General features: G+C 40.0%; 3 protein-coding genes across 3 annotated transcripts; all 3 read right to left on the bottom strand.

Moving 5' to 3' along the window:
• Positions 1–48814: 48814 nt before the first annotated feature.
• LOC119744500 (uncharacterized WD repeat-containing protein alr2800-like) lies at positions 48815–51980 on the bottom strand. The gene is made up of 2 exons (XM_038220442.1): positions 51879–51980; positions 48815–50858 (listed from the first exon to the last, which is right to left on the bottom strand). Exon 2 carries the CDS (start codon positions 50475–50477, stop codon positions 49380–49382), a length of 1098 nt encoding a protein of 365 aa, XP_038076370.1. The 5' UTR covers positions 50478–50858; positions 51879–51980; the 3' UTR covers positions 48815–49379.
• Positions 51981–55875: 3895 nt separating this feature from the next.
• LOC119744470 (fibropellin-1-like) lies at positions 55876–79122 on the bottom strand. Its single transcript, XM_038220406.1, has 11 exons — positions 78722–79122; positions 70546–70712; positions 69550–69688; positions 68392–68546; positions 66650–66912; positions 63880–66136; positions 63050–63216; positions 61798–61972; positions 60865–61060; positions 59662–59753; positions 55876–56780 (listed from the first exon to the last, which is right to left on the bottom strand). The coding sequence occupies exons 1-11, from the start codon at positions 78791–78793 to the stop codon at positions 56555–56557; spliced, it is 3909 nt and encodes a 1302-aa protein (XP_038076334.1). The 5' UTR covers positions 78794–79122; the 3' UTR covers positions 55876–56554.
• Positions 79123–83639: 4517 nt separating this feature from the next.
• Positions 83640–99926, bottom strand: LOC119745021. Its single transcript, XM_038221245.1, has 23 exons — positions 99777–99926; positions 99116–99201; positions 98484–98567; positions 97862–97926; positions 97561–97665; positions 97046–97183; positions 96362–96466; positions 95210–95467; positions 94731–94887; positions 94247–94460; positions 93134–93314; positions 92477–92770; positions 91588–91918; positions 91310–91436; positions 90711–90881; positions 90273–90425; positions 89659–90031; positions 88995–89185; positions 88070–88240; positions 87643–87755; positions 87171–87439; positions 86724–86790; positions 83640–85864 (listed from the first exon to the last, which is right to left on the bottom strand). Exons 1-23 carry the CDS (start codon positions 99924–99926, stop codon positions 84895–84897), a joined length of 4773 nt encoding a protein of 1590 aa, XP_038077173.1. The 3' UTR covers positions 83640–84894.
• Between the last annotated feature and the right edge of the window lie 4260 nt (positions 99927–104186).

Raw genomic sequence — 104186 nt, 5'->3', positions numbered from 1 at the left:
TGTTTTGCCTCATCTGCAACTTGTTTTCTCTGCTGGTGTTACATCGCATTCATGACATGCATGACGTCACTAAGCTGCTGGTGGTAGCCCTAACGATTACCGATGTTGGAGTGGGCTTCTTTGCTCTTCTCTCCACAAGTCTCACACAGCACATCTATACAGAGACCCTTGACGATACAGTTGTATTTTTTCAAGTGCTGGGGTTGTTCATTCTGGCAATGATTACTGTGGTCCGCTACATTGCAGTATCATAACCTCTCAAACTGCAAACTCTAGTCACCAAAAGACGAGCTTATATTGCCTTGACATGTGCAACAGTACTCAGTATTGTTGAACTTACTTGCAGATTCTTAGCTCAGCATTTTAAACAGCTGGGTATTAATGATATAGCACTTCGTTGTTTCCGTGTAGCATCAACTCTTTTAAATGTAATTGTTCTGTATGTGAAATTGCTTTTGATTGCAAGGCATCAGGCACGGCGTATAGCAGCAGCTGAGATCAATGCTGACGATGCACAGGTTCAGCTGCATCGCTCAAATGTCAAATCTCTCAAAACGTTTCTGATCATCACAGGCACTGTCTGTGTGACTTGGCTGCCCACACTCATACAATTGGGAGAAGTACATCCCTTTATAGTGATTTTCACTGAAAGTCTGCGCTACAGCAATTCCTGGCTCAACACAGTCATCTATTGCTGGAGAAATGAAACTTTCAGGCAGGTCGCTAAAAAGCTCATTTGTTGGAAAAACAGACAGCGAGAATGATGTTCGAAACTCATCAACAACACAATTGCACCAATCCAATCTACCATGCCATTTTCTTTGGTCACCAATGACAATGATAAAACATTTCCATTTTTTCACTGCTTCTTCTTGTATACTGGGTTTCCCCGGTTATTTCAACACTTGTATCACACGAAATCCCTACATCGGCACCTTAATTTCGTACTTGAACATCGCCAAGCTCAATTCTCAATTTGAATTTCAAAAAGCCACCACTAGATTTAATTTAAGGTTCAGTATAATTCAAATTGTTAGCATACCAATTCGTCTTAAATTTGTGAAATTCGTCTCGTGTAGCAATCGACGTTGAATTGAAAAAGCAAATTCGTTTTTGCCATTCCTTTTTAATGTTGTTGTCATTATATTTTGTTTCTGGGGACTTAAAACGTTACGATTAGAAATTGCGCCCAATCTTCAGACTTATTTGAAGAATTGTGCGCATTAAAAACATTATAATTTAAATATATATTTCCTTATATGTACAAATAAAGTATTTAGCTACACAATTTTTAATCTTCTTTTCTTTGTTTCACAATGAACACTAGAATCAGGAACTTGATTGACCTTTCACAATATGCTCTTCACTTTTGACATGGAAATTAAGCATTAAGATCAAACACCTTCGTAATATATATTGCTCATTGATAAACTAACTTCTGTTGTTACTGTAATTTCAACGGTCTAGAAAAGCCTCGTGCCCAGTCTTTAAAAATGACTGTTTACGTCATAGGCCCTATACACTGCATTGCATATCTATAGACTAACCTCATTATGAGTAGTCTATGTAATAGACCAAGTGAGCAGATTCGCTGATTAACCCAAGACAACCGCCTCTTGACCTCTTCGCTCGTACCCCCCGCCCTGCAAACAGGACGCTGGGATACTCTGATGAATTCACGCTCTGATTGGTTGGATTTTGCGTGACCTGTGACATGCGCGTCATTTGGTCGTGACTCTGCAATGTTTGAAACGGCCGTTAAGACTGATTCATTACTTTTGTATTCCAGTTGAGAGATTTTTTTTCGTTGAAAAGCGTAATTGTGTAGGAATTTCTGTAAAACTTATCTGTGTTGTAAATTTACAATTCCCGTCACTTGCTCAGGCTCCGTTTCGAATCAAGAGCGGTCGGATTGCATTATGCGACGCTCAAAATTTTATCCGCATGGTCTGCAATGAAACATAAATCACATCCGGTATGGAACGTGTGCATTTCTATACGAAGTTTTCGGATAGCATTTGTGCATATTGTCTAACTGCGGTCTTGAACAGCTGCAGCCGGATGCTATATACATAGGTCATAGGCTTCTTCCTTCACAAGATTCTGTGAAGCTCATCAGCGTATCCCAGCGTCCTGTTTGCAGGGCGGGGGGTACGAGCGAACTTGACCTCTAGATTTTGACCAATCAGCGGGCACTTTCCATATGGGTCTTCGGTCATTAACCCGTTGTGCGTCATAAACAATAGATAAAAAAAACCTATGTCATGCGCTCTATATCATGTTACGCGATAATGCCCGGCTGTTGTTGTATTAGAAAACACTGCATAGGAATTGACCAATCAAACCACTTAGTCCTGATTTGGGCATGATATGACGTCACTATTTAGTAAAGTCGCCTCCGATTGGCTTGCGCGCGGCTTGCATATATCTGCATGTCTAGACATATCAGACGTTATACAGGAGACTTTTGGCTCCGTGGATAACAGGTGATACTCAAACTACATTATGAGCTGCGTTGAATAAAAAATAAATGTACTTCATCAATACTACGTTGATCACTACCGTGCACGCCCCTTGTCATGTACATGTGCCCAGGAAGGGCCTGCGCTGCTCGCAAGAACTGCAACCTTTCAATGACTCATAGCTACGACGCCTCATAAGTCCGAAACAGCGTTTGTCTATTGTCGGACCGGCGTCGGACTTATGAGGCGACGAACCTATGAGGCGTCGGACTTATGATACGGCCCCCCGAAAGAATAATTTCACAGGGAGTTAGTTCCTTTACTATCCACTAGAACTCTCAAAAGTGGTCAAAAAGCGCCCTTTCTGGTACGTAAATCAGAGCCCATAGCCGATGCAGCCAGAGATTTCATTAAGAACACTTTATTAAAAGCTCTGACTGGCAGAATAATTGTCAAAAAAAAAGTCTTTAAAAATAAATAGGAATCAATTGAGATGGGTTGGCAGTGCGTGCATGCTGCTTATTATCAACGTCAAAGCAGTGATTTATCCACGTATGCGGCGAGGAGTCCTCATTTGTGATATAGCCGATGCAGCCAATATTTACATGAAAACACTTTGTATGTGAAGAGCTCAGACTGTCACGGAATATTGTCCAAAAAAATTAATCAAAAAATGATTAAATTACGATAAGTGCATGCAGCTTGTTAAGACGCCGACTGCGTGTCAACAATGAGCTCGTTCCTCAAATCGGGCCACGTCATATTTTAATGATGCAGTTTTCTTACTGCGGCACACAGACGAGTGTAACTGAATATAGTTATCAGGTCTCAGTGTGCATGCGTACTTGGTGTAAAATACACACTCGGGTGAGACACTGGAAGTGCGAGCAGTTCCATATCAGCACAGCTCTGGAAACCACTTGATAATCTGGTATAATTCACATAGATTGACACTTTATTGGATGACAAGTTGGAAGTCTTGCATGCATCTGGAGTGAAATCATCGTATGAAATTGATAGATGCACCATTAGTCTTGATTATATACTACTACGTGTGTTGACACCTGCAGAATGCATCATTATTGCACCAGTTCAACCGAAATTGAGAAACTACCGGTACGCATCATGAAGTGAATACATGCAAAATTGTAGGTCAAGTATTTATAGAATTGCTGTTCCGCCCTAGCCTGCAATTTTGGGAAGGACTGCTTCCTATAAGTTCCTCCAAAGTCTGCCTCTGTCTGGGAGTTTGAGTAAAATATTTCACAAGGTTGCCCTGGTGTGACTTGAACCCACGACCTGCTGCTTACGGGGACCAAGAGCTGTCTTTCTATATGTGTAGTCCTACCAGTGTGTGTGGAACAGATCGATGATCTTGTAAACGAAGGTTTCTGTGCAGGAAAAGAGAGCGTAAAGGATTATAATATGATGAATGACGTTAACTTCCTCGGAACTCATTTTGGCTTTGTTCCTTTCAGCCAAATTTAAAACATTACAGGAAACTGATCAGATTGTGTTTTCTCAGAGGTGAGGAATTTCCAAACGGGGTTTGCACATCTTTGTTACAAAAGGATATCGATCATGGTGGTAGACAAATAAACAAAGACACACAATTCACAAGATCAAGGAGCAAAGATGCAAACTTAAACATCATCTCTCGATTAACACATGAGACTGAATGATGTTCCAGAGTTTTCAGTATTATGATCTGCAGACTAAACAGAAAGCACTGAAGTTTCCATAAACCAGAAACTGATATGAATTTGCAAGGAATAAGTATTGTATATCAAAAGGATATTGAAAGATTGCTCTCGGAATCGCCTCTGTTTATGAAACAAAACTAATAAATGTTATGATTGAGCAAACTGTCAAACAATGGCAAACATATCAGACGAATCTGAGGTCACTTCTCTTCCCCCTGATTCTAACATAACTGAAGTGGACCAGGGATATGAAGAACGCTTCGATGAGACCATGAACATTATTAGCATGTGTGTACTTAGTCCAATCTGCTTGTTTTGCCTCATCTGCAACTTGTTTTCTCTGCTGGTGTTACATCACATACATGACATGCATGACGTCACTAAGCTGCTGGTGGTAGCCCTAACGATTACCGATGTTGGAGTGGGCTTCTTTGGGCTTTTCTCTGCAAGTCTCATGCTGCATACCGATACAAAGACCCTTGAAGGCATAGCTATATTTTTTCAAGCGCTCGGGTTGTTCATTCTTGCAATGATAACTGTGGTCCGCTACATTGCAGTATCACAACCGTTCAAACTGCAAACTCTAGTCACCAAAAGACGAGCTTACATTGCCTTGACATGTGCAACTGTACTCAGTATTGTTGACCTCAGTGGCAGATTCTTAGCTCAGCATTTTGAACAGCCGGGTATTATTGAAAAATCACTCACTTATTTTCTTGTAGTGTCAATTCTTTTAATTGTGATGGTTCTGTATGTAAAATTGCTTTGGATTGCAAGGCATCAGGCACGGCGTATAGCAGCAGCTGAGATCAATGCTGACAATGCACAGATTCAGCTGCATCGCTCAAATGTCAAATCTCTCAAAACATTTCTGATCATCACAGGCACTGTCTGTGTCACATGGCTACCCACACTCACATATTTGGTAAATACAAACCTTTACATCGCCTTATTGTTGGACAGTTTGCGCTACAGCAATTCCTGGCTAAACACAGTCATCTATTCCTGGAGAAATGAAACTTTTAGGAAGGCTGCCAAAAAGCTCTTTTGTCAACATGGAAGACAATGATATTCAATAAGACTGAAACACATCCGGGAGACCCAGGGATTCTTTGTGAAAAGCTGTAACTTGGGAATATATAAAGTGCTTTTTTTAATGTCTGGGAAACAGTGTGAGATATTGGAAGATATTTTAAAAGCAGGAGGCAAGTTAATCAAGAGAATGTACAAATGGCATTACCACACATAAAGGCCCTCCAAAAAATACGGCAGATAATCAGCACGAAGGAGTACGCCCAAGATTCAGTGAGTTTACGCATCAAGCCGAGTCCAGATTGGGGAAAAATAATATTAAGAATCCACAAGAAATAGTTTGGAGAGTCGCATAGAATGTCAGGTTCTATTTTAGTAGTAGGGGCCCTATTAAAAACTGCCTACTGCTTTTTGTTGATATAAATTTGTGACCCAAAACCAGTAAATACAGTGATGGAAACTACTCGTTTAGGCTTTTACACAACAGGGCTCCCCGAGTAATCTAGATATCTTGAAATAAAATTGTCATGACGAAAGAGACATCGCTCCCTTTCAGCCTTCCAGTTTGGCACCGAGACCGCGTAGCGCCACAAAGGCACCACAATGGTGCACTGAACATGCAACAAGTATACAGTCAACTTTAATTTATACAGTCAACTTTAATTTACAAGATGTATAGAGCTCACTAACATTTTGACTGTATTGGCAGCCATGTCATAAAAGAGTAAAGGTAAACTATTAACCCCTGATATGATGAAAATGAGAGGCAACACTCTCTCATCTCGTGGGATTGCATTGGTTCCTTTGCGCCGTGCTCCGATTTAAATATTTTTCCATAGCTTTTCTAAGAACACAGAGCCGATTGCCTGAATTTGATATTTGTTTTTTTCCCATTCATTATCTTTTTTGTTATTAGTGGGGGTTCCAGAAAGTTTCGGCTGTAATGACAAAGTTGTTTATTTTTCTTGAGTCTGGAGCCCAACATATGGTCGGTTAGAAAAGAGAAGCACAGAATAAACAAGGGATGTCCTAATTTAAACCAGAGCATTGATGTGTTCAAGGCCCATAGGCAAGCAATGACAAGTCACTGTTCATTTGAAGCAAATTGATGGGCAGCACAGAGTTGCAAATGGTTTCTATTCACAAGGTTATTATTCAAAACATTAATAAATCTGAAGACGCAGTAGTGTCAATAAGGAGCATAGCACTGACTGAAAAGATTTTTTTTGCTAAATATTTTTCCCTTGAGATGGAGTGAGCTAGTTGTTCGTAAAAAAGCTAACCACAGGTGAACAGTGAGCTCATTTCTGTGATTACGCGACGACGCATTTGATGATGCAGTTTCTTGCTACGGCACAGAAAAAACTGTAACTGTACGTGGTTATCATGTCTCAGTGTGTATCTATACTTGGCGTAAAATACCCACTTGGGTGAGACACTGGAAGAGCAATTCTAACAGCACAGCTCTAGAAACCACTTGATGATCTGGTACAATTGGAATGGATTGACACTTTATTGGATGGCAAGTTGGAAGTCTGGGGTGTATGGAGTAAAATCGTCGGATAAAATTGATATATGCAGTACAACCCTTGATTAAATACCGGTGTACACTTGCGTTGATACATGTACCTGCAGTATAAACCAATGTTGCATCGTTTACCAGGAATTGAGAAACTACATCATTGAGTAAATGAACGTTCACGTATTAGAAAAGGTGATCCACCCTTACCTGCATTTTTGCTATAAACGTTTTTTTTTTGCTGAGAAATTGAGTGAAAACCTCACGAGGTTACCTTAGTGGGACTTGAACCCACGACTGCCTGCTTACTGGTGCACTATGAACACTTAAAACTGTGTCAAGACTTGATGTAATTTGATGACACATGTGCAAGAGTTAAAACGTCTACATTGATCAAGGAGCAAAGATGCAAACCTAAACACCATCTCTCGTTTAACACGAGACTGAATGATGTTCCAGAGATTCCAATATATGATCTGCAGACTACACAAAGCACAGAAGTTTGCATAAACCAGAAACTGCTATGAATTTGAGAGGAATAAGTATTATTCATCAATAGGATTATTGAAAGATTGCTCTCGGTATCGCCTCCGTCTATGAAACAAAACTAATATATATTGCAATTGAGCACATTTCCAAACCATGGCAAACATATCAGACGTATCTGAGGTCACATCTCTCCTCTCCAATTCTGCAATTACCGAAGAGGACCAGGAATATGAAGAAAGCTTGGTTGAAACCACTAACATTATAAGCACGTGCGTACTTAGTGTTATCTGCTTGTTTTGCCTCATCTGCAACTTGTTTTCTTTGCTGGTGTTACATCGCATACCTGACATGCATGACGTCACTAAGCTGCTGGTGGTAGCCCTAACGATCACCGATGTTGGAGTGGGCTTCTTTGGGCTACTCACTGCAAGTCTCAAACTGCACATTTATATAAAAGAACTTGAAAACTTAGTTGTATTTTTTCAGCTGCTGGGGTTGTGCATTCTGGCAATGATTACGATGGTCCGCTACATTGCAGTATCACAACCTCTCAAACTGGAAACTCTAGTCACCAAAAGACGAGCTTATATTGCCTTAACATGTTGTCTTTTTTGTGTATAGATAGTCAATCAATTAATCACAATGTTTTTACTTTTCTTTTCTCTAATGAGTCAATCTCTTTAAATATCCTGGATAGGTTCCAGAAAAAACAACAATCCGCAATAGGCCCACTTCATTGGGTATTAGTTGCAGGATAATTATCAGCAATGGTTACAAACTGATGACTTCATTGTTGGAAGATTCCGTGGAAGATGTGCATCAGAATCATGCACTTAACACTTGATACAATGGGCTTATTGCAGATAAATTGGTCCGCAATCGATCCCAGATATTTTATGAAACGACTCCTTAGAAAAATACATGTAAATAAAACTTTATGAAGAATGGGCCGATTGGTCATCTTCTCTAATAAATGTCAAAATTCTTGGTTTTTTGCACTTAATGCAATTTTGAATTACTGTGTGTAAGACAGAAGTAGAATATACACTTAGCTGCAAGGAATAAATATACGAAGTAGAATGCCTTGAGTAGGTGTCATTTTATGTAAACAACTATCACCCATCAGTTGATCAACAATCAAAGTGAAAGCACCCCTTTTCCTGGCGAAGGCGGTGAGGATCTCTGATTTGTGAGATATTGGCTCCCAGCACAAGTAATTATATCACTTCAACGGTACGAAAGGGAGCGTTAAACATGAGGAGACCATTGGGAGAGGCATTCTAACGCATTGCCGACGACACCTGATGCTCACTCAAAGTCGCTGTGGCTTTGTGTACATGCAGAATAAAGTTGATCATGGGTATTTTGAGCCATACTTGCGCAAACCCACACAAGTGTGTATTTGCCTGCAATCGGGGACCACCTGTTGTCCCTCTTTTGTTTGTACTTTAACTTTTTATGAAGTCCTCTCGGGAATGGGGACCCTATTGTCCTCTTTTGTTCAACGTCCCCTATTTATTAAATGCAGAAAAACAAACTCGTTCGCACACGTGGTGTGCACTGATCTCTACACTAAGGATAAGTGGAGATGTGTCCTCCACTGAAGCTCTCAAAAGTAGCTGATGCAGCCAAAATGTCCATTAAGAACACTTTATAAAAAGCTCTGACTGACGGAATAATTGTCAAAAAAAAACTCATTAAAAATAAATAGGAATCGATTGAGATGGGTTGGCAGTGCGTGCATGCTGCTTATTATCAAAGTCAAAGCAGTTATTTTCTTCGCGAAGGCGGCGAGGATTCCTCATTTGTGATAGGTGATGCAGACAAAATTTACATGAAAACACTTTGAATGGGAGCAGACTGCCAGGAATATTTTCCAAAAAAAAAAAAAAAATGAAAAAAAAAAATGATTGAATTGGGATAGGTGCATGTTGCTTGTTAAGACGCTGACTGCGTGTCAACAATGATCTCGTTCCTCTAACCAAACCAAAATGCTTTTGAGGATTCCTCATTATTAGCTGATGAAGCCAAAATTTCCACTTAGAACACTTTGTATGTAAACAACTGTCATTGCCAGGAATATTATCCAAAAAAAATTAATCAAAAAATGATTAAATTGCGACATGCCTATCATGCCGCTTGTAAAGACACTGACTGCGTGTCAACAATGAGCTCGTTCCTCTAATCAGGACACGTCACATTAAGTGATGCAGTTTTCTTACCACGGCACATAAACGAGTTTATCTGTACACGATTATCACTTCACAGTGTGTATCTGTACTTGGTGTAAAATACCCCCTTGGGGAAGACACCGCAAGAGCAACCGCTTGAGGATCTGGTATAATTCACATGGATTGACACTTTATTGGATGCCTAGTTGGAAGTCTTGGATGCATCTGAAGTGAAATCATCGAATGAAACTATAGATGCACCATTAGTCTTGGTTATATACTACTACGTGTGTTGATACCTGCAGTATGCATCATTATTGCACCAGTTCAACCGGAATTGAGAAACTACGGGTACGCATCATGAAGTGAATACAACTGCTGATTCGACCAAACACTGCAATTTTTGGAAGGACTGCTTCCCAAGTTCCTCCAAAGTCTGCCACTGTCTGGGAGTTTGAGTAAAATATTTCACAAGGTTGCCCTGGTGGGACTTGAACCCACGATCTGCTGCTTACGGGGACCAAGAGCTGTCTTTCTATATGTGTATAGGCCTAACAGTGAATGTGGAACAGATCGATGATCTTGTCAACGGAGGTTTCTGTGCGGGAAAAGAGAGCGTAAAGGATTAATCTTATGAATGACGTTAATTTCCTCAGAACACATATTGGCCTTGCTCCTTTCCAGCCAAATTTCAAACATAACAGGAAACGGATCAGATTGTGTTTTCTAAGAGGTGAGGAATGTCCAAATGGGTCTGCACATCTTTCTTACAACAGGATATCGATCATGGTGGAAGAAAAAGAACAAAGACAGACCATTCACAAGATCAAGGAGTAAAGATGCAAAAATAATCATCTCTCGATGAACACGAGACTGAATGATGTTCCAGAGATTTCGAAATCATGATCTGCAGACTACAGAAAGCACTAGTTTGCATAAACCAGAAACTGATATGAATTTGCGAGGATGATTAGTATAATTCATCAAAAGGATTATTGAAAGATTGCTCTCGGAATCGCCTCTGTTTATGAAACAAAAATTATAAATGCTATGATTGAGACAATTTTCAAACAATGGCAAACATATCAGACGAATCTGAGGTCACTTATCTTCTCTCCAATTCTGACTTTACTGAAGAGGACCAGGAATATGAAGAAAGCTTGGATGAGTCAACTTACATTCTTAGGATGTGCGTACTAAGTCCAATCTGCTCGTTTTGCCTCATCTGCAACTTGTTTTCTCTGCTGGTGTTGCATCGCATTCATGACATGCATGACGTCACTAAGCTGCTGGTGGTAGCCCTAACGATTACCGATGTTGGAGTTGGCTTCTTTGGTCTTCTCTCCACAAGTCTCACACCGCACATCTATACAGAGACCCTCGAAGACATCGTTTTATTTTTTCAATTGATGGGGTTGTTTATTCTGGCAATGATTACTGTGGTCCGCTACATTGCAGTATCACAACCTCTGAAACTGCAAACTCTAGTCACCAAAAGACGAGCTTATATTGCCTTGACATGTGCAACTGTACTCGGTACGGTTGAACTTACTTGCAGAATCTTAGCTCAGCATTTTGAACCGCTGGTAATTATTATTATTATTATTATTATTTATTTTCGTGTAGTATCAACTCTTTTAATTGTAATTGTTCTGTATGTGAAATTGCTTTTGATTGCAAGGCATCAGGCACGGCGTATAGCAGCAGCTGAGATCAATGCTGACGATGCACAGGTTCAGCTGCATCGCTCAAATGTCAAATCTCTCAAAACATTTCTGATCATCACAGGCACTGTCTGTGTCACTTATCTACCCTCACTCACACTTTTGGCAAATAGAAACCTCTACATCTTGTTATTGTTTGACAGTTTGCGCTACAGCAATTCCTGGCTAAACACAGTCATCTATTCCTGGAGAAATGACATTTTTCGGAAGGCTGCCAAAAAGCTCTTTTGTCAACATGGAAGACAATGATATTCAGTAATTAGACTGAAACACCTCCGGGAGACGGATACTATGTGAAAAGCTGTAACTTGGGAATATAAAAAGTGGGTTTTTTAATGCCTGGGAAACCTCTACATCTCCTTATTGTTTGACAGTTTGCGCTACAGCAATTCCTGGCTAAACACAGTCATCTATTCCTGGAGAAATGAAATTTTTCGGAAGGCTGCCAAAAAGCTCTTTTGTCAACATGGAAGACAATGATATTCAGTAATAAGACTGAAACACCTCCGGGAGACGGATTCTTTGTGAAAAGTTGTATTTTGGGAATACAAAAAGTTTTTTGTTTGCTTTTTGTTTGAATGTCTGGGAAACAGTGTGATATATCGGAAGATATTTTAAAAACAGGAGGCAAGTACTGAGTGACACGATTTGAGTTAATCAAAAGAATGTTCAAATGGCTTAACCGCACGTAGAGGCCCTTCAAAATACGGCAGATAATCAGCACGAAGGAGTAAGCCCATGATTCGGTGAGGTTACGCATCAAGCAGAGTCGAGATTGGGAGAAAATACTATTAAGAATCCATCAAAAATATTTTGGAGAGTCGCATAGAATGTCAGGTTCTATTTTAGTAGTAGAGGCCCTACTAAAAACTGCCCACTGCCATTGTTGATATAAATTTGTGACCCAAAAAGAAGTAAATACAGTGACGGAAACTACTCATTTAGGCTTTTATACAACAGTGCTCCCCGAGTAATCTAGATATCTTGAAATAAAATTGTCATGACGAAAGAGACATCACTCCCTTTCAGCCTTCCAGTTTGGCACCGAGACCGCGTAGCGCCACAAAAGCACCACAATGGTGCACTGAACATGCAACAAGTATACAGTCAACTTTAATTTATACAGTCAACTTTAATTTACAAGATGTATAGAGCTCACTAACATTTTGACTGTATTGGCAGCCATGACATAAAAGAGTAAAGGTAAACTATTAACCCCTGATATGATGAAACTGAGAGGCAACACTCTCTCATCTCGTGGGATTGCATTGGTTCCTTTGCGCCGTGCTCCGATTAAAATATTTTTCCATAGCTTTTCTAAGAACACAGAGCCGATTGCCTGAATTTGATATTTGTTTTTTTCCCATTAATTATCTTTTTTGTTATTAGTGGGGGTTCCAGAAAGTTTCGGCTGTAATGACAAAGTTGTTTATTTTTCTTGAGTCTGGAGCCCAACATATGGTCGGTTAGAAAAGAGAAGCACAGAATAAACAAGGGATGTCCTAATTTAAACCAGAGCATTGATGTGTTCAAGGCCCATAGGCAAGAAATGACAAGTCACTGTTCATTTGAAGCAAATTGATGGGGAGCACAGAGTTGCAAATGGTTTCTATTCACAAGGTTATTAGTCAAAACATTAATATATCTGAAGATGCAGCAGTGTCAATAAGGAGCATAGCACTGACTGAAAAGATTTTTTTTTTCTAAATATTTTCCCCTTGAGATGGAGTGAGCTAGTTGTTCGTAAAAAAGCTAACCACAGGTGAACAGTGAGCTCATTTCTGTGATTACGCGACGACGCATTTGATGATGAAGTTTCTTGGTACGGCACAGAAAAGACTGTAACTGTACGTGGTTATCATGTCTCAGTGTGTATCTATACTTGGCGTAAAATATCCACTTGGGTGAGACACTGGAAGAGCAATTCTAACAGCACAGCTCTGGAAACCACTTGATGATCTGGTACAATTCGAATGGATTGGTACTTTATTGGATGGCAAGTTGGAAGTCTGGGGTGTATATGGAGTAAAATCGTCGGATAAAATTGATATATGCAGTACAACCCTTGATTAAATACCGGTGTACACTTGTGTTGATACATGTACCTGCAGTATAAACCAATATTGCATCGTTCACCGGGAATTGAGAAACTACATCATTGAGTAAATGAACGTTCACGTATTAGAAAAGGTGATCCACCCTTACCCTGCATTTTTGCTATGAACGTTTTGTTTTTTGCTGAGAAATTGAGTGAAAACCTCACGAGGATACCTTGGTGGGATTTGAACCCACTATGAACACTTAAAACTGTGTCAGGACATGATGGAATTTAATGACACATGTGCAAGAGTTAAAAAGTCTACATTGAACACTTACATCTAGATCTTCTACTGGTTTCCGAGGAATACAATGTGCATCATTTAGGCTATGAACTTTTTTTTTGCTGAGAAATTGAGTGAAAACCTCACGAGGTTACCTTAGTGGGACTTGAACCCACGACTCCCTGCTTACTGGTGCACTGTGAACACTTACAACTGTGTCAGGACTTGATGGAATTTAATGACACATGTGCAAGAATTAAAAAGTCTACATTGAACACTTACATCTAGATCTTCTACTGGTTTCTGAGGAACACAATGTGCATCATTTAGGTAGTATCTGGAACCACACAATGTCTGTTTCTGCCTAGCAAGCTCAATTCGACCTCCGCTCACAACATAACAAATACTTCAAGGGTTTGCACTTCTTTCTTACAACAGGATATCGAACATTGTGGTAGAAACAAATGAACAAAGACACACTCTTAAGATCAAGGAGCAAAGATGCAAACCTAAACATCATCTCTCGTTTAACATGAGACTCAATGATGTTCCAGAGATTCCAATATATGATCTGCAGACTAAGGAAAGCACATAAGTTTGCATAAACCAGAAACTGCTATGAATTTGAGAGGAATAAGTATTATTCATCAAAAGGATTATTGAAAGATTGCTCTCAGTATCGCCTCCGTTTATGAAACATATATATTGCAATAATTGAGAACATTTCCAAACCATGGCAAACATATCAGACGAATCTGAGGTCACTTCTCTCCTCTCCAATTCTAACATTACCGAAGAGGACCAGGAATATGAAGAACGCTTTGATGAGACCACTAACATTATTAGCATGTGCGTACTAAGTGTTATCTGCTTGTTTTGCCTCATCTGCAACTTGTTTTCTCTGCTGGTGTTACATCGCATACCTGACATGCATGACGTCACTAAGCTGCTGGTGGTAGCCCTAACGATCACCGATGTTGGAGTTGGCTTCTTTGGGCTACTCACTGCAAGTCTCAAACTGCACATATATATAAAAGAACTTGAAAACTTAGTTGTATTTTTTCAGCTGCTGGGGTTGTGCATTCTGGCAATGATTACTGTGGTCCGCTACATTGCAGTATCACAACCTCTCAAACTGGAAACTCTAGTCACCAAAAGACGAGCTTATATTGCCTTAACATGTGCAACTGTACTCAGTATTGTTGAACTTACTTGCAGATTCTTAGCTCAGCATTTTAAACAGCTGGGTATTAATGATATAGCACTTCGTTGTTTCCTTGTAGTATCAACTCTTTTAACTGTAATTGTTCTGTATGTGAAATTGCTTTTGATTGCAAGGCATCAGGCACGGCGTATAGCAGCAGCTGAGATCAATGCTGAAGATGCACAGGTTCAGCTGCATCGCTCAAATGTCAAATCTCTCAAAACATTTCTGATCATCACAGGCACTGTCTGTGTCACTTGGCTACCAACACTCGTGCGATGGGAAGAAGTACATCCCTTTATCGTCATTTTTATTGAAAGTCTGCGCTACAGCAATTCCTGGCTCAACACAGTCATCTATTGCTGGCGAAACAAAACTTTCAGAGAGGTTGCCAAAAGGCTCATTTGTCGGAAAGGCAGACAGTGATATTCAAAATAAATTAAACATGAAACAATTTCTTTGAAAACCCAGAGCCAAGGTCTTCTTTGTTTTTTGCAGTAACCACTTATTTATCTGGGCAACCAGTCAAGTTTCTTAGAGTACATGAGGGGTAGGAATTACATGATTTAGATTCAGTCATTTCAGTTGTCAAAATATCACATTATTTTGAGTTTCTGTGAGACTAAAGTGACAACTTTATGGAATGCCTACCATGAAATCACAAAGTGCAGGTGTAAATATTTGTGTATATAGATACAGTCAAATAATTTATCACGTTATAACGTCTCTTTTTTCTAACTTAAGGCATTAATCTCATTAAATATGAATCTCATTATAAGTTGCAGACGATATTACCGTAAAAGGCTAATTGCATCGCATATGAGCCTTGGGCATTATTTCTTTACAGTTTTCAGCAATGTTTACAAACTAATGACTTCATAGTAGGAAGATTCCGTGGAAGATGTGCATCAGAATCCTGCATTTAACACTTGATACAATGGGCCTATTTGCAGATAAATATGTCCGCAATCTATCCCAGATATTTTATGGGAGGACTTCTTTAAAATAAAAAATATGAAGAATGGGCCCATTGGTCATCTTCTCAAATAAAAGTGTAAATTCTAGTTTTTCTGCAATGAATGCAATTTTAAATTACTGTGTGTACGACAAAAGTAGAGTATAAACTTAGCTGAAAGGGAATACAATTAATGTAGAAGAAGAATGCTTTCTGTACATCTCACTGCATTTTATACTAGTGTACTATCACTCTAAAACTACATGTAAAATTCTGCCAATCAATAATAACGAATTATTAACTTCACAGAAAATAATGAGAGGCTTATTATTCTTGTGAGGCAGACGGTTTTTGGTGACTCGTTATAGATGTTCGACGTCATATAATATTTTTAAACTCAAACTTAAATTGTACCTTTTGTAATGTGATACACTTTGTATTTAATGTGTCTCTGCCCTGCTTCGAATGGCGATCCTACTACTTGCCCATTATTTTGTTCATAACTTTGTTTACTGCTGAGAAGTATAATTGTTTTTTGTGTGAAAGAAATTACAAGTCGATAGTTATAAATCATTAAGCAAGTTAAGTACAAATGTGGGTTATATCCAGAGGAGATAAAATGGCATGCCTGATACAAGCTATGCTTTCAAGGTTTTGCCACCTCTACTGCCCTTTATATCTTAACCAATACTTGTATTATTCTTCAGTTCTGTTATTAATAGGAAATAGATGTGTTTGTGAAAGAAATAAAGAGCATGCTAATGGAAAGTCACTGTTGAGTTGAAGTAAACGTTCAAAAGTTCCAGGCTCTTGACAAAATGCATCGATTAGGGATGTGCATTCACGGGTCGCACGTAAACAGGGTATTGAAAAAAAAAACACCCACAGGTACAGGGTACCTGTTAACGAACCCAACCCCAAAATTCAAATCTCGGAAGCTGCTGATCAGTTTGTTCAGTGCACGACAATTCGGGCGATTCACAATGCAGTGCGCTACCAAGAGTTTGCCACGGAGAGTTCATTTTTCCCAGTGCATTGTGGGAGATGGTCGACAAATTCGCAGCGCGGGACATTTGAAATTGTTAGTTTTTCCGGTCAGTAGTTTCGTAAGCGTATGATTCGAGGATCTGTTTGCCCATTTCTTTTCTTATTATCAATATGGTTTTTTTTGTAAGGCGGCATTACGCTATACCCCAATCTATGACGTATTAGCTCAAGTTGTCTACCGACACTCATTTAAAAGGGCAATGTTTTGTCGACCGTAAACTTGAAAAATGGACTCTGATCTGGAATCGGTTCCTGACATTAACAGTCGGGTACTCATGTATCCGGTTCGATGCTCAGCCGTAGTATAGATGCTTTAATGATTTATAATAAAGCGGCTTTCAGTATTTTTGTTCACCAGACTTTGCTCATGCAAATCAGGCTCATGGGCATTTTGTGCGGGTGATTTCCCCGCGCGAAGGCGCCGAGGATCTGTCATAATTTGAAATAGCTGATGCACAGGGGTGGCGGAACCGGGGGAGGGCCTCCTTCCCCCATTTTCCCAAGTGCCCCTTTTGCGGCCATAAAATGTGCCCCCTAGAGCATGAAAGTGCGACTCAGATGAAAAAATAATGGCCCCAAAACCCATAAAATACGCCCTGAAAATGGGCACATCATGCATAGTAGGCATATATCATCGGTTTTGAAGAGCGCCCCTATGTCCGTACCAGCCCCCCCCCCGTCGACCTTTCAGCTTGGATGTGTAAACAAAATAATCCTGAGCATAAGTGCCCCTTTTTTGGTGATGCAGCCAAAATTTCCGTGAAGAAAACTTTGTAAACAGCTCTGATTGACAAAATGATTTAATTGAGATGGATTGACAGTGCGTGCATGCTGCTTGTCAAGACACTGACTGCGTGTCAACAATGAGCTCATTCCTCTAAGCACGTCAAACTGCATTTGAGGATGCAGTCTTCCTGCTATGATTGTAGAGACTGTACACGGTTATCAGGTCTCAGTGTGTATCTGTATAATTATTTGGTTTAAAATACCATTGAGGGGAGACACAGTAAGATCAAATGGAGCAGCACAGCTCTGGAAACTACTTGTTGATCTGGGTACAATTCACATGGATTGACAATTTATCGGATGACAAGTTGGGAATCTTGGGTGAATCTGGAGTAAAATCATGGGATGAAATTGATAAATGCACCATAACTCTTGATCATATACCGGTACGTGTGTTGATACATGCATACACAACATTGCACAAGTTCTACCAGAATTGAGAAACTATACGTGCCATTGAGCGAATGCAGGATCAATTAGTGGTCAAGTATTAGAACTGGTGATCCGCACTAACCCGGCATTTTTGCTAGGAACCATCCTAAGTTCATTCAAGATCTGCGAGATTGAGTAAAATGTTCACTATTAAAGTTGCTCTGGTGAGACTCGAACCATAACCACCTGATGACTAGTGCAATGTGGACACTTACAAATGTGTCATCAGGACTTGATGGAATTCAATGACACATGTGCAAGAGTAAAACAAGTCTACATTGAACACTTACATGTACCTACTGGTTTCTGAGGTACACAGTAGGCTATATTTTAAACATTTACGGATTATCTTGAACAAAGCTATGTCTGTCTCTGCCTAACAAGCTCAATTATAACTACTCATACAATATCACAGCCTCTTAAAATGGAAAACATTTCAGGACTTTGTGGAAATTCCACACATACATGCGCATTGCTTCTTCTTGTAAACTACCGCAAATGTATTCATTTTTAAACATACTTATTTAGCAACGTAACCACAAAAGTAAATCATCTACCCGACATGCTTCCACGTTACAGGTCATATACGTCGTCACTGGAGCACAGGAATAGGATGCAGTGGTGTTATAGTGTGTTTCATAACGACGAGCTATACCTTGAGACTGTATGACATACATGAGCATTGTTAATGTCAGTTTATTTTGGAGGTTCCACACAATGTACAACGGTAGCTCACTCCATCGAGCCAGGTGAAAATCAATAGTTTTTTTTTTATTAAAGCTCGTCGCCTTCGCGGGAAAATCACTTCTTTGAAAATCCGAAGCCAAGGATTACTTTGTTGTTTGCAGTAAGCAGTTATTTATCTGGGCCACCAGTCAAGTTTTTTTTGTAGAGTAGACGAGAGATAAAATGACATGATTTAGATCCAGTCATTTTCAAGGGCGGATCCAGAACACAATTTTGGGGGGGGGCCAAAAAAAAATTTGGTCCCCCCCAAAAAAGTGGGTCTCAAAAATTACGGCGTGGGGTTCGGGGCCCGTGAGGGCCCCGAAAAATTTTTGGATTCTAGATGCTCTGTGGTGCGATCTGAGGCAATTTCTGACCACTTTAACCAATTTTTTTGAGGAAAAGATGGTGGTGTACTCATTGCCTGCCTTTATTGCGATGTCACATTAAAAAAAAAAAAAAATTGGTTTCGTTTTGGGGGGGGCCATGGCCCCCTTTGGCCCCCCCCCTGGATCCGCCCTTGGTCATTTTTGGTTTCAAAATGTCACTCAAAAGACAACTTTATGGAATGCCTATCGTGGAATTACAAACTGAAGGTGTAAATGTCTGTGTATAGATAGTCAAAAAATGATCACGTTTTTGCTTCTCTTTTCTCTTAGAAGTCATTTTCTTTAAAATAAACTGATAGGTTGTAAAAAAATTATTTGCAAACTTAAACATCTCATTACAAATTATGCAAATTTATAGATTCCATTGTAATAAATCAACTGTCATCAATGATATTGCATACATCTTCGTGGAAAGTATTTAGAGACACAAATACTACTAGATGTTTGTGGACAAATACATGGCCGGTTTGGTAGTTTTGTTATTTTATTTTTCTGTCATGTTGTAGATTGATAGTACATAGATGTGCAGTAGAAAGGTGCAGAGTGAAGGTCAATAGTTCTGCAGGCCATATACAAAGGTACATTTAATGTGACGTCACATAATGTGTGAGGACGTCATTGTAACATTACCTCACAGTTCATCTGTAGCACATCACAGTCTTTTGCACACCAAATTTCAACCCAATCGGACCTGTCATTCTGTAGATGTAGGCCTTCACAATATGCACTGTTAATATGACGTCACATGTCATGTCATGACGTCATCGTGACGTCATTTCCATTTTCATCTATAACACATCCCGTTCTAGGTACGTACCAACTTTCAACCCAATCGGGTCTGTCGTTCTGAAGATACAGGCCTTCAGAATATGCAAATTTAATATGACGTCATCTGTCACGCGATGACGTCATCGTGACGTCACTTCAATTTTCATCTATAACACATCCCGGTCTAGGTGCATACCAACTTTCAACTCAATCGGACCTTTACTTCTGGAGTGATAGACCTTCAAAATATGCACCTATATTGTGACGTCATGTGACACGTGATGACGTCATGATGACGTTAGTGTTCGGCACACATCTGCAGGTGCTGGCCTAATCGTATGTTAAGTATATTGGATAGATTTTAGTGCCCAGACTGCTGGCTATGATGAAAACGAGTACAAAATCTATGAGCAGGAGTCATAGTCATAAAAAAATTAACGAAAGCAATTTGCCGAAACAGCCATTCATCAGGCAGACAGTTTCTGGTAATCCATTATCCAATTAAAGAGAAGGCTAATGGAAAGTTGCTGTTGATTTTAAGCAAAGTGAATGGCAGCTAAGACTTTAACAAAATGCATGGCTATTGTCAACATCATCGCTACTTCTATGCTTTACTTTATTAAAAGCAGCTAATGCTTTTTTGTTCACCAGTTGCTCATGCAAATCTTGCTTAAAGACCTTTTAGTGTTGGTGTGTGGCTGTGTGCGTTCATCTGTGTTCATCAAATAATCAAAGTCAAAGCAGTGATTTTCCCGCGAAGGCGGCGAGCTTTAATAAAAAAAACTATTGATTTACCTGGCTCGATGGAGTGAGCTATGGAGTATACTAATAGATGACTGCATCCACTTCCATGCCAATTCTGGGCAGATATCGATAACGCTGTCAGCGTTAACGAACATGTACAGCACAACTTGTTGCGCCTACCCACAACCATCAATGCAATGACGCTCACTGTTCGGCAGTTGGAAACCCAATCAAAAGCTATAATCTCACTGTTCCTGTCGGCTGTAAGTCAACTTCTCTTCGCTTTGCCATTATGGCACATTTTGGAGGGAGTCTGCAGCAGTGACGCAGATCACTTGTATGTAAAACAGATCTATGCCAGAGAAGAGAGTACTTGAATAATAATATGTTGAATGACGTTTGCTTATTCAGAAGTCACTTGGACCTGTTACTTTCAGCCAAATTTCAAACATTACAGCACACAGATCAGATTGTGTTTTTGGTGGCTGCACCACAATATCACGACTCTTCGCTGAAGGAATACCATTTGTCATTGAATGAATCTGACAGCAACCGTTCACCCATACAAACCGTGTAGACCTTAAACCAAGGTATGTACTTCACGTAGGCGTACGTTGCTTCTTTTGAAATGCTAGTAACATTTCATTAGACCTGAGGAATTTTCCAAACAGGTTTGCACATCTTTCGTACAACAGGATATCGATCATGGTGGTAGGCAAATGAACAAAGACACACCACTCACAAGATCAAGGACTGCAAAGATGCAAACTTTAACATCACCTCTTGATTAACACGAGACCGAATGATGTTCCAGAGATTCCAAATGTATGGTCTATAGACTACAGAAGGCACTGACGTTTGCATAAACCAGAAACTGATTTGAAATCAGATGGAATGAATTGGATTCTGCAACAAGTGCATAATGAAAATTTTGCCCTCTGGCCTCTGTGTTATGAAACAAACCTATAACAAATGTTATAATTCAGCACTCTACAAACAATGGCAAACATATCATATGAATACGAGTTATCTCCTCTTGTTTCCAATTCTAACACTACTGACGGGAACGGTGGATGCATAGAAAGATTGAGTTATTCAACTTGCATTCTTATCGTGTGTGTTCGAGGTCCAATTTGCTTATTTTGCATCATCTGCAACTTGTTTTCTCTGCTGGTGTTTCATCGCATACATGACATGCATGACGTCACTAAGCTGCTGGTGGTAGCCCTAACGATTGCCGATGTTGGAGTGGGCTTCTTTGGTCTACTCATTGCAAGTCTCAAACTGCACATTTATATAAAGGAACTTGAAAACATAGTGTTATTTTTTCAGCTGCTGGGGTTGTGCATTCTGGCAATGATAACTGTGGTCCGCTACATTGCAGTATCACAACCTCTCAAACTGGAAATTCTGGTCACCAAAAGACGAGCTTATATTGCCTTGACATGTGCAACTGTACTCAGTACGGTTGAACTTACTTGCAGAATCTTAGTTGAGCATTTTGAACCGCTGGTTATTATTGACGTAGCACTCATTTATTTTCTTGTAGTATCAACTCTTTTAACTGTAATTGTTCTGTATGTGAAATTGCTTTAGATTGCCAGGCATCAGGCACGGCGTATAGCAGCAGCTGAGATCAATGCTGACGATGCACAGGTTCAGCGGCATCGCTCTCTTTCAAATCTCTCAAAACGTTTCTGATCATCACATGCACTGTCTATGTGACTTGGCTGCCCACATTCATACCATTTGGAAATTTACATCCCTTTATATTTATTTTGATTGAAAGTCTGCGCTACAGCAATTCCTGGCTCAACACAGTCATCTATTGCTGGCGAAACAAAACTTTCAGAGAGGTTGCCAAAAGCCTCATTTGTCGGAAAGGCAAACAGTGATGATCAACGTACATACAATAAACAAAGAGCAATTTCTTTGCAAACCCAGAGCCAAGGACTAATCTCTTGTCTGCAGTAACCAAAGATTTATCTGGGCAACCAATCGAGTATCTTAGAGTAGATGAGGGATAGGATTACATGATTTAGATTCAGTCATTGTAGGTTTCAAAATATCACATTACTTTGAGTTTCTGTGAGACTAAAGTGAGAACTTTATGGAATACCTACCATGAAATCACAAAGTGCAGGTGTAAATATTTGTGTATATAGATACAGTCATAACTTAAGGCATTAATCTCATTAAATATGAATCTCATTATAAGTTGCAGACAATATTACCGTAAAAGGCTCATTGCATCGCATATGAGCCTTAAGCATTATTTCTTTACAGTTTTCAGCAATGTTTACAAACTAATGACTTCATAATAGGAAGATTCTAGGGAAGATGTGCATCAGAATCCTGCATTTAACACTTGATACAATTGGCCTATTTGCAGATAAATTTGTCCGCAATCTATCCCAGATATTTTATGAGACGACTTCTTTAAAATAAAAAATATGAAGAATGGGCCCATTGGTCTTCTTCTCAAATAAAAGTGTAAATTCTACTTTTCTGCAATGAATGCAATTTTGAATTACTGTGTGTGCGACAAAAGTAGAATATAAACTTAGCTGAAAAGGAATAAAAGTAAGAAAAATGCTTTCTGTACATCTCATTGCATTTTATACTAGTATACTATCACTCTAAAACTACATGTAAAATTCTGCCAATCAATAATAACGAATTATTAACCTCACAGAAAATAATGAGAGGCTTATTATTCTTGTGAGGCAGACGGTTTTTGGTGATTCGTTATAGATGTTCGATGTCATATAATATTTCTAAACGCAAACTTAAATTGTACCTTTTGTAATGTAATATACTTTGTATTTAATGTGTCTCTGCCCTGCTTCGAATGGCGATCCTACTCATTGCCCATTAATATTTTCATAATTTGTTTACTGCTTAGAAGTATAATTGTTTTTTTTGTGAAAGAAATTACAACAAGTCGATAGTTATAAATCATTAAGCAAGTTAAGTTCAAAGGTGGGTTATATCCAGAGGAGATAAAATGGCATGCCTGATACAAGCTATGCTTTCAATGTTTGGCCACCTCTACTGCCCTTTATATCTTAACCAATACTTGTATCATTCTTCAGTTCTGTTATTAAGAGGAAATAGATGTGTTTGTGAAAGAAATAAAGAGTTAGCTAATGAAAAGTCACTGTTGATTTTAAGCAAACGTTCAAAAGTTCCAGGCTCTTGACAAAATTACATGTATCGATTAGGGGTGTGCATTCGCGGGTGGTACTTGAACCGGGTACCCGATTGAAAAAAAAAAAAACCACAGGTACACGAGTACCTGTTTAAGAACCCAACCCCAAAATTCAAATCTCGGAAGTTGCTGATCCGTTTGTTCATAAAAGTCTGCATGACAATACTCCCACATCGGTGCGTCAACACAGCAAGATACGTAAGTGTGTACAATGAGCTTTATAGCCAATTTACGGTGTGAACTGTAACATTTGCGAACGTCACAAACATGGAATATGTTTTGTTTTCCCATGTAGCCTGTTTTTTCAGTTTGAAAATTCCACACAAATGATATTTGACACTTTTCTTTTCATTGTCTGAGAAGTTACTAACTAATTTGTTAAATTGGTTTCAGGTACCCGTTTCCATGATCTGGAGTCAGTTCCTGACATTAACAGTCGGGTACTCACTCACGTACAAGGTTCGATGCGGATATGCACAGCCGTAGTATCGATGCTTTAATGTTTTATAATAAAGCGGCTTTCAGTGTTTTTGTTCACCAGACTTTGCTCATGCAAATCAGGCTCAAGCTCATGCAAATCAAGTTATCAAAGTCAAAGCAGTGATTTCCTCACAAAGGCTCCGAGGATCTCTCATTTGTGATATAGCTGATGCAGCCAAAATTTCCGTGAGGAAAACTTTGTAAACAGCTCTGATTGACAAGATTATTGCCTAAAAACTTAATCAAAATGATTTAATTGAGATGGATTGACAGTGTATGTATGTTGCTTGTCAAGACACTGACTGCGTGTCAACAATGAGCTCCTTCCTCTAATCACGTCAAACTGCATTTGAGGATGCAGTCTTCCTGCTATGATCGTAGAGACTGTACACGGTTATCAGGTCTCAGTGTGTATCTGTATATTTGGTTTAAAATACCATTGAGGGGAGACACAGTAAGATCAAATGGAGCAACACAGCTCTGGAAACTACTTGTTGATCTGATACAATTCACATGGATTGACAATTTATCGGATGACAAGTTGGGAATCTTGGGTGGATCTGGAGTGAAATCATGGGATGAAATAGATAAATGCACCATAACTTTTGATCATATACCGGTACGTGTGTTGATACATGCATACACAACATTGCACAAGTTCAACCAGAATTGAGAAACTATACGTGCCAAAGAGTGAATGCAGGATCAATTAGTGATCAAGTATTAGAACTGGTGATCCACACAAACCCCGCATATTTACTAGGAACATCCTAAGTTATTCAAGGTCTGCGAGATTGAGTAAAATGTTCACTATTAATGTTGCTGTGGTGAGACTCGAACCATAAGCACCTGATGACCAGTGCAATGTGGACACTTACAACCGTGTCATCAGAACTTAATGGAATTCAATGACACATGTATAAGAGTAAAAAAGTCTACATTGAACATTTACATGTACCTACTGGTTTCTGAGGTACACAGTAGGCTATATTTTAAACATTATTTTACGGAGTATCTTGAACAAAGCAATGTCTGTCTCTGCCTAGCAAGCTCAATTCTAGCAACGCAACCACAAAACTAAATCATCTACCCGACATGCTTCCTTGTTACAGGTCATAGGCTATACGTCGTCACTGGAGCACAGGAATAGGATGCAGTGGTGTTATAGTGTGTTTCATAACGACGAGCTATACCTTGAGACCGTATGACATACATGAGCATAGTTAATGTCAATTTATTATGGAGGTTCTACACAATGTACAACGGTAGCTCACTCCATCGAGCCAGGTGAAAATCAGTAGTTTTTTTTATTAAAGCTCGTCGCCTTCGCGGGAAAATCACTTCTTTGAAAATCCAAAGTCAAGGATTAATTTGTTGTTTGCAGTAAGCAATTATTTATCTGGGCCACCAGTCAATTTTTTTTGTAGAGTAGACGAGGGATAGAATTGACATGATTTAGATCCAGTCATTTTTGTTTTCAAAATGTCACTCAAAGGACAACTTTATGGAATACCTATCGTGGAATTATAAAAAATGAAGGTGTAAATGTCTGTGTATAGATAGTCAAAATATTAATCACAATGTTTTTGCTTCTCTTTTCTCTAAGGAGTCATTCTCTTTAAAAAAATCTGATAGGTGGCAGACAAATAATTTACAAACTTATACATCTCATTACAAATTATGCAAACTTATAGATTCCATTGTAATAAATCAGCTGTCATCAATGATATTGCATACATCTTCGTTGAAAGTAATTAGAGACACAAATACTACTAGATGTTTGTGGACAAACCCATGGCTGTTTCGGTAGTTTTGTTATTTTATTTTTCTGTCATGTTGTAGATTGATAGTACATAGATGTGCAGTAGAAAGGTGCAGAGTAAACAAGGTCAATAGTTCTGCAGGCCATATAAAAATGTACATTTAATGTGACGTCACATAATGTGTGATGACGTCATTGTAACACTACCTCACAGTTCATCTGTAGCACATAACAGTCTATTGCATACCAAATTGCAACCCAATCGGACCTGTCATTCTGTAGATGTAGGCCTTCACAATATGCACTGTTAATATGACGTCACATGTCATATGATGACGTCATCGTAAGGTCATTTCCATTTTCATCCATAACACATCCCGTTCTAGCTAGGTACGTACCAACTTTCAACCCAATCGGGTCTATCTTTCTGAAGATACAGGCCTTCAAAATATGCAAATTTAATATGACGTCGTAAGTCACGTGATGACGTCATCGAGACGTCACTTCAATTTTCATTTAGGAACCTTCCTAAGTTATTCAAGGTCTGCGAGATTGAGTAAAATGTTCACTAAGTTGCTCTGGTGAGACTCGAACCATAACCACCAGATGACCAGTGCAATGTGGACACTTACAACCGTGTCATCAGGACTTAATGGAATTCAATGACACATGTATAAGAATAAAAAAGTCTACATTGAACACTTACATGTACCTACTGGTTTCTGAGGTACACAATAGGCTATATTTTAAACATTATTTTACGGAGTATCTTGAACAAAGCAATGTCTGTCTCTGCCTAGCAAGCTCAATTCCAGCAACGCAACCACAAAACTAAATCATCTACCCGACATGCTTCCATGTTACAGGTCATAGGCTATACGTCGTCACTGGAGCACAGGAATAGGATGCAGTGGTGTTATTGTGTGTTTCATAACGACGAGCTATACCTTGAGACTGTATGACATACATGAGCATAGTTAATGTCAATTTATTTTGAGGGTTCTACACAATGTACAACGGTAGCTCACTCCATCGAGCCAGGTGAAAATCAATAGTTTTTTATTAAAGCTCGTCGCCTTCGCGGGAAAATCACTTCTTTGAAAATCCAAAGCCAAGGATTACTTTGTTATTTGCAGTAAGCAGTTATTTATCTGGGCTACCAGTCAATTTTTTTTTGTAGAGTAGACGAGGGATAGAATTGACATGATCTAGATCCAGTCATTTTTGGTTTCAAAATGTCACTCAAAAGACAACTTTATGGAATGCCTATCGTGGAATTATAAAATGAAGGTGTAAATGTCTGTGTATAGTCAAAATATTAATCACAATGTTGTTGCTTCTCTTTTCTCTAATAATCTGATAGGTTGCAGACAAATTATTTGCAAACGTATACATCTCATTACAAATTATGCAAACTTATAGATTCCATTGTAATAAATCAACTGTCATCAATGATATTGCATACATCTTCGTGGAAAGTAATTTCTAGATGTAATACTAGATGTTTGTGGACAAACACATGGCTGTTTCGGTAGTTTTGTTATTTTTTTTCTGTCATGTTGTAGATTGATAGTACATAGATGTGCAGTAGAAAGGTGCAAAGTGAACAAGGTCAATAGTTCTGCAGTCCATATAAAAATGTACATTTAATGTGACGTCACATAATGTGTGATGATGTCATTGTAACACTACCTCACAGTTCATCTGTAGCACATAACAGTCTATTGCATACCAAATTGCAACCCAATCGGACCTGTCATTCTGTAGATGTAGGCCTTCACAATATGCACTGTTAATATGACGTCACATGTCATGTGATGACGTCATCGTAAGGTCATTTCCATTTTCATCTATAACACATCCCGTTCTAGCTAGGTACGTACCAACTTTCAACCCAATCGGGTCTGTCTTTCTGAAGATACAGGCCTTCAAAATATGCAAATTTAATATGACGTCATAAGTCACCTGATGACGTCATCGAAACGTCACTTCAATTTTCATCTATAACACATCCCGGTCTAGGTGCATACCAACTTTCAACCCAATCGGACCTGTAGTTCTGGGGTTATAGACTTTCAAAATATGCACCTATATTGTAACGTCATGACACGTGATGACGTGATGAAGACGTTAGTGTTCGGCACACATCTGCAGGTTCTGGTCTAATCGTACGTTAAGTATATTGGATAGATTTTAGTGCCCAGAGTGCTGGCTATGATGAAAACGTGTACAAATTCTATGAGCAGGAGTCTGAAAAAGAACACAAAATAAAAAAAAATTAACGAAAACAAAGGCTGTTCCGGCAATTTGCCGAAACAGCCATTTATCAGGCAGACAGTTTCTGGTAATCCATTATCCAATTAAAGAGAAAACTAATGGAAGGTTGCTGTTGATTTTAAGCAAAGTGAAGGGCAGCTAAGACTTTAGCAAAATGCATGGCTATTGTCAACATCATCGCTACTTCTATGCTTTACTATATTAAAAGCAGCTATTCTGTGCTCCTTTGTTCACCAGTTGCTCATGCAAATCTGGCTTAAAGGCCTTTCAGTGTGGGTGTGTGGCTTGGTGCGTTCATCTGTGTTCATCAAATAATCAAAGTCAAAGCAGTGATTTTCCCGCAAAGCGGGCGAGCTTTTATTAAAAAAAACTATTGATTTACCTGGCTGGATGGAGTGAGCTATCGTATACTAATAGCCGACTGCATCCACTTCCATGCCAATACTGGGCATATAAACGCTGTCGACGTTAACGAAAATTGACAGCACAACCTGTCGCGCCTACCCACAACCATCAGCGCAACCACGCTCACTTTTAGGCAATTGGAAACCCCATCAAAAGCTATAATCTCACTGTTCCTGTCGGCTGTAAGTCAATTTCTCTTCGCTTTGCCATTGAGACACATTTTTGAGGGAGTCTTCAAGGGCAGCAGTGACGCAGATCACTTGGATGTGAAACAGATCTATGCCAGAAAAGAGAGTCCTTGAATAATAATATGATGAATGACGTTTGCTTCTTCAGAAGTCATTTGGACCTGTTACTTTCAGCCAAATTTCAAACATTACACGCTAATACTTGCCTTACTCAACCCCGCAGTTCTCCTGCTTCATCTTTGGACGACCAATACGATCACGGGACTAAATAGCCACGAGACTACTCATCAACAGCGAGGGAGACACCAGCAAACTGTGACAACTCTTCGAATCGAGGATTGCCCGACGACGTCAAACACTACAAGATACAGATCAGATTGTGTTCTTGGTGTCTGCACCACAATTTCACGACTCTTCGCTGAAGAAATATCATTTGTCATTGAATGAATCTGACAGCAACCGTTCACCCATACAAACTGTGTAGACCTTAAACCAAGGTATACTTCACGTAGGCGTACGTTGCTTCTACTGAAATGCTTGTAACATTTCATTAGACCTGAGGAATTTTCAAAAAGGTTGCACATCTTTCGTACAACTGGATATCGATCATGGTGGTAGACAAATGAACAAAGGCACACCACTCACAAGATCAAGGACTGCAAAGATGCAAACTTAAACATAACCTCTCGATTAACACGAGACCGAATGATGTTCCAGAGATTTCAAATGTATGGTCCATAGACTACAGAGGCACTGAAGTTTGCATAAACCAGAAACTGATTTGAAATCAGATGGAATGATTTGGATTCAGCAACAAGTGCATTATTAAAGGTTTGCCCTCTGGCCTCTGTGCTATAAAACAAAACTATAACAAATGTTATAATTCAGCACTCTACAAACGATGGCAAACATATCATATGAATACGAGTTATCTCCTCTTGTTTCCAATTCTAACACTACTGACGGGAACGGTGGATGCATAGAAAGATTGGGTTATTCAACTTGCATTCTTATCGTGTGTGTTCGAGGTCCAATTTGCTTATTTTGCATCATCTGCAACTTGTTTTCTCTGCTGGTGTTACATCGCATACATGACATGCATGACGTCACTAAGCTGCTGATGGTAGCCCTAACGATTACCGATGTTGGAGTGGGCTTCTTTGGTCTTCTCTCCGCCAGTCTCAAACTGAATTTTCATATTCAATCCCTTTCCATAACACACGTAGTTGTATTTTTTCAGCTGCTGGGATTGTGCATTCTAGTAATTATTACCGCGATCCGCTACATTGCAGTATCACAACCTCTCAGACTGCAAACTCTAGTCACCAAAAGAAGAGCTTATATTGCCTTGATATGTGCAACTTTTCTCTGTCTTTTTGCACTCACTTGCATAATCTTAGCTGAGTATTCTGAACAGCTGGATACTTTTCAAACAGCAATCATTTATTCTATTTTCGTATCAACCGTTTTGATTGTAATCGTTCTGTATGTGAAATTGCTTTTAATTGCAAGGCATCAGGCACGGCGTATAGCAGCAGCTGAGATCAATGCTGAAGATGCACAGGTTCAGCTGCATCGCTCAAATGTCAAATCTCTCAAAACATTTCTGATTATCACAGGCACTGTCTGTGTCACTTGGCTACCCACACTCATACAATTCGGAGAAGTACATTCGCTTATACTGCTTTTGATTGAAAGTCTGCGCTACAGCAATTCTTGGCTCAACACAGTCATCTATTCCTGGAGAAATAAAACTTTTAGGAAGGCTGCCAAAAAGCTTATTTGTCGGAAAGGCAGACAGTGACGCTCAACATACATGTACATAAAACAAATAAGGATCAAATCATCAAAGTCGAAGTAGTGAATTCCTGGCGGAAGGTGGCCAGTACCTCTCATTTCTGATATATTGGCTCCGTGCACAAGTAAATGTACCCCTTCAACAGTATGAAAATGAACATTGAGGAAGACCGTTAGGAAAAACACTCTAACGCATTGCCGATGACACGTGACGCTCACTAAAAGTCGCTATGGCTTTGTGTAGTTTTCTTGGTACGGCACATAGACAAGTGTAACTATGCACGGTTATCAAGTCTCAGTGTCTATTGTACTTGGTGTAAAATAAACACTTGGGGAGACACTGGAAGAGCAATTCTAACAGCACAGCTCTTGAAACCACTTGTTGATCTGGTACAATAATTGACAGGTACCGACACTTAATTTATTGGATGCCAAGTTGGAAGTCTTGGATTCATCTGGAGTGAAATCCTCGGATAAAATTTACAGATGCACCATACATAAATGCATGTACATAATACTGGTACGATTGTTGATAGCTGCAGTATCACACCAGTTCAACCGGAAGCGAGAAGCTACGTATCAAGGGAATGCAGGAACAATTTGCAGTCAAGTGTTAGAACCGAATGATCCAACATAACCCCGCAATTTTGCCAGGAACCTTCCTACGTTTCTCCAAAGTCCACCACCGTCCACAAGATTTTTCTTTATCTGGGACCAAGAGCTGTCTTTCTATTATTGCCTGGCAAGCTCAATTCTACCTGATGCAGCCAAAATTTACATGAGAACACTTTGTATGTGAACAGCTCAGACTGCCAGAAACATTGTCCAAAACAGTTAATCAAAAATGATTGAATTGCGATAGGTTCATGCTGCTTGTTAAGACGCTGACTGCGTGTCAACATGAGCTCGTTCCTCTAATCAGGCCAAAATGCTTTTTAGGATTCCTCATTTGTGATATAGCTAATGCAGCCAAAATGTCCACTAAGAACACTTTGTACGTACACAGCTCTGACTGCCAGTGCCAGGAATATTATCCAAACAAATTAATCAAAAAATGATTGAACTGCGATACGTGCATACTGCTTGTTAAGACGCTGACTGCAAGTCAACAATGAGCTCGTTCCTCTAATCAGGCCACGTCACATTTAATGATGCAGTATTTTTTTTTAACTATGGCACATAAACGAGTGTATCTGTACACGATAATCACTTCTCAGTGATATCACTTCTCAGTGGGGGAGACACCACAAGAGCAATTCTTGCAGCACAGCTCTGGAAACCACTGGTACAATTCAAATGGATTGACACTACTGCAGTATTGGATGCCAAGTTGGAAGTCTTGGATGCATCTGGAGTCAAAGCATTGTATGTAATTGATAAATGCGCCACACTCTTTATTATTATACAAGTACGTGTGTTGATACCTGCAATATACCTCCTAATAGAATATCACAGCCTCTTAAAAGGGAAAACGTATCAAAACTGTGTGGAAATTCAACGAATACAAGCGATATCAACGACAATAATGCCTGTTTCCACATCTAACAGTTAGACACAAGGAGCTGTATGATATACGTCTGCGTTCTTTGTGTTATCAGTGCATTTTGCGTCATTTGCAACTTGTTTTCTCTGCTAGTATTACATCGCATACATGACATGCATGACGTCACTAAGCTGCTGGTGGTAGCCCTAACGATTGCCGATGTTGGAGTGGGCTTCTTTGGTCTACTCACTGCAAGTCTCAAACTGCACATTTATATAAAGGAACTTGAAAACATAGTGTTATTTTTTCAGCTGCTGGGGTTGTGCATTCTGGCAATGATAACTGTGATCCGGTACATTGCAGTATCACAACCTCTCAAACTGGAAACTCTGGTCACCAAAAGACAAATTTACATTGCCTTGACATGTGCAACTTTACTCTGTCTTGTTGCACTCCTTTGCACAATGTTAGCACAGGATGTGAAACAGCTGAATGATTTTAGCCAAGCACTCGCTTATTTTCTTGTAGTATCCATTATTTTAATTATTATTGTTCTGTATGGAAAATTGCTTTTGATTGCCAGGCATCAGGCACGGCGTATAGCAGCAGCTGAGATCAATGCTGACGATGCACAGGTTCAGCTGCATCGCTCTCTGTCAAATCTCTCAAAACGTTTCTGATCATCACATGCACTGTCTATGTGACTTGGCTGCCCACATTCATGCCATTTGAAAATTTACTTCCCTTTATATTTTTTTTGATTGAAAGTCTGCGCTACAGCAATTCCTGGCTCAACACAGTTATCTATTGCTGGCGAAACAAAACTTTCAGAGAGGTTGCCAAAAGCCTCATTTGTCGGAAAGGCAAACAGTGATGATCAACGTACATACAATAAACAAAGAGCAATTTCTTTGCAAACCCAGAGCCAAGGACTAATCTCTTGTTTGCAGTGACCAAAGATTTATCTGGGCAACCAATCGAGTATCTTAGAGTAGATGAGGGATAGGATTACATGATTTAAATTCAGTCATTGTAGGTTTCAAAATATCACATTACTGTGAGTTTCTGTGAGACTAAAGTGACAACTTTATGGAATGCCTACCATGAAATCACAAAGTGCAGGTGTAAATATTTGTGTATATAGATACAGTCAAATAATTAATCACGTTATTACGTCTCTTTTTTCTAACTTAAGGCATTAATCTCATTAAATATGAATCTCATTATAAGTTGCAGACAATATTACCGTAAAAGGCTCATTGCATCGCATATGAGCCTTAAGCATTATTTCTTTATAGTTTTCAGTAATGTTTACAAACTAATGACTTCATAATAGGAAGATTCTAGGGAAGATGTGCATCAGAATCCTGCATTTAACACTTGATACAATGGGCCTATTTGCAGATAAATTTGTCCGCAATCTATCCCAGATATTTTATGGAAGGACTTCTTTAAAATAAAAAATATGAAGAATGGGCCCATTGGTCTTCTTCTCAAATAAAAGTCCAAATTCTAGTTTTTCTGCAATGAATGCAATTTTGAATTACTGTGTGTACGACAAAAGTAGAATATAAACTTAGCTGAAAAGGAATAAATGTTAGAAGAATGCTTTCTGTACATCTCATTGCATGTTATACTAGTATACTATCACTCTAAAACTACATGTAAAATTCTGCCAATCAATAATAACGAATTATTAACCTCACAGAAAAATAATGAGAGGCTTATTATTCTTGTGAGGCAGACGGTTTTTTGGTGATTCGTTATAGATGTTCGACGTCATATAATATTTCTAAACGCAAACATAAATTGTACCCTTTGTAATGTAATATACTTTGTATTTAATGTGTCTCTGCCCTGCTTCGAATGGCGATCCTACTCATTGCCCATTATTATTTTCATAATTTTTTACTGCTTAGAAGTATAATTGTTTTTGTGTGTGAAAGAAATTACAACAAGTCGATAGTTATAAATCATTAAGCAAGTTAAGTACAAATGTGGGTCATATCCAGAGGAGATAAAATGGCATGCCTTATACAAGCTATGCTTTCAATGTTTTGCCACCTCTACTGCCCTTTATATCTTAACCAATACTTGTATCATTCTACAGTTCTGTTATTAAGAGGTAATAGATGTGTTTGTGAAAGAAATAAAGAGCAAGCTAATGGAAAGTCACTGTTGATTTGAAGCAAACGTTCAAAAGTTCCAGGCTCTTGACAAAATTACATGTATCGACATGGAATATGTTTTGTTTTCCCATGTAGCCTGTTTTTCATTTTGAAAATTCCACACAAATGATATTTGACACCTTTCTTTTCATTGTCTGAGAAGTTACTAACTAATTTGTTAAGTTGGTTTCAGGTACCCGATTCCATGATCTGGAGTCAGTTCCTGACATTAACAGTCGGGTACTCATGTATCCGGTTCGATGCACAGCCGTAGTATCGATGCTTTAATGATTTATAATAAAGCGGCTTTCAGTGTTTTTGTTCACCAGACTTTGCTCATGCAAATCAGGCTCATGGGGATTTTGTGTGGGTGAGTGCGTTCATCCATTGACCAAGTTATCAAAGTCAAAGCAGTGATTTCCCAACGAAGGCGGCGAGGATATCTCATTTGTGATATAGCTGAAGCAGCCAAAATTTCCGTGAGGAAAACTTTGTAAACAGCTCTGATTGACAAGATTATTGCCTAAAAACTTAATCATAATGATTTAATTGAGATGGATTGACAGTGTGTGTATGTTGCTTGTCAAGACACTGACTGCGTGTCAACAATGAGGTGAACAATGAACATAATAGTCACTAAAAAATGACTATTAAGTATGCGCGCATGCGTACAACGCTTGGCAAATGGGCACACCCCGTCAAATTACGCGCGGCAGTCATGTCATGTATTGACATTGTACGCAAGTTGGAAACCGCATCAAAGGCTATCATTTCACTAGCCTGTAAGTCAACCTTTCTTCGCTTTGCCACCGCAGCACTCTTTGGGCAGTTGTGGTTTTCACGAAGACCAGCGACATGTGAAACAGTGTTGTAATCGAAGGTTTCTACGCCGGAAAAAGGAACGCCAAGGAATTATTTGATGAATGACGCTTGTTTCTTCAGTAGTCATTTTGACCTGTTGCTTTCAGCCAAACTTCAAACTTTACGGGACATGGATCAGATTGTGGGTTTTTTTTGGTGGCTGAACCACAATTTCAAGTCTCTCAACGGAAGAGAAATCACTTGTTGCTGGTTGCATCTGACGACAGCCTTTCACCAATACAAACTGCGTATAGACCTTAAACCAAGGTACGTTCACATAAGCGTATGTTGCTTCTTCGGCCTTGTGAAATGCTTTTAACATTTCATCAGACCTGAGGAATTACCAAACAGGTTTATATCCTTTCAAACAACAGGATATATCGATCATGGTGGTAGACACATGAACAAAGGACACACCGCTCACAAGATCAAGGACTGTAAAGCTACAAACTTAAACATTATATCTCGATTAACATGATACTGCATGATGGTCCAGAGATTCCACGGCCTACAGAAAACATTGAAGTTTGCACACACCAGAACTGAAATGAATTTGCGAAGAATAAAGTATTATTCATCAAAAAGGGTTATTGAAAGACTGTTCTCGGAATCGCCTCCGTTTATGAAACAAGCTAATAAATGTTATGATTGAGCACATTTCCAAACAATGGCAAACATATCAGACGAATCTGAGGTCACTTATCTTCCCTCTGATTCTAACATTACCGAAGAGGACCAGGAATATGAAGAAAGCTTGGATGAGTCAACTTACATTCTTAGGATGTGCGTACTAAGTCCAATCTGCTCATTTTGCGTCATCTGCAACTTGTTTTCTCTGCTGGTGTTACATCGCATACATGACATGCATGACGTCACTAAGCTGCTGTTGGTAGCCCTAACGATTACCGATGTTGGAGTGGGCTTCTTTGCTCTTTTCTCCACAAGTCTCACACCGCACATTGATATAAAGGTACTTTTACAAATTTTAGTTGGATTTTTTCAGCTGCTGGGGTTGTGCATGCTGGCAATGATTACTGTGGTCCGCTACATTGCAGTATCACAACCTCTCAAACTGCAAACTCTGGTCACCAAAAGACGAGCTTATATTGCCATGACATGTGCAACTGTACACAGTATTGTTCAACTTACTTGCAGATACTTGACTGAGCATTTTGGAAAGCTGGTTATCATTGACAGAGCACTTACTTATTTTCTTGTAGTATCAACTCTTTTAATTGTAATTGTTCTGTATGTGAAATTGCTTTTGATTGCCAGGCATCACGCACGGCGTATAGCAGCAGCTGAGATCAATGCTGACGATGCACAGGTTCAGCTGCATCGCTCAAATGTCAAATCTCTCAAAACGTTTTTGATCATCACATGCACTGTCTGTGTCACATGGCTACCCTCACTCGCACGTTTGAGTCGCTTTGGTTTGGGTGTCGATATTTTCGTTAACAGCCTGCGCTACAGCAATTCCTGGCTCAACACAGTCATCTATTGCTGGAGAAATGAAACTTTCAGGAAGGTCGCTAAAAAGCTCATTTGTTGGAAAAACAGACAGCCAGAATGAAGTTCGAAACTCGTCAACAACCCAATGACACTATAACAACTACCACGCTTTATTTTTGGTCGCAATGAAACTTTATGAAACATTCCCCTGTCTGCATTGATTCTTGTAAATTACCACAATTGTATTCATTTTGAAAATACACAGTTAGTAACGTAACTATGTAAAAGTAAACCGTCTGCCTGACAAGCTTTTATATTCATGCTACAAATCGTCATTGAAGCAGAGGGAAACGTAGTGGTGTTATAGAGTATTTACTAACAGCAACAACCAATGTTGTGAGACTGCGTACAATTCGAAGTTCGTGGTTTATCTGTGGAAGTTCCACAAAGTGAATGTTCAGTAGGTAAATATGTCATGCGAAGAAGTGATACACATTTAGGTACCCTGACAATGTTTGTAAATTGATTTTTTGATTCTATTGACACATTATGATTACGGCCAATATTGTGCTCACAATACTCTTTCAGTTTATAAGTACTTTTCATTATAAGGGAATAAATATGTGCTTTGGCATGTTTTTAACAATACGCGGTCTCAAACCGGTGGGCCCAGTTTGCAGATAATGGTCCAAGCCGAAAATGATGGAAATTATACGCGACCAGGCCCCAAGCACATATTAATTCCCATTTATAAATAGGAAGGGCAGCTTGCAAGAACTGCAACCTTTCAATGACCCATAGCTGAGACGCCTCCTAAGTCCGAAACAGCGTTTGTCTATTGTCGGACCGGCGTCGGACATATGAGGCGTCGGACCTATGAGGCGTCGAACTTATGATACGGCCTCCCAGAAAGAATAATTTCACTGGGAGTTAGTTCCCTTACTATCCAGTGTGTACTTAGTCCAATCTGCTGGTGGTAGCCCTAACGATTACCGATGTTGGAGTGGGCTTCTTTGGTCTTCTCTCCACAAGTCTCACACTGCACATCTGTACAGAGACCCTCGAAGACATAGTTTTATTTTTTCAAGTGATGGGGTTGTTCATTCTGGCAATGATTACTGTGGTCCGGTACATTGCAGTATCACAACCTCTCAAACTGCAAACTCTAGGCACCAAAAGACGAGCTTATATTGCCTTGATATGTGCAACTGTACTCAGTACGGTTGAACTTACTTGCAGAATCTCAATTGAGCATTTTGAACCGCTGGTTATTATTGACGTAGCACTTATTTATTTTCTTGTAGTATCAACTCTTTTAATTGTAATTGTTCTGTATGTAAAATTGCTTTTGATTGCCAGGCATCAGGCACGGCGTATAGCAGCAGCTGCGATCAATGCTGACGATGCACAGGTTCAGCTGCATCGCTCAAATGTCAAATTTCTCAAAACATTTCTGATCATCACATGCACTGTCTGTGTCACATGGCTACCCACACTCACACATTTGTATGTGGTCAATCCCTCTACCCTCATATTGTTAGAAGGTTTGCGCTACAGCAATTCCTGGCTCAACACAGTCATCTATTGCTGGCGAAACAAAACTTTTAGAGAGGATGCCAAAAGCTCATTTGTCGGAAAGGCAGACAGTGATGCTCAGCCTACATAAAATAAACAAGGAGCAATTTCTTTGAGAACCCAGAGCTAAGGACTACTGTCTTGTTTGCAGTAACCACTGATTTATCTGGGCAACCAATCGAGTTTCTTAGAGTAGATGAGGGATAGGATGACATGATTTAGATTCAGTCATTCAGTCAAAATATCACATTGTTTTGAGTTTCTGTGAGACTAAAGTGACAACTTTATGGAATGCCTACCATGAAATCACAAAGTGCAGGTGTAAATATTTGTGTATATAGATACAGTCAAATAATTAATCACGTTATTACGTCTCTTTTTTCTAACTTAAGGCATGAATCTCATTATAAGTTGCAACAATATTATCGACAATATTACCGTAAAATGCTTATTGCATCGCATATGAGCCTTGGGCATTATTTCTTTACAGTTTTCAGCAATGTTTACAAACTAATGAATTCATAATAGGAAGATTCCAGGGAAGATGTGCATCAGAATCCTGCATTTAACACTTGATACAATGGGCCTATTTGCAGATAAAATTTGTCCGCAATCTATCCCAGATATTTTATGGGAGGACTTCTTTAAAATAAAAATTATGAAGAATGGGCCCATTGGTCATCTTCTCAAAAGTCCAAATTCTAGTTTTTCTGCAATGAATGCAATTTTGAATTACTGTGTGTACGACAAAAGTAGAATACAAACTTAGCTGAAAAGGAATAAATGTAAGAAGAATGCTTTCTGTACATCTCATTGCATTTTATACTAGTATACTATCACTGTAAAACTGCATGTCAAATTCTGCCGATCAATAATAACGAATTATTATGAGAGGCTTATTATTCTTGTGAGGCAGACGGCTTTTGGTGACTCGTTATAGATGTTCGACGTCATATAATATTTTTAAACTCAAACTTAAATTGTACCTTTTGTAGTGTAATATACTTTGTATTTAATGTGTCTCTGCCCTGCTTCGAATGGCGATCCTACTCATTGCCAAGTATTATTTTCATAACTTTGTTTACTGCTTAGAAGTATAATTGTTTTAAAGATAAAGATGTTTTGAGATAAAATGGCATGCCTGATACAAGCTATGCTTTCAATGTTTGGCCACCTCTACTTTCTTTATATCTTAACCAATACTTGTATTATTCATCAGTTCTGTTATTAAGAGGAAATAGATGTGTTTGTGAAAGAAATAAAGAGCAAGCTAATGGTAAGTCACTGTTGATTTGAAGCAAACGTTCAAAAGTTCCAGGCTCTTGACAAAATTACATGCATCGATTAGGGGTGTGCATTCACGGGTGGTACGGAACCGGGTACCCGATTGAAAATAAAACCCCACAGGTACACGGTACCTGTTAAAGACCCCAACCCCAAAATTCAAATCTCGGAGGTTGCTGATCCGTTTGTTCATAAAAGTCTGCATGGCAATACTCCCACATCGGTGTGTCAACACAGCAAGATACGTAAGTGTGTACAATGAGCTTTATAGCTAATTTACGGTGTAAACTGTAACATTTGCGAGCGTCACAAACGTGGAATATGTTTTGTTTTCCCATGTAGCCTGTTTTTCATTTTGAAAAATTCCACACAAATGACAGTCAACACCTTTCTTTTCATTGTCTGAGAAGTTACTAACTAATTTGATAAGTTGGTTTCAGGTACCCGATTCCATGATCTGGAATCGGTTCCTGACATTAACAGTCGGGTACTCACGTACCAGCCGTAGTATAGATGATTTATTGATTTATATAAAAGCGGCTTTCAGTGTTTTTGTTCACCAGACTTTGCTCATGCAAATCAGGCTCATCGGGAGTTTGTGTGGGTGATTTCCCCGCGAAGGCACCGAGGATCTGTCATAATGTGAAATAGCTAATGCAGCCAACATTTCCGTGAAGAAAACTTTGTAAACAGCTCTGATTGACAAGATTATTGCCCAAAAACTTAATTAAAAAAATTATTTAATTTAGATGGATTGACAGTGCGTGCATGCTGCTTGTCAAGACACTGACTGCGTGTCAGCAATGAGCTCCTTCCTCTAATCACGTCAAACTGCATTTGAGGATGCAGTCTTCCTGCTATGATCGTAGAGACTGTACACGGTTATCAGGTCTCAGTGTGTATCTGTATATTTGGTTTAAAATGCCATTGAGGGGAGACACAGTAAGATCAAATGGAGCAGCACAGCTCTGGAAACTACTTGTTGATCTGGTACAATTCACATGGATTGACAATTTATCGGATGACAATTTGGGAATCTTGGGTGGATCTGGAGTGAAATCACGGGATGAAATAGATAAATGCACCATAACTTTTGATCATATACCGGTACGTGTGTTGATACATGCATACACAACATTGCACAAGTTCAACCAGAATTGAGAAACTATACGTGCCAAAGAGTGAATGCAGGATCAATTAGTGATCAAGTATTAGAACTGGTGATCCACACAAACCCCGCATATTTACTAGGAACCTTCCTAAGTTATTCAAGGTCTGCAAGATTGAGTAAAATGTTCACTAAGTTGCTCTGGTGAGACTCGAACCATAACCACCAGATGACCAGTGCAATGTGGACACTTACAACCGTGTCATCAGGACTTAATGGAATTCAATGACACATGTATAAGAGTAAAAAAGTCTACATTGAACACTTACATGTACCTACTGGTTTCTGAGGTACACAATAGGCTATATTTTAAACATTATTTTCGGAGTATCTTGAACAAAGCAATGTCTGTCTCTCCCAGCAAGCTCAATTCTAGCAACGCAACCACAAAACTAAATCATCTACCCGACATGCTTTCATTTTACAGGTTACACGTCGTCACTCAAGCACAGGAATAGGATGCAGTGGTGTTATAGTGTGTTTCATAACGACGAGCTATACCTTGAGACTGTATGACATACATGAGCATAGTTACTGTCAATTTAATTGGAGGTTCTACACAATGTACAACGGTAGCTCACTCCATCGAGCCAGGTGAAAATCAATAGTTTTTTTTATTAAAGCTCGTCGCCTTCGCGGGAAAATCACTTCTTTGAAAATCCAAAGCCAAGGATTACTTTGTCGTTTGCAGTAAGCAGTGCAGTTATTTATCTGGGCCACCAGTCAATTTTTTTTTGTAGAGTAGACGAGGGATAGAATTGACATGATTTAGATCCAGTCATTTTTGGTTTCAAAATGTCACTCAAAAGACAACTTTATGGAATGCCTATCGTGGAATTATAAAATGAAGGTGTAAATGTCTGTGTATAGATAGTCAAAAATTCATCACAATGTTTTGCTTCTCTTTTCTCTAAGGAGTCATTCTCTTTAAAATAATCTGATAGGTTGCAGACAAGTTATTTACAAACTTATACATCTCATTACAAATTATGCAAACTTATAGATTCCATTGTAATAAATCAACTGTCATCAATGATATTGCATACATCTTCGTGGAAAGTAATTAGAGACACAAATACTACTAGATGTTTGTGGACAAACACATAGCTGTTTCGGTAGTTTTGTTATTTTATTTTTCTGTCATGTTGTAGATTGATAGTACATAGATGTGCAGTAGAAAGGTGCAGAGTGAACAAGGTCAATAGTTCTGCAGGCCATATAAAAATGTACATTTAATGTGACGTCACATAATGTGTGATGACGTCATTGTAACATTACCTCACAGTTCATCTGTAGCACATAACAGTCTATTGCATACCAAATTTCAACCCAATCGGACCTGTCATTCTGTAGATGTAGGCCTTCACAATATGCACTGTATATGACGTCACATGTCATGTGATGACGTCATCGTAAGGTCATTTCCATTTTCATCTATAACACATCCCGTTCTAGCTAGGTACGTACCAACTTTCAAGCCAATCGGGTCTGTCTTTCTGAAGGTACAGGCCTTCAAAATATGCAAATTTAATATGACGTCATATGTCACGTGATGACGTCATCGAGACGTCACTTCGATTTTCATCTATAACACATCCCGGTCTATGGGCATACCAACTTTCAACCCAATCGGACATGCAGTTCTGGAGTTATAGACCTTCAAAATATGCACCTATATTGTAACGTCATGAAACGTGATGACGTGATGAAGACGTTAGTGTTCGGCACCCATCTGCAGGTTCTGGTCTAATCGTATGTTAAGTATATTGGATAGATTTTAGTGCCCAGAGTGCTGGCTATGATGAAAACGTGTACAAAATCTATGAGCAGGAGTCATAGTCATGAAAAAAATTAACGAAAGCAATTTGCCGAAACAGCCATTTATCAGGCAGACAGTTTCTGGTAATCCATTATCCAATTAAAGAGAAAGCTAATGGAAAGTTGCTGTTGATTTTAAGCAAAGTGAAGGGCAGCTAAGACTTTAGCAAAATGCATGGCTATAGTCAACATCATCGCTACTTCTATGCTTTACTATATTAAGAGCAGCTATTCTGTGCTCCTTTGTTCACCAGTTGCTCATGGAAATCTGGCTAAAAGGCCTTTTAGTGTGGGTGTGTGGCTGAGTGCGTTCATCAATTGATTAAATAAACAAGGTCAAAGTAGTGATTTTCCCGCGAAGCGGGCGAGCTTTTATAAAAAACTATTGATTTACCTGGCTGGCTGGAGTGAGCTATCCTATACTAATAGCCGACTGCATCCACTTCCATTCCAATACTGGGCATATAAACGCTGTCAACGTTAACGAAAATTGACAGCACAACCTGTCGCGCCTCCCACAACCATCAGCGCAATCACGCTCACTGTTAGGCAATTGGAAACCCCATCAAAAGCTATAATCTCACTGTTCCTGTCGGCTGTAAGTCAATTTCTCTTCGCTTTGCCATTGAGACACATTTTGGAGGGAGTCTTCAAGGGCAGCAGTGACGCAGATCACTTGGATGTGAAACAGATCTATGCCAGAGAAGAGAGTCCTTGAATAATAATATGATGAATGACGTTTGCTTCTTCAGAAGTCATTTGGACCTGTTACTTTCAGCCAAATTTCAAACATTACACGCTAATACTTGCCTTACTCAACCCCGCAGTTCTCCTGCTCCATCTTTGGACGACCAATACGATCACGGCTGGGAGTATATAGCCACGAGACTAGTCATCAACAGCGAGGGAGACACCAGCAAACTGTGACAACTCCTCGAATCGAGGATTGCCCGACGACGTCAAACACTACAAGATACAGATCAGATTGTGTTCTTGGTGGCTGCACCACAATTTCACGACTCTTCGCTGAAGGAATATCATTTGTCATTGAATTAATCTGACAGCAACCGTTCACCCATACAAGCTGTGTAGACCTTAAACCAAGGTATACTTCACGTAGGCGTACGTTGCTTCTACTGAAATGCTTGTAACATTTCATTAGACCTGAGGAATTTTCAAAAAGGTTGCACGTCTTTCGTACAACTGGATATCGATCATGGTGGTAGACAAATGAACAAAGGCACACCACTCACAAGATCAAGGACTGCAAAGATGCAAACTTAAACATCACCTCTCGATTAACACGAGACCGAATGATGTTCCAGAGATTTCAAATGTATGGTCCATAGACTACAGAGGCACTGAAGTTTGCATAAACCAGAAACTGATTTGAAATCAGATGGAATGATTTGGTTTTTCAACAAGTGCATTTATTAAAGGTTTGCCCTCTGGCCTCTGTGCTATGAAACAAAACAATAACAAATGTTATAATTCAGCACTCTACAAACGATGGCAAACATATCATATGAATACGAGTTATCTCCTCTTGTTTCCAATTCTAACACTACTGACGGGAACGGTGGATGCATAGAAAGATTGGGTTATTCAACTTGCATTCTTATCGTGTGTGTTCGAGGTCCAATTTGCTTATTTTCCATCATCTGCAACTTGTTTTCTCTGCTGGTGTTACATCGCATACACGACATGCATGGTGTCACTAAGCTGCTGATGGTAGCCCTAACGATTACCGATGTTGGAGTGGGCTTCTTTGGTCTTCTCTCCGCAAGTCTCAAACTGAATTTTCATATTCAATCCCTTTCCATAATACACGTAGTTGTATTTTTTCAGCTGCTGGGATTGTGCATTCTAGTAATTATTACCGTGATCCGCTACATTGCAGTATCTCAACCTCTCAGACTGCAAACTCTAGTCACCAAAAGAAGAGCTTATATTGCCTTGACGTGTGCAACTTTTCTCTGTCTTTTTGCACTCACTTGCATATTCTTAGCTGAGTATTCTGAACAGCTGGATACTTTTCAAACAGCAATCATTTATTCTATTTTCGTATCAACCGTTTTGATTGTAATCGTTCTGTATGTGAAATTGCTTTTAATTGCAAGGCATCACGCACGGCGTATGGCAGCAACTGAGATCATTGCTGAAGATGCACAGGTTCAGCTGCATCGCTCAAATGTCAAATCTCTCAAAACATTTCTGATCATCACATGCACTGTCTGTGTCACTTGGCTACCCACACTCACACAATTGGGAGAAGTACATGCATTTATAGTAATTTTCATTGAAAGTCTGCGCTACAGCAATTCCTGGCTCAACACAGTTATCTATTGCTGGCGAAATGAAACTTTCAGGAAGGCTGCCAAAAAGCTTATTTGTCGAAAAGGCAGACAGTGACGCTCAACATACATGTACATAAAACAAATAAGGATCAAATAATCAAAGTCAAAGCAGTGAATTCCAGCCAGAAGGCGGCCAGTATATCTCATTTCTGATATATTGGCGCCATGCACAAGTAAATATATCCCTTCAACAGTACGAAACGGAACATTAAGGAAGACCATTAGGAGAAACACTTTTAATAAACGCATTGCCGACGACACCTGACGCTCACTAAAAGTCGCTATGGCTTTGTTTAGTTTTCTTGCTACGGCACATAGACAAGTGTAACTTGCACGGTTATCAAGTCTCAGTGTGTATTGTACTTGGTGTTAAAAATACCCACTTGGGGAGACACTGGAAGAGCAATTCTAACAGCACAGCTCTTGAAACCACTTGATGATCTGGTACAATAATTGACAGGTACCGACACTTAATTTATTGGATGTCAAGTTGGAAGCCTTGGATTCATCTGGAGTGAAATCCTCGGATGAAATTTACAGATGCACCAAACATAAATACATGTACATAATACTGGTACGATTGTTGATATCTGCAGTATCACACCAGTTCAACCGGAATCAAGAAGCTACGTATCAAGTGAATGCAGGGACAATTTGCAGTCAAGTGTTAGAACCGAATGATCCAACATAACCCCGCAATTTTGCTAGGAACCTTCCTAAGTTTCTCCAAAGTCCACCACCGTCCAGAAGATTTTTCTTACATTTATCTGGGACCAAGAGCTGTCTTTCTATTATTGCATGGCAAGCTCAATTCTACCTGATGCAGCCAAAATTTACATGAGAACACTTTGGGCAAAAAAAAAAAAAAAAACATGTTTAGCGTCCTGCCTCTTTGACAAAAAGGAAGGAGGAGGCCCTTTTTTTTTTTTTTTTTTTTCAAAATGGCCGCCCGACACATTTTTCAAGACAACGCGGCTGGGCTATTTTTCAAGATGGTTACCAGCTTTTTTCAAAATGGCCGCAACTTGGACTCATTGACTATTTCCACAGCTTTATACACGGTATAAAAGTCTAAAAGTACGATTTCTTTCGTCAGAGATCGTTAAAATTTATCAATTTTTATCTTTACAAAAAAAAAAAAATAAAAAAAAAAGGAGGCGGCCTCTAAAAAGGAAGCAGGCGGGGACGCTAAACATGTTTTTTTTTTTTTTACTTCGCCTTGTATATGAACAGCTCAGACTGCCAGAAACATTGTTTAAAACAGTTAATCAAAAAATGATTGAATTGCGATAGGTTCATGATGCTTGTTATGACGCTGACTGCGTGTCAACGTGTGCTCGTCCCTCTAATCACGCCAAAATGCATTTGAGGATTCCTTATTTGTAATATAGCCGATGCAGCCAAAATGTCCACTACGAACACTTTGTACGTAAACAGCTCTGACTGTCAGGAATATTATCAAAAGAAATTCATAAAAAGTGATTAAATTACGATGTGTGCATGTTGCTTGTTAAGACGCTGACTGCAAGTCAACAATGAGCTCGTTCCTCTAATCAGGCAACATCATATTTTACGATCCGGTTTTTTTTTACTACGGCACATAAACGAGTGTATCTGTACACGATAATCACTTCTCAGTGATATCACTTCTCAGTGGGGAAGACACCACAAGAGCAATTCCTGCAGCACAGCTCTGGAAACCACTGGTACAATTCAAATGGATTAACACTGAAGTATAGTGGATGCCAAGTTGGAAGTCTTGGATGTGTCTGGAGTGAAAGCATTGTATAAAATTGATAAATGCGCCACACTCTTTATTGTTATACCAGCACGTGTGTTGATACCTGCAATATACACCAATAATGCACCAATTCATCAACCAGATTTAAGAAACTACGTATCATCGAGTGAATGCAGGAACAATTTGTGGTCAAGTATTACAACTGCTGCTTTATCATCACCTGACTTTTTGCTAAGAACCTCCCTAAGTTCCCCAAGGTCTGCAACTGTCTGGGAGTTTGAGTAAAAACAACACCTCAAAAGGTTGCCCTGGTGGGACTTGAACCCACGACCTCCTGCTTTCTTATGCGCTGTGAACACTTACAACTATGTCAGGACTTGATGGAATTCAATGACACATGTGCAAGAGTTAAAAAGTCCGCAGCATTGAATACTTAGCTCTTCTACTGGTTTCTAAGGAACAAAATCCAGCTTTTCTTGAATATTTATCTGGGACAAGAGCTGTCTTTCTCTATGAAGATTGGTCAAATACCCGGAAAGCTCAATTATACCTCCTCATAGAATATCACAGCCTCTTGAAATGGAAAACGTATCAAAACTGTGTGGAAATTCAACAAATACAAGCGATATCAACGACAATAATGCCTGTTTCCACTTACAGTTAGACACAAGGAGCTGTATAATATACGTCTGCGTTCTTTGTGTTATCAGTGCATTTTGCCTCATTTGCAACTTGTTTTCTTTGTTGGTGTTACATCGCATACATGACATGCATGACGTCACTAAGCTGCTGGTGGTAGCCCTAACGATTACCGATGTTGGAGTGGGCTTCTTTGGTCTTCTCTCTACAAGTCTCACAATGCACATTTATATAAAGGAACTTGAAAGCCTAGTCAGTTATTTTCAGCTGCTGGGGTTGTGCATTCTGGCAATGATTACTGTAGTCCGCTACATTGCAGTGTCACAACCTCTCAAGCTGGAAACTCTAGTCACCAAAAGACGAGGTTATATTGCCTTGACATGTGCAACTTTACTCTGTCTTGTTGCACTCTTTTTCACAATGTTAACACAGGATGTGAAACAGCTGAATGCTTTTGGCCTAGCACTCATTTATGTTCTGGTAATCTCACTTCTTTTGAGTGTTATTGTCCTGTATGTAAAATTGCTTTTGATTGCCAGGCATCAGGCACGGCGTATAGCAGCAGCTGAGATCAATGCTGAAGATGCACATGTTCAGCTGCATCGCTCAAATGTCAAATCTCTCAAAACGTTTCTGATCATCACATGCACTGTCTGTGTCACGTGGCTACCCACACTCACACCTTTGAAAATGGTCAATCCCTCTACCATCATATTGTTAGAAGGCTTGCGCTACAGCAATTCCTGGCTCAACACAGTCATATATTGCTGGCGAAACAAAACTTTCAGAGAGGTTGCCAAAAAGATCATTTGTCGGAAAGGCAGACAGTGATGCTCAACATACATAAAGTAAACATGAAACAACTTCTTTGAAAATCCAGGGCCAAGGACTGCTTTGTTGTTTGCAGTAAGCGGTTGTTTGGTCTTTTTGGGGTTCAAAATGTCACATAATTTTGAGTTTCTGTGAGACTTTAATGCCAACTGTATGGAATGCCTATGGCATTATAAAACAATGATGTATAAAATGTGTGTATAGATAGTTAAGCAATTAACAATGGTTTCGCTTCTCTTTTCTTCAAGGATTCAATCTCTGTGCAATTATCTGGACAGGTTGCAGACAAGATTGTCTGCAATTTCACAATAGGCCGATTGCATTGGGTATTGGTTGCAGGATTCTTTCCTACAATCTTCCTGAGATAAATTATCAGCAATGTTTACAAACTGTGGACTTATTGTATAGGAAGATTTCGGGAGGTATATGCACCAGAAACCTGTACTTAACACTTGATACAATATGGGCCTATTGCAGATAAAATTTGTCCATTATCAATTCCAGATATTTTATGAAATGACTATTTACAAAAAAAAATATATGTAGGCCTAAATAGATACTCGAAGAATGGTACAATTCTTCTCAAATAAATGTCAAAAGTCTTGTTTTTCTGCAATTAACGTAATTTTGAATTGATGTGTGTAGGACAAAAGTAGAATATAAACTTTGCTGAAAGTATTAAAGTATGAGAATGCCATGAGTAGGTATCGTTGTATTTAACAACTATCACTCAAAAACTACATGAATAGGTTTGCCATATATAGTAATGAAAATATCTTCACGGAAAATAATTAGAGGCATAATTATCATTGTTTCTGGTGGCTCATTGTCTAATTAAAGAGTCATTTAATGAACGTTTACTGTTTATTTGAAACAGAGTGAAAGGGCAGCATATATCTGCAAAAGTTTCGTTACAAGTTCATGTTTGTATTGTTCAAGTCATCACTCAGCTTTAATGTTTGAAACAAAACGAGCCAATTTTGGGTAGTTGCAGTTTTCACCCTTACTTGGGTAAAATTAACCCAGGCAAATTTTCAGTGTACTTGCCTGCGTAATCGCAATCGCACAGCACAGAATCTGTGCTAAAATCAACAATACACAGTATTGCTCACACAAACACGTGCCTAAACTCAAGCAAGTCTAAAAGCCAGGTGTCAGTGTGTCAGCCAGTCTTGGGTCAAAACGCGGTGTATTTTGGATACACGATCATCTGCCGCGAGAGGGCGTTCGAATCACCGTGAACCACGAACCGCTATGCAAAACAGTAAATATATTGCCAAGGATTTATCACAAATTGCCCCACTGATTCGTGCCCTCAAAACAAATTCTCTAGTAAAAACAAAAAAAATTGAATTACGCTTCAAGATCGAATAGCTAGGGGTTTTGTGAACACCCATTCTACTGTTGCCCCTACCAAAAATGAAGGACCTGTAAGGCTTCTGAGGAAGGGTCGAGATGGACAAAGGGAGAGGAAAGGAACATAATAACTTTGGTGTCGTCGGCCCAGATCACACATAAAAATCGATACAGCGCGGTCTTCCTAAGCAGGTCCAAACTCTTCGTACCGGGTCCAAGCCTATAAATGAAACGTTTGCGTGGATAGCGATCGTATCGGATCATTCTTGCCCCAGCAAGCAAAAGACGACCAGCTGACTGGCTTTCGAACATGACTTGAAGCTTGTCGTTCCAAACGTAATAGTGAAAACGACAAGAACGAACCACGGCGAACTCATTGAGGGCAAGCCGAACACAGGCAAAATCGTAATCTAGATCATCTCCGATTGGGATCGTAGAGACCGTTGAGCAGTCTCCCGATCCAATATTCCAGAGAGTCAGGCTTTCGCTTTCCCTTTCCTTAGACAAAAGCAGCGCAAAATGCCTGGAGTTAAGTTGACACTTCGACTGTCTGTTTCCATCCAGGTGTTGGCACTCAAAGTTTCGCAGACACTCTCCCTTGTTCACATCCCATAGTTTCACGTTTTCTGCAACGCTGGCTGCCATATCGCCACACAGCGCCAGATCCTTGATGTGTGTTTCGTGGCCACTCAGTATGTGACGCAGTGTTCCAGCGATGCTGCTCCAGACGCTAAACTCCCTTAAATCACCCGTTTCAGAAGGCTGTCCGATCAGTGTTTTGCCGTGCAACCGATAGCTTTCTTGCACTGGCCTCGACTCATACTCAAACGATGCCAACCAGGCTGCAGTCTTACAGTCAAAGGTCCTGACGAAATATCTCGTAGGATGTTCGTAGCAACCGATGGTTAAGCCTATCCCACAAGAAACAAGCACCCTCTGGCAATATGAGTGATCAGAGCAAGATGCCGCCTGATGTTTGAAAACGAGCACCTTTGCTGCCTTCGCCAGCTTCAGATTCCATATCTGAATGCGACGGGTGTCGGCTTTAACGGCGAAGTCTCCATCGCACTCGATTGATTCCACATCAGCAGACTTAACAGGACAACTTATCATGTGAGAATGAGCTTGAGCCCAATTGATCTCCAAAACCATTGCCTTCAGGAAGACTGCCTTCCAATAGCAGGTTGGTTCCAATGTCTGGGCGTTCTTTGCCGTCAAGACATGGCTGTGATCTAAGAAACCCTTGTCTGGGTTCAGGTCAACAACTGTGCCGTAACGCTCCCAGCCACGGGCCAGGCATGAAGGTCGCCACAGCCAGTCCCGATTGGTTCTCTCCCTCCAACCTCTGCTGCACTAGAGCCAAACGGCAAAGGTCAGCCTCCGAGAGATAGGATAGAATAACGTCCGTCACATCAACGAGAAGACCAAGCAAGGCGTCTGCAGGATAGACGACGTCTTCATCTTCTGACCGTTCTTGTTCTTCCTTGGTATCACCATTGGAACACTGACCAAAGCACACGCCCATATTTTATCCTAAAGAATGAACAAAAACAAAATTGCATGTATTGTAATAAGTTGAACAGATTGCGAGCTCGCATATTGTTTGGTCTGATCTAATGAGCAAGCTTAGTGTCCACAATTGCATGGTTCAACCGTTTGAAAATCATGCTATCAACTTTGAAAATCGCCACAAATACATTAAAATGCTCACATAACAAAAAAACCGGCACGCTCCATGGAATATAGGCAGAAAATACATTCAGGAAAACAAATATAAACGTCTGGTTCTCAAGCGAACTTCAGCTATTTTGTCTCATAAAGACATCAACGAGTAATGGTCCGTTTAGTTAATAACAAAACTCTGTACTAATGACAAAGCACTTTGTTTACACGTGTGCTTTCTTATGGGAGCCTGTTGTGGACGACGGTTTCGTAGCCCCATAAAAAAGCACACAAGTAACCAAATGTGACGTCATCAGTACAGAGGCTATTCAACATCAATGTGATACTTGTCAGCAAATTTGTCATTATATTTGTTTCTCTCAAAACTGGTCCTTTTAAACGCCACACACCAACTTAAAAGACATCACAAAACTTTTTCCAAACCATGGTACGTTGCCCTTTAAATACATCCACACACAAACAAACAGAGTCCTGTGTGTATAGGCCTGTACCATACAGAATGGGTTAATACTGTGCCAGGATGACGTATATTATGCACTGAAGGAAATGGCCTAATACAATGTATGAGGAAGTACCAACCATTTCCCCCGCTCAGTACATGTATACACAATAACTTCCAGAATATCCCTTGTGGTAAGATCCGACCAGCATTCAATTATAAAGTTACTTCAGATAAAATCAGTAGTGTTAGGCCGGTTCTGTTTTGGTAGACCGTTTATTATCATCGGAGGGCAGACTATGAAAGAAATGGGTGCCGAGCTCCGTCCTTTCATTTTATGCCAACATTCTATACTGCATTCATTGCCCGACGATGGTTCACGGCCATTCTTACGTCTTTGGTTCTGCTTCAACAAGAAGAGAAATTCTCACCTATTCTTGTCCAAGCTCACCGAGCGTAAGACTATGATGGAAGCACCAATCCCTGCTGTTGGATGTTGTACGTATCTGCTATAAACCAACACTGCTTCAGCCTAGACATATTATAACTGCAATGATCTGACCGTGTTCATCCAGGTGGAAAACTAGCTTCCTGTATTTCCTGGTTCGACAAGTCATGGATTGACATCGTGTACTTGGTGTTCAACGCGTATTACGTATTTTAACGTACGGTCGATTGTCACGTCCACTCCACTTTATAAACGATTCCCCTTAACCCATATGTAATTTATGATACTGCACATTGGCTGATATTAACTTTCGCAACATTATTTTAAAGTTTCATTTTTTTCTCTCTCGTGTTTTCGGATCTCACGCCGTGACGAATTGATTGGTTTTACACCAGATATGGACACCGCATACGTACATGCTGAATTTGAAGCACAACCAGAAGCCAGACTATTCCTAATATGTATACATGTGCAAGCCTTTTGAACATGCGAATGATCCACCACGTACCGGGCTGCTGGCCACCTGTCCCCATAATTTGAAGTCCGAAGGACACTGGGGACTAATCCCTTTCATTGAAGCAGTTTAGTAGATTTAGTTAAATCTACTTAAAAATAAATGTTCTTTTTGAGCCAAAGTAATGTATAAACTACGTCAATAAATGAAGATTAAGCGCAATTTCATCGGGTTTATGGACGCGCGGAAACCTCAAGAACGTTTGGAGAAGATCCATGATTATGTTGCTTACGATTACATCACACGCTGAACGCGTCATTGGTGGAAAGTTTTCACACTACATACTGAGACAGCACGCAGTAAGTTGGCGTCGCGTCATTCTCGATGCTACCACTGGCGGGGAAAAAAGGCAAAATGTTTGCCAATGAAACTTAATTTAACCCACCACTTCCGCATCAGCCACCTTCCCCCTCTTCTCTCTCTCTCTTTTACTGGGTTCAAAGGCTCCGCTTTCTTGTACTTTTATGTCGGGTTTCCCCACACAAACACTGGTTCTATCTCTCGATCAACGCAATTATCTTAGCTTATTCCTGGAAATGTTCTGTGATTCAAACAAACAGTTTTATATTAATACCGGAGACTATCTACCAACAATTAGGTATTCAATGCGCTGGAAATTATGTCTATTTTTTTTAAAGACAGGTAAATTAAGTTAATGAGAAATATGAGACCCATTATGTAGCACCTTTGTAAAGGGTATACAAGGTGTTGTGGCGCACATTGCAGCCACTGCCAGAAACACAGGGGCAAACCCCTATATTGTGTTCTGAATTGTTGACAAGGTTATATTTCAACATGTAATATTTATATTTTGATTTTTCTGTTACTTCAAAGGAAGGTTTTAATTGGTTGTATTCTAAAAGGGGATTATATGTATGTACTTAGTGAAAGCCCAAACGTCTTGAACCTGAGTGGGAAGTGGTATGGTGTTGACATTTTATAGTAATATATGCTTTACTTTAAAAAATGTAATATTGCCAAGGAAACAAAATTCAATCTTTCAACTGAACATTTTCCTGCAATGCATGTATTAATCTGCATATACATGTGTAAAGCATTTTAAATAAAAAAATACGGACTCCTGAAACGCAAAATCGAGATTGGTTGTTTTTGACACTGGCACTGGCCTGGCCTATACCAAAACAAACATGACATACTGTGGTAAATAAGAACATTCTTTATGTTTAAATTACTTTATTTTATTATACAAGCGCAACCTTGTCGGTTGTAAGATTAATAACAAAGGCTTATATTAACCACTTATAAAGTACATGTATATAAACTGAGCTCAAATGCATTTACCCAATCAACGCATAAAACGTACATAAATACAGCCTGGTCAATTTGCACGGTTTTATGGGGGCAATGTGGGGAAAATTGTACAGGAAAATGGGCACACCGTAAAGCTTCCGAGGTATTTTGGAAAATCTGTGCTATAATACACCAGTGTGTATGTTCTCGTACTCGTCGTATACACACTCTGTTGGTTTGCATGAAAATGTACTCGTACCGTACCGGTACTCGTGTGACGACAAAGTACTCGTACTTGTACTCATGACAATGTACTTGTACTCTCGCAAAATGTTCTCCCGCAACAATTTGCTACATGCAGAAAAAAGAACCAGTTTTCTACTATTTGAGATGCTTCTGCATTATTTTGTTTAATGCCTAGTTTGACTGCAAAAAGCCCTTGAATACGTGACACATTGAAATGTGCTTGTACTCATTCTTGTATACTACTCGTACTCGAGTACATTGTTGGGTACTCGTAGAAAAAAATCCTTGTACTCGTACTCACGGTATATACTTCTGACAAAGTACTCGTACTCATGGCAAAGTATTATGTGCTCTATATATACTCATGAAAAATGTACTCGACTTCCACACTGTTTAATACGGTACCACAACGAAGAATAAGTTAAATGTTCGTATTGTTAACAACCAATGACACAAAACGACAGGGTTATTTTTCACCGAGTAAACCGTGCAATTGGGTCCCAGCAAATGCTGAAGATTTGAAAACCATACAAACACGTTATGTTGATCATAGGGTGCTGCATGCCATTTGGTATTCAATTTTTCGGTTGCATAAAATAGTACGCCATTAAGTAGCGCAATCAGATTGGTTACAGTTAATACATACACGATAGTACAGATACTATTTACAGAAACACGTTCCTCCTCAAAAAGTAGAGGGAACCGACATAAAGGCCCGAGTTTGGCCTTACCAACGTAAGAGCATAATTTTTGGTACATATTACATCCAAAAATCCATAGGCCTAGACATGTACACGAAATCTCTCAAAGTTGCTTGACAAGGGATAGCCGTTCGTGTTTATACAATCCATACTTGGGATCGGTGGAGCGGGGGTTAAGGAGCACGACTGGTTTACAAAAAAAAAACGCAACACGACTGAGCCTCTCACAATGTTTTAGTATAATCAAAGCTCTAGCTGTCTTTTAGCACAGATATTGGACCATGGTATGCCCTGTCAGATCAGAGAGCGCGGGGAGAAGAATATTTCTATTGTGGAGAAAATTTATATCAAGTTGTGGGGACTTTTTAATGTCCTCACAGCGTTTTTTTGTCAGGTCCTCACAAACCTATCGCGGACCTGGTGTGCGTAGCCCATAATATGATGTATATGTGTCTTTTGGTTTTCAGCAAATTATTTGTTGGGGAAATCGCTTCTGTCCACCCAGTTTATTGACAACACGAGTTTAATGGTACATTCATGTTCTTCACAACAAAATGGCAGGCGCTCATTCCCGATGAAGGACGTTCGACGTTCGTCTAAAAAAAAAATGCGGAATCGATTGGAAGACCGGGGGAAAAGTAAACTTATGCAACCTTTAACCCTAAAGGGGCCGGGTTATTTTGACCATCTCTCAGCCGGGGGGGGGGGGCGGATTCTGCCCCGCCCCCCTAAGATCTCGGCCATCGAGTGACGAAAAATTTTGAAACTCACCACATTCATAGAGCAACTCTTCCTAAACATGCCCAAGAAATTTCATGGCTATAGGTCAATGGGTTTTGGAATTATGGCTAATTAATTATTCATATGTATGAATGCCAATTCTGCTCGGTGTACACGACGTATATGCGAAAATTCAGTTTTCACGGCGCGTAGCGCCGGAAAAATTTTCGCTACGTGCCAACCCGTGGTCCGATTTTTATGTTTTTGGTATCAAAAGATGCGCAAAGCTCGAGGCTAAAAAGTCATAACAGCTCGGGTCGCGAAAATGTTTTTTTAGAAGCTATCGCGGAAAATGTTGAGGGGGGGGGGGCGGATTCCGCCCCCCGGCCCCTTTAGGGTTAAGATGCATTGTATCTTAACTACCAGTACCACTTAAATAGAAAGGCACATTATGCATATTATCATATGATCTGTCATGCCTTCACGATCATTATCTTGCCTAAAAAAGAAGAGGTGCCGAAAGTAAATACAATTCGGACCACAGACCATTCAGTATACAGAAAGTCACGTAAGCTCATTAAGTTCAGTTCTGACACGGTTGGATTCGTCCGTAACAATAATTAACGACATATCAAACAATATCAAGTTTCTACACTGAGCTAGGCCTATGTGTATTTTTGAAACAATTATTATTATTATTTACAACTTCCTACTTGCGATTTACAGTATTATAATAAATAATATTGACAGTAAACGTTTGGGTTTCAAGTATTTCAGATTTCAGCTGTATCGGCACAAGATAATGCCTATACTTTGGGTAGGGTGTGACAAAAACAAATTGGTGCAACATTTTACAGGATTCAGACATTACATACTGTGGACTGTAACGTTACTCAACCATTACGAAAACTACAATAATTTCAACTTTCAGACAAGAAATATAAATGTAGTGTTTTGAGGAACTAATATTTTATGCTGAGTTTTTAAGGACATTTGGAAGGCATTTTACATTCATTTTATTTGCACATTTTGCTGGTATTAACTACATCAAACATAACATACAGCATTCAGTTTCTTTACAAAAAGGCTGGTTTGATAGTCAACAGAGAAATTTTCTGTTGTTAAAAGTCCGTTTGCTTTGAGGAAGACTCAGATTTTAAGTACAAATAGTCATAGCAATTGCGCTGTCAGTAATTAGAACATTACACCCGTAACATTTTTTCTCTCTCAGGTCGGGCCAAATGTGGACATGGTCGTCGATCCGTTACTTAGTCGGACGTCGGTAAAATCGTTGTCCATGACAACGGTGCCGCTGATAAACTTCTGTCCTCCCATGGACACCACGCAGGGGTCGTGGTCCTCGGTATGGGCCGGGGCGTACTGCGCGTACACCGGGTTGGCGAAGTTCGCCGTCATGTTACCGCTACGGATGAAATCCCCTCGACGTCGCCTCCTGTGAGGACAACAAAACACAACATGAAAACTGAGAATTGTATCGAGTTACAGCCACCAGATATAGATCCTGAAAGTTGACCCCTGGTGGCGCGCTTCCGGACCCCTCGAATAGGAATATTAGCGTGCAGAAGTCCTAGTTTTCAATATTATTTTGATACATTGATTTCTTAAAGAAAATCACCCACGGAAGAGGCCTTTGTTAAATTGTTACTAACATCTCAATTTATGGAAACTAAAAAACCGCATGACGAGAAAGAGAAATATCGAGCCAAAATTGACCTCTCAATTCACTTCCGAAAATCTAAAATACATGTGGACTAGTGAAACTCGGAGCACTCGTAATAAAGATGAAAATTTATGAAATCATTTTGTGGCGGTCATTCGGTAAAAACCGAAACTTAAATAGGAGACTAAAATCTTTTTTTTTTGGAAACACAAATTTTTTTTATAGAAACTTGGACTAATTCTCACTTACAAACAAATATAAAATGACCTGTGATGAGAACTGTATTCAAGCATGCCCAACTAAATCTATAGAATCCATCCTCTATGGCCTTGTTTCCCGATGTAACTTATCCCAAATCCACAAGCAGTAAAAGACTCAACATCTCCATATTTTGGTTCTTACTTTTCCTTCCAAAATTCTTCAAAATCTGCGAGGAGTTTTTCTTCTTCTTCAAAACCCAGAGTTTTTTGTACAAAGAATGTGCCATCCGTTTCTTGCACGAGGGAGAATATTTGAGGAAGTTCAGAAAGGCTCTGATGACCAAAATGTGCATTGGGAAGATACAAGTTTCACTTGAACACTGCAGTTCGTATTCTACCCATTCATGTCCTCATACTTTGCAAGCAGTAAAAAAATACAGGCTCACATCATGCTTCTAACTAACCGTGCACTACATCAACACTATGTTCTCAAAATCGCCTACAATCCAACATTAGGGCCCAACTTTATGGGTCTATCTGCTCATTAGAGTATACTGCTTAGCATATTGCTAAGGGGCAATCAGATGCGAACCAGTCAAAAGCAATACACATCCACAGATTTTTGGCTGGTAACCATTAGCTTTGCTAAACAAATGTCTTTCAGTGCTCGATCAGCATCTGGTTCAATAATTCATAGCCGGTGTCTCGGGATGTACAGCCAGACTATTATATTGTACCGGTACATCGAAATGATGTCCCATTCCAAAGAATACGGCAATTGGTTAATTGCACCCTGTTGGATTTTGGAAGAGTCAGGAACGTCCTAGCATACATTTTTGAAGAGCAAGGAGTTAGGGTTAGGGACTTATGAAGCTCTCACTACTAAGTTTTTTTTTTGGCAAATAGTTTTTCTTTGAGCTTGGTTCCATAAATTACACTCCTCTTATATTGACAGAGCAGATAACCAACATATCTTTAAATTGAAAACTTGATTTCTTGATGAGACCACGGTCTTTAATTTTCATAAAAATTTTAAGTTTTGGCAATGGACTCAAGCACGAACAGTATTTTATTCTGAATGAGCACAATTAAAGTTATAGCATCTTCGCGTGGTCTCCCCCAACTCTCCCCTTGTAACCGTTGAGGGGGGTACTTGTGTACCTTTGAGTCCATAAGAATTAACATCAGAGTGTTAAACTGGAGCTTATTTCATGCTTTTATTTGCTGTGCTGAAATGAAAACAGTTGAGTGTGTAAATAGCAGAACGACACTTAGCTCTGAACTATCCTATGTTGCTAAAACACACAGGGCACTACATCTACCGAAAATAAATCCATGCATCTTGAGTAGTTAATTGCTGTGCTATGCATCTACATTGTACTTAAGACTAGCAGAAGCCACCTCGTTAAACATCCGGGATAAATTGCTGGCAAGTTTATCCGCAATAGGCCAGTTGTGTCTATTATTAGTTGTAAGATTGTGAACAACTTCCCTGTAGTTTTATCAAAATGAACTCATGGGTTAGATCCACAGATGTGTGTACGGCAAGCGTCTGTGATATTTGTGCAGATTATTCAAAACAACACTTGACCTCCAGATTGTGACCATTCAGCGGCCGCCTTCTATCGTGTTTTCAGTAACCGATGTTGCATGAGACTAACCTGGCAAATATTGGCCAATCAACAGCTTTGGCCGAATTTCTGCTCTACATGATGTCATAACTGACGCTGGCGCGCGGGGTCGCTTTAAATTTGCATGCACGGATGATGTCGATGTTGTAGTGTGCAATGTCGGATCCTCAGACTATTTATCGGTATGCAAACATTGCTACAAAACTTAATTGAAGGAAGGATACAGGGAAGTTGCTCAGAAATGTGTGACTAATGTTCAATAAAATAGACCTGTAGCGGATAAACTTACTTATTGGGATACTTAACGAAATGACTCCTAATGTTAGAGGGGCCGGCGTAGGCAGTTCACCCGGCTAAACTACGAGGCATTCTCATCAAACCAATGAGTGACATAAACGAACCATTCATCAAGATCAGGTTCATCGAGACCAGGCTCAACAGAATTCGTGGACAACAATGAAAGTCCAAATCGCTCCTGAAAATACGATGACCTGAAGAAGTGGCATTAGGTTTGCTCATTATTGGGGAATAATGTACCACGTGGAAAATAAAGCTGAAAAAAATTCTGGCATCATTTGCAATTCAGAGAAAAACAAAACAAAATATAGTGCAAATAACAGTCCATACCAACAAAATTAACAAACAAAACTGAAAACAACCCATTACCTCATCTGCAAACAGACTTATGCAAACCACAATTTACAGCACAAGAGGGTTACAAGTACATGTACACAAAAGGTCAAACAAAACTTGGGAATCAGCAATAAAAGAAAAGTTCTTGACACATCAAAAAGTCATACAATTGATCTCGGCAACGCTTACTTGTAAAGACTTCTCGCAACCAGCAGCAGTATCAACACAAGCAGGAATAAGACGACGATTGGAATGATGTACCAATGCAGAGACAACCACGACTGGAATACAAATTATAAAGTGCAAATCTGTCAATTTTTTTTCCAAAAAAATCAAACTTTATCCCAGCCTAAAAAATTTCAAAATTGAACTGACTATTTAAATTTTCGGTATTTCAATAAATTTCTGAATTGTGTGAGAGAATTGCGTACTTCTTTCCCAACTACTTTGGAGGGTCTTTCTTGCACAATATCCTGTTGTCCAATTTTTGTAACTTATTGTGTATACTGAGGAGCTCTCTATAAAGTTATTTAAAATATTCCTTCCAAAATGGCTCAATTCAAATGAAAAAGCATCCAATATCTTTCGCCATGTTAAGATTTAAAAAAGTAATTTGAATTGGAAGAGGCAACAGACTAAATTGTAGCAACAATATTAGTGTAAGCCCCTTACATTTGACTGCAGTGGCGGCGCCAGACTCTAAAAACAAATGGAGGGTTGGGGGGGGGGGGGGCGGGGAGAGGGGGGTAATTGGAGGGTAAGGAAATGATTTTGGGAGGCAGTTAAATTAATATCCAAAATCTAAAAAAGGATGTGTGGCATGATTTGTCGAACAATGTAGCAATGTTTATAATGCTTTCATTGGCCCAAAGTGTGTCCACCGAACCGAGGATTCACTCTCTATCTTCAACTTGATATGAATGTTAACAGAGAAGAATATAAACATAATTAACCTATTTGTAGATAAATTGTTGGGGGAAAACTGGGGGGGGGGGGGGGGGGGCAAGGAGAGGCAAGGAAGGAAACAACTGGGGGGGGGGGGAGGGGGTTCCCCGATGCCCCCAGTAGCGCTGCTAATGTTTGACTGATAAAATGCACCGTTTATCAGTTTACTTTTTGGAATAAATAATCATGTATATTATAAGGGCGTTTAATCATGTATTATATAAGTGAAGACAACATTTTGCCTTACGACAAAAGCTAAATAGAGGTGTTCTCAGTCCCTATGTAGTTTTTTACAAAGGAGTGGCTGGAAACCAGACTAGTCCACAAATGTTGACAATTGATATCTCACTGGTTCTAGTCTACACAAAAGAAACTTCCCATATTAATAGCAGTGTTCCAAATTACGATGAGCAATGATAAACTCAAAGACAAGCGCCCATTACAAACCTTGCTGTCTTTGTTGCTGCGATCCGATTTACTCTTTTCTGCGACCGACAGTGGTTTCTCCTTGAAAACCTTATAGGGTGAGAGGAGAAGTTCCACGTCTTGGGAGGAAGCACTCTGGAAGACGTCCTGGAGTTGTTGTGATGGTTGGAGAGTGCCGTTGAAAGTTGCATAGAACCTCACGGTGGTATATGGAGCACTGTGGGGGGGGGGGGGATTTACAGTATAAGTTAGGTTATAGCAGTGTTGTAATCCGAGGACCAACGTCATGGTGCTGCCTAATAGTTTAGCAGAAAAGTTTTGTTGACAAGGCATGCTATACTTGAACATTTTAACAGATTAGGGGTCATTCTATAAGATTAGGGTCCAAAGTGTGGCACTCAGGTATCATTAAGAATGACTTCAAACAATTGATTTGCTGGGTAGGTAGTTTGCTATTCATAACCACTCTTGGAAGACAACTGCATTAAGGATGCTTAATAACAACTAACCTTATGAAGTTTATAGCAATCGCGCTAGTGTGTGCGTTGTGTCAACGCTTGCGTGCAGCCATTCATGCCTTCGCCGAATTAAAAACGAACTACTAATGGAATTTTAGACGCATCTTTGAAAATGACCTTCTTTAATTGTTTTTCTTCAAATTAACAGCATGCCAGAAAAAACAATTTCAGCTTAGTGCCATTACTATCTTTAAACCAAGTATGCTTTTCAATAATAATTTTGTCAGTTACTTTTTGGATAGCTGCAAATTATATATTCTACCTTTAAGCTCCAGCCAATCACAGCCATGATTGAGCAACCAAAGTCCAGCATCATTGGACAGCTGTTCATGTGCGAAGTGGGAGGGGCGATAATGGATCGGTCTGTTTCAAGTGCAACACTTGTACACACGTTTCTTTGGAAACTTTTGGAAGATTTGATTTTGGAAGGACCTACTTTGAAAGCAAGGAGTTTGCTTCTTCCATGGAGATGACGGTGACCTCGACGGGCCCAACGGGGTCACTGCCTTTCATTCTGACCTCAATGACCCGCTGCAGACGATGAGCTATAGAGGGCGTGTGCGTCAGGTGTCCGTTGAGTTGAAGAGTAAACAACACCTTCGCTTCATCAACTAATACGTCATAAAAAGAAGCAGAAATATTAAAACTGGCAAATCACAAAAATAATGATTTTGGAACATTTAAAGTCTTTACAAGAAACTTGGTTTGAGACACTAATTGGATTAGCTTGAAACAAACTCCAGGTAAGTCAATTTAAGGTCTAGTCTACTACCCTTTCAGAATTAATTAGCAGCTGAATTTTTAATATTGATTGAGTGATGACGTTATTCAGGCATAGTTGTGTCAAGGGCGGATCCAGAACACAATTTTTTTTGGGGGGGAGGGGGGCAAAAACAAAATTTGGTTCCCAAAAAGTGGGTCAAAAAATTGAATGGATTCTAGATGCTCTGTGGTGAAATCTGAGGCAATTTCTGACCACTTTAACCAATTTTTTTTAGGAAAAATGGTGGTGCACTCATTGCCTGCCTTTATTGGCAAATAAAAAAATAAAAAATAAATAAATAAATACAAAAAATTGGGTTCTTTTGGAGGGGAGGGGGGGGGGGGGCATGGCCCCCTTTGGCCCCCCTGGATCCGCCCTTGAGTCTTGTGTATTTACGGGTAGTATGGGAACAAGGTGCCCTATTGAAGTCAAACACGGGTACCCGCGTACCCGTAAAAGAAACCCAACCCCAAAATTCAAATTCTGCAAGTTGTCTGAAGAGCTTTACGGTGTAAACTGCAACGTTGGCGAGGGTCATCTGTCTCGCGTTAACATGCACATAAACGTGAAATCTGTGCTCTGGTTTTCCATGTAGCCTGGGTTTCATTTTGAAATTTTCCAAAAATGGCAGCATTCAAAACCTTTCTGTTTCATTGTCCGAGAAGTACGTAATTTGTAAAGTTGGTTACGGGTACCCGATCCCACAATCTGGAACCGGTTCCTGACATCAGCGGTCGGATACTCAGGCCCGATGCACACCCCCATATTCAGGATACTGCAGGAAATTCGGATATTTTTCCAGCATGGAAATAATTCACATTGGTCAGTCCAAGGGGGGGGGTGGGGGTGGGGGTGGGGGGTGGATGGTAGGAACATTATAATCCGTGGGTTTTTATGTGGGACGCGACATGTTTTTGTGAGTTACCTTCATCGCAGAATTGTCCAATGATGAAAGGCTTGCATGAACAGTGGAACATCTGCCGTGACAAGGACTCAATGCAGGACCCGTTGACACACGGCGAAGATACGCAAGGACTGGCAGGACGTAGGGTCTCACAGTGTAGGCCGGTGTACTGCATGTCACATTCACAGCTGAAATGATCAACAACAAAAATAGAAGGTTCAGTACTTTGTTCATTTCGAAAGGGACTGATATATGAATGGATGATATGAAAGGATGTTATATTCAATACAGAAAAAAACCCCAAAACCCTCCAGTCAGTAATAAGATCCACGTTCTCTATGAGTGATACCCGATAACCATTATCAGCACTGCTAATGTAAGCAAGCATCATGACTTTGGACATTCGACAGGCCATATCTAACTAATGGATTTCATGGCCTCAGACTTGTTTCTCTTGAACAAAGTGATTGACAACTTGGAGCCTGCCAGAATACAGCTGTGAGTTATTAGTAGAATGCTAGTATGGTGGTCATGGGTTCAGATCCTGTTTTGGTTAATATCTTTGTTTATTCTAATGTTCATTGAACTAAAAAGTTTGGAATTCAAATAGCAAACGATGATTGTCAGAAATTGTCAATCATGAAAACGGGGCCAACGCTTTGGCACTCCTATGGATGCAATTGTAGAACGGTTGCAATTTCATGGAGAATAAGCAGTAAGCACTGTAAGGAATATGCTGATATCATGAATCTTATCCTTTGTCAAATTTTAGCTTGGGCTTCATATCAGGCTTCTCATGTTGATTTTTGATAATAGTATATTATTAGATTAATCTAGAGTACTTAACCAACCTGTATGCATTAATGAGGTCCTGGCAGGTGCCACCATTCAAGCAAGGAGAGCTCAGACATTCATCCATGTTAATCTCGCAGTGTTCCCCCGACGTCCCCACTTGGCAGTCGCACCGAGGCTGGCCACCACCTGTCTCAACACACGTCCCCTGGTTCTGACACTCCCAGTCCAAGCAAGTGATGACAGGAGACTGGCAGGTGATGCCCTTGAAGGCTGCACTGCAGACGCAGACATAACTGTTCGTCTCGTCCACACAAGTGCCTCCATTCTCGCAAGGGTTACTCTCACATTCATTGATGTTCAGTTCACAGTTGATTCCCATGAAGCCAGGCAAGCAGGTGCAGTTATATTCATTCAGCCCGTCGTTGCAGGTGCCGTTGTGCATGCATGGATGGTGGCTGCAGTCATCAGCACTCATCTCGCAGTTCACCCCGATGAATCCGCGACGGCAGCCGCACTGGTAACCGTTGACCAGGTCATAGCAGGTGGCTCCGTTCACACAAGGTTGGCTGAGGCATTCGTCTACATTCGTCTGGCATGTGACCCCGCTGAATCCTACTACACAGATGCACTCATAGCCGTTCAAAAGGTCTGTGCAAGACGCGCCATTCTGGCAGGGCATGCTGGCACATTCATCGATATTGGTCTGGCAAAGGTCACCGCCGTACCCAGCAGGACACATGCAGTGGAAGCCATCAACAGCATCGACGCAGCTGCCATCATTCAGGCAAGGGTGACTGACACACTCGTCGATGTTAATTTGGCAAGATGGTCCTTCGAATCCAACAGCACAGGAACAAGTAAAGCCACCAGGGTGGTCAACACAGGTTGCGCCATTCTGGCAGGGTCGGCTCTCACACTCATCCAGATCAGTTTCACAGCGTCTGCCTACGAATCCCATGGGGCACTCACACGTGAAGTTACCAATTTGGTCCAAGCACGTGGCGCCATTCTGGCAAGGTTGGGATGTACACTCATTAACGTCTGTTTCACAGTGGATTCCTTCAAAGCCGAGAACACAGTTGCACACGTAATGACCGTGGTTATCGACACAGGTTGCATTGTTCAGACATGGGCTACTCTCGCACTCATTGATATTGGTCTCGCAAGTCAGGCCAAAGAAACCGGCTGGGCAATCGCAGTGAAACATCCCCACATCATCGACACATGTGCCGCCATTCATGCAAGGCCGTGACAAACACTCATCAACGTTCGTCTGGCACGTCCGTCCCAAATACCCAAGAGAACACAGACACATGAACCCATTGACACCGTCAACACAAGTGGCACCATTCAAACAAGGATTTGATTGACACTCGTCAACGTTCACGCCACAGTTCTCTCCTGAGAACCCAGCAGGACAAATGCAGTTAAAGTTAGCAATTCCATCAACGCACGTTGCGTTATTCTGACACGGCGAACTCAGACACTCATCAATGTTCTCCTGACAGTCAACCCCTGCGTACCCAGCAGGGCACGCACATCGGAACTGACCCCTCGCGCTACTGCACGTGGCGCCGTTCCGACAAGGTTCACTGAGACATGCATCAATTTCATCCTGACAGAACAGTCCTTCAAACCCTTCTGCACAAACACAGTCAAACCTGTCAACTCCATCCACACAAGTGCCATTATGCTGACAAGGTGAACTAACGCATTCATCAATGTTGGTCTGACAGAACTCCCCTTCGTACCCTGAAGTGCATACACACTGGAAGGAGTTGATGCCGTCAATGCAGGTACCTGAATGTTGACAAGGATCGTTAGCACAGTCGTCAACGTTCACATGACAAGTTGGACCGGCGAAGCCTTCAGTGCACAGACACTCATAGCCATTGACATTATCTACGCAGCTTGATTCAGCATGGCAAGGATTGCTAGCACACTCATCAATGTTCATCTCACAGCGATGTCCCTCGAAGCCTTCAAGACACAGACATGAGAAGCTACCGATGCCGTGAGTGCAGGTGGCGCCATTCTCACACGGGTCAGACAGACACTCGTCCAGATCCATCTCGCACCTGTCGCCATGGTAACCCACCGTGCAATTGCATGAGAATCGCCCAATCAGGTTGGTGCAGCTGCCGTCGTACAGGCAAGGTGAACTTGCACATTCGTCAATGTCGTTTTCACAGTGGGTGCCATCATAGCCTGGTAAACAGCGACACGTGTAGCTGTTGGGCTGATCGATGCAGGCGGCTTGGTTCAGGCACGGTGAGCTGGCACACTCATCTATGTCGATTTCACAGTTCATGCCTTGTGAGAAAAATATAATCACATGACAATTGTCATAACAGATACACAATTTGTGTTAAGTTATTCTAAATTCTTCTAACTTATTTTAGAATAGAACTTGGGCCTTGGAGTCAAGTTTGCATAGTGGTACTTTCCTTGCCTTTCAACTCTGCAACTTGATTCATCAGTCCTTACGATGCGTTAAGTGCTTTTGAGGAATCCTTGGTTTCATTACCAGAAATTTGTAATGAGGATACCCCATGCCAATGTAAGAAAAACTATCAATGCACCATCAATTGGCTCACTGAATATTCATTTGGTTTAGATAGATTCAAAAGAAAACAATTCAAATTTTATCATCTTCAAGTCAGATTCTTTCACCAACAGTTCAATCTTACAAAAAAGGGTGACACTGAAGGAAGTTATAAGCAGATTCATTTCAATCCAAATCTATCTTTGGCAGAGTTCAGGTTTTTCTGGGTCTATGCTAGATTATGTTCAGATTGACACCTCACCGTTATATCCTGAACTTACCGGTATATCCTGCATTGCAGGAACACTGATACCCACTGACACCATCGTTGCAACTTCCGCCGTTCTGACAAGGTGCAGAAGAACATTCATCGATGTTATCTTTACACAGGTCGCCGGAGTAACCAGGACGGCAAACTTTAGCACCTGTAGTTTCGTCGCAGGTGTAGTGGCCTTCTGCATCACTGTCTTGAGGCACGCAGCGTACGTTGCAGGAAGATCCGTAGAATGTTGGATCACAGTAAGCTGTTAGCTCAACTACCATTCTGTTTAAAATATACGGAAAAATCAGCGATAAGGTTTTAAAAAAGGCGGATGGGTATTTGCCTGCTGAACTATCATTAAGTCGATATGTGACTTTCAAGCGCTTTTGTCACAAGTAGATCACACAACTCTGGGACCCACCTTCTCCTCACCCAGGTTCGCATCCCAATTTGGTCAAAAGTTTTAATTAGCTCTTCAAATAACTTAATTGACTTCACTTGGGGGTTTTCGTTCCTTGTTCTCTTCTTAATACCTTTCCACAGTATCACTACAAAACCTCCACTGTTCAACTCTCCACCAAATCTTCAAGTCTCACTTAACCCTTAAGGCAGGTTCATACTTCATTATGAGAATGCGAGCTTGTGACGTCACAGCAAGTATTCAGGTTGCGAATTCTCAAAAACTGCACACATCTCAACTCCAGCAAATTTCACTGCGAATGTTTCCTGATGCGTGAGGTATGATTCAGCCTTTACCCCTTAGGCCAAAAAAAAAAGTTTGTCGAAAAAGTGGTGCGGCGACGCGGCTTTTTTTTTTTTTTACCTGACTTTTTTGCTTCAAATGTCGACTGATGACTGCAAATGGTGCCCGACTAAACTTAGTGCAAATATATGGGAGTTCAGAGAGGCTACATTAAGCTTATTCTCGATCATAACCCCATCTAAAAACACGTTAAAATTGTGCAGCAGCAGAATTCCAGTCAAACCAGTGAGTTTGGCGGTTTTGAGACATCATCTTTCATTGAAAAAAAAACCTTTTTCATTTTGCCGACGCGCATGGCTACGGCGACGCGCGCGCATACCAGAAACCGGAGACTTTTTTTTTTTTGGCCTTAGGCCTTTTTTTTTTGCTGTGAATAATAAACCTCCCAGAGGCCTACAAGGCACAACACTGTGAAGGAACCCAATTACATTGTTTATAACTGAAACACAGAGTCCGATGTGCTGTAACAATGATTTGGCTTTCCCTTCCCCTATCTTTCAATATCCACCAATACCTATCCATAGGCGTAGCATCTAGGGGAGTTGGGGGTATTTGTACCACCCCCCAATTTTTTTCATGAGTGGCCTGTTTTATTAACGCCACGCAAACTTTACTAGCATCGGACGATTGTGATTCGTCATCATGCGACTAAACCAAATCGAAAGTGTCCCCTTCACAGGATGTCCTCGCTAAGTACATGTAAGGTTGCGTCTGAATTACTTGGCATGCAAATGCTTCCATAGGCGTGTGTGTAATTTCTAGCCGTAGCAATGTAATTCGGGCACGGCCAAAGAAAGCGCCCTCTCTTGGTCAAGCACCAAGCCCATAGGTCAGGTCACTCGTCTTTCCTTTGCCGCGAGATTAAAGATACAAAGCAATTAAAGCCCACGTCACAGATCTGATATCAGTAGATTTTGAAAGATCTGGGAAGGTCATGGCTTAATTCATTGTTCTTCATCTTGTAGTTTACAAGTACATCTACTCATTAACAATCTTACGAGGCATATCCCGGTCCGGTCAGTGTGAACGAAGTTGCCGAAGCTGTCTCTTCGCTGGATGCGGCTGCCACGTTCAGATTCTTGAAGAACGAATCAACGTGGTCATCACTGTTGTTGTCATCATCCCAAACATCAATCTTGATTCGGATACCACCCTGTGAGAAAGAAGTGGATGATGATATTACACCGGATTTTATTAATGGACGAGATTTTGAATGCCTGTTGGATCATTTTCATGACATATTTTTGATATGATTCCAGGAAAAAACTGCGCTCAATGTAGTTTCAAAATATTTAAACCAAAACAGGTACATCGTTTTTGAACAGGAAGGGATATTTAAGAAGAATGGATACTTTTGCCAAAAGTATTTTATGATGACCCCTTTCTTTTAACTGAAATTAACATTTCCTTCTTCTTTACCAGTCTTTACCCTAAAATAACATTTCCTTCAATCATTTATTTTGGTACTGTCTAGACAACTGAATGTTATCCCAAGGACCTTTGAACACTGCACTATCACTAGTGGGTCCAGAATATAACCACAATAACAATCGTCATTGAAGAAAACATGGAAAAGCCAATCTTGCTGACTAAAATCACTTAGTACAACTCTTAACAGACAGCACTAGAAATCAATTTAAAACCTATCAGCCAAGTTTTCTTGAAGGGAAAGAAATATATTCAATATTGGGTTTTGCCCGTCAGGGATATTTGTTTATTTTATAAACACTCTATATTTAGGGTTGCGGCCCCCCCCCCCCTCCCCGAGTAATTGTGAGGAAAAAAAATCACTCCGGTGGGGCTCGAACCCACGACCTCCTGCTTACTAGCATAGACATCTTACCACTCGACCACCAAGCTTGCCGTGGTCGGCTGGCTGGTTCGAATCAGAAATAGCAGTGGGTACTGCAATGAGACTATTCATCAGAATAGTTTGCTCAGTGGTCGAGTGGTAAGACGTCTGCACTAGTAAGCAGAAGGTCGTGGGTTCGAGCCCCACCCGAGTGATTTTTTCTCACAAACTTTCGGGGTCAACACTGAGTATACAGTGTATATAAAAAAAAAAATATTGGTGAAGGGCAAAACCTAATATTGAATTTACATCACCCGACGCAAATTCCATCTTATGAATAGTAAAAAATGGAATAAAGACTTACAGGCCATGAAGGCAGGTTCCTTCTGATAGGATTAGCAATTCCGTTTGGGATAGTGGAGGGGAAATTGAAGACATCTTGGTCAGGGGCTACATTGCCCGTTATCATTAATCCGTATTGGCACAGATGATATGCTGTGGATCTGTAACACAAAAGGAAAAAGAAAAACACAAGACAAACTGAATATTAGGGATATAGAAAGTAAATTTATGTCCTCATTATCGTAACTGGATTCCGATGCGAATGCATGTAAAACAATGTGCCACATTTTCTTAAGCCACGTTCAGTGATTATTTTCTTCCAAATGACACCATTTTAGGTGGAATAATTTTCTAAGGTATTTGGTACATTGTACCAGGTCCCATTTTCACTTTGAGCAAGGATTTTCTTGTTAAATCCTCACACATTTTTCCGGGTAATTGCAAATGTTCCCAACTTACCTATAAATGAGGGCATCTAACAGGCTTTCAAGCAGACCCAGGTGAAAAAGCAGAACAGTAGGATCAAAATTATATAAGAACAGGAGTTACAGGACAAAATTCGGACTTTGGTGGAAAAAATCACGATCAAAGTAGGACTTTTGTGGGCTTTCAGGATTTTGTTGTTGTTAAACAGCATCATAAGCTTCCTTTATTTGGCATGTTCTGTACTCATAACACTTGCGCTCCATCCTCAACTAAGCTCTTGGAAGTACAGTTGCAGTAGTCCTGCGCCCAAGCCCTTCATTGTGTGATCTACATGGCAGTGTAAACACTGTTAACAAGATTTCATTTTTCGGAGTTGTTGGACAAAAAAAGTAGGAAAAGTAGGAATACTTGAAAGCCTGTTCTAATTCTGAAATTGAACATCTTCTTACATTACATCTGAATAACACACAAAGTAACAAACAAAGAGCCTTTGTTATGCAGTCCGAAATGAGGATCATTGCAAGGATCATTTGCACCCCCTCCCCCTCCCATTTTTTTTTTCTTCTGGGGATGCCCATGGCAGATAACTTACGAATCCGGACGGTGCAGACATATGATAAATTTAGTGTCGCATTTGTTGGAGCAGCTACCCCAGAAGTCGTCGCAACAATCTCCGTCCGATTCCCGATTCGACGGGTTGCTGTAAGAGCGCAGTTTCAGACTGACCGATACCGAGGCATCTACTGCTGCATCCCTCATCTGTGTCAAGCATAAAGAAGACAGAAATAAAAATTATAAAATAAAACATTGACGAGTAAGATATGTATCTGTGTGTAAACCATAAAGGGGGCACCCCCCCTCCCCGAAGAAAAACAATCTTGAAAAGTAGGGGAAGCGCCCCCCCCCCCCCCTCGCGATGCCCATGCGGGGGATGCTAGTGTTAAAGGGAATATACAACATTTGCAAACATCGAAAAATAAAACTACCAAGTTTTTGCGAAATACCTTAATAGGACGTTGGTAAATGACAGTCTAAAGCATCCTGTAAAATTATGGCACCTGGTATACTGTCATTTTCAAGAAAAGTGGTATTTTTGTATCAATTTCCAACGCTGATCGGCCGATCAGCGTTGGAAACAACTGGCTTTTTTTCAAATACTGGCCCCAATTGACTATTGCACTTGTTTGCAATCGATTACAAACCTATGAACGGGTACGAGCCAGCTAGACTGGTTCCCTGACCTTACAATTCCCCAATGTATGTAAACTGCTCTGTTTCTTCTTATATGGAGTCAGGGAACCAGACTACAGGTAAATGATCGTTTTTCTTGGTTTTTATAGCATTTTCGAACCCAAAACCTCCAAAAAGTCAGTGTAACTATATTTGCTTTGTATTTCCAATCCCCCAATTCCATCCATTTCTGAAAATTACAGCAAAAGCAAATGATGTATATTCCCTTTAAGGAGACTTTGTTGAATAATCAGTGAGGCATTCCTTGTATCTAAAATACGACTTTTGTTTATTCAACAGGTCTTATTGAGTTTATTGAAGCAGGTTTAATTCAAAACATAATTAAACAACATGAACATAATTAAACAACATGAACATAATTAAACAACATGAAATTTCGATGGATAAAAAATCCACTTCATTTGGCCGTGCAGTGTATGCATGGGGCCGATCCACCCCATGGTCCTCATTGGTTGTAAGTTTTCTGATAAATATGAATAAACATGAGTAATATCACGTGGCCTGTATTATGCATGCAGTGCCGTATTTGGCGGCCTTGGGCAAATTCCACAATTGTGACGAGGTCGAGTAGGTGCAACTGTGGTTTGTGCATTCAATGTAAAAGCCTTTCCCACGAGGGAATGATAGCCAAAAAAGAGACAATAATTTCAAACACGACGCACAAAATACACGATTTGAGGCACTGACTAGGAAGCTCCAATTTAGTAAGTGCCGAACTGGTTTTGATGATGATGATGGATAAAAGTAAATAACAAAAAAATTACAAGTTTTCTTTAAAAGAGAGAAAAAGAGAAAATGTAATGTTAAAGCATATTAGGATTAGTAAATTAGTTGGCTGAGTTTATACGATGCATTTGATTTTGTTGAACTTCTGGAAAGTGTTTGCCAAATTGTCAACACATGGTCGGCTTTTCAAAAGTCCTCCGAACATTTCTGTTCGAGGGGATAAAGATAGCCACCCACCACACTATCGAAATTGAAATTGGTTCTTGCAAGCATTCCTAACGAAACTGGATCATTCCTTGCAAACGTGCCGAAAACTTGAAGTTGATTTTTACATCGTTTTTCCTTGTCCTCGGGTCAACTAAAGTCATGGGTGGCAGAGGGCAAACCGAAAAAAATGTAGATGTTTCATCACCTTTAATAACTCTCTATAGGGTCAAAGTTGACTGACTCTTTTCACTAATAAACATTTACTTGAAAATCAATCGACAAGTCGAGTCGAATTCCTTCACTTTTCATCATTTGAGTTCGATACAATGAGAGACGAACATTTGTTTTTTCTGAATCATCAGTCAATATCGTTATTTTATATCGAGGTCGGGTTTTAAAAAGCGCTTGCTTTATTTATTGATATTTATTAAGAATTCAGTGAAAAGTAAGAACATTCATTCGTTAACACCCAGTTCTTACGATAGGAACTAGAAGTTTTCAAAACAGTAAAGGGTGGATTAAAAGTTTACAACCGAACGGAACTTGCACTGCAACATACACTGACTTAACATCTTCAGTGACGCTACAGAAATTCAGATGCGGGACACTTTACGCTGATATTTGAGGTGGTCTCTTTTCAAAGAAATATTATCTTTTTAACTCCGTTGTTTGAATTTCCAACACGTCAACACCCGATTAGTTACCAAATATTCCCACCTTGGCCCTCGAGACGAAGGTTACTGACCTGAATGCTATACGACAAAAACACCGACAAACGGGTGTCCAAGGGCAGATAAATATGTAAAACACCTCATGGTCGATGTCAATAAAAGACGAGATTTGGCAACCCGAGATCACATACCGTATGTATTATTTATAAACTTGGCAACAAGTTTTGAATTCCATATTTTTGCCTTCTTCCTTTCGTTTCTTTCCAGATATTGAGTTCACAAATTGAGCATCTTTCACCGATACAAACAGAAACGGAATCCGTTTGTTTAAATTCAAGATATACGCAAGACAGAATTTGCGTCTCTTTTACTTTTTGCCGCTACTTCTCGGCTGTTTTCCCAAGGATTTTTTCTCTCTCTCCAAATTTGCATTACTTCAAGCAGTTCCAGCCTCATTAATTTGTCTTTGACCTCAACCTCAGGAAGTAATTACTGGTCATTGCAAGCTACTAGCTGATCCAAAACAAAGAAGTGTTTTGTCTTGTTTTTCCTCTCTGTTGGGGGTGCCGGTTTTTGATTGAAAGCCGTCATTGGTATCAACCACTATTTGGAGTACATGTACATGTACATGTACAATACTCGGGATAACGACAGTAGATTCTGTACCTACAATCGCAGTACAGATCACATTTATGTCGGTCATTTTGAAGTACCATGGTGGAAGTATACGTTTTACAATTATGTCGATTTCTTTGAGTACTATAATGCTCTACAATTATTCCGATCTCTTTGAACTATGTTCTATAATTATGTCGATCCCTTTGAAATATTATATGTTCTACAATTATGCCCATCTCTTTGAACTACTTATTTTCTACAATTAAGTCGATCTATTTGAACTACTGATAATCTATAAGTGTCTGTATGTCGATTTCTTTGAAGTACAATGTTCTACAATTATGTCGATCCCTTTGAAGGTTGAAAGTTGGGTGGCCGCCATTTTGGGAAAAAAATGACGTAATAACGGAAACGACACCTGTGCTGTGTCTATTCCCAAGGTAACAAAACAATGCAGGCCTGCCGATTTACAGTGTAAATACAGAAATACAAGATAACCAATCAATAATGATCAACAGATGTTAAACGTTGAAAGTACTGAGGACGAAATATGAACAGCTTAGTTAATATTATTTTTTACTGGTAAATGCTGTTTTGTGAATCTTGTCTTGAATGAGAAATACATTGTAGCGTCTGCTGTGGCTTGTGCAAAGAGAAACAAACAAACAAACAAACAAACAAAGGAAAACGAAAGAAAAAATTCGTCTTTCGAAGAAAGTGAAACAAATAGCGAACATTCTTATATTCAATGACTGCTTTCAATTTAGAAGGATGAAATCAATCCGAATTTGCCAATGAGCCAATAAAGAAAAAACGAAAAATCTTGGACATTCCCACTTTTTAAAAAAATATGTAATGGAAGGCAAATGCAAACAAACGCAGACACAATGCTAATTGTTATTTTAATAGCTTATCTCGTTCAGGTTTCCGCCTAGTGCAAAGTTGGGTAAGGCCATCCGGTCACAAACCGGATTTGTCAAATTCACCCTGAGACGGCTCGAAGGAAATCTAGATTAAAACAACCAAACCTCAAAGTCAAACAACGCAAACTGAAACTAAATATTAAACAATAACATCCCTCCCCAAAAATTTAATAATAAACAAATAAGTAAAATAAAATAAAAACATATATAAAATTGAAAGAAAAAAATTCAAGCGGGTTTTAAACTCTTATAATATCGACCTACAACAAACCCAAACAGTGAACATTATTTGTTCAATTATATTTTGGTGCATAATTATGGCCTATAATTAAAGCAAAAGCAAAAAAAAAATAAAATAAAAAAAAATACAACTAACAATTTGTCAACACAACTGCAAAGTGCAATAAATCCGCTGATTTTAAACCTCATTTTCCTAAATTTATTGAATGCCTGCATTCGTTTAGCGAGGCCAGGTTGTGTATTTTCAATGTGTCACCCTGACATTTAACGACTATGTTCACAAGTCCATTGACAACATCATTCATTTTAATCATTTACTAATAAAATGCGGATGCAATTCACAATGTAATGCGGCGGTGTGCATGTGGCGCAGTGAAGGCATGCACGCTTCGCATGCAGTGCATGAAATGATGTCCCCCCGCAGCATTTGAATATTCCGTCCTATTTCAAGACGCCGGACTAAGGGACCGCGACAAAAATTCGGTCAAATTGTAAAAACGACGTGATGTCAATTCAAGATATTGCCATCGGATGAACACAGTACCGCGTGAATTAAAGTCCCAAATAAAGTATGTTTTCAAAAAAAAAATCCCCTTTTTGGGGGGTAGAGTTTTCTGGATTTTTTTTTTATCTTACTCTAATTTTGAACGGTTTTAACTCAGTATGTTTCACTGTTTTATTTAATACAAGCAACAAACAAAAGAAATGGCAAGGAAGTCAAAATGTGTACTTGTGCAGAACAAAATCGTTCTGTGTATCTGTTTGAAATGGGTTGAAAATGTGATGGGGAAAAAAGGCAGAGGATTCAAATTTCAAAACAAACACGCAATGAACTGGTACAAGTTCATGTTTGTCTCACATGCTGAAGGAAATAGCACATTATACGGTCGGAAACATGGAGCTCCATCAGCCGAACATTATAGTTTCGAGTAAAAGCGGGGACAACAAAGGATAATGTGTACAATCCGTTCTATCACGGGGCTAGTAGGCGCATACATGTAGCCCAATCACAGACCATGCCGTGGGCCTGGGCCCATTCGTGAAACTTTGCAGCCCACTGTAATCTTAGTATTCTAGGAAGTTTACCTTTTACGGGAAGTTTACTTTTTTTACGGGAAGTTTACTTTTTTTACGGGAAGTTTACTTTTTAAAGGAAGTTTACAGTTACACGCGGAGGAAAAAAATCCCAAGCGTGTCACCTGTTTCCTATGGTTCGATCACGGGGACTATATGGAGGCGAGAGTTGGGGGAACGTATCCCTCCATAAACTTCCAGTCAGTGCCCCCACAAAAAAGTAAAGCTCCAAATATCCAAGAAAGCATGAGAAGTCGGTTGTGACTGATCGGAACGAAGCCCTCTCCCATTAGTATAAGCTAATTTCCCCCTTGCCCTCCCCCCGTCATTGAATGAAAAAACCCTGGCAACACGCCATGTTTATTTCCTCTCACGGATCACGCCACAACTGCAAGTTCACCCTTCACTCCTTCAAGAGTGGGTGTATTTTTTTTTCTTCTTCTCGGAATAACAAGAAAGTATGACAGACCTCCCCTCACGTCTACGATGACACAGGTTGTTATGATCTAGTTTACTCTCAAACACGGTTGTTATGCTGAATCATTATGTGTAATAAACGCTCTCTATAATATACTTTCAGAAGACAGTGCAGTTCGTTTTTCATATTTCGATCACAAATGTCGATCACATCAGCATCACGAAAGCAGCAAAGTTCAATGATTTCCATGACTTAGTGTTCCATCTCGCCTTTACCTTCTTGGCTGTGACATGAGCATCCACATGCGATTAATTATCGATCAGAAATGCGATTGTAAAACCATGGAGGATCCCTTTGAAAAAAAAAATGAGAATTGTTTTAGGATAAAAAAATTAGGCACGTTCATCCAACTACCAATTATTAAATTTCTTACTTCCGAAGAAATAATCTCTTATTTCCGACTGAAACCAAAGGACCAAGTTTTCACTCGAGTTTTCGACTGAACTGATTCCTTTTCTCAAAGTATTTAAATCTACAATTATAGTGATTTTCACTCAAAATCGTCTTCGGTTATATACTTCCCTAGTTACAATCTGGGTATTATAAAGGATGTTAAAAAAACACTATCTAAAATAATGTAATAACAATCAAGTGTGCGTAAACCATAAGCAGACATTTATAATTCTCGTCAGCTTTTAAGCAGTCACGAAGTGTTTAAAAACCTCGGAAGCGATATTTAAGAAAAACACCGGCTTTTTTGGATAGGACATGTTCGGACGATCCCCGACAGCGATCAAGGGTAGCGCACGGGCTACTGAAGTGTGAGCGGATCACGTTGCTAATGATATGAGTTTTCCCGCCACCAAAACATACAGCAGCCATTTGACTTACGGGCTCGCAAAGACATACCCACCACCTTATAATTATATAAAACTATAAAAGGGTTATGGGATCTATTGCATCATATGGGCTCGGGCAAACTAAGAATGATAGTGATAAAAAATATACGACTTTAGTGGCTGTCGATCGGGTGTCATTTCCCCCCTCCATTATTAATTCAATACTGCTTCATGTGTATGATAGCCAAGCTGGGATGCTACTGCCTTTGAAACCTGTAAATGTTTACAATTTTGGACATTGTACCCTTTTCGTGCAAACGTACTTTGTACTTTTATTTGAAATAGCTATTAAGTGCTCGTTTTACAATGGACTTTTGACACCCTATATTGCAATATGCTCAGCACGTATTATCCTGCCGAAATTCAAATTCACAATTTCGTGATGGGAATATCTAAAAGCTTGCTTGAACCGTGGAAATATTCCTTCCTCCTTGCTTGAACAACTTTAGAGGCACACGTTCATACTAAAATCTGTATGTTATACTTGGACTAACTTAAAAATATATATTTTTTCAAAGCAGAGGGTAAATTTTGAACGGAGGCCGGCTTGTTTTTAGTTACCCGAAATATACCCACTGTTTCGCTAAAAAATCGCGGATCAAGGGTAACATAGAAAAGAAGTATACAAATCTAACATAATGGAAACTATTGTCCAATACTAAGAAGAGATTCCCTGAATAGCCCTCAGGAATTTCAAGATTACATCAATTACCAAGTATTATGTGAGACAAGACGTTTTATTGGGCCGCCACATACTACACCCGCATAATGTTATTACATAACTAGTAAACCGCGATAAGGGATTAAAACGTGTTTTCCTGGTAAACGTCCTTGAGATCTGTACAGCGGATCTTTCCATGGCCATGTATAGTGACGAAAAAGCGGATGGCTGTGCTGGATAGAAACACAGAGCAAGGATAGAAACAAATCGAATGCAGAGGCGCAATACACTTACGGAGAACTGTTCACTATGCCGACCTAATATATGCCCTGCTGGACGAATAAAAACAATATTCGTTGCTCTTGTAATAAATAAGAGCATAAATGTGGTAGGCCTATGCCATGATTTTATTTCATTTATGTGGGAGACCTACTTTACCATGTTTACGGCCTATTTCCAATGGTCTTTATTCATTATTCCTCCATGTTCTTAAAAACTCTTATTTATCATATTCATAATTCCCACAAAGTAAAACTACTTATTAAGGGTACTTCCTACTGCACTGGGAACTTAAATATTGATAAACATGAAAACAACGCGCAGCGGAGATAGAGAACAAGTCAAATTCTGGCAATCATGTCAAGCAAAAACTGAAACTTCCAGCGCTAATCATTGTATGATTTTAAGACAAAACCAGCACTTCTTCACGGTCATGATGGTACGTATCGCTATCATCATCTGACAAAATGACTGATCACCATCACCAGATCACGATACTTCTTATTAGTTGACAGACTATTTCTTTAATATATGACATGGAAAGATTCCCATATCTGGCCATCACTTGTCACCGGTCCCTGTGCACAAGCTGTATGAGACTGGTCTGAAAATCAAGTGTTTTCTCAGACTAAAATACTTCCATATTTTCCCTACTAAATGTGACTTTTTTAGGACATATTTTCACTTTCTGATGGCTGATGGATAACTGAAACTGAAAGGAAAAAATAGTGATGGTAAAATATGGGAATTACTATGATATTGATGGCAACATTTGTTGATGATGTTGATGATCGTACTCACGTGGAATGTTATGACGACTAGAACTGCAAGGATTATCGACGACAATCCTCCGCTGTAAAGCCGTGCCCCCATTGTATCTTCAAGGCTGATGTGTAGCACTCTTCACTGATGTATTTTCCTTGTACTGTACTGCACACTCCGTCCGAGATGGTCCGATTTTTGTGAGTCACCGACTTGAAATGACGGCAGAAAATGATCTCAGGCTTGGAAATGTCGCCGACAAAAACAATCAAAATCCTCGTACGAGTAGATTATCACATATCTAAGAACATTTTAGTGCGTGAAAATACGCGGACGCGATCTGTAGTGAAGCAGGATTGGGTGTGTGTGGCCATGTGGTTTACGCGCACGCACTGTACAACCTCGTGGTTTGTATACAAACACACGCGTTCACGCCCAAAACAAAATCTTATGAATGAACGTTGTGTTGATAAAGGACGTGTAGATGGTGTTACCGCGAAAGCACGCGCATGTAAGATAAATAATTATGTTTCTCTCTCCGATTGCAAGTGATTTTGTGTGTTTAATAAACAGTGTTGAAATTGAAGCTTTTTGGGAGGAAGTAAAAATCACTCATCAAACGGTATAAATCAAATTGATGGTAAGGCTGATTCAACACGTCGAAATTGTCCGAATCGTTCTGTTATATAACTGGTTTTATTCTAAACTATTTAACCATAGGTTGAACACTCGGGGAGGAATACGAAGGTTCCTCCACGGTTTGAAAGAGCGGCTGCAAGCAATGAGGCAAGAACAGCTTTAAGTGGATGCTAACGTGTATCGGTGCGAACATGGAGGAATAAACAGTCCTAATGATTAAAGGAATGTTACATTATTTTATAAAACATGTACCGAGAACGTTGTTTTTAATTGCCATCTACTCGTTGATAATGGTGCACCGGCGGACGTACGATTTTACTACAGCGCCCACGCGACCTCAAAATTTCTGGGCACGCAGCCAAGTCTCATTTCCTTTGATCACTACTCGCCTGATCGACAAACCACCAATCCGCCCGGGGTTACTATATTACGTGGCTCAGGCGCACTTACATATTAAATGATGTCCTAATTATTAAAACATATTTTATGGTCACTCAAGCAGGTCATATCATGAGCACTATTTTTTTTGTAGCCACAGTGTTGGGTAAATTCGCCAAATTTTCACTGAATAAGAAAATGGAATTTGTGACAAGGGTCGGATCATGCGTAGACTCTGCATGTAGCCAAGCGATACCGTGGCGATACCCTGCATGCAGACCTGCTTACTCAGGTCATGCTCAGGCTGACCACGAAGAGCAAATGGTCAAGGGGTCACTGAAAGTTCATTAAAATAGTAAATAAACCGAAAAAAAATTCTGGAAAGGAGGCATTACTATAGGAAAAAGTAACTTAGCATTCACCAAATCGCAACAAACCGTACGTTTTTTTTATTCTGTAAAACACATCCTTTCCAGAATCCATTTTTTTAAGCAGAGAACTTTAAAAATTGATGCGATCATGTGAACAGTGTTAACAGCGATGGAGGAAACCTCACTTCAATGAATATTCACCTTTTTGTAAATAAACTCACTCAGTTCATGCATCATAATCTATCATATCATCAGTCGGTGCATGCACGAGTCAAGGACAAACCTTCACCAAAACTTGGTCCATGGAGGGGGGGGGGGGGGCAAGGAAATATAGGGGAGATAGCTTACTGCACCCTTGAACTATGTGACCTCAGTGCCCGCTTTACTGCACTGTGAAGGCGTGAACCGTTTTCCAGAGCAGCAGTGTGAATTAAGACTAAATTGGAGTTCTACGATCGTTTCCAGGACTTATGAAGCCAGGTCTGACGTCATACATTTGCCCACTCACGTCACGGAGAGGGAGGGGGGGGGGGGAGGAGGTGATGAAAAGAGCCCCCCCCCCAAAAAAAAAACCCCCAAAACAACACTCAGGTTTTACGTTTGTCTCCGACATCGGCTACATGACATTGTACGCCGGGATTCTGGCCATTATGTTCGGCTAAAAATACTTATGAAGCCCGCAAAGTTAAGAGTTTTCCGTGCATTTTACGGGGTTGGGACATTCAAGGCTCACCTCGGGAAGAATTAAATAATAAACTGAGGTGTTTCACGTTTCACAGCTTTGTCGCAACGAAGAGCCTTCTGTTGTCCGATCATGCTAAGTATACCTTATTTAAAAAAAAAGTTTGGGTAAAGTTGTCAGCTTCTCACAAGCGCGAATCAATATCCTCCCGCGTTTTGGCATTTTGACGAACGAAACAAAAAGTCGGGCCACTTTTTCAGAAAAGAAAATTCCCATTTTCCTCCTTTTGGATCCCAATAGATGTATGTGATGCCGGTAGGCCTAGGATATTATTTGTGGTTTCTGTTTTGTTTTGAATCGTTCTTTCAGTCCCAGGAATCAGGCAGGCTGGTGTTCTTTCCGGAGTGATTTAGTTTCACTATTCCAAATCAAGTTCGCTTTAATTTTTCACGACGACTTCAGTATATAGTTACGAGGCATCATAATATTTTTTTTAGTTGCAACGACAAACGCATGGCGGAAATGTCGTGTTGTTTCTTTATGCATTTTTTTGGGAAGGATCTGCAATTTATGCTGTATGTATTCATTGCATATACAGGGTTAAACATTATATGGACTTGCCCACGTCCACACAAGGTTTTCCCCTCTCTGAAAAATAGAAAGGAATTGTAGGGTTTACTACAGGGTAGATTTTTGCAAAAAATGAAGAGGAACATAATAATAGTCACGGAAATCATGATCAAAAATTGGGGTTTACAATGCCTCGCTAAAGTGAGTGACCCGTCACACTCTGCACAATACTACCTTCAGCAACGACTCCATACTTCATGGAGTTGGGTATTCACGCTGAACCTGAGTTTTCCCCCTTTTAGTTTCTCAACTTCATACACGATAAATTTCAATCCTTCTAATAAAGCCGTTACCCCGCTCTTTCAGAAGGCCTTAGTTGGCCCGAGGCCAATACTGTTGGTCTATAGAGTTTTCTGACGAATTATTAATAAAAACCCAAAACCAAAACCAATAATCCATTCTTAATCAAAGGGGTTGGTGATGGTGATTCTATTCGTTTCCCGTTCCTTTATCTACGATTAATCCCAGCACGAGCAAATACAAAATTGTAAAATTGTAAACTTTAGGCTAATAGTTGCATGCACGATCCAGACAGCAAAACATTTTTAGTATCTCGGTAAGTCTATGTAATACGCGTGCGTGGAAACATATCACGTGAACAATTAAACATATACGCAGGCCTATCATGCTGCGCTAAATCTGTGGTTTTGAATGCTGCAGGTCGAATTGAAGATGTATTTCCCCCCTTTTTTGGCCGAAAGTGAATTTCCTTCCCTAAATTAGTGTGTTTAATCCAGTCTCGCTGATTGATAACACAAACTATACACCCTTTTCATCTCGTTCATGGATCTGGACGATTAAAATAAGAAAAGAGCAGTTAAGTCCGAAAAACCATGTTTCCACCTGACGCATGCGCATTATGGTCGTTGACTATACTTGGTTGCAGAAAAAGTAATTGCTGCCCGACAGTCTAGTGGCAATGGCGCCCCCTGCCGCTTTTAAGTAACTTCCAAGTATACGGAGCGTGTGCGCGCTATTTTTGTGTGCAGAGGTGACAGCAGCGCGACACATTTTGCGACCTAACTAAAAAGGGTGCAGAGTAAATTGGCCCAAATTTCCTACGCGGGCCAAATCACGATTTGTATATGCCTGCCCTCTAATTCTCAATTATTAAAGCATTTTGAGGGGCGTGAACTTGCGGATTTGTAAAAGAGGAAGGGTGGAAGCCGTGCAGAGGACAGCGAGCTCGTGAAATTTGGATGAAATTAGGCCCTAAAATGGCTCTATTTTGCGATGGTGCCTATAGCTAGCTATAGGGCCTACGCCTATAAAGGCGTCCATTTTCGAAATTGCGATGGGCTTCAGGCATTGCTTTTTGGGGTGATCATCTTAGGCTGGACAAACATATTGTCCAAGGGGGGATTCGAACCCAGGTCAGAGCGTTGAAAGGCGAGGAAAGTACCGCTACGCCAACCTGATTCATGAATTCATATATATGGCCTACACGGATCTATATGATACATTGTCAAAACAGTCGAATTTCAAGCTAAGCACTTCACAGCACATTTCGAACAGTGTACTCCACAGATTATATATCCAAAAAAGATCCATGTCACACCTATACGACAATATCATGACAAGGGAAATATTTTGCATTGCTGTTCATCAACAGTTTTATATATCTGAGTACAATGTACACACGTATATTTTCTGAGTAAAATATGCACACTAAAATTAAATGTATTATTTTACAACATGATTGATATTATGAAGGCTCGGCAAATTATAAAATAATTTTAAACCAGACGGACATTATTTTCATTCCCCAGTATTGTGTACAAGACACGTTTGCAACTAACGATATTAAACTACACCGATTTTCTTCATGCCATGGGCGTAACTCCGGTGTGGGGGAGGGGGGGGGGGGAAGGATATTTCCTACCACTTTTTGAGCAGGGCCATTGGATCATCCCCCAGATCAAGAAACAAGAGAAAAAAATGCCAGGTTTGAGGTTATCTTGTAGCTTTCTAACAGTCGAAATGAAAATTCAATAGGTCTGCAAATTGGAGAACAAACGCTACAAAAGTTTTAAAATTAATGTACCATTTTGATGTACCACTCTAAAGGAGTGTGGAATAAATGTCTTCTTGAATTGAATTGAAATTGAATAAGGTTAATTGAGGGACGTAAGTGCGTAAGTTTGCGTAAGATGTACATTTGTATCATGAACAGCGCCCCCAGTGTCATGTGTTGTCAAGCCCCCCCCCCAAGCTTTTAGAATTTCTACGGCCGGGCAATTTGAGGATTTTGGTCATCCCCATCCCCCCACTCGCCGACATGGATTTACGCCACTGGTTCGTACTTTGACTCCAACCCAACGTCTCATCCAACACGCCCCCTTGAAAAATCTTGGACTTCGATACATTACCCTTCCCTGTTTAAAAAATCTTGGATCCCCCACTGGTTTATGCCATTTTACATTGTGGTTCACCGTCATAAAACAGCTTAGGCAAAAGCTGGCTCAGTTTAAAAAGCCTTAAAACCTAACAATCATTGTGACTTTCCTTCCTACATGTATATGGAATTATTCTCAAGACGAGTCTTTCACATTGTAACAGTTCAAAATGTCTGATAAAACTTCAGGCATTCCATTGAAAGCACATAAGCAAACGTTTCATAAAGAAATTGTCAAGATATCCGATGAATGACTTACATTCAAGAAGAGATATTTTCAAACAATTATTAAATCATGTACTTTAGACAGCACTGAAATTTTAAACTCCTCGTGGGAACATCTTAAGTGTAATTTTCTCCCCTTAAAAACAAAACATACACTTAGAATCAGAACTCAATCATCTGTGTATTATGTATATCTCTCTTCAGCAATTATGTTTAAAACTGTGTTCAAAGGATATAATTGTGTGACTGTATGTGACTTTTCGTTATACACCACAAATCCAGTAAAAATATTTGATTAAATACTGAGTATACGGCCTTAAAGTAAATATGGAATGATATATAAATGAACTAGCATCACTTTTTATAGCTACTAAATATCAAGCCGTATACATTTTCCTGGTTATACTCTTCCCCAAAAAGCAATTAAATGCCTTCCAGTGAGAAAAACACACCGTTCAATGAACATTAGAACAAATGCTATCCAAAAATTCTTTTTCAAAGCTATATTCAAGTTCTTCGGTTATAAATGCACTACAAAATGTGTACCAACCACAACCTTTCCGAACAGTAAATGAAACCTCGCTTCGCTATTGTTCAGAAACTTACTTTTTCTTCTTGGTTAGACAAATCATTCATTATAAACTTCAGTCAACTAAATGTACTTCAAAGATTATACAACTTTGTGAAGTGATAACCATTAATTTCAAACACTCTTCACACTAAAATTAATAGAATGTCAGCAAAAGTATAAAGTTGTAGGCGAAGTTGTCGGGAAGATCTGTGCGTGTAAGCTCATGGCCCACCTGACATTTTTTTTCGACCACAAACCCAAAATGTCCAAAAATCAAAATGTCAAGAATCACATCATGGTGGGGAAATTAAGTATATAGGCCTAGATTGTTTCGTAAATCGGATTGTCATAAGCGCTGCCGGACTTGTTCATGTCATCACTCGCACCCTTAAAAGTTGTTGTGTCGCAAACCTCATAATCATTAGCGCTTTCACACTTGTCCACATTATCACTCACACTCTCATTAGAAGTTGCTGTTTCGCAAACCTCATATTCATTAGCGCTGCCAGACTTGTTCATGTCATCACTCGCACACTTATTAGAAGTTGCTATTTCGCAAAGCTCATATTCATTCCCGCTGTCAGACTTGTTCATGTTATCACTGACACTCTGAGAAAGAGTTGTTTCGTAAATCCCATATTCATAAGCGCTGTCAGACTTGATCGTGTCATCACTCATACCATTAGAAGTTGTTGCTTCGTAAATCACATTTTCAAAAGCGCTGCCAGACTTGATCGTGTAATCACTCATACCATTAGAAGTTGTTACTGCGTTAGTCACATTTTTAGCGCTCTTAGACTTGTTCATGTTATTACTCACACTCTTAGTCGATGGATCTTGCACGGAACTGCCCTCTCCTTTGGTGCTAATCGTATACATACCAGTACGGAGGGTGCTGCTCAGGTGTCCCTCCTTCTTTCCTCTCACCAGGTTACTCACATGTTCTCGGACCTTCTCCTGGCGAACGACAAACAGCAGAAAGATGAGCAGGCCTTGAAGGAAGTTCACCACAGCAAAGATCCACTGGAAGGCGGAACTGGAAGCCTTGAAGATGGACAGCAGACCGAAGACCCAGGTCAGGCCCAGTAGGACAGAGACTGAGGCCATGTTCTGCAGGCGCTTCACGACCTTAGCTCGCTTGCTGTTACCCCCGGAGGCGTCCTTGACTTTGCTCGCACTGCAAGTCAGCTTACGGAGGACGAGCACGAAGACGACAACATTGAACAAGAGGATGATACCAATGATGAGCAGCTGGCCGTAGTAGAAAGCAGCCCCAGGCTTTAAGAAGCAACTGAAGGGTACAAATAATAACAATAATGTCAGCCCACAGTCTTCAGGCAGCTACAATCCTGGCCAAATCTCGCTTGGCCCCCAACCCCAAGGCCCCCGTTCAGTGTTGTCTCTCATTGTGCAGTGTGCGCTCCATCAGCTGGAGAGAACAACATTGACCAAGGGAGCGGGGAAGTGGGTGACCGTGGCAGGCTCAGGAAGTGTCCCAACCATTTTGGCCGGGATTGTAGTTAGAGACTGCAAATATGACTTCATCATTCGTGAAAATTGTAAAGGTCCACAGTGTCCTGTAGACCGTCACAATTGCATAAAAATCACGACATGACTAAAGTGGGTGAACTCATATCAACATTAAATACACAAAGACTTTTGTTAATTGAAATATTAAAAAAATAATAGTTTGCAAAGATTGGTGACCTAACAAACTAAAACAGGGATTATTTCATTTTGTTCAGTCCCCAATGGCTTCCCATCCTGTGAGATTTCATAGGTATAGTATGCTTCATATATACGAGTTTTACTTTTGTGAAGTCTGACTGAAAGATCCCATTAGACTAACCCTAAAATGCCATTTGGTATGATGTTTCCTGATGGATGCCTTGCCAACCCTACTATTCAGATTCAGACCTATTGTCACATGGCATGGCTGGTGTTGTCTTCCAAATAATCGGCTACCACCACGAGCAGCAAAGAGAATTATAATCTTCTTGGCACATTGAATGTCTGGTCAACCTGTGTGGGGCTTATTGCATTTTGTTGGCGAATCGTACTTTAATATTGAAACAAGCAGAACTAAAAAACCAAACCACCGATATCTTCAAAACAACTTGTTGGAAATTAGATGTATGCCATTCAAGTACCTGTGTTCATTATCGTACTGCTCATAATCCACTGCCAAAATCACAGTGATGACAAGTGCAGGAAATCCTGTAAGTTTAAACGGGAGTTTAATATTGAAATCATTTAGTTGATGACTTACACCCGCTCGTAAAGTGGGAGAAGCAAAGCTATATGATTATGCTAACAAGTGAGAAATCATACATGACAAAAATAAAATACTTAGATTTTCAATATGAATATGAGGATCAAACATATCCCAAATAGAGGTCCTGAAAATTCTACCGATAGATTATGCACGATCCATTGGATAAAGTGTACTTGAAAATGAAGTTTTATAATTGTCTCTACGTATGCAAGGTGCATAGATAAATGTGTGTTTCCATCTTATTGGCCTCCCGGGACAATTTTTGCAGGTACACCACATTTCCCCCATGTCTCATAAGTGATTTATGCTGTGATATACATACCCCAGGCTACAAGGGACGCTTTGATCATGAAGTGCTGCACGTCGGCATTGAATTTCTTGACCAACTTCAGGTACAGGCTAGCAGCCTCTACGCCCATCCATGCCACGGAGGTCAGGGCAAAGTAGTGCATCAAGACAGCTGCAGCAATGCATCCAGCGCGGGAGGAGGAGAAGGTCTTCTCGACACCGGCCAAGAAGACGAGGTACAGGAGCAGCAAGGAGCAGCAGAAACGGATGAGTATACGGCTGGCTGTCTTCGATCTCAACGACCTATCGTGGGATTAATGAGTTAACATTCTGTGACTCAAAATGACTTACTGCATGTCAGCTGAAATTGCAAAATATATGTGAGATGGTTCTTGTTGTATGTTCAGGCATGGGCAGGTCAAATGGAATACGTTGTCTATACCTCAATTAGACCTTGATTGCAATGAGCATTGTTAGCACACAAAGTTGCAAGGTGCATCAATTACCTTATGGCCGAATAGATGAGGATGGTGATAACGAGTGCCACGATAGAGATACTACATCCAAGCTTGCTGATGACATCCAAGGCAAAACTGGCATACTTCTGACCGTGAATGTTCTGCGAAGGAACACACAAAAGAATAACATTATGGGAAAGTGAAAGTATGCAAGCAAAGCTTCCATGTCACCCGAAATGCTGTAAAGTTCCCTTGAACATCAGATTTTAAAGAACCTCCTTTGAAAATGAGCCAACACCCTCTTATCTTCAACTAGTTTCCACCTCTAAATATGTCTCCACGTCCATGCACGACGATGCTTATCATTGTCCCTCATAGTACTAATCAATTCTTTATGGGAATATGCAACCCTCCAGGTAATTACACTTGAGAAGACTTACTGCCTGTCACAAATAAAGTGTTTATACTGTCTCACCATAAGGACAGCGAAGTTGGTGGCGTGATCACATAGGCATACAGTTCGCCCGTTGACGGTAGATCCCTTCCTGCAACCTTCAGTCGACCAATCACCGATGCCGTCACGAAGATTGAAGTCCCAGAAGACACATTGCTCCAATCGATTTGGGTCTTCATTGGGACCTGTCATCTGTTATAGACACTCGACTTTTACAATTATTTCAAGTTATAGTTATGAATCATGACAATGATTGTGACCAGTGCCAAAAAGTTCGTCTCAGCTGTGCAGCCCCAAACTAAATGTTGGTCTATTAGTAATGAGCACACTTTCTACAAGTACTATGAGATAGAACTTAATAACACAATAGCTTCACGCTGGAAGGAGCAATTCGCACTGGTGTTTTACATTGTTTTTATGAAACACCTGTTGGTACCCAAGCTGTATAACATTTATCTTTTGCTAGTAAGACGAGCTCAGACTAGTACTATGTACACATGTATACGCTATTATGAAATTTGCATTTCAATGAGTGCGTTTATGGTAAAAAAAAATACGGGCACGCAAAAGGAACCCCTATACGTCTGCAAAACAGTTTGGTCAGAGAATGCTTGTTAAGCCACTTGCATCTGGAAATGGGTCATTCATTAAATTTAGGGTCTGAAGTGTGACAAGTTTCTTGTCCCTGTTACCTTGGTACTCTGTAATTCGCCATGGCATCTTTCATTAAAATTAATTTCAAGTGATTCTTATTTGTCGGGTACAGGTAGTTTGCTATTCATAATCACTCTCGGACTACATCAGAATTATAGAACCATAGATGACAGATGTAACAGGGACAGGAAAAGAATGTGTACCCCAAATGTATAGAGTGACCCAGATATGAGCATTCATCAGACTATAAAATCCAATTCGTCAGTGCTGTAGTTAGTCTTGACTAACTTACTCGCAGGTTGAAGGCGTTTAACACGGGACTTTCTGGTGGGAGGCCATTGATGACAGTATTCAGCACACTGGCAGATACGATACGACTGCCGATGGTTCGGGGAGAGTCCGTGGACTGACTGTTGTCTATCAGTTTGGAGTGGAAGAGGTTGCTGCTGTCATACATGACAAAACTAATGGGCACAGCGCTACCTGATAGCAAGTCAAAACGAATAGAGATGAAAGCAGAGAATTATTAAAACAAAAATGTATGGTTTGGAACTCAATACTTCGTCACAACCATAGATGCAATTTTCTAAAACCGTACAGTCACAAAAAAGAAGATGACTTTCTATGAATATGTTTCCCTTTCAACATTTAGAAATGCCTTCACATTTGTGCATTATGTTTTTTTAAAGAATATAGATGAGGTTTTGGACATCTGTTGATGAATTCATACCTTCCAGAGTTACGACCAAGACAGTGCTGTATCAAAGAGCAGTGTATCAGAAACGTTAGAAGACAAATTCAGACGGACAGTAAAATGTCAATGACACTGCGTCTTAACTCTCCAAATCTATTTCCATCAGATAACTCCCTGGGAAAACAATTTTATTTGTTCTTTTGGATTTGCATTTTAAGTTTGTCCCAACTTGAAAATCCACCAGTGTTAAATGCCTAATTACCTGGAGGATGATTCTTCAGTATCTCTGCAGGGAGTTCTATGGATGCTTCCACCTCCTCCAAGGGGATCTCATCATCGGAACCTTGGTAAACACCAATGTCGTCATCGGCCAGGGAATCGCTGTCGTTTTCCCCAGAAATAGCCCCAAACCCGACCCCGTTGCTGAGTAACTCGGGGTCAAAATTCATTGCCACGACAGCGACGCTGGTCGTGATCTCGCTGACGTTCTTTCCTGCCGCAAGGACGTTGGAGATCTGCTTCTCCAAGGCTTGGACAATGCGCGAGGAGGAGTTGGCCACCCTTGACGTGTCGTTCAATTTCTTGGCATCAACTTGAAGGAGGTTGTTGACCACCTTGACAACACTCGCTGTCACCTGCGAAACAGTTACACAGATCTAGAATACATACAGCTCGCTCGTAAGATTGACAAACAAGCTTAAGGGTTGCACAAAAGGATGTATATATAGTATGCTTCGTGACTATGAATTAACTACAATGTAAAGAGTACCTTGTACCAAGTACCTTGTATAAAAACAAAGTATTATCTTAAGCGAATGGAACAATTTATTATATCGTTTTATATAACTTGCTATTTGAGTCTCGTGTGTAGCTTACCTCTGGCGACGTGTCTTGAATGTTCACAATGTTATCCAGAATGTCAGCGGCAGAGGCTACCGAACTGTCATCGACTGAAGACGTGTCATTGGTCAATGTGGCAAGAAATTCAGCTGTTTGCTCCACATTGTCTTGAGTCACCATGCTATTTATCTAAAGTAAGTAAAAAGTGAAAAAGAAAACGAAGAGATTATTAATTTGAGTTGGGGTTTAGGTTGAGATTGTTGTGCAAACAGAGTCAGTGATCGGATCGGTCAAAGGTAAGAGTAATTAAGTATACCATACCAGTAAAATGACAACCCGAAAGGGCGATGGGAAAAAGGGAACCTTTTTTTCTAAATATTGCTCTGGAATGCATTTACTCTTTGCAGAGAAGGGAACATGCAAAAGTAGCAATACTTATTTGACAAACAATCATTTCACTGAAATTTAACCCACTTTAATTGTCTTGGATGTTGCAAGTCTTGCATGATTCGTGACAGTCAACGTGAGGAAGTAGTCGAAGTTGCCATCAATGTAGGATGCATCTATGCGGATCCCGTAGTCAGCATCATAACAGTCGCCGATAGGGATACACAAGCACCTGTCAGAATTACACTTCTCAACGTCCTGAGGGGAAGGGGGGGGGGGAGAAAAAAGCAAGGTGTTTGTGATTGTAATGGGATCTTAGTGAAGTATAAATGTTGGAAAATTGTTTATAAACCATCAGAGCATTTCGAAAGACGCATACAAAGTATGTTTTTTTTTTGGTATCACGGATTTCTCTTACTGTAATGGAAAGAGTACTTTTCGAAAAACATGACTTTGCGAAATCTTGAGGCATTCTGTAAAAATGGAATGAAAATGAAATTGCCAGGGAGAATATGAGGAATTTGGGGAGGGCGAATTGTAAAAATATTTGAAAATATCAGTAAATAAAATGGATCCAACATTTTAATGTTCCTTTTCTTTTTTCAATTTCATATTAAAGATTTGATACTTTGCTTACTTTGTAGACCTAGCTCACTCAAGTTGGTAAAATATCTCAGTTGCCTTACCGTATTGACTTTCTTGGCTGGTACTGTCTGGCTGCCATGTTCCATCTCTGTGCCAGTGTGGTTGTCAAAGAGAAGCCACTCGATGGTCCTTACTCCGCTGTGAATGTCGTAAGTCCTAAATTTCACACTGATGATGAAGATAACATTTTAAAATTGATATTTATGTTATAAATATATAAAGAGCACTGTTAGCCAAAATGTTAACTAATGTCAAATCAAGAGCGCTGCTGAAAGCCAAAACGTAAGCTAAAACCAAATCAGGGGCGGCTTTCACATACCTTATGCCCGCCAACTTTGGCACTAACAACAAATCTTCAATGACTGGCGGAGATGAATCAGCGTGAACCAACACGCTGTCCCTCACAAAGTGATCGGCTAGGTCCCTGGCCTCCACCCAGAACCGAATGGAATCGCCGTCCATTAGGGTCAGGTTATAGCTCGCCTGTGTGTTTGTGCCTTCACTACTCCAGTTGCCAGAGTTGTCATCACTCATATTGACGGCGTTCCTTTCACCACTGTGGTCGATGTCGTATAAGACGCGGAATTCGGTCACACCGAGGGCGTTAGGGACGGCTGCACGGCCACGCTTCCCAAAGTGCTGATCATAATCTACGAGAAAAACGTTATTAGACATAAATACAAATCTATTTGTAAAAGCTATGTTAAGTGTGGTAGAATGTTTTAATTAAGTTACAAGTATAAGTAACGAATTACTGAAATGCAAGTTGTAGAGAAAATAATTTTTGTACATTACATGTATTGTACGCAAACCATGCAATTTAGCCACCAACAGATTTCCAAACAAAGATGATAGTTTCGACTATCTAGACTACTTCCTTCGCGGAAAATTATCCCCGTTGTAAAAACATCATTATTACAAGACAGGAATATCTACATTGTAAATTATACAAACTCCAAAAGGCCTACCCAATATAACGAAATTCTGTTTATCGATAGACTGCTTGCAGACGCGTTCGATACTTGACGCGCGAAGGTGCGCGACGCCATGTTATGGGACAAAATGTGCATAGATAGATATACGCTTGTCCCACAACATGGCGTCGCGCGCCTTTGCGCGTCGATTATCGAACGCATCTGCAAGCGGTCTATACATGTACAACGATTTTAAAGAGTAAATCGCATGAGAACTGAATGTACTAAACTCACCAGCATCAATGGTACCACCAACATAGGACCCAATGGGCTTCAACCATCCCTGGTTGAGATGACGTTCATTGATGAAATGCTCTGTCCAATCAAGCTGCACGGATGTCGCTCCTTCGCTGGGGTCTAGATTGGTCAACCAAACGAAGTCGGTTTCTTCAGTCGCTGAGACCACGCACAGGCGGAAATTAGTCTGAATAGTGACGTCGTCTGAATCGTCGTCAAAGAACACGAAGCGTCTGCTCTGTTTGACATTGCCGGCATTGTCGACAGCACTGAGGATGACAGAATAAACGCCTGTAAGGAAGGAGAAAAGAAGAGCATAGAGATCTTTAAATAATGTTTCATTCCACCGTATGATTCTGATTTAAAGATTATACATATAACAAGCCGCATTAAAAATATATTTACATTTTTTTTTTACATAACTCTCTTATACGACTGATGATAAAAAATCTAACAAAGTATTTTTTTTTTAAATTCAGTATCTGAAATTACCCAAGTAATCTAAGTCACACACTCACAACGTGCGATTTTAACATTATATCTGCGAATGGGTAACTAATAATGGCCTTTAACGTTTTCAGATAGAGAGAGGCACAAACAACCAATTATTTAATGGTGTTCATTTTGAATATACAATCGCCAAACCTAACCTACCAGGATTAGGCAAAGTGACATTTTGACCGGATCCTGCTGCTCCGGAATAAACGGCGGGGTCGTCAAAACTTTCTTCCAGCTCGTTGCCTTGGCTACCTGACAGCTGTCGCACTTCAAGGTCGTATTCTTTTATGCCAGCGAGATCGTCTGTCCAGCCTTGCCAAGATACATTAATTGTTTCCTATATATCATAAAAATGAAGTTAAAAAAGATTTAGATTATACAGGGAAACAACTAGGAGTCAGTTATTGAGTAAACTCGAGCAGGACATAGTGTTCCTAATTGTATTCAGCATGCTGAGAACAACTTTGACCATTGGGAACACATTACATTGTGGACTTCTATAGTAATACAATGGCTAACAATTATAGAACCAAATAGTATGCTGAGGCTCAAAAAAGCAGTTAATATAACTTAACATGGTTAATATGGCTGCAACCGTGCATTAAATGTAAACCGATGGGCACACCAAGGCCAATAATGAGCACTCTGGCTCCAAACTATGACACACCAAGACCAACCCTTGGCACACCAGGCCCCAACCATGGGCACACAAGGCCAAACCATGATCACACCCGATCACGACTACGGCACAACGAAGTCCAACCATGGGGCAGGCGCCATGCAACCATTGGCACACCAGGCCCAACCATTGGCACACGTGATCCCCAAAACGGGCACATCAAGCCCACCAATGAGAACAAAGGCCCCAAAACTGGTGCACCAGGCCCAACCACGGACATACTACCTAATATTCAACTTTGAATGATTGTACCATATTTGAAACTGAGATGTAACGGATGCTATCGATATATCTTCTAGAACTGCCACATGACAGATACAGAAAGTAGCATAACTCACGGTTGGACTTATGAAAGTCACTTCAAGCATAGAGCAAGGAACTTGTGCTTCAAGCATGAGGACAGAACCACGACTTCAAGAGGGGTTATGTATTATTCACTGAGTATATAAGCTATTTTAATCGCCTGGTGATAATACTATAATAGGCCTACAGTAAGTCATTGTTTCGAATAAGCAAAATGCTGGGATAAAATTCTTCCATCAACTTGGTTTTCTACATTCATCACCGAACAAGCTACACGAGAATCTAACCTGTGTGGTAACATCATTCTGTGTATCCAGCATGGTCCTCCGGCATCCTCTGCCAACATCCACACAGTGGTAAGGGTCAACAAAGTCAAAGGTGAACGTTGAGAAATTGGAGGATGTACTGCCATTGTAGTAGCGTGTAATGATACTGCTTGAATGGTCCCTGTCATAGAGTTCCATGTAGCCGCCACTTGTTGAATGTACATCACATCTCAGTCTGTAAAAGAGAGATTGTGAATTCAGAAAAATGAACATATACATATTCCCTAATTGAGAAAGAATGTACGTACGCTCGGCTTTCACAACTTGTTCAGTCAAATAGTTAAAGTGACGAAACATTGTCTTAGGCATTCCCCTTACCCAGTACGATGTCCAAACTCATTTTTCATATCAGGGTAGTGATTAAGTTCATAATATAACTAAATTATCAGAGTTTTGGCCAGGAACGTAAGTATTGACAAACGTAGGTTAGGAACTTGGGACCTACACATCTCCTGTTGTTGGTGTCCACGCGTTGTAGTCTAAAGTGAAGGTGATTTCACAGGATACCAGGTCTGTAGCAGGATTGTTTTGATCGGACGAATTTCCAGATGTCGATGTTGTACAATTCGTCGAGCCAACTGAATATGTAACATTCTGATCCCCTAGTGCATGGGGGAAATAAAAAAAATTTGAAGAGCCCAGCAAGAATGAAAATGCCGTTGATTATTCGACGGTATTTTTCTTAAATGTCGTTTAAATTGTTGCGTACATAAAACACAAATGACACACAGTCCTCGTTTGCGTTTAAACACACTATAGACATTGATTTTGTCAGTTACTTTTGTACTTCACTAACATCCCTGGCCATCAAAATGCTTTCCATTTGGCTCTTAACACGTATACCCACAAGGATAAACACATGGAAACCCTATTAATTAGTTCATATGTTATCAAATTAAAAAGGACTTGCCATTCTTAACTTACGATTCACAACGGCTGTGGCTCGTGCCTCCACCACACCAAGCCCAATGCTTTGGATGTATGGATGTCCACCGCCACTAAGGTCTGGTAGACCAGTATGATTGTAAGAACTTGTCAAGTTGATCCTCAAGCTCACAAAGTCTTGTACGTTGGTGTAGACAGTGTCTGTACTGCCCTGGACGGTAGGGGATTCTAGAGTTGTTGTCCCATTGATCAGGGTGGCATGGTGCTCGGATATGACTGGTGCTTGACTCATACCCACTGAATGAAAAGGCACAATTCAGTTACATTGCCAATCATGGGTACTAAAAAGAGACGACAATGTAAAATAAAAACAAAAACTAGCGCGGTTCACAATAGTTTCACCAGCTTGTACCTATGATGCGCCACTCAGTTCCCAACTAGATCGAATGCGGATGGGTCTCTTCCAGTATCCCGCTGATTTCACGGGTTTATGCTCCATCTAAAATAAAGGATTCCTGGTCATATTGTGGTATAGTTTTTGACATTTCAAGAGTGATTCATAGTTGTAAAAGTAATCTGACCCTTAAGGAATTCAATTCGGAGAGAGAGAGAGAGAGGTGTAAGGAATTAAGGGGAGATTTTCAATTTTTCTCAGCATGCCTATTATGATTTAAATCAGTAGTTACCGCAATAGTGTAGGGCCATCAACCTCAGTGGGTTATGGCAAGTTCACACAAGCCTTCCAGGCATAAAATTTATGATTTATAACGCAGTGAATTAACTTAAGTAAATAAAATTAAGAGCTCAAAATATAATACTTGCATTTATGTTTTTATACCTGAAATGACAGCCACTCCTTAATGCATTCAACCTCCAAAAGCGATAATGAATAGCATGAACTACCTACCCAACAAATGATAACTTGTATAATAATAACCCATGTATCAGGGACAGGGAAAATGCCACACTTTGGACCCTGAAATTATAAAATGACCAATATAAATTATGAGTAATAAAAGTTGCTTAAGAAGCCATATTGATATTTACCCAGTGATATCTACATTGAAATAACCTGGAACTTAACAACTTTATTTTGCCCTTCAACGTCGGTGAAGGGTAAAACCTAATTTGATACTTTATTATTGATAATCGAAAATTAAGAGGTAGTTTAAAATAACGCCACAAACTCACTTGTTCTGCAGTCAGTGCCTGAGAATCCACTGCTGCATGTGCACTGGGCATTTGTGCATGATCCCGGGTAGCAGGCATTGCTGTCAATCCTCCATGAACATTGCTCTGGCAAAATAGGAGGAAAAAATTGCACATCACAAAAATGCGACGCAACGAAGGAATTAATTTTTTTACCAAAATATATATATTTTTTTGGTACAAAAAAAAAGCAACAGCAGCGGTCGATGGGGAAAAAAGATGACATAACGAGATTCAAGTTGAGGAAGAGATTCAGGATGAAGTTTAGGATGAGAATGACGTTACAGATGAGGTTACGGATGAGGAAGGGTTGAGGATGAGGTTGAGGTTCAGGATGAGGCTGATGATGAGGTTGATAAAGAGGTTTAGGATGATGTTAAGGATAATAGAGACGTTAATGGGATGAAGTTAGGGATGATAAAGAGGTTATGGATGAGGGTGAGGATGATAAAGAGGTTAAGGGTGAAGTTGAGGATGATAAAGAGGTTTAGAATGAGGTTGAGGATGATAATGAGGATGAAGTTGGGGAAGAGGTTCGGGTAAAGGTTAAGGTTGAAAATGAGGATGAAGATGAGGCTGAGGTTGAGGTTGAGGGCGAGGTTTAGGGTGAAGTCCAGGATGAGATTTGGGATGAAGGTGATGATGTAGTTGAAGATGAAAACTTACTAATGCATTGCCTCATGTTATCACTCTTCTTGTAGGCTGATCCCAGCGCTGACCCATAATCACCATCGCATCGATCACATCTCTGGTCCGAGGAAGTGCTACAAAATACCTCAAGGCAGTTTGCGATGGCTGTACACCCTACACAAAGTAGATGCAATGTTTATTTTTTATCAGTTGGAGACTTAGACTTTGAAAACTTAAATCTAGATCAGGTTGTCATGATAAAACAGGATATGTTTAACTTCAATTTCAATTTCTTGGCTTAAGAACTCATTTGACATGTCTCTACCCAGTAACCTGATAGCAAAAGTGAAACCGTCGTCCACATTAATGTGAAAAGCTGTTATACACTCTCCCAAAGTCCAAATTTTAAATCACTAAAATTGGTCGGTCCAAACACTTAGTTGGCTATGTCCTTTTGAGACAAAAGTCCGAGTAACTGTTCTAAGTGGATCAAAAATGATGTCATGGATAAGAGCAGTTAATGTCATTAAAGCTTTTTCGTGATCACTCACGATTGCATCGTGGAGAGTAGAAGCCCCGGTTACAGTTGCTGCAGTAGCTAGGCCTTGTGCAAGCCCCTCCGTTGGGACACCAATTAACGTTGCCAAAACAAATGGCTAAGAAAGAAAAACAAGAATGAAATGTGTGATCTTTGCTGAAAACTCAGTTCAAATTCAAGACGATATTTGCTAGTCGTTTAAGACCAAACCATGGAAAATGGTAGTGAAAAGTTTTGGAGTGAAAACCAGGCCGCCTTGATCGGTGACCTGATTGGTCTGATTCTTTTGGTATCAATTAACGAAATTAACTTACGAATTGTGCAACCAGTCGATGTACCTCCGGTCCATCCTGTGCAACACCGGTAGCAGGTTAAATCCCTAAACAAAAAGTATGAAACGCTTGTATTTGAAGCAAAATACTTATGAGGCTACGCCTCGTCCGCTTCGCGGATTTTGCCGGCGATCAACTCACATATACACACACAATGAACACATTCGTTTTTGCATAGCTTCTAGATAGTTTTGTGGACATCCCTTCTTTTCTTGTGCAGTAACTGCACAATGTAAAAACGTTGCAATGATTTTTTTTTAATGTTCTACATTTTCCGCGCAGTATAGCCGGAATGCCTTTTAGATTGTTTGAGAAATATGGACAACGTGTGGATCTGTGCAAGTCTACATAGCGTCCAAAGATCCTGCATCGTGGGGACAGTGTTCACATGTCCACCCAGCGACAGTTTGATGACAAATACAGCTGGATAAAACTTAAAGGAAATCCAGTCACACTATATATAGTTTGTTGGAATACGAGGGTGAAATTGGGGAAAATGGTAATAATAAAAACGAGGACGATGCATGATGGAATAACGTTTTTAGGCCTTGCCTCGGCCCTTATTGAAAAAAAAACAGAACTCAGCAGTGTAGATGATACAAACCGGTATCTGGTACATCTGCTCCAGCCAAAAGCACCGCAGCTTGTGGTGTAACGTTGGTAGCAGCTATACCCACACACCGTGGCCCTGGATGACAAAAAAGGAGAGAAATCAATCATTAATTGTATTTTAATTTGATTTATGTCACTGTGCTACACAGGCAGTTATCGGGTTTATTGGAAGTGACCTCTAGTACTACATGTATACCGACGTAATTTGAAACTTCTGCTTTGTTTTCCGTCAACAACAGGAATTCGTGGGGAAAAGGGTTTTGAAAAATCGAAATGGGGCGGTGGAGGGGAGTACACACTTTGACTGTGGGCCGCACTGTCAGGAGAAAGTTAAGCAAAAAACGTACATGTATATATTTGCGTTCCTTTACCAAAGTGCTAATTTTGGTGTTTTTCGAAGTTGGACAATTTCGGCTCTTGCGACGTTTACAATGTACGGCTGTAGGTCCCTTACAAGCAGTTGTTAGTGTTGATACTCAACACATATTAATTGGCCTTAAAATCATTTGAAAACTATACCTTTTAATACTGAAATACTACAACACAAATACTATTCGTAAATCAGAACCGTCTGCATGTATGTAGATGAGATTGTATTGGACAAAAAAATGGAACAACACTCACTGTGATAGTGGTAAATTAATGGCAAGGGCGATTGTGACCCACCAAAACAAGAACATGATGTCCGATGTCCCAATATCTGGCCAAACCTGTAAAAGACGTAGTTTTGTTGGATATTAAACTTTTTGCACAACTGCACATATCACCGTAGTCTCAATTGATCTCGTGCACGTGGCTCTCAGCATGAAAACATACGTATGAAAGTCCAAGAAAAAATCAGTGTGGGATTCCAATTTGTACATCCTCTGACGAAGTTATATCCTTTTTAATCAAAAAAGTCTGGTGTCATGTTTGCTTAATTAAAAAGCCGCCATCCGTTGATGTGTCGTGCGCGTGTATGTTTGTACAAAATCATTGTCTTACACCCGGGACCAGAAAGTTAATTTTTTAACACATTAAACCTGTTTCTTTCATCGAAGTCATTCACCAATCACGGAGACACACCTAAAATGTTGTCCAATTTTTTTTTGACAATGAAATTTTAGTTGTTTTTTTTTTAAATCGAAAAACCATCACTTAATCAAATTGGCATTAGTGTACACATAATGAGGGGACCGTGAGTTGCAGTACAAACCCAATTAACAGTTTAATAAATGAAGACAAAGGTATATATAAGGCCAAAGGAACGCCTTGAATTAAAGAATAGATGACAGTCTTAACTCACCTTGCAACGGTCGTGCTGCTTCAACAAAGCGCCGCAACTCTCTGGTAAGTCCGGCCCCGCACAGGTCTTTATTACGTTGGCAATAGAGCCTGAAAGTGCACCATTTTCTCTTTGAGCTTTCGGGCCCTCGCGCGGCTCGCCAATAGGCATTTTACACGGGGTTACCCTTTCTCTTGCTATAATATTGGGCAGCTTGATTTCTTACGGTACCGTAATCACCCCAAGAAATATTCATGTTGGAATTTCATCTTGGCATTGCACAAGAAAAATGATGAGAAATGAGTTGGAGATAGGTAAAAACGAATGTTACTTACGACCTTTTCATATCCGGCATATTCGTACCTAGGTCTCCTTGTTCGATAACTTTTTTCACATCGCGTACTTGCTTGACAACGAAAATGATAACAACGCGAAGAGTTATCAACCTTCAGCCGATGGATTCTAGATTTAATCGGGATTGCTCGAATATGGTTTTTATCAACGGTTATTGAATTTCTTTGTAAATGGTCATGAGCCCTTCAAGTTTATTTAAAAAAAAATGCATGTCCTAAACGACATTTTAGTCTCCTATTTAAGTTTAAATTTCAATCTTCGTACGAATACACCGAAATCCACTAGTCCACATGTATTTTAGATTTTCGGAAGTGAGCGGTCGATTTTTGGCACAATATTTCTCTTTCGCGTCAGGCGATTTTTCAGTTCCTTATTGAGATGCTTGTAATAACTTTACAAAGGCCTTTTTTGAGGGTGATATTCTTAAGAAATCAAACTACCAAAATAATTGTACATTTTGAATGTTTGCACGTTAGTTTTCCTAATTAAGGGGTCTACAAAAGTTCAGGAAACAAATGAACCAAATGTGGAAGGCTCATCCAAAGCGCGCAGGGTCATGAACACTGGGTTGTCATTATATGAACAAAGGAGCCAGTCACATAATTGAGCCTGAGAGGAACAAATAATTATTACCAGAACAATACACAAAAGTGATGCATAAAGCGCTACTCACCGTCTAACGGGTGAAAGTTGGAGTGTTTACCCTCCTGATGACCCAAGCTTTACCAAACAGCACATACAAAGAATGAAAAGTCAAGACTTTCGGCAGCTAATTGTAAAATTTCTCCTCTATGTCAGACATAGTACAAATTTATACTACAGCACTCCTAGTCTTGAGGAAATAAATATCGGATGGCAGGTTTGAAGCACATTATTTTCTACAGTGTAAGAGTGACCCCATACTGAACCTCTTCTATGCGATTATCATAATTATTTGGCACCATACGAGAGTGTCTTTGCTGTAATACACCCCAACAAGGAAACAAACCAACGCCTAGGCCTAATGTAAACGATTGGCAAACTCAAAACTAGTTGAAAGAGGCTCAGTTCCAGCTCGTATATCGAGGATTTGCACAATTTCCGGGTTTATCCTAATATTCCCTAATCTGTTTATAAATTAAAGCGGGCCTATGCTTTATTTTAACTGTCCCCACTCCGGAGTTAATTGTCAACCCTGCATAAAGCGCATTACGAAACTACTCAACATCCAACACCGAAACTTCTCAACGGCGGTTCTGAATGATAATTAACTCTCAATGGCTACGTGCAGAGAGCGTTTTAGTTATAGCCGTAAAACTATCCGGAGTGAAACTTTGGATGATTATCAACCCTGCATAAAGTGCACTACAAAACTACTCAACAGAAAAGATAATATAATTAAGGGATGTTATTTCATGGAAACCAAGGGCTTCTAAATATTATTGAAACTCTACTGTGATGTATACAGACAACATTTTACAAATAATCTCATTCCAATTCCATGTTTCTTAATTCCTATACATACATCATTTTATAAAAATTGCATCTACCAAGAAATGCAAGTAGTTTACTTGTAGCGGGGGGGGGGGGGTTCAGCAGCAAAAAATGCTGAAATGTAGACAGGTTTGTTTCCTCCGGACACTTGTCCTCCAAAAATCAATAGGTGAGGGGGGGGGGGGGGGGGGGGCTCGTACCATACTTTCAATAATTTGGGGCGCTGTTCAAATCCGAGGATTATTAACACTATATTATGGAATAGTTTACAAATACCCCCTAACCTAGCTGGCTCTGTCTGTATTTTGTGCACAGGCGGGCACTATTACCAGTTTTTTAGGGGGGGGGGGGTGTCAGAGCGGGGGAGGGGGGGGGGTCGCCTTATTTTTTTAAATATTAATTTCTATAAAAAAAAAACCCTATTTTTTTTGACAGAGCTGGGGGGGGAGGGGTATCCGCGCCTGTAAACGTCTGCAGCACACAAATCCAGGGAATTTAGTTACAAAAACACTTGGTTCAAATTGAAACCTTTTGGACTCCTTTCGGGTTTTTGGTAGTTTATTGTTCTTTTTTTTTATTTTTTATTTTTTTTATTGGGTAAACAGATTGCAAGTTAGATTTGTGTCTTCATTATATTGGGTATATTAATTGAATTCGCGCACCTAAAATATATAAGGCCCAACAATGTGCATGCTCGACAGTCAAGTAGCGCCCCCTGCCGCTTATAACTTCCAAGTATGGATCGCCGATAGAGTGCGCCAGTTTGTTTCGCTCGTATCCGGTTTGCAGGGCGGGGGAACGGTACGAGCGAGGCTATTTGTGTGTGTAAAGGTGGCAGCAGATGGAGTTGCGACTTGACTTTTACACACTGCTCACAACGCGTGAACGCCTCCAAGTGAAACTGTGGTCAAGACGTCACCACGAAACGTCTTGGTCCTGGCTTCCTGCTGCTACAATCATGCGGGGAGGTCTTCAATGTGAAGACTGTGTCAAAGACTCAATATGAAACACGCGACGGGTACCAGTCGTCAAAGAGGGACTGCCTCAAAGGATTATGTGATATATATCACGAATTCATACATTGATCCATTTGGAATTCACTCAAGGTAAGTGCATGCAGTTTTAAAAATATCAGTTTAGTATCAAGACGAGGCCCTTCAGAGGACATTTCGAACGGTATACACTCTGCAGATTATATATTCAAATAAGGTTCATTTCATACCTTCGACTATAAAAATATCATGACAAGGGCAATATTTTGCATTGCTGTTCATCAACAATTTTTTATTTCTGAGTAAAACATACACACGTTTACTAAAATTAAATGTATTATTTTACAACAAGATTGATTATATGAAGGTTTTGCAAATTATAAAAAGTATGTTAAAACCAGACGGACATTTCTTCCCCATATACATGTGTACAAGACACGTTTGTCACTAACAATATCAAACTACACCGATTTTGTTCATGCCATGGGCGTAAACCCGGGTTGGGGGGGGGGAGGATATATTCCACCACTTTTTGAGAAGGGCCATTGGATCATCCCAGATCAAGAAACAAGAGAAAAAATGCCGGGTTTGAGGTTATATTGTAGCTTTCTAACAGTCGAAATAAAATTCAATAGGTCTGCAAATTGGAGAACAAACGCTACAAAAATTAAAATTAATGTACAATTTTGATGTACCACTCTAAAGGAGTGTGGAATAAATGTCTTCTTGAATTGAATTGAAATTAAATAAGGTTAACTGAGGGACGTATGTGCGTAAGTTTGCGTAAGATGTACATTTGTATCATGAACAGCGCCCCCAGTGTCATGTGTTGTCAAGCCCCCCCCCCCCCAAGCTTTTAGAATTTCTACGGCCAGGCAATTTGAGGATTTTTGGTCATCCCCATCCCCCCACTCGCCGACATGGATTTACGCCACTGGTTCGTACTTTGACTCCAACCCAACGTCTCATCCAACACGCCCCCTTGAAAAATATTGGACTTTGATACGTTACCCTTCCCTGTTTAGAAAATCTTGGATCCCCCACTGGTTTAAGCCATTTTACATTGTTCACCGTCATAAAACAGCTTAGGCAAATACTGGCTCATTTTTAAAGCCTTAGAACCTAACAATCATATCGGCTTTCCTTCTGACATGTATGGAATTCTAAAGACAAGTCTTTCACATTGTAACGGTTCAAAATGTCTGATAAAAATTCATTCAAATTCCATTGAAGGCACATAAAAAACGTATCTAAAAGAAATTGTCTTGATATCCGATTAATGACTTACATACAAGAAGAGATATTTTCAAACAATTATTAAATCATGTAGGGCCTACTTTAGACAACTCTGAAGTTCTCGTGGTGAAATATAAGTGTAATTTTCTTCCCTTAAAAACAAAACATTCACACCGAATCAGAACTCAATCATCTGAGTATTATGTATATCTCTCTTCAGCAATTATGTTTAAAACTGTGTACAAAGGATATCATTAGGCCAAAAAAAAGTCTCCGGTTTCTGGTATGGAGCTTTCCCAAAAAGTGGTGCGGCGACGCGGCTTTTTTTTTTACCAGTTTTTTTTTTGCTTCAAATGTCGGCTGATCACTGTAAATG

Source organism: Patiria miniata, unplaced genomic scaffold (assembly GCF_015706575.1).
Source record: "Patiria miniata isolate m_02_andy unplaced genomic scaffold, ASM1570657v1 HiC_scaffold_7, whole genome shotgun sequence".
NCBI classification, from domain to species: Eukaryota; Metazoa; Echinodermata; class Asteroidea; order Valvatida; family Asterinidae; genus Patiria; species Patiria miniata.
The sequence above is the reverse complement of the archived record's forward strand: the minus strand, read 5'-3'. Positions and strand labels throughout refer to the sequence as shown.

Excerpts from the sequence above, each read along its gene's own strand:
- LOC119744500 (XM_038220442.1), bottom strand. The coding sequence starts at position 50,477 with ATGGTTTTGGAGATCAATTGGGCTCAAGCTCATTCTCACATGATAAGT.
- LOC119744470 (XM_038220406.1), bottom strand. The coding sequence starts at position 78,793 with ATGGGGGCACGGCTTTACAGCGGAGGATTGTCGTCGATAATCCTTGCA. Across the intron at positions 63,217-63,879 it reads GACCTCATTAATGCATACAG|CTGTGAATGTGACATGCAGT; the intron begins GTTGGTTAAGTA and ends TGATCATTTCAG. Across the intron at positions 61,061-61,797 it reads GCAAACTCCTTGCTTTCAAA|TGCTCCATATACCACCGTGA; the intron begins GTAGGTCCTTCC and ends CCCCCCCCACAG.
- LOC119745021 (XM_038221245.1), bottom strand. The coding sequence starts at position 99,926 with ATGCCTATTGGCGAGCCGCGCGAGGGCCCGAAAGCTCAAAGAGAAAAT. Across the intron at positions 97,666-97,861 it reads ATCGACTGGTTGCACAATTC|CCATTTGTTTTGGCAACGTT; the intron begins GTAAGTTAATTT and ends TTTCTTTCTTAG. Across the intron at positions 97,184-97,560 it reads CTACTCTCCACGATGCAATC|GGTGTACAGCCATCGCAAAC; the intron begins GTGAGTGATCAC and ends TACTTTGTGTAG.